We start from the raw sequence: 144,179 nt of genomic DNA on the forward strand, positions 1-144,179 counted from the left end.
TCTGTACGATGTGTGTGCCGGCTGTTCTCTTCTGTACGGTGTGTTCCGGCTGTTCTCTTCTGTACGATGTGTGTGCCGGCTGTTCTCTTCTGTACGATGCGTGTTCCGGCTGTTCTCTTCTGTACGATGCGTGTGCCGGCTGTTCTCTTCTGTACGATGCGTGTGCCGGCTGTTCTCTTCTGTACGATGCGTGTTCCGGCTGTTCTCTTCTGTACGATGCGTGTTCCGGCTGTTCTCTTCTGTACGGTGTGTGTGCCGGCTGTTCTATTTTGTACGGTGTGTGTGCCGGCTGTTCTCTTCTGTACGATGCGTGTTCCGGCTGTTCTCTTCTGTACGATGCGTGTTCCGGCTGTTCTCTTCTGTACGGTGTGTGTTCCGGCTGTTCTCTTCTGTACGATGCGTGTTCCGGCTGTTCTCTTCTGTACGATGCGTGTTCCGGCTGTTCTCTTCTGTACGGTGTGTGTTCCGGCTGTTCTCTTCTGTACGATGCGTGTTCCGGCTGTTCTCTTCTGTACGATGCGTGTTCCGGCTGTTCTCTTCTGTACGATGCGTGTTCCGGCTGTTCTATTCTGTACGATGCGTGTTCCGGCTGTTCTATTCTGTACGATGCGTGTTCCGGCTGTTCTCTTCTGTACGATGCGTGTTCCGGCTGTTCTCTTCTGTACGATGCGTGTTCCGGCTGTTCTCTTCTGTACGATGCGTGTTCCGGCTGTTCTCTTCTGTACGATGCGTGTTCCGGCTGTTCTATTCTGTACGATGCGTGTTCCGGCTGTTCTCTTCTGTACGATGCGTGTTCCGGCTGTTCTCTTCTGTACGATGCGTGTTCCGGCTGTTCTCTTCTGTACGATGTGTGTTCCGGCTGTTCTATTCTGTACGGTGTGTGTTCCGGCTGTTCTCTTCTGTACGGTGTGTGCCGGCTGTTCTCTTCTGTACGATGCGTGTTCCGGCTGTTCTCTTCTGTACGATGCGTGTTCCGGCTGTTCTCTTCTGTACGATGCGTGTTCCGGCTGTTCTCTTCTGTACGATGTGTGTTCCGGCTGTTCTCTTCTGTACGGTGTGTTCCGGCTGTTCTCTTCTGTACGGTGTGTGTGCAGGCTGTTCAAGGGCAGAGTAACTACAGGCACCAAATGGGTACAATGGGGGAGGGGTGACAGGATTTCACACCCTAAGGGCTCGCACTTGTTTCTATACAGTCACCGGCCACTTTATTAGGTACACCTCTCCAATTGCTCAGTAACACAAATTGCTAATCAGCCAATCACATGGCTGCAACTCCATGCATTCAGGCATCTAGATGTGGTGAAGACGACTTGCTGATGTTCAAACCGAGCCTCAGAATGGGGAAGAAAGGGGATTGAAGTGAACGTGGCATGGCTGTTGGTGGCAGACGGCCGGTCTGAGTATTTCTGGAATCTCTCAGGATTACAGAGAATGGTGGGAAAAAGAGAAAATATCCAGTGAGCGGCAGTTGTGTGGAGGAAAATGCCTTGTTGAGGTCAGAGGAGAATGGGCAGACTGGTTCCAGATGATAGAAAGGCAACAGTAACTCAAATAACCACTTGTTACACCCAAGGTATGCAGAATACATCTCTGTGCACACAAAACATCCAACCTTGAAGCAGATGGGCTACAGCAGCAGAAGACCACACCGGGGGCATCTCCTGTCAGCTAAGAACAGAAAACTGAGACTACAATTGGCACAGATCACCAACATTGGAGAATAGAAGATTGGAAAAACGTTACCTGGTCTGATGAGTCTTGATTGCAGCTCCGACATTCAGATGGGGGAGGGGTCAGAATTTGGTGCATGGATCCATCCTGCCTTCTATCACCGGTTCAGGCCAATGGTGGTGTAATGGTGTGGGGAAGGAGGTGGGGGGGTAATGGTTCAGGCTGGTGGTGGTGGTGAAATGGTGTGGGGGAGGAGGGGGGGTGGTTCAGGCTAGTGGTGGTGGTGTCATGGTGTGGGGGAGGAGGGGGGGGGTGAAATGGTGTGGGGGAGGAGGGGGGTGGTGTAATGGGGGGGGGGGATGGTTCAGGCTGGTGGTGGTGTCATGGTGTGGGGGAGGAGGGGGGTAATGGTTCAGGCAGGTGGTGGTGGTGTCATGGTAGGGGGTGGTGTAATGGGGGGGGGGATGGTTCAGGCTGGTGGTGGTGGTGAAATGGTGTGGGGGAGGAGGGGGGGTGGTGTTATGGGGGGGGATGGTTCAGGCTGGTGGTGGTGTCATGGTGTAGGGGAGGAGGGGGGGGGGGGGTAATGGTTCAGGCAGGTAGTGGTGGTGTCATGGTAGGGGGTGTGATGTAATGGGGGGGATGGTGTGGGGGAGGAGGGGGGGGGGGGGTAATGGTTCAGGCAGGTGGTGGTGGTGTTGTAATGGTTCAGGCTGGTGGTGGGGGTGTAATGGTGTGGGGGAGGGGGGGTAATCGTGTGGGGGACGAGGGGGGGGGGTAATGATTCAGGCCAGGTGGTGGTGTAATGGTGTGGGGAGGGGGGGGGTAATGGTTCAGGCTGGTGGTGGGGGTGTAATGGTGTGGGGGAGGGGGGGGGGGTAATGGTTCAGGCTGGTGCTGTAATGGTGTGGGGGAGGAGGGGGGTGCTGTAATGGTGTGGGGGAGGAGAGGGGTGGTGTTGTAATGGTGTGGTGGGGGGGATAATGGTTCAGGCTGGTGGTGGGGGTGTAATGGTGTGGGGGAGGGGGGTCTTGGCACACTTTTGGCCCCTTTATTGGTATAAACCCCACCCCCTGAGGATTGTTGCTGACCATGTCCACCCCTTTATGACTACAGTGTCCCCATCTTGATGGCTCCTCCCAGCAGGATAATGCACCATGTCACAAAGCTCCAATCTTCTTCACCATGACAATGAGGTCACCGTCCTCCAATGGCCTCCACACTCACCACATCTGATCCAGTAGAGCACCTTTGGGATGTGGTGGAACAGGAGATTGGCATCATGGATGTGCAGCTCACAAATCTGCAGCAACTGCGTGATGCTATGATGTCAGTATGGAGGAAAATCGCCGAGGAAAGTTTCCCGAACCTTGTTGTATCTATGTCACCAGGATTGAAGGCAAAAGGGGGTCCAACCCGATACTAGAAAGGTGAATGTATGTGGCATCGGACTTCCTCTTTATAAGCACTCAATGCCAATCACAGCTCCCGTCACAAAATAAAATGGTCATCTTACAGTCCTGGTCACACATTGTGTTTGTTTTACCTTAAAAAAAAAAAAAAATACTCCCCCCCTCCCCCATGCCATTTTCTTGATGCTTCAAAGCATCTCCACAGCCTCCATAGAAGTCTATAACAACGCTCACTAATGACGACGCCCACTAATGACAACACCCACTAATGACAACACCCACTAATGACGAAGCTCACTAATGACGACGCTCACTAATGACGACGCTCACTAATGACGACGCCCACTAACTGCACCTGAAGTCTTTGAGAGGCTTTTTATTCAGTTAGCCTCGCTTTGTTTTGGAGGGATTGCAGGTATGAGATATCCCAGGATGCACTGGGAAACCAACAAGTGAACTGGAGAGACGTCATCAGCAGTGACTTCCGGGTTCATGTGTATGTTCTGGGAGTGTCTGGTGCAGACGTCACATCTGGTGTGGAGGAGCGGGATCCAGACAGCAGCCATGAGAACATTATAGTGGAAGGTGAGCGGGGACCAGAGAGAGAGAGGACTGAGCGGCAGAGGATTCAGCAGAGGCCCAGAGAAGGATAAATTAGCAGACAGCACACATAGTGTACAACATGGGAACACTCTACTAGAAGATGAGTTGGGGACCAGAGTAGGAGCAACTAGCAGATGGCACACATAGTGAGCAGCATGGGAACGTTATAGCAGAAGGTGAGCAGGGACCAGAGAGAGAGAAGACTGAGCAGTGGAGGATCAGCAGAACTAGAAGTTGCTACCGAGTCATAGAATCAACAGAGCTGGAGGTTGCTACTGAGCAGGGGAATCAGCAGAGCTGGAGGTTGCTACTGAGCGGGGGAATCTAGCCAGTGTCCTACTGGGCCCCTTTACAAACAGAAAAAAACACACAGGGCATTTGCCAAGCTTCAATAAAGGATGCAGATAGGCACTTTAATGTGTTTGTTAAAGTCAAATCTGGGAATTGCTTCTGAGCCGGGGATCAGCAGTGCTGGAGGTTGCTACTGAGCCAGGGATCAGCAGAGCTGGAGGTTCATACTGAACAGGGGAATCAGCTGAGCTGGAGGTTGCTGCTACTGAGTGGAGGAATCAGCAGGGCTGGAGGTTGCTGCTACTGAGTGGAGGAATAAGCAGAGCTGGGGGTAGCCAACGAGCGGGGGAATCAGCAGAGCTGGAGGTTGCTAACGAGTGGGGGAATCAGCAGAGCTGGAGGTTGCCAACAAGCGGGGGAATCAGCAGAGCTGGAGGTTGCTGCCGAGCCAGGGAATCAGCAGGGCTAGAGGTTGCTGCCGAGCTGCGGAATCAGCAGAGCTGGAGGTTACTACCGAGCCAGGGAATCGGCAGAGCTGGAGGTTGCCAACGAGCGGGGGAATCAGCAGAGCTGGAGGTTGCTACCGAGCCAGGGAATCGGCAGAGCTGGAGGTGGCCAACGAGCGGGGGAATCAGCAGAGCTGGAGGTTGCCAACGAGCGGGGGAATCAGCAGAGCTGGAGGTTGCTGCAGAGCCAGGGAATCAGCAGAGCTGTAGATTGCTACCAAGCCGGGGAATCAGCAGAGCTGGGGGGTTGCTGTATTCTGTACAGCTGTAATAAAAATGACCTTCAGAGGAAAGTGTAGGGCGGGGCAGATCATCTTTGTAATAATCGCACATCCGACCAATCGGCGTGGAATGCGGAGATATTCGGGATGTTGGTTTTTCTACCTGGAAATTCCCCTTTATGATGTATTTATTTGAACCCTCCCACAGCGATCTCCATCCACACCGCATGGAGGAGAATCCGATCTTCTCTGCAGGGTGAATGTTGTACATTGGGGAAAAAAGGGTGAATGGTGAAATACCACAACAAGGCCACTAGATGGCGCCCAATACCAGGCGATGGAGGAATCACAATGAAACTTGCTATAAAGCCTGAATTAAAGGCGAACTCCACCAATGTTACATCGGTATTCAGGTATAATATGGGGCTATGGGACCCCCCCCAACCCACCCACCCCCTTCCTGTGACAGCCTGTGGTGGTTCTTGTCTCGCAGAAGCTGTGCAGGGATCCGCCTCCACATCATTCATCTGCAGAGACATTGGTGTACACAGGACATTGTATTGGGGTGCGCACCCCAAAGCTCAGACACGTGTGTGTGTATATGTGTGTGTGTGTGTGTGTGTGTGTATGTATATATGTATATGTATATATATATATATATATATATATATATATATATAGCAGTCGGGTAATGGACGGTGGCAGTAGAGCAGAGATTGGTGGTAGCAGGGGCGGACTGACCATTCTGGGATTAGGGCACTGCCCGAGGGCCCAGGGTCAGTAGGGGGCCCCATGAGAGGCTACACACTACAGAAAGAAGCCAGGAACTTCCATGCAGGCTATGCTGTGGTAGATATTTAAATGCCCACTCTGTGGCTGAGCTGCAATTTGTAGGTGGGGCTTTGTGTGGCTTGAGTGTGAACACAGGGGGCCCCATGATCTCTGATTGCCCGGGGGCCCCATGAGTTGTCAGTCCACCCCTGGGTGGTAGTAGTTTATTTTTATTACTTTTATTTTTACTATTTAAATTTTTGCAATAATTTTTTTTTTTTTTTACAATTTTTTAGACAGACTCATTGGGGGGCTTTGGTGAAATATCAGGGGTCTATCAGACCCCTGATGTGTCACTTTTGAGACAGAGAAAGGGACTGAGGACAGAGATTCTCTTTCTCTGCAGGCAAGCAGCAGGGGAAATCTGCACAGCACAGAGTGATAAGGAAGTGCCCAGGCACACCTGGCACACCCTGTGAGCACACCTATGTGCAAAGATTTATGAATGGATAAACTCCATGTTACTACCATGGAAAACCATCTTGTAGTTCTCAGTGGAGTGATCCATTGACCCTTCCTCCAGATCTTCAGCTGAAAGCCCCATACCTCAGTACAGACAAGAGCTGGAGGGATAGTCTGCGGGAGCCGTCAAATGTTCAATGTTGCAATACTGTGCAGGCTAGGAGGGATAGTCTGCCGGAGCCATGCACTGATCATGGGTGCAATGCTGTGCAGGCTAGGAGGGGTAGTGTGCAGGAGCCATGCACTGATCACGGGTGCAATGCTGTGCAGGCTGGGGGGGGGGGGGGGATAGTCTGCGTGACCCATGCACCGATCACGGGTACAATACTGTGCAGGCTGCTCCTCCCTCTCTGTGACCTCAGAAATAGGAAACGCCTCTTTGGTCTGATTGGATGCTTTCCAAGCCGCTAACACCCTGGTAAACAATCTGTGGCTGCATGGGGGGGGGCCATAGGAGAGATTTGGGGTCTAATAGACCCCAGATCTCTCCTCAAAGAGGACCTGTCACAACCAGAGATGTATAGTAACGAAGTAGAACTACTTAAGTACTGTACTTAAGTACCGAAATGCGGTATCTGTACTTTCCTAGAGTAGAATTTTTTTCTCCTACTTCTACTTCACTACATTTTTTCGATGATTTCGATACTTCTACTCAAGTATTTTTCTTTTGTGCTGCATAGTTACTCGTTACTTTTAAAAAAATTACCACTGCCAGAACAGTAGATGGCAGGTTACATAAAGCTCAAAAAAATGTGTATAATGTCATTTGTAAATCAGCGCATACGAAAATAAAGGCTGTGTATAATAAAAGCTGCTATACCAAATCTTTCCAATAAAAAGAAAATATGAAACAAACAAATAAATGGTGCTACAGCGCTTAAAGTGCATCAAGAAACTACTAACAAACACAGGTTAATCATTTGAATAAATCATTTGAAATAATAAAAACAATATGATGTTCATACTTTTGACTTCTTTCTTTAATAACTACATAACACAGTACTTGTACTTTTACTTTCAGTACTTGAGTAGAAATTTTTTTTCAAAACTACTGGTACTTTTTACTTTTAGTACTTAAGTAGCAAATTTTTTGAAAAAACGACTTGCAATACTTAAGTAAAAAAAATGTTGAATACTTTAGTACTTCTACTTAAGTAACTTTTTCTGCGAGCACTTCCACTTCTACTCAAGTCACTTTTTGATCGAGCACTTGTACTTTTACTCAAGTAGAAATTTCGAGTACTTTATACAAGTCTGGTCACAACCCATGCAATGTTCATCCCTTGTGATAGCAATAAAGTTAATCAAAAAAAAAGTGTAAAAAAAAAAAGTTTTGAATAAAATTACTATTTATTTTATGCAATTTTTTTTTTTTTTAACCTCCTGCACATAGAATCCTCCTGAACCCTGAATCTGCACCCCACCAGCATGCAGGGCCACTGGTAACCAGTACACAGAGGACATAAATCCAGCAATACAACTACCATGCAAGAAAAAAAAAAAAAAATCTAAAAAGCAATAAGAGAATCTTGTTGGCCGATTCTCTCATCCAACGCCAATCAATAAAAAGCAAAAAAAAAAAAATGCAGCGCTGCCGACACTTCATCTATAATATTCTACAAATGGACTTCCAAGTGCGATGGTGACACCGATAACATGAATATCCAGTGCAAATCCAGCAATATACTGCAATATAGCAGTGATAGTGTCACCCCCCCCCCCCCCCCTGCAAAAATATTATGAGAAATTGCAGAGCTTCAATGTGCAAATAATGGGGAGACCCCCCATCCAACCCCACCCCCCCACATATAATCATAATACAATGTACAAATGATGTGCATATTTTACATTTTATTATTATTCTATATATGGGGGGGGGGGGGGGGGGGTTTCACCACTATTTGCACATTGCAGCTCTGCCGTATTTCTTACCTTTTTGTAGAGAGGGTGACACCGTCACTCCTGCCCGGGTTGGATTTGAATTTTGCAGCCCCCCCCCCATTCCTCCCTCCAAGTTTCTCTTCTATCTTATCTTCTTAGCCTTATCCCAAAATAATCTAAAAAAGTATCTTTTTTTTATCTCATGGAGGAAAGGTGAGAAATGACGTGTATACAGTATCTGACAAAAGTAAGTACACCCCTCACATTTCTGTAAATATTTTATTCTATCTTTTCATGTGACAACACTGAAGAAATGAGACTTTGTTGCAAACTGCAAGTTATTTATTATGTTGCAGTGATTATCGTTTATAAGGACTCCGATGACATTGTAGCAATTTCCCGATAATTTCCCTATCACAGTTTCTCTGCACAATAATAGTTTATCGAGTCCAATGTTTTGAAAAGATACAGAGGGCCCTATAAACTATCAGTGGTGGACAATTATACAGTATCTGACAAAAGTAAGTACACCCCTCACATTTTTGTAAATATTTTATTCTATCTTTTCATGTGACAACACTGAAGAAATGAGACTTTGCTACAATGTAAAGTAGTGAGTGTACAGCTTGTATAACCGTGTAAATTTACTGTCCCCTTATAATCACTGACATTTGGAGAATTGGGGTGGGGTTTGAACTGTGTGGCCCCCTAATATGGGAATCACAAACTTCCCATAAATTAATTCCATCTCCATTATCCACACCCTTGACCTTTGCTCCCGGTCGGGCAGGGCGGAGTGTGGTGGGCGGGTCAGACTGACTATAGAACACATCACAATGGTGGGTCAGTAGCATGTTTTGGCTCTGAGGAAGAGGGTCCTCCCTCGAAACGCGTCAGCCAGCTATATGGGGATACAATCACCTCATCCAGCACCATAGGAACATCCGGGCTGTTTTGGAGGCGGTTGGGTCCGATATCTTTACATCTGTGCAAGTAGCCTATGTTTGTCAGTACAATGTATGTTGCTTTTTCGGATTTGATACATTTTTTTAGTGGTAATGCACAAAGTCAGTGCGCCCTTCTCTTGTTGTTGTTTTTCACCAATAAAAACCTGACAGGGGGTGTAACGCCTCTCCGCTCCATCCAACACTAAAAAATACAAAAGTTTTGCCTTCAGTTATTAATGTAAAGTGGAAGTATTGTTTTTTTATGTTATTGGCTGACAGGCGGAGTATTTATGATAGAAGAGATCCTATTGGTCCTTCTGCCGGTCAGCTGTCATGTTCACTGAGCCGCGCATGTGCAGCTCAGCGAACATTTATGCCCCCCAACCTGTGCCACGGTGATGCGACTCCCATGCACACGTGGGGGAGTGGCCTCATCACGGCCTGACCTATCAAGTGGCCCAAAGGCACAGGACCCCAGAAAGGAAGACTGGGTGAAGATGGAAGCACCAGGGGCTGCTGGATAAGTCTGGGGGGGGGGGGGGACACCATATGACAGGTGACAAGTCTGCTATAATGTGCTAATATTCTGTGCATACGAACACATTATGGTATAACCCACCTGGGGGGCCTTGAAAAGAAGAATAAAAACACATCGGACTTTACTTTCACTTTAAGGCTGAAATGTGTCTGGAGGCGTCAGGGTGACCTCATGGGGTCTCCTCACCATCCTCAGCGTTGGACCTTCTAATGAGGCAACAGCCTTGGAGCTGAACCAGATCCCCACCCATCATACAGTCATCTCTGGTTTACCCCCTTCAGGGAGAGCGCCCCCCTCATCTTCCCTCTTCAGGGAGAGCGCCCCCCTCACCTTCCCTCTTCAGGGAGAGCGCCCCCCTCACCTTCCCTCTTCAGGGAGAGCGCCCCCCTCACCTTCCCTCTTCAGGGAGAGCGCCCCCCTCATCTTCCCTCTTCAGGGAGAGCGCCCCCCTCACCTTCCTCCTTCAGGGAGAGCGCCCCCCTCACCTTCCCTCTTCAGGGAGAGCGCCCCCCTCACCTTCCCTCTTCAGGGAGAGCGCCCCCCTCACCTTCCTCCTTCAGGGAGAGCGCCCCCCTCACCTTCCCTCTTCAGGGAGAGCGCCCCCCTCACCTTCCCTCTTCAGGGAGAGCGCCCCCCTCACCTTCCCTCTTCAGGGAGAGCGCCCCCCTCACCTTCCTCCTTCAGGGAGAGCGCCCCCCTCACCTTCCCTCTTCAGGGAGAGCGCCCCCCTCATCTTCCCTCTTCAGGGAGAGCGCCCCCCTCACCTTCCCTCTTCAGGGAGAGCGCCCCCCTCACCTTCCCTCTTCAGGGAGAGCGCCCCCCTCATCTTCCCTCTTCAGGGAGAGCGCCCCCCTCACCTTCCCTCTTCAGGGAGAGCGCCCCCCTCACCTTCCCTCTTCAGGGAGAGCGCCCCCCTCACCTTCCCTCTTCAGGGAGAGCGCCCCCCTCATCTTCCCTCTTCAGGGAGAGCGCCCCCCTCACCTTCCCTCTTCAGGGAGAGCGCCCCCCTCACCTTCCCTCTTCAGGGAGAGCGCCCCCCTCACCTTCCCTCTTCAGGGAGAGCGCCCCCCTCATCTTCCCTCTTCAGGGAGAGCGCCCCCCTCACCTTCCCCCTTCAGGGAGAGCGCCCCCCTCACCTTCCTCCTTCAGGGAGAGCGCCCCCCTCACCTTCCTCCTTCAGGGAGAGCGCCCCCCTCACCTTCCCTCTTCAGGGAGAGCGCCCCCCTCACCTTCCCTCTTCAGGGAGAGCGCCCCCCTCACCTTCCCTCTTCAGGGAGAGCGCCCCCCTCACCTTCCTCCTTCAGGGAGAGCGCCCCCCTCACCTTCCCTCTTCAGGGAGAGCGCCCCCCTCATCTTCCCTCTTCAGGGAGAGCGCCCCCCTCACCTTCCCTCTTCAGGGAGAGCGCCCCCCTCACCTTCCCTCTTCAGGGAGAGCGCCCCCCTCATCTTCCCTCTTCAGGGAGAGCGCCCCCCTCACCTTCCCTCTTCAGGGAGAGCGCCCCCCTCACCTTCCCTCTTCAGGGAGAGCGCCCCCCTCACCTTCCCTCTTCAGGGAGAGCGCCCCCCTCATCTTCCCTCTTCAGGGAGAGCGCCCCCCTCACCTTCCCTCTTCAGGGAGAGCGCCCCCCTCACCTTCCCTCTTCAGGGAGAGCGCCCCCCTCACCTTCCCTCTTCAGGGAGAGCGCCCCCCTCACCTTCCCCCTTCAGGGAGAGCGCCCCCCTCACCTTCCTCCTTCAGGGAGAGCGCCCCCCTCACCTTCCTCCTTCAGGGAGAGCGCCCCCCTCACCTTCCCTCTTCAGGGAGAGCGCCCCCTACCTTCCCCCTTCAGGGAGAGCGCCCCCTATCTTCAACACCCACCGGAACCAATCCTTGTTCCCCTATTGGCCCAGCTCTATCACCTCTCTACAGTTTAATAAAGAGGGAGCAAAGTGAAGACTTCTCCATGATGAAAGGTCCCAGCTTCCTTGTGCTGACAACGCTCGGCGGACCATCCTCTGGCATGATTAGTGTGGTCAGCCCAGCACCAGAAATACACAGCAAGATGGCAGATCACCGGGCTTTTCCATTATAATCACTGAGCCAAGATCACGACATGTATGTGAATGGGAGTGTCGGGTGAAGATCAGTGTTCATGTTTGCCCCAGAGTGACCCTTTAATGAAAGCAGAGCGGACACATCGGATCAATGAAAATCATTTTATTATCGGAATATCGGATGATTTATTGAAGCGTTCTGTAAATAAATAAATGGATTCCTGGAATGAGCGGAGGAGGAAGGCGACGATCTGACGTTATGGGCGGAGCTCTGTACTCCAAATATTTATATATAATACAATTTACATCAGAAAATAAATATAGCCACGCCCCCTCGGGGTTTTCGGCAATACATCTTCAGCTCTGTAATTACAAATATACATATTTACATCAGGGGGGAGGGGAGGGGGAGGAGTCTATTCAACGTTCCAGACGGTGGTCAGGAGGCCGGGTGTCCATTGGCTGTCAGCTCAAACCTGCAAAGAAAAATTGGTCAGTGATGGGCGACCTATCACAAGGAGGTTCAATTCCTCAGCATCTGATTGGAGGACTTCTCTGCTCATGGCAGCCAATGAGATTCTTCCTACCACTGATTGCAGCCTTACCAGGCCACTGATACAGCCAAACTCTCCTAGCTCCTGATAGGACAACGGCTTTCACAGTAGCAGCCAATAAGATTCTCCCTACCACAATACAATCATAATTGGTGCAGGCAACAGACATTGGGAGGAGAAGAGAGAGGGACCCGAGGAGTCACCGAGACTCCGTAAAGGGACAGCAATCTATTTATTAAAGTCACACCGTATTTCACCCGTAGTCCCGGGAAATGTCCTCCTATATAGAGAGAGCTCCGCCTCCTATATAGAGAGCTGCTTCTTCCCTTATTTAGAGCTCCTCCTATATGGAGCTTCTTCTCCTACATAGAGCTCCGCCTCCTACATAGTGAACTCCGCAGCCTCCTCCTCTAAAGAGCTGCTTCTATATAGAACTCCTCCTCCTATATAGAACTTCTTCTCCTATATAGAGCTCCTCCTACATAGAGCTCCGCCTCCTCCTATATAGCGCTTATTCTCCTACATATAGCTCCTCCTATATAGAGCGGCTTCTCCTCCTCCTATATAACGCTGCTCCTTCTCATGGAGCGCCTCCTCCTCCAATAAAGAGCGGCACCTCCTCCAATATAGAGCTACTTCTCCTATATATATATTGCCCCTCCTCTATAGAGCTCTTCCTCTTCCTATATAGAACTACGACTTCCCCTATATAGAGTTCCTCCTCCTACATAAAGCTTCTCCTCCTATATAAAGCTGCTCCTTCTCATGGGGCGCCTCTTCCTATAAAGAGCTCCTCCTCCAATATAAAGCAGATTCTTTTCCTCCTACATAAAGCTACTTCTCCTATATAGAGCCCCTCCTCCTCTATAGAGCTCCTCCTCTATAGAGCTGCTTCCCCTCCTATATAAAGCTGCTCCTTCTCATGGAGCGCCTCTTCCTATAAAGAGCTCCTCCTCCTATAAAGGGCTCCTCCTCCTATAAAGAGCTCCTCCTCCTATAAAGAGCTCCTCCTCCTATAAAGAGCTCCTCCTCCTATAAAGAGCTCCTCCTCAAATATAAAGCGGATTCTTTTCCTCCTATATAGAGCTACTTCTCATATATGGAGCCCCTCCTATATAGAGCTACGACTTCCCCTATATAGAGTTCCTCCTCCTACATAAAGCTACTTCTCCTATACAGAGCGGCTCCTCCTCCAATAAAGAGCGGATTCTTTTCCTCCTATATAGAGCCCCTCCTCCTATATAGAGCCCCTCCTCCTATATAGAGCTCCTCCTCCTATATAGAGCTCCTCTTCCCCCTCCTATGTGAAGCCCGTCTGGGCAATTTTTGGTCTCATTTTCATCATCTAACCACAAAGGTGAAAGAAGTCTTTAAAAATGGGGTCACCAGTTTATAGAGATCAGCCACAGCAGATGATTTACCCCACCCTAAAGTCGTGTAAAAATGAATGATTTCATAGTCTGCTCCCCATCAGATGCTGAATGTGTACAAGAATACAACTTACCAGTCGGTGATTCCCTGATCCACATCCACCTGGGAGAGATCCACCAATACCTGCAAGAGAAGAGTGGAAACGTGGTCACAGCAAGGGGTCCAATCTCTGTACACCCACCTGATCCGAGCCCGGCTGTCCAACCTGCGGCCCCTCCCCCCTACTTATTTTGTAGCCCTTGGGCCCCAGCCGTCAGTGGAGGAAGCATTGATTTGCAAAAAAAGTTGCATCGGCAGTGATCTCAGTATCATTACATGGCCTCAGTCTGACGGTCTCCTATTACACCTGTAGAATGAGTGCGGTCTCCGAGTCTATAGTATTACATATAATGAATATTACACGCGCCCCATTGGTGAGGTCAGGGCCTGCAGCCGAGACTCCCAATATCTAATAAGTGGACTACAAATGGTCTAAAGACTTGGCAGAAATTCCAAAAAAGGGACACGATGTCCATAAGCCAGCTGTAGCTCCGCCCAGAGTTGGTATTTATAGGTTTGGTGGATGCTGGAGAGTCAAGCACCCCTAATGAACTATTCTAGTTTTTGGGCACTCCTTGCTGTTCTACTATACGGGACTAAAGTCTCCCGACACCGGACCCTCAAACATATGAGCTTCTTAGACATTCCACTCCAAAACCACGGGAGTTGCCTCTCCGCCCATTTCCTATAATATGGAGTTGCCTTCTGTCCCCATGGCCATTAAGAAGGTACTTCCCTCCCCCACATTTTCCATTATGAGATCCTCGTGTCCATTTGTGGGGTCAGGGACAGATGTTGAATGATAAGACCTGGCTCACCATCACTATTCCAATTCATGCCAATGGTGATCAGTAGGGTTGAGTGGCCGGTCACACCGTGTCTTAATGGAGATGGCTATGTACACAGGGGGGCACAGTCATGGTGGAACAGAAAAGGATCCTACTCATGGCCATTATTATGGAGTTTCCATCCTCCACTCTTCTAGAAAGGCATTTGTGAGGTCAAGTACTGATGTTGGATGGGAAGTTCAGGATCACCATTGGTGTTCCAATTCATCCCAGAGGAGTGTTTAGTAGGGATGAGGTCAGGGCTCTGCAGGACACCCAAGTTCCTTCACAACAAGCTAGTCAAACCATGTCTTTATGGAGATGTTGGTTGAGAAGACTTGACTCATTCCAATTCATCCCAAAGGCATTCAGTAGGGTTGAGTTCAGGGCTCGGTAAAGGACACTATAGTTCCTCCACGCCAAACTGGTCACACCATGTCTTTATGGAACTGGCACATAGTGGGGGCACAGTCATGGTGGAACAGAAAATTGTCTTCACCAAAGTGTTATCACAAGGGTGGAAGAGCGAGAGAGAGAGCGAGAGAGAGAGCGAGAGAGCGAGCGAGCGAGCGAGAGAGAGAGACGGCTCTAGCAACCAGTGGCCAATAGAGTCTCAGGTGGAGGGGGCTGGCTTTTTTGCTGCCCCCCTGCAATCTGCCTCCCTAGGCCAAACTACAGCACTGGATCTACATACGTTTGGCCATATAATGTAGATCCCTCTGCAACCCATTATAGGATACCTTGTTTTAGCTATAGGATACAAGGAAGCCTTTGTGTAGCCGGTAATGTGGAGTGATGTGTTCTCATCTGTCCTGTTCACCAAGTCATGTGACCCCCACCAGTCACATGATTACACCCCAAAATGCACTCCCCTTGCAATGACACCCTGACCCTTCCCATCAGATCTGACTCTTACCTTTCCCATCTCTTTCCTCTCGTGTGACCCGAACTGCCTGTTGTTCTTCACAGCGATGTCCAGCATCCGCTTCTTTGCATCTTCCAGAGAAACCAAAAACTCAAACCTGCCAGACATAAGAGGATGGAGTGAGACTTTAACCTCTACACTCCCAGGCTTGGTGTGAGCATCTCGTCCTCCATGTTTTCTCCTAATAAAGGGCACCAAGCCTGGAAAGTCACCATGCAGAATTATCTATAGAGACGAAGATGGAGCCTTGACTGGTCGGCTTCTCCTCAGCTTCTCTCTCCTCCCGCTGAACAAACCCCAGATATGAGAAATTGTTTGCATCAGGAGATCGGAATGGCGGTTTGCGGGGATTTTAGCGCTCATGTGCAAAGATGGTTCATCAAAGTTTGAATAGCTACCAAACCAAACCAAAACCCAAACCGCAGTGCATTTGGGAGCAATAATAGTGAAAAAAGTGCCCCATCCTTCTCAAGATCATCAAAGTATCACAAACCGATTCCTCAGACAGAAGCCGGTAGAGGATACAGAATGCATTCACATTTTGTGGTTCTAGAAACCACCGATTACCTGGAGAAGACTGATTATTGGGGTGTGTACTGAATTGGTACCCCAAAAACTGTCTGGCATTGGAAGAGATACCCAGGAGAGGACTGGGAGGATCTGGAATCTGTAGGATGCTACATCCATAGTAGAGGTTTCTCAACTCCAACCGGACTTCTTCTGTGATGTTGAAGAGATTTCATAGGTTAAACATCGATAACCAGGAGATGTCAGAGTCTGAAGAGGAGAAACCTCGGCTAGTGATGAGGCATAGCTATGGGTTCCAAGCAGGCTTCATCTGGAATGCTGAAGACCTTCTACAGCTTCTCCAAGCCACGTCTTCAGTTCTGAGTATTAGGAAGATTTAGGACCATAGACACCTTCATCCCATCACCATGTGTCAGGCAGATATCAAAGAACAGGATGGAGGGATGAAAGCTGTATAACCCAGCACCCCCCCCCCCCCCCTCCATTTCTTCATCAACTCATCCTTGGTGTCCAGAAGATACCTCAGCATTAACACCAGGGCTTTTTTTCAGCAGGAACGCGGGGGAACGCAGTCCCGGCACCTCCAGTCTGAATGTATGCAAATGGGTGCTGGGGTCAGTGGGGTGAGCTGAATGGCCTGTTGATGCTGGCTGCTGGGGGATCTATTGTTGCTGGGAATAATCTCTTGTTGCTGGAGGGCATTTTGTTGTGGGGGGGGGGGGGGGGCTATTGTTGCAGTGGAGGATTTATTGTTGTTTGGGGGAATTATTGTTGCTGGGGGGCTATTTTTGTTGGGGGGGGGTCTAATGTTGCAGGGGAGTATTTATTGAGGGGGGGGGCAATTGTTGCAGGGTAGGATTTATTGTTGCTGGGGGGCTATTGTTTGGCGTCTGTTGTTGCTGATTGCGGGGGATCTACTGTTCTATTGTTGCAGGGGAAGATTTATTGTTGCTGGGGGGATCTATTGCTGGGGGGGGGGTCTATTGTTGCTGATTCCAGGGGTTCTATTTTACTGCTTTTCTAGTTATTAAAAAACTGTATAAAATTTACCTAGAACCGCAACATGATACTTGGTTCTGCATTCTCTAAAAAAGGGGGGGGGGGTACTGGGAGATGGGTAGAGGGTGGAACCAAAGGACAGCGCTCAGAGGTGGGTAGGGGGTGGAGACAAGGGGTGACTCAGAAGAAGGGAGTACCTGTACCTATTCTCTGAGAAAAAAAGCCCTGATTAACACTATAAGTCACCTTCATCCAATCACTATGGAATGCAGGGGTGCAATTGCCCCCTGGGCTGCTCTGATGCCCCATAAAAAGACCGCACAGTTTCAGCTGCAGACATTCCTAAAGGCTTCCTGGTGAAGAGGAGTAAAAAGTCCCCACCAGTGTCCTACCGAGTGCTGGATGAAGACGAGGACAGCGCACAGTTACAACCCCCCCAGCATGGATGGTGTACGCCGTGTCCAAGCAAAGTCTGGCTCCGTGCCCCACCAGAGGCTCTCCTTCCCCAGCCAGCCCCAACCGAGCCACCCCGGCTCCGCCCTGCAGTCCCCAGCTTCCCCTGCCAGTCAGTTTGGGAACCTGAAATCGGTGCAGCACACGGTGTCCAGCCCAAGAGTACCTGGAGCAGAATACTTGGAGGGGGGGGGGGGGGGGGTAGAGGGGTTCTGCAATTTTCAAAACCCCCCCATTCTCTTCTTGGATAGTCAACATCTGCACATTTTATGGTGATTGGATGAAGGTGTCTGTACTCCCTGTATGGATAGAAATGTTGAGGTATCTTCCCGACACTCAACAGAACTAAAGAAGTGATTTGGAGACGTCTTCAACAGTAGAGAACAAATTCAATTGGATGTGACCCTGACATGGATACTGAAGAACCTTCACAAGGATGGGTTACATTCAATCCCAGTACCAAGGGGTGGGGGGGGGGGGTGATTTGTTATCCCTCTCTGCAGATGCTCAATGACTGATGTGACCAGAGCAATATAACATGGGGCTGCCCAAGGAAAAGCTCTGAGCCATCAATGACCCCCCTGGAGTGAGAGGTCACCTTCATCCCGATGGGACATTTCTACACAACTGGATGGATTGTCTATGCAACTCCTCTCTCCGCTCGCTGATTTCTCCTTTTATGGACAATGTATACATTTCAGATCTATAGTTTGTATAGAAATGTTTTAGAGAAGATGAAGAGGTGACGATGAAGAAGAGATGGCGATGGAGAAGAGGAATATTATTATTATACAGGATTTATATAGCGCCAACAGTTTACGTACCGCTTTACAATATACCAAGGAGGAAGAGAAGAGGAGAGGGCAAAAGAAACGAGCAAGAGGAGAGGACGAAAGAGAGACGAGGAGAGGACGAAAGAGAGACGAGGAGAGGACGAAAGAGAGACGAGGAGAGGACGAAAGAGAGACGAGGAGAGGACGAAAGAGAGACGAGGAGAGGACGAAAGAGAGACGAGGAGAGGACGAAAAAGAGACGAGGAGAGGAATAAAGAGAGACGAGGAGAGGACGAAAGAGAGACGAGGAGAGGGCGAAAGAGACGAACAGAGGGCGAAAGAGACGAACAGAGGGCGAACGAGACGAGGAGAGGGCGAACGAGACGAGAGGGCGAACGAGACGAGGAGAGGGCGAACGAGACGAGGAGAGGGCGAACGAGACGAGGAGAGGGCGAAAGAGACGAGGAGAGGGCGAAAGAGACGAGGAGAGGGCGAAAGAGACGAGGAGAGGGCGAAAGAGACGAGGAGAGGGCGAAAGAGACGAGGAGAGGGCGAAAGAGACGAGGAGAGGGCGAAAGAGACGAGGCGAGGGCGAAAGAGACGAGGCGAGGGCGAAAGAGACGAGGAGAGGACGGAGAGACGAGGAGAGGACGTAGAGACGAGGAGAGGACGTAGAGACGAGGAGAGGACGTAGAGCTAAAGGAATTCTTTATATAAAACCATGAAAATTTATTGAACAAGAATTGGGACCCTCCACATGGGGAAGGGGGGGGGAGGGTTGCAGAGATAGCAACACAATGAACCCTGCTATTAAATGTTTATTGATGGAGTGACGGTAATTTGCCCCTTTTCCTGTATTTTAGACCACAGAAGCCTTTTGTTCCCGGTATAAGGCTGCAGAGTAGGACCCTGGCTCTCTGTGTGGAAGCAGTGGTCTCTCTGCAGTGGCCTGACATTCCCGCATACCAAGTCTTAGGTAGAGCTCTCCAATCAGCATACCTTACACTCCCTGCAGATTGAATAGAGGGCACAACCGACATCTGCAGAGAGACCACTGCTTCCACACATACAACAAAGGTCCTTATTCCAGGGGAAGCGTTTGTACTCGCTGTGGGGATCACAGGTGAAATGTGAATGATTTTAGCGGATTTATTGAGATCTCCTATTGGTCAGTAACCGGTTACCTCTCGTTGTAGATGGGATGGAGGGTCTTCTTCTTTATGGAGGTCTTTTTGCGGTTGGCCCACCTCCGGTCTGGCAGCAGATAAATTCGGACGTAGGGATCAGCGCCATGATTGGAGCACTGGATCAGGTTCCTTGGTGAGAATAAAATCAAAATGCATCAATCATCGGATTGTCCCCAATGGACTTCACAATGTAGGATGTTGTAGATGATATTAATATGGCCCTGTCATCAGATATATATATGCATGCTTGGTAATATGTCAGTGCACCCCTTCCAGGTACTTATTACTTCTAACAGAGATCACAGGAATCCCCCTGAAAATGCCTTCATTGGCTTTCAATCCAGAAGGACAGCACCATCTTTGTTCAGCCATCATCCATGGTCACTAGCCACTTCCTAGACTGAGATATAGGGTCAGATGACAGTTATGTAAATCTCAATGCCTGGGCAATTCTTGGGTGTGTTCCCAAATATCTGACACAGATTCAGCGCTGCCTTAATGCATGGGCACCCCTAGGCATTGCCCGGGGACACCCAGGTGCATGGGGGCCCTGTGATAATGCAAGAGCATTACATCATACTTTCCAACTGTCCCTGATTTTCTGGGATAGTCACGCTTTTTCCTAAGTTGTCCAGGGATGGCTGTGTCCTGTACTGTGCCCTCCTGACCCTCCCCCATATACTGTGCCCTCCCAACCCCCCCCCCCTGTACCGTGCCCTGTCGACCCCTCCTCTGTACCATGCCCTGCCAACCCCCCCCCTTCTGTACTGGGCCCTGCCGACTCCCCCCCTCTGTACCGGGCCCTGCCAACCCCCCCCCCTCTCTGTACTGGGCCCTGCCGACCCCCCCCCCTCTGTACCGTGCCCTGTCGACCCCCCCTCTGTATTGTGCCCTGCCAACCCCCCCCCCTCTGTACCGTGCCCTGCTGACCCCCCCCCCCCCGTACCGTGCCCTGCCGACCCCCCCCCCCCGTACCATGCCCTGTCGACCCCCTCTGTATTGTGCCCTGCCGACCCCCCCCCTCTGTACTGTGCCCTGCTGACCCCCCCCCTCTGTACTGTGCCCTGCTGACCCCCCTGTACTGGGCCCTGCCGACCCCCCCCTCTGTACTGTGCCCTCCTGACCCCCCCCCCCCCCCCAGTAAATCAGGGCAAGCTGATAGTCACCCCTGTGCCTTACTTTGCCCAGGGGCCCATAATGCTATTCAGACAGTCCTGCACAGATCAGCCCCCTGCTGCAGCCTCTCACCTTGTGACTTGCTACAAAGTTACACTGTATAGTCTGATCACTGGGGGAGAGGAGACTGAGGAAATGCCTCCTCCTCCTTCTACAAAGTTACAATCTACAGACTGATCACTGGGGGAGAGGAGACTGAGGAAATGTCTACTCCTGCCTGCAGCAGACTGGTGACATCTCAGCCTAGGCAATGTCAATGAGTGAAGCTGAAGGGTGACTTTTTAATGATTAAAGATGGAGTTTTTCGGATCTCTGACCCGGTTGTGTATAGTGCGGAGTTCTGCAGGTTGTACAGTAATGACCGATCCACTGGAAGCTGAAGGAAGACTCGGGCTGTGCCATGACCTACCTGCAGCCATTGACAGACACGAGGAGGCAGCGCCGTAATGACGCGTATCGGATGGAGATGTTGATCTCACCAAGCAGCAAGCCGGTACTGCTGAAACACAAGAGAGACAATGGGGGTGTCAGTGTACATCATGGGGGGCCCCGGGGGTCCCCATCTCTCCACTGACTTATCAGGAAAGGTTTCTGCTCAGATTACACACCTGAAGTCCTCATTCAGGTCAAAGACGGAGGAGGCCAAAGAGTTGAGTGACATGAGGCTGGGCGCGATCCTCTGCAGGTGTCTCAGTTTCGGGGTTTGGGGGGCAGAGGGGACCGTACTGTTTCCAGCGCTCTGATTGGCTCGCTGGTTCTGTTCGGGGGCGGTCTGATATATTCGCTGGGTACTGCTGAGGCTACTGTCCCTCCTGGCCACCTTGTTCTGGGGGATCACCTTGTGCTGAGGGACTGCTTTGTTCTGTGGGGTCACCTTGTTCTGTGGGGTCACCTTGTTCTGCTGGATGGAGTGGACCTGATTCTGGGGGGCATCGGACGTGCTCTGGGGTTTCCTTTGGGGTTTGTCTTGATTCGCTCGTTTGATGGAGACCGGGCCGTGCTTCAGGGAGTTGATCCCCGCGTAGACGCTGTCGGGGTCGGGGTCCTCTACATTCAGAACCTGAAAACAGAGTAAATAATTCGACAAAATCCTCCAAGAATGTTCTTCATCCTCCGCCACCTTTTATTGGCTCGCCCTGCCCAACCATATGAGATCCCCATATCTGCTATAACATTTATTGTATTTCCTATGATCATCAGCTCCATCTAGTGGCCACAATGTGCTATTCTCCTGATTGAGCCATTTCAGTAAAATACCACATTATGGCCACTAGATGGAGCCGATTCTGCTCCTGTGGCCCCTCAGGAAAATGGGGGCCCCTCAGACAATGAACAGAGAACCCCCCCCCCCTCCCCCGACGTCACAGACTCACCCTCAGCACAATCTTCATCTTAATGAAACTGTTGGGGCCGGAATTGGTGAGCGGAAACCTCTGATCTACCGTGAGACCGTCCATGGCGAGGACACGATGGAGAGGAAAGTCCAACATCCCCAGCGAACACTGCCGGGTATTGTCCTTCACCTGAGACAGAGACAGCGCAATCAGCACCCCGTCTGCATTCCCCCCACCCCCAGACTGGATAATACCCATAGTAACTGACTGTAAGCTCCTCTGGTACAGAGACTGATGTGACTGTGGGGGAGGGGATATTAGAGTGTAAGCTCCTCTGGTACAGAGACTGATGTGACTGTGGGGGAGGGGACATTAGAGTGTAAGCTCCTCTGGTACAGAGACTGATGTTACTGTGGGGGGGGGGGGGTGGGGGGACATTAGAGTGTAAGCTCCTGTGATACAGAGACTGATGTAACTGTGGGGGAGGGGACAGAGTGTAAGCTCCTCTGGTACAGAGACTGATGTTACTGTGGGGGGAGGGGACATTAGAGTGTAAGCTCCTCTGGTACAGAGACTGATGTGACTGTGGGGGAGGGAGGGGTGGGGGGACATTAGAGTGTAAGCTCCTGTGATACAGAGACTGATGTAACTGTGGGGGAGGGGACAGAGTGTAAGCTCCTCTTGTACAGAGACTGATGTGACTGTGGGGGAGGGAACATTAGAGTGTAAGCTCCTCTTGTACAGAGACTGATGTGACTGTGGGGGAGGGGACATTAGAGTGTAAGCTCCTCTGGTACAGAGACTGATGTGACTGTGGGAGGAGGGGACATTAGAGTGTAAGCTCCTCTGGTACAGAGACTGATGTGACTGTGGGGGAGGGAACATTAGAGTGTAAGCTCCTCTTGTACAGAGACTGATGTGACTGTGGGAGGAGGGGACATTAGAGTGTAAGCTCCTCTGGTACAGAGACTGATGTGACTGTGGGGGAGGGGACATTAGAGTGTAAGCTCTTCTGGTACAGAGACTAATGTGACTGTGGGGGGAGGGGACATTAGAGTGTAAGCTCCTGTGTCTCAGTGATCTCTGTACAGCACTGCGGTATATGTCAGAGCTATATAAATGTATAATAATAATAATATTGTATGATTGTGGGGGAGGGGACATTAGAGTGTAAGCTCCTCTGGTACAGAGACTGATGTGACTGTGGGGGAGGGGACATTAGAGTGTAAGCTCTTATGGTACAGAGACTGATGTGACTGTGGGGGAGGGGACATTAGAGTGTAAGCTCCTCTTGTACAGAGACTGATGTGACTGTGGGGGGTTACCTCCAGGTGAAGGTGCTGCATGTGGACATCTTGGATGAAGAAGGAGAAGGCTTGCTCCCACACCGGGTCCTTAGTGGTGGAACACGTCTGCAGAAAGATGCAAATGGTTGCATTACACATAAAAGTCACATGACCGCCATCGGAGGAAGAGGGAAAAGTCCAACAAATATTTACTTTGTTAAAAATGAAAAAAAAATAAAAAAAACACATCCATAAATGTAGCCAAATTGATTTGGGGGGCTCAAGTGTGCCTTCATCATCTGAATGAAACACCTCAATCCCTTATGAAGGGAACGCCCTTGAGCCCCCGAAATGTGTTGGGTGCACTTATGAAATTTTATTGGATTCTTTTAATGGAATAAATATTTGTGGGACTTAAACTTTTATTTATAGTTCTCTTATTTCTCTTCCCCCATCCTGCGCTCAGACAGGTCAGACCCATAGACTTCCATCAGAGGAATAAAACACCGAGACTGCAACGAAGGAGGAAGCCGGAGCCGAGTACATAACGAGGAATACCGAGTCCTGGATACACGGATAATTATCTCTCCATCACATTCCTCTGATAATCGCAGGGTGAGGCTTACAGCCATCATACAACGGGGAAAACTGATACTATTGTGGTAAATGTGGGCAATGGAAACTATTGGTGAGGAACCGGACAACACCGGAAACCACACTACAAGGGGGCAACACCGGAAACCACACTACAAGGAGACAACACCGGAAACCCCACTACAAGGAGACAACACCGGAAACCACACTACAAGGGGACAACACCGGAAACCACACTACAAGGAGACAACACCGGAAACCACACTACAAGGAGACAACACCGGAAACCACACTACAAGGAGACAACACTGGAAACCCCACTACAAGGGGACAACACCGGAAACCCCACTACAAGGAGACAACACCAGAAACCACACTACAAGGAGACAACACCAGAAACCACACTACAAGGAGACAACACTGGAAACCACACTACAAGGAGACAACACTGGAAACCACACTACAAGGAGACAACACTGGAAACCAACCTACAAGGGGGCAACACCGGAAACCACACTACAAGGGGACAACACTGGAAACCAACCTACAAGGAGACAACACCGGAAACCACACAAGGGGACAACACCGGAAACCACACTACAAGGAGACAACACCGGAAACCACACAAGGGGACAACACCGGAAACCCCACTACAAGGGGGCAACACCGGAAACCCCACTACAAGGGGGCAACACCGGAAACCCCACTACAAGGAGACAACACCGGAAACCCCACTACAAGGAGACAACACCGGAAACCCCACTACAAGGAGACAACACCGGAAACCCCACTACAAGGAGACAACACCGGAAACCACACTACAAGGGGACAACACCGGAAACCACACTACAAGGGGACAACACTGGAAACCACACTACAAGGAGACAACACCGGAAACCCCACTACAAGGAGACAACACCGGAAACCACACTACAAGGGGACAACACCGGAAACCACACTACAAGGAGACAACACCGGAAACCCCACTACAAGGAGACAACACCAGAAACCACACTACAAGGAGACAACACTGGAAACCCCACTACAAGGAGACAACACCGGAAACCACACTACAAGGGGACAACACTGGAAAGGACACTACAAGGAGACAACACTGGAAACCACACTACAAGGAGACAACACTGGAAACCACACTACAAGGGGACAACACCGGAAACCACACTACAAGGAGACAACACTGGAAACCACACTACAAGGAGACAACACTGGAAACCCCACTACAAGGAGACCACAATACTGCATCAACTAATCTTGTTAAAATAATACTTTCTAAGATTAGTTTTGAGCTTTCCTTCTGCTAGTTTGAAGTTCGGCACGCAGCGTTTTAGTTTAGTAAAGGCAGATGAATGAAGGACTCGTCAGTTTTTTTGGCTTCACTGTAAGAATTAAACAATTGGGATTTTCAGTGATTTCTAATAGAAAATAAACCATCCTCCCTCACCTTACTCTTCACAGTCTTCTTCCCAATGGTCATGGTGACATACGATGTCGGCTCCTTTTCATACTGCAGAGAACAGAACAGTCATCGATCAATTGGGGGGGGGGGGGGGGGTGTTATAGATTACAACAATTTATTTTCAATAAAAATTAAATATAAATAAAATTAAAGAATTGTTACAGAAGAAGAAACACAAATCATGGAGACTGCAGTGTTCTTTTACAGTGGGGATCAGGGGAAAGGTGTCCTCTTACATTGAGGATCCAGGGATAGATTTCATCTTACACTGAGCATCAATGCATAGGTGCCTTCTTACATTGGGCTTTATTGGATAGGCACCCTCTTACATTGGGCTTTATTGGATAGGCACCCTCTTACATTGGGGACCAGTGGATAGGCACCCTCTTACATTGGGGACCAGTGGATAGGCACCCTCTTACATTGGGGACCAGTGGATAGGCACCCTCTTACATTGGGGACCAGTGGATAGGCACCCTCTTACATTGGGGACCAGTGGATAGGCACCCTCTTACATTGGGGACCAGTGGATAGGCACCCTCTTACATTGGGGACCAGTGGATAGGCACCCTCTTACATTGGGGACCAGTGGATAGGCACCCTCTTACATTGGGGACCAGTGGATAGGCACCCTCTTACATTGGGGACCAGTGGATAGGCACCCTCTTACATTGGGGACCAGTGGATAGGCACCCTCTTACATTGGGGACCAGTGGATAGGCACCCTCTTACATTGGGGACCAGTGGATAGGCACCCTCTTACATTGGGGACCAGTGGATAGGCACCCTCTTACATTGGGAACCAGTGGATAGGCACCCTCTTACATTGGGAACCAGTGGATAGGCACCCTCTTACATTGGGGACCAGTGGATAGGCACCCTCTTACATTGGGGACCAGTGGATAGGCACCCTCTTACATTGGGGACCAGTGGATAGGCACCCTCTTACATTGGGGACCAGTGGATAGGCACCCTCTTACATTGGAGATCAGTGGATAGGCACCCTCTTACATTGGAGATCAGTGGATAGGCACCCTCTTACATTGGAGATCAGTGGATAGGCACCCTCTTACATTGGAGATCAGTGGATAGGCACCCTCTTACATTGGAGATCAGTGGATAGGTGTCTTATTACATTAGGGACCAGTGGATAGGCACCCTCTTACATTGGGGACCAGTGGATAGGCACCCTCTTACATTGGGAACCAGTGGATAGGCACCCTCTTACATTGGGAACCAGTGGATAGGCACCCTCTTACATTGGGGACCAGTGGATAGGCACCCTCTTACATTGGGGACCAGTGGATAGGCACCCTCTTACATTGGGGACCAGTGGATAGGCACCCTCTTACATTGGGGACCAGTGGATAGGCACCCTCTTACATTGGAGATCAGTGGATAGGCACCCTCTTACATTGGAGATCAGTGGATAGGCACCCTCTTACATTGGAGATCAGTGGATAGGCACCCTCTTACATTGGGGACCAGTGGATAGGTGTCTTATTACATTAGGGACCAGTGGATAGGCACCCTCTTACATTGGAGACCAGTGGATAGGCACCCTCTTACATTGGGGACCAGTGGATAGGCACCCTCTTACATTGGGGACCAGTGGATAGGCACCCTCTTACATTGGGGACCAGTGGATAGGCACCCTCTTACATTGGGGACCAGTGGATAGGCACCCTCTTACATTGGGGACCAGTGGATAGGCACCCTCTTACATTGGGGACCAGTGGATAGGCACCCTCTTACATTGGGGACCAGTGGATAGGCACCCTCTTACATTGGGGACCAGTGGATAGGCACCCTCTTACATTGGAGATCAGTGGATAGGCACCCTCTTACATTGGGGACCAGTGGGTAGGTACCCTCTTACATTGGGGACCAGTGGGTAGGTACCCTCTTACATTGGGGACCAGTGGGTAGGTACCCTCTTACATTGGGGACCAGTGGGTAGGTACCCTCTTACATTGGGGACCAGTGGATAGGTGTCTTATTACACTGAGGGTTAGTGAAGATAGATAATATATTCAACACTGCTTGTGGAACCCCTATGATCTTAGAGGAACCTCTGTTCCTGGGAACCCTGGTTGAGAAAGTTTGCTGTACTGAACCTTGTCCTTGGGGATGTCCAGCCAACCTTCCGTGTGTCGGGAGATCATATATATGATACATACCACGGAGTATGCCATGTACCGGGAGATCTCATATTTATGGTACATACCATGGAGTACGTCATCTACCAGGAGATCATATATGTAGTGTATACAATGGAGTATTCTGTGTACTGGGAGATCATAAATACAGTTCATACCATGGAATACACCATGTACTGGGAGATCATATGTTCGGCACATACCATGGAGTATGCCATGTTTCGGGATATCATATATGCAGTTCATACCATGGAGTACGCCATGTTTCGGGAGATCATATATATGGTACATACCATGGAGTACGCCATGTTTCGGGAGATCATATATATATGGTACATACCATGGAGTACGCCATGTTTCGGGAGATCATATATATATGGTACATACAATGGAGTACGCCATGTTTCAGGAGATCATATATAGGGTACATACCATGGAGTACGCCATGTACCAGGAGATCTCATATATACAGTACATACCGTGGGAGTATGCCATGTTTCGGGAGATCATATATGCAGTGCATACAATGGAGTACGCCATGTTTCAGGAGATCATATATGCAGTGCATACAATGGAGTACGCCATGTTTCAGGAGATCATATATGCAGTGCATACCATGGAGTACGCCATGTACCAGGAGATCTCATATATACAGTACATACCATGGAGTACGCCATGTTTCAGGAGATCATATATATGGTACATACAATGGAGTACGCCATGTTTCAGGAGATCATATATAGGGTACATACCATGGAGTACGCCATGTACCAGGAGATCTCATATATACAGTACATACCATGGGAGTATGCCATGTTTCGGGAGATCATATATGCAGTGCATACCATAGAATACACCATGTACCAGGAGATCTCATATATATGGTACATACCATGGAGTACGCCATGTTTTGGGAGATCATATATATGGTACATACCATGGAGTACGCCATGTTTCGGGAGATCATATATGCAGTACACACAATGGAGTATGAAGTGTACCGGGAGATTATATATATATAGGGCGCATACCATGGAATACACCATGTACCAGGAGATCTCATATATAGGGTACATACCATGGGAGTATGGCATGTTTCAAGATATCATATATGCAGTACATACAATGGAGTATGCCGTATACCAGGAGATTATATATAGGGTACATACCGTGGCGTACGCCGTGTATCTCTGTGCTATGCCGCTGTATTCATTGTTTGAATATTCAAAATGATTTTTCTATAAGATAAAAAAAAAATTCTGTTTTAAGAAGATGTTTTATGATGAAATGGAGGGACTGCGATGTACAAAGCGGGTCATGCAAACGGAAAACATGCAGAACAGACGATTTCCAGGAGGATTCTGGGAGGAACGTTCTGATGACGGAGGAGGGTGAAGGGATCTGACGATACACAGAGGTGCCAATATCATTATCAGGACAATCAATACGGAGACATAAAACACGGCTATTATAGGGACCATCAGGACAATCATCCATGTTGTAGAATTAACGAGACATAAAACAGGACTCCATTGTGGATTGTAAGCTCTACGGGTGACAGACATGGACAGGGGTAGGATGACGACACAACACGGACAGGCGTGGGGACGGTAGAGACGGGTGGAGAGAATTACCAGGAGAATAATTGGGAAGAGATTTCTACGGAAGAACGTTCGGATCTCTCCACTGGATCCAAACTGACACAAACTGCCGTTTCTCATTTACCGTGTGTCGGGACTTTCCCCGAAGAACTTCAGAGAAAGGAGACTTCCGGGCTTTAACTATCACCTGTTCAGTGGCAGTAAATACATGAAGTGACAATCTGCACCGTCTGCTCAACATCTTCAAAGTTTTCTTTTTCTAGTCAAAAGCATGACCCAAATGGGAGGCGCCAATGAAAGGACCGCCTCCGCTGGTCCCACCATAGAGGAAGCACTGTACCAAAATCACTGCAGCAATTAGATGGAGTGCAGGAAATCCCGCAGGTTACCATCGGCTCATGTACAGCGCTACCCTCTATGGTGGCACTTCACAAATAAAGATAATAATTTATATACTTACAGGCAGACCGCTGGCGCTGTCCAGATACACAATCACCATTGCGGTGGTCATACCATTCCCAGCCTAAACCAGGACAAGACACAGGTCATATATAGAAGCATACAGGAGGAGGGGGGGGGGGGAGAGAGAGAGATGGTGGAGAAGGTCAGAGGTCATATATAGCAGCATACAGGACTGACAGACATGTAGTGCAGGAGAGAGAGATCAGAGGTCATATATGGCAGCATACAGGAGTGCAGGAGAGAGATGGGGGAGGGAGGTCAGAGGTCATATATGGCGGGACAGAGGAATGCCATATATAGAGTGCAGGGGGAGAGATGGGAGAGGTTAGAGTTCATATATGGCAGCATAAACAGAGTGCAGGAGGGAGAAATGGGGAAGGTCAAAGGTCATATATGGAACACAATGGAGTGTCATACAGAAGTACAGGGGGATTGGTCAGAGGTCATATATGGCAGCATACAGGAGTATCATACACAGAGCACAGGAGGGAGACACAGAAAAGGTTATATATGGCAAAACAATGGACTGTCATACACCGAGTGCAGAAGGCGAGGACACCACATATTGCATTTTCTAACACTGAATATCCCACAATTCCATGATTCCCTGTCAGGCCACGTCTGTTTACTGAGTTTTAGTGTGATCTATGACTCACTCACCCGACCACAGAGCTGTAGAGTGACCTATGATCCCGCTCACCCAACCACAGAGCTGTAGAGTGACCTATGACCCCGCTCACCCAACTACAGAGCTTGTAAAATCAATAAAGAGCTGTAGAGTGACCTTTGACCCGCTCACCCGATTACAGAGCTGTAGAGTGACCTATGACCCCGCTCACCCAACCACGGAGCTGTAGAGTGACCTATGACCCCGCTCACCCAACCACGGAGCTGTAGAGTGACCTATGACCCCGCTCACCCAACCACAGAGCTGTAGAGTGACCTATGACCCCGCTCACCCAACCACGGAGCTGTAGAGTGACCTATGACCCCGCTCACCCAACCACCGAGCTGTAGAGTGACCTATGACCCCGCTCACCCAACCACCGAGCTGTAGAGTGACCTATGACCCCGCTCACCCAACCACGGAGCTGTAGAGTGACCTATGACCCCGCTCACCAGACCAAGGAGCTGTAGAGTGACCTATGACCCGCTCACCAGACCATGGAGCTGTACAGTGACCTATGACCCCGCTCACCCAACCAGGCAGCTGTAAGTGTGACCAATGACCCGCTCACCCAACCACGAAACTGAACTATAAAACTCCAGATTACAGTCCCACCAGCATGACCTGAACTCCAGACGGACAGATGGACAGACTGAGCCAGTCACTTACCTCACACAACTTTTCTGGGTTGGCCAGCAGTGAATGCCACTCCAGTTTGAGGTGAACGGATCCGCTGACCACATCGCAGAGTGGAAACCACTGGAAAATATAAAGGAGCCACTGGTTACAGAGAGAACAGAGTGATGGCCCCGGGTCCCTCCTCTGGTGATTGAATGGACTGTACATGTGGATGTCCTACAATGGAGAACACCATCTGTGCAGCTTTGGATTTAGGGGCCCAAGTATATAAAACCGGGCAGAGGGGACCTCCTTCACTTCCTCTCTGATTGGCCCCAAAAATCACAGAATGGAGGGAATATTCGCTGTCTGCTCCCAGCTGTATACTACCAGCCATCATAGAGGTGAAGGTATCACAAAGACTTCTCTTCACCAGCATCCACTCCATCTATATACAGGGCGAGGCGTTTGTTCTCAGGCAGATCATTGAATGGGAACCCCAAAACTGTGCTTGAAAAGAGGCCTTTCCTGAATGATGCAGATATTGCATGCCGAGCAGCGCACTGCCCGCAGCATAAATGACGGCACACTGCCGGAATCGTAACGCAGCCTAAATAGCAGCACACTGCCGGCAACAGACACAGTATAAATGACAGCGCACTGCCAGCAGCATAAATGACAGCACTATGCCGGAATCACACACAGCATAAACGATGGCACACTGCCGGCACTGTACAAGCCTAACTGATGGCACACTGCCGGCACTGTACAAGCCTAAATGATGGCACACTGCCGGCACTGTACACAGCCTAAATGACGGCACACAGCCTAAATGATGGCACACTGCAGGCACCATACACAGCCTAAATGATGGCATACTATTGGCACTGTACACAGCATAAATAACAGCACAGTCAAAGAAACAATTACCTCGTCTACAACCCGATCTTTCATCACTCCTTCCAGACCAATCACCAGGCTGTGGACAGAATATAGGACAATAATCACTTTAAGGGGTTAATGCACACACCGCACAAACACTCTGATCCCTCCTGTAAAGGGGATCCCTACTAAGTAATCTGTACATAAAAATGATTAATACACAGGCTGAGCAATGGCTGCCTTCGCTCTCTCCGATTCTCCTGCATAGTGGTGGGCAGGCAGCTGGAGCTTTAAAGAGCGAAAGGAAATGTTTTTGCTCTGTGATCCCAGTCAGTGCTGGGATGGGATTCACTTTAAATCTCCTTGTAGTCAAACAAAGCGGAGATCTCTCACTACATCTCTAATGGCCTAAAGTTTAGACATTTGGAACCGGATGTGTGATAAGTTTTTAGAAATGTTACAAACATTGAATACAGGGTGAAATGTAGCACTGAATTATGGGATTTCTACACAGGACACAGCAGAAGAGGTTTTCCTTTAGACTGTCTGACAAATTCCACAAAGCCCATCTGAACACAGCAGGCAGGGAAGGGGGAGGTGTCACTATGCAGGGGGAGGAGCTACTGATCAGACTAACTTGCATCAGTAAAAGTCAGCTTTAACTATTGAGCTCTGTTATACAACCACCTTTTTCTGTAGCAAGGCGAATAAAGGCCTAAAGCTCCCCCTATTAGCTACATAGGCAAATATGACATTCATTTTCAAACTTGTATATTTACCTGACCTGTACAATGGGGAAAACATTTTAAAAAATGGTGTTCTCAAAATTCTCAATGCATAAATAAAGAATGAACGTAAAAACAAAAATACGGATTCCCACCCCCCAGTGTTGCGCTGCTCATAGCAGTCACTTTTTGCACACGAACTGCACAGAGGTGCAGGGTCTGCACCCCACGTGACTGGCCACCATTTTACCTGCCGAGGAAGTCATCCTTATCAGGGTCTTCATCAAAAACATCCATCTCCAGGTCCTGCCCGGGGACTTCATGTACCACAAACTACAACAAAGACAGAGAAGAGTCCAGTCAGCAAATATAGAGAGACATTGGGTACAGCAATGGGTGCCAAACATCACCCCACCAACTGAAGACAATCAGTTTGCAGCAATAGAAGATCTCAATTTCCTGTCTATGTATAGAATGATCGTTTTATCTTTATTTTATCTCTTTTAATGACAAGGATGACACTGGGCTCCTAAAATCACACATTCCCCTTTTGCCCCTACAGTCCTTTCTTTCCCCCTCTCTTTCTTTCTCCCCATTCTTCCAGTCTTATCCCCTCTCATGTCCCTCCAGCCCCTTGTCTCACCTCTCAAGTCTCTCTTCCTGTCCCCTCTCTCATGTCCCTCTTCCTGCCACTCCAGTCCCTTGTCCCCCCTCTCATGTCCCTCTTCCTGCCGCTCCAGTCCCATGTCTTACCTCTCAAGTCCCTCTTCCTGTCTCTTGTCCTCTCTCTCATGTCCCTCTTCCTGCCACTCCAGATCCTTGTCCTCATTCTCATGTCCCTCTTTCTGCCCCTTTCAGTCCCTCGTCCCCACTAATTAACTCTTCCTGCCCCTCCAGTCCCTTGTCCCCCTTATGTCCCTGTTTCTGCCCCACCAGTCCCCTTTTCCCCCTTCTCATGTCCCTCCTTCTGCCCCTCCAGCCCCTTGTCCACACTCATGTCCCTCCAGCCTGTGACAGTTCCAACCAAGACAAGGGCTTTTGGAGAGGACTAGGGGCAAGCCTCCTACCCACTGATTATGGCCCATGGAGAGAGCAGATCATTCTCTGACGGACAACAATTTGATGAACAAAGAGCGAGGCTTGGATTACTTTTATAAGGACAATAAAGCTTCCCTTCTGGAGTGGATGGAAAGGTGTAATATTAATCCTGTACAGGTTAATGGTCAGAGGGAATATATTGGCCCTCCTGTAGACTGGGGTGGGAGAGAATCCTTCACTTGGGACAGAAATATTTACCAACAATATCCCTCAAGAGATCTATAAATATAAATTAATTGCACTGTATCAGATTGCTGGCACATGGTTTGAATTTGTCTCAGACTGTTGTAGGCTGTTGCTGGTCAGTCTGAATTGGGGTGGGATCACCGTCTATGTTACATGCGTCTCTCCCATTGTGTGCCTCCTAGGTGTGCATTCCCATTGTTAATTGAGTCACCTATTGTTTGTTTGTTGGCTAATTTGTTCTTACGATGGGATTAGCCATGTGTCAGCTGTACCTCGTTATCTAACCATTGTGTGAGGTTTTGGGTAATATTTGGTTTTATTGTTCATGTGGTGACTGACCTACTTTTGAAGTGTATAAAAACCTGTATTTCTGTTCAATAAACAGTCATTCCTTTGGTTTTAACTCAACACCTTGTCTGTGTACGATGGTTGGGGGGGTAACAGAGCTGGTATTAGCTTTCAGTCTTGGAGAGGAGGGTTTGGAGAGCAGGAGGCACTGTTTGGCTGAAGCACCCAAGGTTCCTGGGCCAAACGATGCCAGTGGAGGGACAATCTATATGTCACCAGAGTGATCACCTAATCGTCTTCACAGTGAATTGACCTCAGAGGGAATAATCCTTCATCTTACCTCATACATCTCATTCCAGAGAGGATTCAGGTTCTCTCGTATCGTTTTGCTTTTGTACATCTGATTTCCCACCCGAAGGACGGCGTATGGGTCAGACTTCCCCTTTATGAGGCCCTTCAGGTAATTGTCCTTGGGGATCAAGTTCTCGGCTTCATAGAGATAAGCTCTCAGTACGCCCTGAAGAGGGAATACATTCTTTATCACACAGAGGACACTATATTCTATATACCACAATGGACAAATATCTGGTCTGCCCCCTCCATATATCACCCCTGGATACAGATATATACAAATCAGCTCTGTACCCCCTAAGTATCACCCCCGGAAACAGAGATATAGTCACCTTTGTCCCCACCTATATATCCCCCCCAGATACAGATTTATACAGTCACTTCTGTACCCCTATGTATCACCCCTGGATACAGATATATACATACAGTCACCTCTGCCCCCATATATCATCCCTGGATGCAGAGATAGATAGATAGATAGATAGATAGATAGATAGATAGATAGATAGATAGATAGATAGATAGATAGATAGATAGATAGATAGATAGATAGTCACCTCCAACCCTATATATATCACCCCCAGGTACAGAGCTATACAGTCACCTCCGCCCCCCCTATATATCACCCCCAGGTACAGAGCTATACAGTCACCTCCGCCCCCCCTATATATCACCCCCAGGTACAGAGCTATACAGTCACCTCCGCCCCCCCCTATATATCACCCCCAGGTACAGAGCTATACAGTCACCTCCGCCCCCCCCTATATATCACCCCCAGGTACAGAGCTATACAGTCACCTCCGCCCCCCCCTATATATCACCCCCAGGTACAGAGCTATACAGTCACCTCTGCCCCCCCCTATATATTACCCAACTGATACAGATATATACTGTCACCTTCCCCCCACCCACATACATTACCCCTGGATACAGACCTCTATAATTTCAGCATTTTATAAAGGATCCCCCCCCCCCCCCCCATATGAAGACTCACCTGTGGCACTGGGAATCTCAGTTCGGCAGCATTCACCTTACTGCACAGAGGAAACGTGAATCGGTTGGGCAGCACCAAGTAGGAGGCAATAAGATCCACTATCATCCCGTCTGACATGTCACTGCAACAGACAAAAAAAAAAAAAAAGATTCACTTTTATTCATTTCAACGTCATTGGGGTCCAGGGGCGCAATAACCCCCCCAACACTGGTGTCAGTGGACGCAATAACCCCCAGCATTGGTGTCAGTGGACGCAATAACAACCCCCAGCATTGGTGTCAGTGGACGCAATAATAACCCCCAGCATTGGTGTCAGTGGATACAATAACCCCCAGCATTGGTGTCAGTGGATACAATAACCCCCAGCATTGGTGTCAGTGGATACAATAACCCCCAGCATTGGTGTCAGTGGATGCAATTAAAACCCCCAGCATTGGTGTCAGTGAACGCAATAATAACCCCCAGCATTGGTGTCAGTGGATACAATAACCCCCAGCATTGGTGTCAGTGGATGCAATTAAAACCCCCAGCATTGGGGTCAGTGGACACAATTAAAACCCCCAGCATTGGTGTCAGTGGACGCAATTAAAACCCCCAGCATTGGTGTCAGTGGACGCAATAACAACCCCCAGCATTGTTGTCAGTGGACGCAATAACAACCCCCAGCATTGGTGTCAGTGGACGCAATAATAACCCCCAGCATTGGTGTCAGTGGATACAATAACCCCCAGCATTGGTGACAGTGGATGCAATTAAAACCCCCAGCATTGGTGTCAGTGGACGCAATAATAACCCCCAGCATTGGGGTCAGTGGACACAATTAAAACCCCCAGCATTGGTGTCAGTGGACGCAATTAAAACCCCCAGCATTGGTGTCAGTGGACGCAATTAAAACCCCCAGCATTGGTGTCAGTGGACGCAATTAAAACCCCCAGCATTGGTGTCAGTGGACGCAATTAAAACCCCCAGCATTGGTGTCAGTGGACGCAATAATAACCCCCATTGCATCCACTGACACCAGTGCTGGGAGTTTATTATTGTGTCCACTGACACCAATGCTGGGGGTTATTATTGCGTCCATTGACACCAATTCTGGGGGTTATTATTGCATCTACTGACACCTATACTGGGGGTTATTGCGTCTGCTGGCACCAATGCTGGGGGTTATTATTGCGCCCACTGACACCAGTGCTGGGGGTTATTGCGTCCATTGACACCAGTGCTGGGGGTTATTATTTGGTCCACTGACACCAGTGCTGGGGGTTATTGCGTCCACTGACACCAGTGCTGGGGTTTATTATTGCTTCCACTAATAACCCCCAGAATTGGTGCCAGTAGATAAAATATTAACCCCAGCATTGGTATCAGTGGACGCAATAATAACCCCCAACATTGGTGTCAGAGGACGCAATAATAACCCCCAGCATTGGTGTCAGTGGACCAAATAATAACCCCCAGCACTGGTGTCAGTGGACGCAATAATAACCCCCAGCACTGGTGTCAGTGGACGCAATAATAACCCCCAGCACTGGTGTCAGTGGACGCAATAATAACCCCCAGCATTGGAGTCAATGTACGCAATAACAACCCCCAGAATTGGTGTCAATGGATGCAGTAGTAACCCCCAGCATTATGAGTCAAGGGACCCAATAATAACCCCAACATTGGTGTCAACGAACACAATAACCACCTCCAACACATTGGTGCCAGTGACTGAAATAAATCCCCCAGCATTGGTTTCAGTGTCTGCAATAAAAACACCAGCATGGGTTGCAATGAATGCCAAAATAACCCCCAGCATTGGTGCAAGTGACCAGAATAAAAGCCCCAGAATTGGTGTCAGTGATTGCAGTAATAGCCCCACCTTTGGTGGTCATGGTGGCAATGCTGTTCACCCCCCTATGATCCCCTGCATCGGTGGCGAGTTGCAGGATTATTTATTCCTGCACAGTGCTTACACCGGCTGGAACTATATGGGCAGAGATCACTCCCCTGGACAGCAGATGGGGCTTCATTATAGTGCTGGGTGCAGAGAGCGTCCCAGCACCCGGCATGCCACTGCCACCCTGCACTGGTGCCCAGAAAGTGACAGACCGGCCCAGGTGCAGCAGGCACACAGAGATCTGGCTGGCCAGATGTTGGGCACCAGGGATCCAGAGGGTTCATAGTGATCTGCAGACCTCAGAACTTTTCACACCTCCATTGTCTGCCTTATAGAGGACTACAGAGCACCTCCTCCTCCCCTCCATTACACAGGGGAGGGGGGGTACTTAACAGAAGGCAGCTGGGAAAGCTGCAGTGCACAGGAAACATTCAGTTCAGGGACAAGAACACAGCATTTCTGTCAGGATCAACAAAGTGTATTCTGTCCTTACAATGTTAATACCTTGAAAAAGAAAAACGAATGTAGACACCAGGGCCGGGACAAGGGGTGGGCAGGAGGGTCGGATGCTCTGGGCACTGTGGTATCATGTGAGGTTTGGGGGAAGCCACAAGGAGATTAAAGGGTATGAGATTTGTGTTAGAAGGGGAAATTTGGGGGTGGCAAGGGTGTAAGTATTGTTCTAGGAGGGGGAATTTGAGGGGGGGCAAGGGAGTAAATATTGTTCTAGGAGGGAGAATTTGAGGGGGGGGGCAAGGGAGTAAGTATTGTTCTAGGAGGGGGAATTTGGGGGGGGGGGGCAAGGGAGTAAGTATTGTTCTAGGAGGGGGAATTTGGGGGTGGCAAAGTGTTGATTTAGGTGGGGGGGGATTTGTGATCGGAGGAGGGATGTGGGGGAAGAAGAATTGTGCTTGGGGGGGGGGGGGATTGGAGTGGAAGGGAGAAGATGTATACTCGGAGGGGAAACATTAGGGGTAGAGGATTTGCGCTAGAAGGGGTGATTTTTTTTGGGGGGGGGGGGGGCATTTGTGCTGGAGGTATGTAAGTTTGGGGGGGGGGGGCCACAAGCAGATTAAAGGGTATGTGACTTGTGTTAGAAAGGAGAATTTGGGGGGTTGCAAGGAATTATTGTTCTAGGAGGGAATTTTTTTTTGGGGGGGGAAGCTAAAAGTAGTGATTTAGGGGGATTTGTGATCGGAGGAGGGACGTGGGGAAGAAGATTTATGCTTGGAGGGGGGGATTTGAGTGGAATGGAGAAGATGTATACTCAGAGGGGAAATGTTAGGTGTAGAGGATTTGCGCTAGAAGGGGTGATTTTTTTTTTGGGGGGGGGGGGGGGGGGGCATTTGTGCCAAGAGTGATGATTACAGCAGGGAAGTGGATTTGTACTGGGAGAAGGGGGAATTTATGTTTAGGTGGTAAATATGCAGACTAGCGCTCAGTCTCTTTGGGGGGGGGGGGATTTTTGCTGACACGACGCTTGTATATCTTTTCTTTTTTTGGGGGGGGGGGCAGTTTTATATTGTCGCCCTGGGCTCTGGATAACCTTGTACCGGCACTGGCAGACACCACACATCGGAGGAGAGGCGATCTGCAATGTAGGACCTTCTTCTTATTGGGTTGGATTCATAAGGATAAGGATCTTTATTTTCGGTCATGTGACCAACTTCCCCAATCTCATTGGACTTGCTGTGTGAATTGAGGCTGAGTTCTGTAGAATGTTCCGGGATGAGGAAAGTTTCAGCATTTCAGCCTCGGGGAGACTTTAGGTTTGGCGTTATGCGGAATACAGAGACTCGCCCATCCCAGCCGCCGTTTTATGGGCTTTCCGTCTGTTTGTCGGGTTGTAAATGCTGCAATTAACCCTTTACACCCCATCAATGTGAAATCCGGAGAATATGCCCGGCGGTGTCACTGGGGCTGTTCTGGGATTATTGAGGGGTGTTTTATCACAATTGGTAGATAAAGCAAGGAATGCGTCCGGCCCTTAGACTCCGGTCAGGTTTCCATGGCAGCCAATGGTATATCAGGGCGCGGACGTTGGCACGCTCTGCCAGTTTCCCACAGGGCGGGTGCCGGTCCTCCTCTGGAACTGGTCTGTCGGGTTTCACTGAAGTCTCGATCTCTCACCCAGATATACAATCTGACGGCTTTGTACATCCAGACAGACAAAACTTTAATATACAACAGAGTGGAATGGGGAGGTCAGATTTGTGTCCCCGCTGGAGAGATTTCTCTTAATTTCCTGTCTTGGTGACACCCTCTGAACCTACAGTTGTCAATTTACAAGGTACTGTGGTCCCTGAAAGCAGCAGAGGGCCACACGTAATTGCCCTACTCCTGTAGGGGGCAGTATAAACCAATGGTTAATAAGATCAGAAGCTGTGTCCGTCAATGAATGAAAGAGAAATTGACATTTAAATTGATTTTCTCTGCAAACTTTCTTTATTCAGTAAATAACAATTTGGGGAGCCAGTCTGTAGGAGGAGGCCACAATGTGGTGCTCTGGGACCAAGATTAGAGATTTTTTGTATAAATTCTGGTGTCTCTTCTGCAGACTTTGGATGGAAAACAGTTTTGCAAAAAAGCAAAGCCAAATTATAGTACAATCAGGTCAAGAATAATGATTTTTTTTTTTTTTAAGATAAATTCTGGTGTCTCTTTTGCAGACTTTGGATAGAAGCAACAGGTGCAGAAAAATTGGTCTCTGGGTATCGGAGGTGCCTTCACACTGTAACCCTATAGAGCAGGGGTCTTCAAACTATGGCCCACCAGTTGTTCAGGAACTCCAATTCCCATCATGCCTAGTCATGTCTGTGAATGTCAGAGCTTTCCAATGTCTCATGGGATGTGTAGTTCTGCAACAGCTGGAGGGCCGTAGTTCGAGGATCCCTGCTATAGAGGTACTCCTGATGAAATCAAGAATTGGCCTTGCTGTAAAAAACTGCAGCTAGGGAAACAAGACTGCCAATTTGTGTAGCAGTGTTCTCCCCGCTCTGTAGGTTCATGTTCCTCCCTTTATCTATTTTTGGAACCAATATCTGAATCAAGTAATGCCTGTGCATAGTCAAGGAGCAAGTGGCTGACGCTGTGCTCAAATAATTCAGCTGACTCCTCCATGCCTGATGCTGGGGCTATGGCCGGAGTAGCTGTGGACAAGGAGGCAGATTTAGCCACTCTGGCAGCTGCAATGGACTGCACACTAGTCTCTGCTTGGGTGACGGAGGATGATGAGGTCGATGAGGATGGTTTAGTAAGCCAGTCCACCCCCCTCCTCTGTATGCTGTGGCTGGATAGCACAGGCAACATCACTAAACAGAGGAAATGATGTCCTGCCTGAAGACCAACCGCGTCCATCTTTGCCTGTGGACACAGACGCTGCTGGCCCCCTCACAGTGCCATGGGAACGTCTGATTCTCCTTGTTGGCCTTCCAGACACGGGGGAGGGGCTTATTGCCCAAATTTAATAGAAACTGGGAAATGTGTGATTGGATGCACTGAAAATGTTTGGTGCACTTTAAATTGAGGACGAACGCTGACAGAAATGTAAAAACTATAAAAAATAATACAATAATACAAAAAAAAGGGGGAACACCAGCGTAGCAGTCAGAAAAACAACGGCTGACAATTATAAAAAAAAAAGGGTATATAGCACTGTATACAGCACTACATGTTATGTAATGCAGTGTTAAACACTGCACTACACTCACACACTACACTATCCCGACACTACAGTACAGTGACACACTACACTATACTGACACTACACTCACACTATACTGACACTACACTCACACTATACTGACACTACACTAACACTATACTGACACTACACTAACACTATACTGACACTACACTAACACTATACTGACACTACACTCACACTATACTGACACTACACTAACACTATACTGACACTACACTAACACTACACTCACACTATACTGACACTACACTACACTCACACTATACTGACACTACACTACACTCACACTATACTGACACTACACTAACACTATACTGACACTACACTACACTCACACTATACTGACACTACACTAACACTATACTGACACTACACTAACACTACACTCACACTATACTGACACTACACTACACTCACACTATACTGACACTACACTACACTCACACTATACTGACACTACACTCACACTATACTGACACTACACTACACTCACACTATACTGACACTACACTAACACTATACTGACACTACACTACACTCACACTATACTGACACTACACTAACACTATACTGACACTACACTACACTCACACTATACTGACACTACACTAACACTATACTGACACTACACTAACACTATACTGACACTACACTACACTCACACTATACTGACACTACACTCACACTATACTGACACTACACTGACACTACACTACACTCACACTATACTGACACTACACTAACACTATACTGACACTACACTAACACTATACTGACACTACACTACACTCACACTATACTGACACTACACTCACACTATACTGACACTACACTAACACTATACTGTCACTACACTACACTCACACTATACTGACACTACACTAACACTATACTGACACTACACTAACACTATACTGACACTACACTACACTCACACTATACTGACACTACACTCACACTATACTGACACTACACTGACACTACACTGACACTACACTACACTAACACTACACTAACACTACACTCACACTATACTGACACTACACTGACACTATACTGACACTACACTACACTAACACTATACTGACACTACACTAACACTATACTGACACTACACTACACTCACACTATACTGACACTACACTAACACTATACTGACACTACACTAACACTATACTGACACTACACTGACACTACACTGACACTACACTACACTCACACTATACTGACACTACACTAACACTATACTGACACTACACTAACACTATACTGACACTACACTACACTCACACTATACTGACACTACACTCACACTATACTGACACTACACTAACACTATACTGACACTACACTACACTCACACTATACTGACACTACACTAACACTATACTGACACTACACTACACTCACACTATACTGACACTACACTCACACTATACTGACACTACACTGACACTACACTACACTCACACTATACTGACACTACACTCACACTATACTGACACTACACTAACACTATACTGACACTACACTAACACTATACTGACACTACACTACACTCACACTATACTGACACTACACTCACACTATACTGACACTACACTAACACTATACTGACACTACACTACACTCACACTATACTGACACTACACTAACACTATACTGTCACTACACTACACTCACACTATACTGACACTACACTAACACTATACTGACACTACACTAACACTATACTGACACTACACTACACTCACACTATACTGACACTACACTCACACTATACTGACACTACACTGACACTACACTGACACTACACTACACTAACACTACACTAACACTACACTCACACTATACTGACACTACACTGACACTATACTGACACTATACTGACACTACACTACACTAACACTATACTGACACTACACTAACACTATACTGACACTACACTAACACTATACTGACACTACACTACACTCACACTATACTGACACTACACTAACACTATACTGACACTACACTAACACTATACTGACACTACACTGACACTACACTGACACTACACTACACTCACACTATACTGACACTACACTAACACTATACTGACACTACACTAACACTATACTGACACTACACTACACTCACACTATACTGACACTACACTAACACTATACTGACACTACACTAACACTATACTGACACTACACTACACTCACACTATACTGACACTACACTCACACTACACTGACACTACACTACACTAACACTACACTCACACTATACTGACACTACACTGACACTATACTGACACTACACTACACTAACACTATACTGACACTACACTAACACTATACTGACACTACACTAACACTATACTGACACTACACTAACACTATACTGACACTACACTGCACTACAGTGACACACTACACTAGACTACACTCACACTATACTGATACTATGCTACACTATACTGACACACTACACTCACACTATACTGACACTATGCTACACTACACTAACACACTACACTCAGTCACAATAAATGAACATACTAACTCACTAGTAGTAAACTGAGCCCTGCTCCATCTATCCCCACTCCAACTCTGCAAACACTTCCGATGGGAAGGAACATTTTATAATGTGGGGTGGGACTATGAGCATTGAGCCCTGATTGGAGAAAGTCATTGTCACTTTGTTCAGTCCGGGCTCTGACAGAGTCTGTGCCGTAATTGGCAAAGCATTGCACCCGAGCAGTGGTCAGGTGCAAGGCTTCATCCAATTAGGGTCCTAGAATGCACTGTGCAGTACATTGTGGGGGTGCTCGGTGGGATGTTCGCTCGCTGAACGCCCCACAATCCACTGCGCACTGCACATGAGACAAATACAAAAACATCCCGCAAATTTGGTTGTTCACTAAACGGGCGAACAGGCGGTGTTAAGGCCAAACTTTTGCTCGGCTCTAACTGTTCGCCGAGCTCTAGTTCTGTACAAAGAATTACAAAACATGGAACTTTCCTGGCATTGACGACATAAATTATATTTTTATATATCAAGCAGGAATTTTATTGTAAACAAATCAGTTAAAATAAAATCTAAACCATCATGGCTCATACATGGTTACATCTGATCACCCATCCTCTATTCTCCAGGTTCCCACATCTCAAAGAAAAGAAAGTCTACGTTCACATACAATAAGATTTCTGTGGGAACATTCCAACGTGTTTCAAAGGAGATCTTCTGGAGATGAACTCTATCAGCCAAGAAATAAGGATTATAAAGTGATTCCAGTTGGAGAGTCCACATGACTGCCCGAGCCGGGACCACACAGGAAAGCGGATGCCTTGCAAGAACCCCAGAAGTGAACACAACGGGGCAAATCGTTTGTTCCAGGGAGTTCTGTTATAACCGCCTCAGTCAGGTGTAACCGCCCCACAATCCAGGGGAACCTGATATGGGTGCCACTTGGGCAGTTGTGTGGACTCTCCAGCTGTAATTATGTTCTTGCCAGAATTAATCTCCAGCCCCTTAGGAAAAACTTTTCAAAAGCCTTGGACTGTTCCCACAGAAATCTAATTTTATGGAAATGTGGACATTGTGGTCTTTTTTTTTTTTTTTTTTTTTTTTTAAGATGTGGAAACCTGGAGAATAGATGATGGGTGATCAGATGTAACAATATAGACGATGGGTGATCAGATGTAACAATATAGACGATGGGTGATCAGATGTGACAATATAGACGATGGGTGATCAGATGTAACAATATAGATGATGGGTGATCAGATGTAACAATATAGATGATGGGTGATCAGATGTAACAATGTAGATGATGGGTGATCAGATGTAACAATATAGATGATGGGTGATCAGATGTAACAATGTAGATGAGGGGTGATCAGATGTAACAATATAGATGATGGGTGATCAGATGTAACAATATAGATGAGGGGTGATCAGATGTAACAATGTAGATGAGGGGTGATCAGATGTAACAATGTAGATGATGGGTGATCAGATGTAACAATATAGATGAGGGGTGATCAGATGTAACAATGTAGATGAGGGGTGATCAGATGTAACAATATAGACGATGGGTGATCAGATGTAACAATATAGATGAGGGGTGATCAGATGGAACAATATAGACGATGGGTGATCAGATGTAACAATATAGATGATGGGTGATCAGATGTAACAATATAGATGATGGGTGATCAGATGTAACAATATAGACGATGGGTGATCAGATGTAACAATATAGATGAGGGGTGATCAGATGGAACAATATAGACGATGGGTGATCAGATGTGACAATATAGACGATGGGTGATCAGATGTAACAATATAGACGATGGGTGATCAGATGTAACAATGTAGATGAGGGGTGATCAGATGGAACAATATAGACGATGGGTGATCAGATGTGACAATATAGATGATGGGTGATCAGATGTAACAATATAGATGATGGGTGATCAGATGTAACAATATAGACGATGGGTGATCAGATGTGACAATATAGATGATGGGTGATCAGATGTAACAATATAGATGATGGGTGATCAGATGTAACAATATAGACGATGGGTGATCAGATGTAACAATATAGATGAGGGGTGATCAGATGGAACAATATAGACGATGGGTGATCAGATGTAACAATATAGATGATGGATGATCAGATGTAACAATGTAGACGATGGGTGATCAGATGTAACAATGTAGATGAGGGGTGATCAGATGTAACAATATAGACGATGGGTGATCAGATGTAACAATATAGATGATGGGTGATCAGATGTAACAATATAGATGATGGGTGATCAGATGTAACAATATAGATGATGGGTGATCAGATGTAACAATATAGATGATGGGTGATCAGATGTAACAATATAGATGAGGGGTGATCAGATGGAACAATATGTCAGCCAGGAGGTTTTATTTTAACGGATATATTTACAAAACAATTATTACTTGTTTTATAAAAATATCATGTGTGTCAAAATACTGGAAAAGTCCCATGATTAATTCTTTGCAATGTATCTGTTCTGAGGGATGTCGGCATTATATATTATACACCAACCAATATATACCAATCATATACACCAACCAATATATACCAATCATATACACCAACCAATATATACCAATCATATACACCAACCAATATATACCAATCATATACACCAACCAATATATACCAATCATATACACCAACCACTTGGTATATAACGGAGGATCTAACAAGGTTCCGTGTCAGTGGTGATCCCTCCAGTCACGGGTTCCAATTCCCATTCTCTGTGGTTCAGTAATAGAACGCTGTGTACACGGATATGTAGTAACAATGTAGCAATGTTCGGTGTCAGTGGTGATCCCTCCAGTCGGGGGTGTGATTTATGTCCTTTATGGGTCAGTAATATAACACTGTATATACGGATACGTTGTGTCTTCTCGTGCAGTAACAATGTATCAGATTATAGAACTTGGGAACACCCCCCCCCCCCCCCCCAGGATTTCTCCAAAGTATTGTAACAAAGTGTAACTGAATGCCCAGCAAACTGGATATTCAGGTTTTGTGGTTTATGGCGTCTGTCCATCTCCATTCAGGAGCTCCTCTCATTCTCCTTCCCCGAAAACCACACATCCCCCTCCCCCAACAATGCACAACATCATAAAACCAAATGATGGACATTTTATACAAAATTATCAGAAAGATCATTACTTGACTCCGGGGATCTCCAGCAAATTCGTCAATCCCGTCCAATTAATATCCAGAAACTGAAAAGATACAAATGATATCTTCATCAGAGGAAACAGCAAACAGATCATCAATATTATTATTATTATTTTTTAGGATTTACAGATTATATGGAAGGAATTTTGTATCTCGGTCCTCTCAATTCTTTCTGATATTCAGAGGTGGGGGACTCGAGTCACGATTTTCAGGCCTTGCGACTTGCTTGATTAAAGTATGAATAGGACTTGACTTTGACTTGAGCACAAGTTGCTTGAGACTTGACGCAGAAGACTCGACGATGACTTGACAGTCAACGAGTCATTGAGTCAATATCATAAATATCATAATTAATCCCCGTCGCCCCGGCTCCCGACACTGCCTCCCTGTCGGCGATGATACTACTACGCTGCTCTGCATAGCAGACTTGTGGCGCGGTGTGCCGAGGCTGCACGCTCCTCCCCTACACTTGTCAGAAGTGTTGGGCGGAGCTTAATTTCCCGGGCACAACCTCATCTAGAGGCCGGCCCGAGCGTTGGGAGAGTGGCGCGCGGCCGCATCATGAGTATTAGGTGGACGGCTGTGGAAGAAAGAAGCAAGCACTGACAGACTCTGTCATGTCATCTGTACTCTAATACTAATTTCAAGGTAAGCTAGTATGTGAACGGGCTAATCTGAATTTCTGATCATTTATAACTGGTCTCGGGAGGGCTGTGATGGGTGATTGTGGCCTAGTAGGAGGGGGGTTACATAGTTACATAGTTACATAGTAGGTGAGGTTGAATAAAGACAATAGTCCATCCAGTTCCCCCTGTGTAGGTGTGTGTGGGCGGAGTTCCCCCTGTGTAGGTGTGTGTGGGCGGAGTTCCCCCTGTGTAGGTGTGTGTGGCCGTAATCATCTCTCATACCCCTGAATGTTCTGATCCTTGAGATGTAAGTCTAAGAGTCTTTTGAAAGCCCCCATACTTCCCGCAGAAACCACTTCTTGTGGTAGAGAATTCCACAATCTTGTAGCCCTAACAGTAAAGAACCCCCCGCGTTGCCTGAGGTTAAAACGCTTCTCCTCTAATCGCATTGTATGCCCTCGAGTCCTCATGCAATGCTTTCGACTGAATAGCTTTCTTTCTAAGCGGAGATCACCATTAAGATATTTATAAATTGCTATCATGTCCCCCCTCAGACGTCTCTTCTCCAGGGAGAATAAATCAAGCGATTGCAGACGCTCCTCATAATTAAGGTCCTCCAACCCCCTAATCAGTTTAGTTGCCCTTCTCTGGACTCTCTCCAGCTCCAACACATCCCTCCTGAGGACTGGTGACCAGAACTGGACAGAATACTCCAGATGTGGTCGGACCAGAGTTTTATAAAGTGGAAGGATTATAGTCTTATCTCTGGAATACATCCCTTTCTTTATGCATGCTAATATTCTGTTGGCTTTGGCAGCTGCCACTTGACATTGCATGCTGTTGCCTAATCTATCATCAACCAAGACTCCCAGATCTTTCTCCATTTTTGATTCCCCCAAGGGTTCCCCTCCTAACGTGTATTGTGCTTTTATGTTTTTAGTCCCCAAGTGCAAAACCTTACACTTCTCCACATTAAACCTCATTTGCCATGTCGTTGCCCACTCTGTTATTTTGTCCAGGTCATTCTGTAGGATATCTGCTTCATGCTGTGCAGTTATTGCCCTGCCCAATTTTGTGTCATCTGCAAAAACTGATAACGAACTACTGATCCCGTCCTCAATGCTGTTTATGAATAAATTGAACAAGGTTGGTCCTAGGACTGAGCCCTGGGGCACCCCGCTTACTACCTCAGACCAGTCTGAGTATGCGCTGTTTATTACCACCCTTTGGACACGCCCTTTTAGCCAATTCCGTATCCAAGAGCAAACCCTGCTGTCGATACCTGTAGACCTTATTTTATAAATTAAGCGCTTGTGGGGAACTGTATCAAACGCCTTAGCGAAATCCAGGTACCCCACATCCACTGGTCTGCCCCTATCTAGCTCACAGCTCACCTCCTCGTAGAATGTTAGGAGATTGGTTTGACAAGAACGCCCATTTGTAAACCCTGGTGGTCTAATGGGTAGGGGGGTGGTCTAGTGGTAAGGCCTACCCATCAGTGCAGCTAATCAGTGCCACCTAGCAGTGCCCACCATTGCAGCTCATCAGTGCCCCCTCATCAGTGCTGCCTATCAGTACAGCTCACCAGTGCCTCCTATCAGTGCCCATCAGAGCAGCAAATCATTGCCACCTATCAGTGCCCATCGGTGAAGCGCATCAGTGCCACCTATCAGTACAGCTCATAAGTGCAACCCATTAGTACCCATCTGATGGGGGAGACCTACCCATCAGTGCAGCTAATCTGTGCCACCTGCTAAGTTAGGCGGTGGAATGCACACAGGAATCGGGACTCATGCTTGCCTGGGGCTGGGTCGCTAGGCAGGTGGGGCCCCGGCAACTGCCCAGTGTGCCCATTCGGTAAGACAGCCCTGAAGGTGTCACTCATCTTACCGGCTTCTGGATGAAGAAGAAAGTTACGGCTCCGATAAACGGCACATCGGACATCAGAGGGGCCAAAATCACCCGCAGCGTCCCGTGTATCTGCAGAGACAACAAGAACTTTATTATCACACCCCAGACAGAGGGGGGAGACACCACCCTTCTTCATTACCCCCCCCCCTCTGCCATTCCCATCATTACCCCCCTTCTCCATTCCCCCCTCCCTACCCTTCTTCTGCACCCCCCCTTCCATTCCCATCATTACCCCCCTTCGCCATTCCCCCCCCTCTCTACCTCTCTTCAATATCCCCACCTTCTCCATTCTTATTATTACCCCCCCTTCTCCAATCCCCCCTCCCTACCCTTCTCCTGGAGCCTCCCTTCTCCATTCTCATCATTACCCCCCTTCTCCATTCCCCCCTCCCTACCCTTCTTCTGTACCCCTTCTCCAATTCCATCATTACCCCTCCTCCCCACTATTACACCCCCCAGAATCTCCATTCTCACCATCCACTCCCTCTCTATTCTCATTGTCCTCACCCTTCTTCATTCCCACCGCTCCCTCCCTTCCACTTCTCTATTCCCATCATTACCCCCCTCTTCCCTCCGCTTCTCTATTACCACCATAACTCCCCAACCCCCCCCCCTCCCCCACCACCACTGCCTCCTCTCTATTACTACCATTACCCCCCCTCCTCCTCCTCTCTATTACCCCCATTACTTCCCCCCTCCTCCTCATCTCTATTACCACCATTCCCCCCCCCCATCCTCTTCTCTGTCCCCACCATTCCCCCCCCCCATCCTCTTCTCTATCCCCACCATTCCCCCCCCCATCCTCTTCTCTATCCCCACCATCCCCCCCCCCTCTTCTCTATCCCCACCATTCCCCCCCCCCTCTTCTCTATCCCCACCATCCCCCCCCCCTTCTCTATCCGCACTATTACCCCCCCCCCCCATTACCCCCCCCTTCTCTATCCCCACCATTAACCCCCCCCTCCTTCTCTATCCCCACCATTAACCCCCCCCTTCTTCTCTATCCCCACCATTAACCCCCCCCCCTCTTCTCTATCCCCACCATTAACCCCCCCCTCTTCTCTATCCCCACCATTAACCCCCCCCCTCTTCTCTATCCCCACCATTAACCCCCCCCCCCTCTTCTCTATCCCCACCATTAACCCCCCCCCTCTTCTCTATCCCCACCATTAACCCCCCCCCCTCTTCTCTATCCCCACCATTAACCCCCCCCCCCTCTTCTCTATCCCCACCATTAACCCCCCCCCCCCCTCTTCTCTATCCCCACCATTAACCCCCCCCCCTCTCTTCTCTATCCCCACCATTAACCCCCCCCCTCTTCTCTATCCCCACCATTAACCCCCCCCCCTCTTCTCTATCCCCACCATTAACCCCCCCCCCCTCTTCTCTATCCCCACCATTAACCCCCCCCCCTCTTTTCTATCCCCACTATTACCCCCTCCCCCTCTTCTCTATCCCCATTATCCCCCCCTCTGCTTCTCTATAACCACCATAACTCTCCCCCCCCCCCAACTGCCTGCCCTCTATTACTACCATTACCCCCCCCCCTCCTCCTCTCTATTACCACCATTACCCCCCCTCTCTATTACCACCATTACCCCCTCCCCCTCCTCTCTATTGCCACCATTACCCCCCCCTCCTCTCTATTTCCACCATTACCCCCCACCCATTCTCCCTTTAAAAGACTCACCTGGAGGCCCTTCACTCCGGCTTTACACAACTTCTTCACCTCCACATTGATCTCACAATCTCCATCATAGCTGCAGAGAGGACAGAGGAGAGGATTACCCAAATATTCCCAGAATCCCCGGCGTGTGTCCATACACAGCGCACATAGAACACTATGAATGGCGGTCACTGCGCTGAGCTGTGATTGGACGATAAGTGACCACAGCCCTGGCCTGCTTTAATCTCACCTTTACTGCCTAAAACCGGGGTCTCCAAACCTTCTAAACAAAGGGCCAGTTTACTGCAGACATTGGGGGGGCCGGACTGTGGAAGTATAAAGAGGTCCCAACATGAGGGGGTAAAAAATAATGCCCTATAGTTTGTTTTACTGGGAGGAATGGTGACCCATCTATGGTGTCACTGGGAGTAATTGTGTCCCACCACTGGTGTCACTGGGAGTAATTGCGTCCCACCACTGGTGTCACTGGGAGTAATTGTGTCCCGTCACTGGTGTCACTGGGAGTAATTGTGTCCCGTCACTGGTGTCACTGGGAGTAATTGTGACCCACCACTGGTGTCACTGGGAGTAATTGTGTCCCACCACTGGTGTCACTGGGAGTAATTGTATCCCACCACTGGTGTCACTGGGAGTAATTGTGTCCCGTCACTGGTGTCACTGGGAGTAATTGTGTCCCGCCACTGGTGTCACTGGGAGTAATTGTGACCCACCACTGGTGTCACTGGGAGTAATTGTGACCCACCACTGGTGTCACTGGGAGTAATTGTGTCCCGTCACTGTTGTCACTGGGAGTAATTGTATCCCACCACTGGTGTCACTGGGAGTAATTGTATCCCACCACTGGTGTCACTGGGAGTAATTGTGTCCCGTCACTGGTGTCACTGGGAGTAATTGTGTCCCACCACTGGTGTCACTGGGAGTAATTGTATCCCACCACTGGGGTCACTGGGAGTAATTGTGTCCCGTCACTGGTGTCACTGGGAGTAATTGTGTCCCACCACTGGTGTCACTGGGAGTAATTGTGACCCACCACTGGTGTCACTGTGAGTAATAGCGTCCCACCACTGGTGTCACTGGGAGTAATAGTGACCCACCACTGGTGTCAGTGGATGAAATAGTTCCCCAAGGGCCGGATAAAAGCAAGCAAAGTGCTGCATCTGGCCCCCGGGCCGCATTTTGGAGATCACTGGCCGAAGTTACAGGCGCTTATTGCAGAACAACAGAATATGGGAAGAGTTCTTTACTGTAAGAGCTGGGAAAAAAAATACAGATTGTCCTCCATGGGCCCTATAGGAGAATCATGAGACCTGAACACAAAACAGATTCTTATTTGCATGCATTTTAATACAAATTGAGGTGCGAGGTACGAGGTGTTTGTTCTCGAGGATTAGCTGAGGAGCTCCTCCCCCCCTTTTTTTTTTCCTAAATGAACTTGGTGGATAAATCGCTCTTTCTCTGTAAGGTCACAATCATGCGCACAGTGTTATGGTGAGAGGAATTCTGTCTGCTCTTTGTTCACCATAATGTCTCATGAATTATTTTGTGTCAATAGAATAAATTATTACCCCCCCCTCCCCTCCCCCACCCCTGGGGGAACCATCTGTCAGAGAGAACATCAATTATGGCAAGAAGTCACGATATGACCGAGAATATGGAGAGATCTTCATACGTGTATCAGGCATGTCACATAGATCATCATATATACATACAGAATCTGACAAAAGTAAGTACACCCCTCCCATGTGACAACACTGAAGAAATGAGACTTTGCTACAATGTAAAGTAGTGAGTGTACAGCTTGTATAACAGTGTAAATTTACTGTCCCCTCAAAATAACTCAACACACAGCCATTAATGTCTAAACCGCTGGCAACAAAAGTCAGTACACCCCTAAGTGACAATCTCCAAATTGGGCCCAAAGTGTCAATATTTTGTGTGGCCGCCATTATTTTCCAGCACTGCCTTAACCCTCTTGGGTATGGAGTTGACCAGAGCTTCACAGGTTGTCACTGGAGTCCTCTTCCCCTCCTCCATGATGACATCACAGAGCTGGTGGATGTTGGAGACCTTCCCCTCCTCCACCTTCTGTTTGAGGATCCCCCACAGATGCTCTATAGGGTTTAGGTCTGGAGACGCTTGGCCAGTCCATCACCTTTACCCTCAGCTTCTTTAGCAAGTCAGTGGTCATCTTGGAGGTGTTTGGGGTCGTTATGTTGGAATATTGCCCTGCCCCCCAGTCTCTGAAGGGAGGGGATCATGCTCTGCTTCAGTATGTCACAGTACATGTTGGCATTCATGGTTCCCTCAATGATCTGTAGCTCCCCAGTGCCGGCAGCACTCATGCAGCCCCAGACCATGACACTCCCACCACCATGCTTGACTGTAGGAAGACACACTTGTCTTTGTACTCCTCACCTGGTTGCCCCCACACACGCTTGACACCATCTGACACCAAATAAGTTTATCTTGGTCTCATCAGAGCACAGGAGATGGTTCCAGTAATCCATGTCCTTAGTCTGCTTGTCTTCAGCAAACTGTTTGCAGGCTTTCTTGTCCATCATCTTTAGAAGAGGCTTCCTTCTGGGATGACAGCCATGCAGACCAATTTGATGCAGTGTGTGGCGTATGGTCTGAGCACTGACAGGCTGACCCCTCCCCCACCCCTTCAACCTCTGCAGCAATGCTGGCAGCACTCATACGTCTATTTCCCAAAGACAACCTCTGGATACGACACTGAACACGGCACTCAACTTCTTTGGTGGACCATGGTGAGGCCTGTTCTGAGTGGAACCTGTCCTGTTATACCGCTGTATGGTCTTGGCCACCGTGCTGCAGCTCAGTTTCAGGGTCTTGGCAATCTTCTTATAGCCAAGGTCATCTTTATGTAGAGCAACAATTCTTTTTGTCAGATCCTCAGAGAGTTTGTTTGCAATGAGGTGCCATGTTGATATTCCAGTGACCAGTATGAGAGAGTGAGAGCGATAACACCAAATATAACACACCTCCCCCATTCACACCTGAGACCTTGTAACACTAACGAGTCACATGACACCAGGGAGGGAAAATGGATTTTGCCAGCAGTTTAGACATTAATGGCTGTGTGTTGAGTTATTTTGAGGGGACAGTAAATTTACACTGTTATACAAGCTGTACACTCACTACTTTACATTGTAGCAAAGTCTCATTTCTTCAGTGTTGTCACATGGGAGGGGTGTACTTACTTTTGTGAGATACTGTGTATATATTTTAAATACACACACGCGGCTCGCTCATCATACGTGTGTCACAGAGGAGGATACCGGACGGATTGTCGGCCCTCAGAGATCTGACTTGTTAGGAGCTCATCTCCTCCCAGCTGGGATTCTGAGGGGCCCCCGGGGGCCCCGGGTTCATCACAAACAACAGTATCTGTTCATTAACTCCTGCACAGCCAAAGCCCTCCTAAGACTCCAAACATGTAATAATAATAATAATAAGGAATGAGATTTAGTTTTTCAGAGCACAGAACTAGAATGGGGTGCCGCCACCCCCCAGAAAAGTTTATTCTGTCCATTTCCCTTCCCTGCTCCCCTCCCCCCTCATCCACATGGTAATGAAACGATTAGATAAAACTTTTCTATTCTCATTACATACATTATTGTATACCTGGTGAGGTCATCACCAGGTCTCTGTGCTTCTCTATGCAATGCGGGCAGATCGTGGCTGGTGGGAGGAGCCTCGGTACCCCTCCCCAGAGCCCTCAGTCCCAATGTAAGCAGGTGGGTGCAGTCTGGAGGAGTGGTGTTTCCTAGGCAGACTGTATTTGCATAGGTAACACTCACATGTGATTCGGGGTGCCTATGATTGAAATAAATGAAAGGCGCAGAGCAAAGGACAATCAGGCTGGAGAGGAAAGGGCTGCTGGGTGTCTTCCAGCCAGGAAATAAGGTGGTCTGACTTGGTGTAGCTTCTGATGCACATTGTGAGAAGCTCACAGTGTGCAGTGACATCAGAGGAAGTCATTTCAGTCCAGGAGAGGAGCCGCTACACCTGTGCCAGACTGAAGGGGAGGAGCAGCCGCTACACCTGTGCCAGACTGAAGGGGAGGAGCAGCCGCTACACCTGTGCCAGACTGAAGGGGAGGAGCAGCCGCTACACCTGTGCCAGACTGAAGGGGAGGAGCAGCCGCTACACCTGTGCCAGACTGAAGGGGAGGAGCAGCCGCTACACCTGTGCCAGACTGAAGGGGAGGAGCAGCCGCTACACCTGTGCCAGACTGAAGGGGAGGAGCAGCCGCTACACCTGTGCCAGACTGAAGGGGAGGAGCAGCCGCTACACCTGTGCCAGACTGAAGGGGAGGAGCAGCCGCTACACCTGTGCCAGACTGAAGGGGGGGGGGGAGCCGCTACACCTGTGCCAGACCAAAGGGGGGGGAGGAGCCGCTACACCTGTGCCAGACCAAAGGGGGGGGAGGAGCCGCTACACCTGTGCCAGACCGAAGGGGAGGAGCCGCTACACCTGTGCCAGACTGAAGGGGAGGAGCCGCTACACCTGTGCCAGACTGAAGGGGAGGAGCCGCTACACCTGTGCCAGACTGAAGGGGAGGAGCCGCTACACCTGTGCCAGACTGAAGGGGAGGAGCCGCTACACCTGTGCCAGACTGAAGGGGAGGAGCCGCTACACCTGTGCCAGACTGAAGGGGAGGAGCCGCTACACCTGTGCCAGACTGAAGGGGAGGAGCCGCTACACCTGTGCCAGACTGAAGGGGAGGAGCCCCTACACCTGTGCCAGACTGAAGGGGAGGAGCCGCTACACCTGTGCCAGACTGAAGGGGAGGAGCCGCTACACCTGTGCCAGACTGAAGGGGAGGAGCCGCTACACCTGTGCCAGACTGAAGGGGAGGAGCCGCTACACCCGTGCCAGACTGAAAGGGAGGAGCCGCTACACCTGTGCCAGACTGAAGGGGAGGAGCCGCTACACCCGTGCCAGACTGAAGGGGAGGAGCCGCTACACCCGTGCCAGACTGAAGGGGAGGAGCCGCTACACCCGTGCCAGACTGAAGGGGAGGAGCCGCTACACCCGTGCCAGACTGAAGGGGAGGAGCCGCTACACCCGTGCCAGACTGAAGGGGAGGAGCCGCTACACCCGTGCCAGACTGAAGGGGGGAGGAGCCAGAGGGGGGATTTGGTGATGATGTATAGAAATATGCGATTCGCTTCCTTCCAAATTAAAAATTCTAAAGGAATTTTTTCTTATTCAGAGATTTGGATGTAACCGAATTTCTGAATGACAATAGAAAAGAATCCGAAATAATGAGATTTAATTAGGCTAAAATTCGAATCTAATTTGAAAACAAGAATGCAATAAAATAGAATAGAAAATAAAAGGAATAGAAAAGAACAGAAAAAAAACTGAATAAAAAAAAAAAAAAAAGAAGAATAGAAAAAGGAATAGATTTAAAATAGAATTTAACATTCTTCTGAAATTCTAAGTATAAAATAAATTCAAATAGAATAGATAAAAATTAACGAATACAAAAGAATAGAAAATAAAAGGAATAGAAGTAAAAAAAAATAAATAGAATAGACTAAAATAGAAAGAATAGAACAGCCTTGCAAAATTTAAATTTCAATCAGAATGAATTTGAATAGATAATAAAAAGAATAGAAAGAATATAAAACCATCTTCTGAAACTTGAATTGCAATAGAATAAATTTGAATATAATAGAATAGCATATAAAATAGATTTGAATAGAATAAAATAAAACTAGAAAGAATATAACAGTCTTCTGAAATTCGAATAGAATAAATTTGAATGCCAATTCAAAATTTTCTGACTTTGGTTGAATTGAATTCAAATTTGAATGAATTCGTAAAATTTGGACCCAATTAAATTTAACTAAAACAAAATTATTTAAAATAAATCAAAACTAAAAACAAATATTTTTGTTGTGTGTCTAATAATGGAACTCCCTGCCATCCGATTTCCAGTTTTCTGCGTCCATGACCCCCAAGAAGCCGGAAAGTGGAGATTTATCTCCCTGACGCAGGAAATGACGCGTTCGGTGACGGTGGAGGAGCGGGAGGGACAGTGCGGGAAATTCTTATTTAAGCTGCGCCCTTTATGGACTCTGCTGATCCCTCCAATCCGGAGAGAACCTCCCACCACAATGTATCTTCTGATGTTTACAAACAGGAAATAACAAACACAATGTATCCACATACAGGAAGTGTGATATATCCAATTGCTGACCACATTATATACACATTGTGGTTTGCAAGTGGTTTCCCGGGATTATAGATGAGGATAATCGGCCATAACCCCGATAACCCCGCCTTTTTTTTTTTGTCAGCGGCTCACTCTCTCATGAAAGTGGCTCATTAGCCGATGGATCACTTTCAGAAGCCGACCGGATCGTCTCTGATCGCCACTATGGACCGGAGCGAAATCACAGTCCAGGGCAGATCTAAACCTTTTTTTTTTTTTTTTTTTTTTTTTTTTAGCTTTTGCTTTAAAAAAAAAAGGTAAAGAGATTTTGGGGTCTTTTTGACCCCAGTTCTCTTCATAAAGAGGACCGGTCATCCCTATTTCTATTACAAGGGATGTTTACATTTCCTGTAATAGGAATAAAAGTAATCAAAAAATAAATAAAGAAAAAAAAAGGGACAATGTAATAATAAAATAAAGAATAAAAATTCTAAGCACCCCCATCCCTCCATGCTCACACGCAGAAGTTGCACACACATATGTAAATGGTGTTTGCACCACATGTGAGGTATCGCCGCGATCGTTAGCGAGAGAGCAATAATTCTATCCCTAGACCTCCTCTGTAACTCTAAACTGGGGACCTAAAATTTTTTAAAAGAGTCGCCTATGGAGATTTTTAAGTATCGTAGTTTGTCCCAATTCCATGAAAGTGAGACATGTTGGATATCCATTTACTCGCTGTAACATCATCTTTGACAATATACAAAAAAAAAAATTGAGGTATATTGTATTTTGTTTTTTCTTATTCATTAAAGTATATTTTTTGCAAATAAAATTGTGTTTGAAAAACTGCTGCGCAAATACTGTGTGACAAAGAAATTGCAACGATCGTCATTTTATTCCCTAGGGTCTCTGCTAAAAAACAAATTAATAACGCTTGAAGGTTTTACATCATTTTCTAGCAAAAAATACGGATTTAAACTTGGAAACAAAAAGTTCCAGAAAAGGTCTGGCATCAGGAAAGACAAAATATACCCAAGTGCATAGTTATACGCAGATGGAGAATTCCTATTTGCCAAATCTCATGTCAGCAAAGAACCAATGTGCATAGGCGCATTAATATGTGCGAATGGCAAATTCCTATAAGCCAAAACCACACTCATTTAGGTAGGCATGCGCTCATTGGCGCAAGCATGCCTGTGCCCATTGGTGCGCCAGGGGGGCTATTTAAACAACTCTGCTGCACTAAGACCTCGCCTTATGGTCTACAACATTCTGCTACCCATTACCTGTGCTTGATCTCCTGCTGCCGTTCTGCCACTTCCTCTGACCACGCTTGAACTCTGCCTGAACTGACCCCTGGCTTGTCCTTTGACTACGTCCCTGCCTGATGCTTCTGCTTACCGTTACCAACTCCAGCCTGAACCCGACTATTCTTCCGCCTGCTGCTCTGTACCTTACGTGCCGGCTAGTTACTGACCCAACTTGCCTGACTCTGCTCTGTGTGCGGCCTGTGGAGGCCATCCGTGCAGCCCGCCAAGTGCTTGCCACCTGCCAAGTGCCTGCCGCCCGCTTGTGGCCTGCCCCCCCCCCCCCCAAGTGCCTGCCGCCCGCCTGTGGCCTGCCACCTGCCCAGGGGAGGACTGGACCAGGGGGGCAATTGCCCCCTGGGCCGCTCTAATGCCCCATAACAAGGCTGCACCACTTCTGCCACAGAAATGCCTAAAGGATTCCTGGTGAAGGGAAGTAAAAAGTCCCCACCGCTGACCTACTGAGTGCGGGATAAAGACAAGGACAGAGCGCTGCCCTCCCCCAAAGCATGGATGGTGTAAACTGTATCTGAGCAGAGGCCGTTTTAATGCCCCACTGGAGACTCTCCTCCCCCGACCAGCTCCAACCAAGCTGTCCCAGCTCCCCCAACTGCCCCCTGCTGGCCAGGTTGGGAACCCGGATTCAGCCGGTGAGTAGAGAGTACCTGGAGCAGAGCTTCAGCCTGTAATGGGGGTCAGGAGGAGGCCAGGAAGAGGGAGAAGGGGAGCGGGGCAGAGTCATTGCACCATGGGCCTCTGGTTTGTACTTGCCCCTTGGGCTGCAAGTTACCAGTCAGCCCCTGGGCCTGCCCGCCCGCCTGTGGCCTGCCGCCCGCCAAGTGCCTGCTGACTGTCTTCCAGCCTATTGCACCTGCTGCCCTGCGTCACATCCCAGCCTGCATCCCAGTGCAAACAGACCTCTCATCTGTAACTACCTTCACCAGAACTGCCTGTTATTCACTGCAGAGCATTCCACCTCCTCCAACCCCCGCAGAGCATTCCCACCTCCTCCAACCCCCGCAGAGCATTCCACCTTCTCCAATCACCGCAGAGCATTCCATCTCCTCCAACCCCCGCAGAGCATTCCACCTCCTCCAACCCCCGCAGAGCATTCCCACCTCCTCCAACCCCCGCAGAGCATTCCCACCTCCTCCAACCCCCGCAGAGCATTCCACCTCCTCCAATCACCGCAGAGCATTCCACCTCCTCCAACCACCATATAGCACAGTTGTACCGCCTCCTCTCCCGGACTAAAACGGTTTCCTCTGATGTCGCTGCACACTGAGCTTCTCGCAATGTGCATTAGAAGCTGCAGCAAATCAGATAGAGCCCCGCCTCCTTTCCTGGCTGGGGGACGTCCTGCATTATCTAGCCCTTTCCTTGCCAGCCTGACTGTCCCTGGCCCCACCCTTTTCAATCACTGGATTTCAGTCCCCCCCCCCCCCCACAGAAAAAAAAACAAAAAAAAAAATGAGCACTAATCTGCAAAATTTTCCCCTCCTCACAGTACAAATCCCCCCCCCCCCCTCCACTGCCAGAACAAATCTTTGCCCCATCACCCAATTCCCCCCAGCACAAATGCCCCGCCACCATAAAAGAAAAATCCTCCTTCCTAGAACAAATCCTCTTCCCCCATCCCAACACAGATCCACCTAAATCACCACTCCTAGCACCCTCCCCCCAAATTTCCCTTTCTAGAACATTTCTTACCCCCTGCTGCCCTCCAAATTCCCCCTTTCAACACAATTCCCCTCCCCCCCAATCTCCTTATGGTGCCCTCCTACCTCACATGATACCACAGTGCCCAGGGCAGCCACCCCTCCTGCCCACCCCTTGTCCTGGCCCTGCTGACATCCACCCATTAAGAAACTTGGATATTCGCAGAACTCCTCCCAGGAGCCTGCCTACTGCCTGCATCAGAATGAGAGGAGTACGGGGGCGGGGTGCTGGAATGCATATGTACAGCCCCTCTGCTGGCCCCTCCCACCAGCCATGAACTATGCAAAGAGAAGCACAGAGACCCAGTGATGACATCACCGGAGCTAAAACAAGATATGCAATGACAATGTATCCAGATTTATTTAAAATTATCATGTAGATGAGGGGGAGGGGGAGGGGAAATCAACAAAGGTAAAATAGGAGCATAAAAAACTTCAGCTGTAAATTTCCCAATGATTCATACAATAAATAGCGGCTCAATCAGCCAGAAACCTTGTGAGTGTATAACATCCCGTGCTGTACCCCAACAGTTACATTGTTCCCAGCTAATTTTCAAAGACTACAGAACCCCCCCCCCCTCTGTTATAGAGATGAACAGCAGGGGAGGTGTTCTGTAGTCCTAGGGTGACAATGCTGCCTAGGATAGGAAGTATGGTACTGGATGCATCACTGGGTGAAAATAAAGAAAAAAAAAAAAAGAAAAGGAATGCAGGCGCCACCACTTAGGACCGATCAGCTGCAATATATGAGATTCATGTTCCTGGGTTTGGATACATTTCATCTGATCAGACCAGGTTGGAAGGTCGGTGGCGGTACATAAGACACTCTCTGACACGGTATGGAGAAGACTTCTCATACTGACCAGAGCTGCAGGTCCAGGATCACCTCCCGCTTGTCCACCTTCTTGGTGTAAACTTTCACTCCATTTATTCTGGGAGACTGAGGAGGAAACAGAGAGATCAGAAACCATTGTACTCCATCCATCTACATCACCCCAACCCCCAAAATATTCATGTAGGGTGGAGAGTGGTGGATCACCTGTGGGGAGGGATGTAAGGTGGAGAGTGGTGGATCACCTGTGGGGGGGGATGTAGGGTGGAGAGTTGTGGATCACCTGTGGGTAGGGATGTAGGGTGGAGAGTGGTGGATCACCTGTGGGGGGGATGTAGGGTGGAGAGTGGTGGATCACCTGTGGGGGGGGGATGTAGGGTGGAGAGTTGTGGATCACCTGTGGGGAGGGATGTAGGGTGGAGAGTGGTGGATCACCTGTGGGGAGGGATGTAGGGTGGAGAGTGGTGGATCACCTGTGGGGGGGGATGTAGGGTGGAGAGTGGTGGATCACCTGTGGGGGGGGATGTAGGGTGGAGAGTTGTGGATCACCTGTGGGGAGGGATGTAGGGTGGAGAGTGGTGGATCACCTGTGGGGAGGGATGTAGGGTGGAGAGTGGTGGATCACCTGTGGGGGGGATGTAGGGTGGAGAGTGGTGGATCACCTGTGGGGGGGGATGTAGGGTGGAGAGTTGTGGATCACCTGTGGGGAGGGATGTAGGGTGGAGAGTGGTGGATCACCTGCCACCTGTGGGGGGGGGGATGTAGGGTGGAGAGTTGTGGATCACCTGTGGGTAGGGATGTAGGGTGGAGAGTTGTGGATCACCTGTGGGTAGGGATGTAGGGTGGAGAGTGGTGGATCACCTGTGGGGGGGATGTAGGGTGGAGAGTGGTGGATCACCTGTGGGGGGGGATGTAGGGTGGAGAGTTGTGGATCACCTGTGGGGAGGGATGTAGGGTGGAGAGTGGTGGATCACCTGTGGGGAGGGATGTAGGGTGGAGAGTGGTGGATCACCTGTGGGGGGGGGGGGATGTAGGGTGGAGAGTGGTGGATCACCTGCCACCTGTGGGGGGGGGATGTAGGGTGGAGAGTTGTGGATCACCTGTGGGGAGGGATGTAGGGTGGAGCGTTGTGGATCACCTGTGGGGAGGGATGTAGGGTGGAGAGTGGTGGATCACCTGCCACCTGTGGGGGGGGGGATGTAGGGTGGAGAGTTGTGGATCACCTGTGGGGAGGGATGTAGGGTGGAGCGTTGTGGATCACCTGTGGGGAGGGATGTAGGGTGGAGAGTTGTGGATCACCTGTGGGTAGGGATGTAGGGTGGAGAGTTGTGGATCACCAGTGGGTAGGGATGTAGGGTGGAGAGTGGCGGCTCACCTGAGTGAGGGATATAGGGTGGAGAGTTGTGGAACCCCTGTGGGGAGGGATGTAGGGTGGAGAGTGGTGGATCACCTGTGGGGAGGGATGTAGGGTGGAGAGTGGTGGATCACCCGTGGGGAGGGATGTTTGGTGGAGAGTGGTGGATCACCTGTGGGGAGGGATGAAAGGTGGAGATTAGTGGATCACCTGTGGGGAGGGATGATGGGTGAAGACTGGTGGATCAACTGTGGGAGTGGATGTAGGGTGGTGGATCACCAGTAGGAAAGGATGTAGGGTTGTGGATCACCTGTGGGGAAGAATGTAGGGTGGAGAGTGGTGGATCACCTGTGGGGAGGAATGTAGGGTGGAGAGTGGTGGATCACCTGTGGGGAGGGATGTATGGTGGAGAGTGGTGGATCACCTGTAGGAAAGGATGTAGGGTTGTGGATCACCTGTGGGGAGGGATGTAGGGTGGAGAGTGGTGGATCACCTGTGGGGAGGGATGTAAGGTGGAGAGTGGTGGATCACCTGTGGGGAGGAATGTAGGGTGGAGAGTGGTGGATCACCTGTGGGGAGGGATGTAAGGTGGAGAGTGGTGGATCACCTGTGGGGAAGAATGTAGGGTGGAGAGTGGTGGATCACCTATTGGGAACAGATCTCACCTTCTCTCCGAAGTGAACCTTGGTGAAGGTAAAGGCTTTCATGTGATCATTGGATGCTCTGACCAGAGCCTCGATCTTCTCCTGGAAGAGCTTCTCCATGTACATCCCGAAATATGGCCACATCTGCTTCACAATCTGAACCAGAGAGAGAACAGATCACCACTGATCATACAGACAGATCCCAGAGAGAGAGAGAACAGATCACCACTGATCATAGAGGGGGGGGGAGAGAACGAGAGAGAACAGATCACCAATGATCATACAGACCGATCCCAGAGAAGGGACAGAACAGATCACCATTAATCATACAGACCGATCCCAGAGAGAGAGAGAGAGAACAGATCACCAATGATCATACAGACCGATCCCAGAGAAGGGAGAGAGCAGATCACCATTAATCATACAGACCGATCCCAGAGAGAGAGAACAGATCACCATTAATCATACAGACTGATCCCAGAGAGAGAGAGAGAGAGAGAGAGAGAGAGAGAGAGAGAGAAAACAGATCACCACTGATCATACAGACCAATCCCAGAGAGAGAGAAAACAGATCAATACTGATTATACAGACAGATCCCAGAGAGAGAGAAAACAGATCACCACTGATCATACAGACTGATCCCAGAGAGAGAGAGAACAGATCACCACTAATCATACAGACTGATCCCAGAGAGAGAGAGAGAGAGAGAGAGAGAGAGAGAGAGAGAGAGAACAGATCCCCACTGATCATACAAACTGATCCCAGAGAGAGAGAACAGATCACCACTGATCATACAGACCAACCCCAGAGAGAGAGAAAACAGAACAACACTGATTATACAGACAGATCCCAGAGAGAGAGAGAGAGAGAGAGAGAAAACAGATCACCACTGATCATACAGACCAATCCCAGAGAGAGAGAGAACAGATCACCACTGATCATACAGACTGATCCCAGAGAGAGAGAGAGAGAGAACAGATCACCACTAATCATACAGACCGATCCCAGAGAGAGAGAGAGAACAGATCACCACTGATCATACAGACCGATCCCAGAGAGAGAGAGAAAACAGATCACCACTGATCATACAGACCGATCCCAGAGAGAGAGAACAGATCACCACTAATCATACAGACCGATCCCAGAGAGAGAGAGAAAACAGATCACCACTGATCATACAGACCAACCCCAGAGAGAGAGAGAACAGATCACCACTGATCATACAGACTGATCCCAGAGAGAGAGAGAAAACAGATCACCACTGATCATACAGACCGATCCCAGAGAGAGAGAACAGATCACCACTAATCATACAGACCGATCCCAGAGAGAGAGAACAGATCACCACTGATCATACAGACCAACCCCAGAGAGAGAGAACAGATCACCACTGATCATACAGACCGATCCTAGAGCGAGAGAACAGATCACTGCAGTGGCAGGGGGTTACCTTGTTGATCCATTCCACCCGATCCACATCCGGGAAGTTCACCTGTGAAGACAATTGGACAAAACTCATTCCGGGTCTCTATCACACATCCCAGATCCATATGTCTCCAAGATTTTTTTTTGGGGGGGGGGGGGGATGTCTGTCAAGATATTATTGAAGGTCGGTGTCCCCCTCACTTCCTGTGGTGTCACCAGGACAGGAAGTAACCCCAAAATGGGGGCACAGCAATAAATTCCCAGCAGAGGATCTAACCTACTCACTCCATAAAAAAATAAAATAAAATATTTTTCAGTCATTTCCTTTAACCCCTTTTCCACCGGAGCCGTTTTTTCATTTTTTGCACATGTGTTGGAAGTGTCAATTTTTGGCCTGAAGATTAGTTAAACCCCCTCATAAATGATATATTTTCTGAAAGCAGAGACCCTGGAGAATAAAATGGAGGTATTTCTATTTTGTATGGCACATGCTTATCAAGCCCACATTTTCAGTAAAGAATACAGAGTTCTAATACCCAATTTTGGATAAATAAGACGAGATTGCATCGAGTAAATAGATACTCGATGTGTCAAGCATGAAAATCGCCCCTGTGAAACGGCACCAAACTTTTCTAACCATAAATTGTCCATTGGTGACGCTTTACAATCTTCCCAGGTGATGAGTTTATAATTCACAGTAAATGAGGGCCCGGGAATTTCTCCTATGCCAACATTCATGGTGATAACAAATATATATGTGTGTGTGGTGCAATCGTTTTCATATGTAGATGCACCGACGTATACATAAGTATGTATTTTTTTTTTGGGGGGGGGGGGGATGGTGGCTTTAGAATTAGTTTGGTGTATTTTTTTTGCTGCCTTCGTTTTTTTTTTTTTTTACGTAACTTTATTGATATTACATAGGGGGCCAACTGCCCCCAAATTGTAGCAGGATGCATATGAGAGGTCCTCTTTCAGGACTCATCCGAGGTCTCATCAGATCCCTAATGTCACCTATCAACCCCAATGAAGCGCTTCCTCCGCTCTACACAATACTACAAACCATGCCCTCCCCTGGCTGCAGGTGGGACAGCAGGGACACAGGGTACATGGGGGGGGGGGGAGGTGAAAACTCACATCCTCCGTGAAGCCGACAAGTGGCTTCGACGAAAATGTAGAGTGCCGGCTGCTATAAGAGACAAGAGTTTAACACCCCCCCCCCCCCATGGTACAGTGAGGGGAAAAAGTATGTGACCCCCTGCTGATTTTGTAGGTTTTCCCACTGACAGAGAAATGATCAGTCTATAATTTTATTGGTCGGTTTATTTTACCAGTGAGAGACGGAATAACAACAAAAATATCCAGAAAAAAAAAAAAAAAGTTATAAACGGATTCTCATTTTTTTGAGTGAAATAAGTATTTGATCCCCGACCAATCAGCAGATTTCTGGCTCCCAGGTGTCTTCTATGCAGGTAAGGAGCTGAGATTAGGAGGATTCTGTTAAGGCCCCTTTCACACACGCTGTCCGTTTGTCCGTTTTTCATCCATCCGTTGACGGATGAAAAACGGACATCAATGTATCTCTATGTAAAAACCAATGACAACGGATGATCATCAGTTAACATCCGTTTTCATCCGCTTCCGTCAATGTCCGTTTTTTTGAATGGATGAATGCCCTATTTTTCATCCGTCAGAAAAACGGATGGAAAACGGACGGAAAACTGACACATTTTGACGTGACTGAACTGATGAACTGAACGGACCGTATGTGTGAAAGGGGCCAAAGGGAGTGCTCCTAATCTCAGCTTTGTTACCTGTATAGAAGACACCTGTCCACAGAATCCACCAATCAGATTCCAATCTCTCCACCATGGCCAAGACCAAAGAGCTGTCCAAGGAGGTCAGGGAGAAGATTGTAGACCTACACAAGGTTGGAATGGCTACAAGACCATCGCCAAGCAGCTTGGTGAGAGGTGACAACAGTTGGTTGGAAGAAACAGAAAATAACTGTCAGTCTCCCTCAGTCTGGGGCTCCATGGAAGATCTCACCTCGTGGAGGTTCAATGATGATGGAGAACGGTGAGGAATCAGCCCAGAACTACACAGGAGAATCTTCTCAATGATCTCAGCTGGGACCATCGTCACCAAGAAAACAATTGAAGGACTGAAATCCTGCAGCACCCGCAAGGTCCCCCTGCTCAGGAAATCACATGGTACAGCCCGTCTGATGACTGCTAATGAACATCTGAATGATTCAGAGGAGAACTGGGGGAAAGCGTTTTGGTCAGAGGAGACCAAAATCGAGATCTTTGGCATCAACTCAACTCTCCGTGTTTGGAGGAGGAGGAATGCTGCCTATGACCCCAAGAACACCATCCCCCACCGTCACACATGGAGATGTAAATATTGTGCTTTGGGGGTGTTTTCCTGCTAAGGGGGCAACTTCACCGCATCAAAGGAATGATGGACGGGGCCATGTACCATCAAATCTTGGGTGAGAACCTCCTTCCCTCAGCCAAGGCATTAAAAATGGGTCATGGATGGGTCTTCCAGCATGACAATGACCCAAAACACACGGCAAAGGCAACAAAGGAGTGGCTCAAGAAGAAGCACATTAAAGGTCCTCAAGTGGCCCAGTCAGTCTCCAGACCTTCATCCCATAGAAAATATGTGGAGGGAGCTGAAGGTTGGAGTTACCAAACGTCAGCCTGGAAACCTTAAATGACTTGGAGAGGAGTGGGACAAAATCCCTCCTGAGATGTGTGCAAACCTGGGGGCCAACTACAAGAAACGTCTGACCTCTGTGACCCCCAACTACAAGAAACGTCTGACCTCTGTGACCCCCAACTACAAGAAACGTCTGACCTCTGATTGCCAACAAGGGTTTCTCCACCAACTACTAAGGGGTCCAATACTTATTTTACTCATTAAAATGCAAATTAATTTATAACTTTTTTGAAATGAATTTTTCTGGATATTTTTGTTGTTATTCCGTCTCTCACTGGTAAAATAAACCGACCAATAAAATTATAGACTGATCATTGGTCAGTGGGAAAACCTACAAAATCAGCAGGGGGGGTCACATACTTTTTCCCCTCACTGTATAATCTACCAGCCAAGGTTTATGAAAAGCGCTGGCAGACAATCGGTTAAAGAGTATTCCATAGAATATTAGAATGTGATCTCCTCTGCCTGGGATGACATTGCTGCAGCGTGCCGTGTGTCCCCGGGCCGTATTGTGGAGGACGAGGTGCAGGGTGTCAGCAGCTGCGTCCCCGGAAGTGACTTCTGTATGTAGATAACGATCGGTTTCTGCCTCCAGCTACAATCGTACACAAGATACGGCTCGTCTATATACACCACCTCTACAATATACAGACAGTATACGGCTCATCTATATACACCACCTCTACATTATACAGACAGTATACGGCTCATCTATATACACCACCTCTACAATATACAGACAGTATACGGCTCATCTATATACACCACCTCTACAATATACAGACAGTATACGGCTCATCTATATACACCACCTCTACAATATACAGACAGTATACGGCTCATCTATATACACCACCTCTACAATATACAGACAGTATACGGCTCATCTATATACAGACAGTATACGGCTCATCTATATACATCACCTCTACAATATACAGACAGTATACGGCTCATCTATATACACCACCTCTACAATATACAGACAGTATACGGCTCATCTATATACAGACAGTATACGGCTCATCTATATACATCACCTCTACAATATACAGACAGTATACGGCTCATCTATATACACCACCTCTACAATATACAGACCGTATATGGCCCATCTGAGGAAGAGGCTAAGCCTCGAAACGCGTAAGCCTTTACAGCTTCAGGGGACGGTACACCCTTAGATCTCGATGCTGAAGATTGTGTACCATGTTTGATATGCTTTTATCAAGAACTCGTTTGTGAGTATTTTTACACATTTTATTTAAAAATCTTTTGAAGGATAATGCATAGGCCGATGCGCCCCCTTGTGTTTTATTGGTCATTTCCCATAGAAGCTGAGCAGCTATGGCGGTTATGTCTTTGGAAGAATGACCCAATCACCATTTAGTGTCATTATTATCACCTTCACAGGCATTTTGGCCCCGGGGATCTCATACTCCTCACTTCTCCTCCCTGATGGACTTCAGAGAGACATTTCTCAAAATTCCAGATCTAAAAGCTCCCCCCCCCCATAGAGGCCTGGGGGGACCTGAAAACTCCAACATATTACATAGTTACATAGTAGTTGAGGTTGAATAAAGACAACAGTCCATCCAGTTCCCCCTGTGTAGGTGTATGTGTGGCTGTAATCATCTCTCATACCCCTGAATGTTCTGATCCTTGAGATGTAAGTCTAAGAGTCTTTTGAAAGCCACCATACTACCCGCAGAAACCACCTCTTGTGGTAGAGAATTCCACAATCTTGTAGCCCTAACAGTAAAGAACCCCCCACGTTGCCTGAGGTTAAAACGCTTCTCCTCTAATTGCATTGTATGTCCTCGAGTCCTCATGCATTCCCTTCGACTGAATAGCTTTTTTTCTAATCTTAGATCCCCATTGAGATATTTATAAATTGCTATCATGTCCCCCCTCAGGCGTCTCTTCTCCAGGGAGAATAAATCAAGCGATTGCAGACGCTCTTCATAATTTAGGTCCTCCAATCCCCTAATCAGTTTAGTTGCCCTTCTCTGGACCCTCTCCAGCTCCAACACATCCCTCCTGAGGACTGGTGACCAGATATTCTCATCTCATAGATTTTTTTTTTCTCTGCTTCACTAATTTGTAACATTGTTGCAGGTTTAGTATTGCTGATCAGACAAACATTCCGTAAGATGGAATTGCTCCTTTGCTATCATTAATATCACGCATTGCGTCTCGCCAGCCCTTCAAATTCTTTTATAAAGCAGGTCCAAAAACACTTGTTGATCCCAGTGGCGTAGCGTGGGTTGTCAGCACCCGGGGCAAGACAAGTAATTTGCGCCCCCTAACCCGCGGGATTTTAGCACTCGAGTCTCTTCCACTAGATTAGTTAAAGAAACCCTTACCCCCTAAGCACATGTATTGTTTGTTATGAAAATATTGATGTAATTACTAATTCAAGTAAAATGCATCTAAAATACAAGTTTGAATGACCAGCATGCCCCCTTTCAATGCAGAGAGACCAGCGTGCCCCCTTTCAATGCAGAATGACCAGCGTGCCTCCTTTCAATGCAGAGAGACCAGCGTGCCCCCATTCAATGCAGAATGACCAGCGTGCCCCCTTTCAATGCAGAATGACCAGCGTGCCCCCTTTCAATGCAGAATGACCAGCGTGCCCCCTTTCAATGCAGAATGACCAGCGTGCCCCCTTTCATTGCAGAGAGACCAGCGTGCCCTCTTCAATGCAGAGAGACTTAACTGCAGCTTCTCCTCAGTTCCCCGCGGCTCCTCGAGTCCTCCCGCCTCCTCTTCGGCCAATGGCATGCATTGGCCTTTCGGACAATCAGGAAGCGGGTCTGGGACCCGCTTCCTGATTGGCCAGGAGGATCCGTGTGACAATAGCAAATTTTCATTCGCTATCGTAACACAATGGGTGGGCTCAGGGCGCACTGCTCTGTGCCCCGGGTCCACCCTTTTTTGAAGCCTGTTAGAGCCTCTGGCTCTAATCAGGTGATTAGAAAAAAAAAAAACCTATTATGTAACAGCGCCAGGCTGCTGACTTACTCGCAGCAAAATTGACCGAGCAGTGAGGAGAGGCAGCATAGGCGGGGCTTGGCTTGCAATGCCACCCCACCCTACACCAATGGACAGGTGAGGCACAGTCCAACCCCGCCCCGACGTGCCATTTTCAGCCATAGGGCGGCCGCGCTGGACAACTCCCAGCCTAAAGATGGAGGCAGCCGCAGACAGTGTGTGAACTGTGTATGTCAGAGTCAGACAGACAGAGTGACACTGCGGATGTGCCCCTCCAGATGTTGCGCCCGGTGCGGCTGCCCCCCCCGGCACCCCCCACGCTACGCCACTGGTTGATCCTGCCAGAATGTCAGCGCCCCTGTCCCTTCCTGTACACTGAACTCAGATCTCAATGTCATCAGCTTTTCCAGTTATCGGCTGTGAACTACAGAACACCTACTCCCATATTATGAAGTAGGGGAGAGAGGGAGGGGATTGTAATCAGCAAAGCGGCCTAGGGTGACAACACTGCTCCTCCATAGATACAGTAGAGTGAGTGAGCGTTGTCACCTTCTTATCTGGCTGCAAGTAGCCAGACGAGTTCCTTTAAATGCCCCGGAAAGCTCACAGGTGGAGTTCTGTAGTCTGGGGAGCCGGCGGGTTGGGTCTGCTGGAGTCGAGGTTTGGGAATATTGGAGATCTGAATTCCTGTGGCTGATCAGCAATCAGTTTGTTCTCTCAGCTAATCCAGGCGTTTTATGTGAAATCCGAGCTGGGATCGGATTATATTTATTCATATCAATGTGCGGCCTTTGTAAATATTTGTAAATAGAATCAACAAAACACACCAATGTTTACACTGAGCCGCTGATCCCCATGGCAAAAAAAAAAAAAAAAGAAGAAGGACTGCTCCCACCACCAGCACCTGTTACCTATGTCCAAGGAGCCCAGCACCGGCTGCCCGTTCCCTACCCCAGGGAGCCCAGCACCGGCTGCCCATTCCCTACCCCAGGGAGCCCAGCACCGGCTTCCCATTCCCTACCCCAGGGAGCCCAGCACCGGCTCCCCGTTCCCTACCCCAGGGAGCCCAGCACCGGCTCCCCGTTCCCTACCCCAGGGAGCCCAGCACCGGCTTCCCGTTCCCTACCCCAGGGAGCCCAGCACCGGCTTCCCGTTCCCTACCCCAGGGAGCCCAGCACCGGCTTCCCGTTCCCTACCCCAGGGAGCCCAGCACCGGCTTCCCGTTCCCTACCCCAGGGAGCCCAGCACCGGCTTCCCGTTCCCTACCCCAGGGAGCCCAGCACCGGCTTCCCGTTCCCTACCCCAGGGAGCCCAGCACCGGCTTCCCGTTCCCTACCCCAGGGAGCCCAGCACCGGCTTCCCGTTCCCTACCCAACAAGCCCAGCACCGGCTGCCCATTCCCTACCCCAGGGAGCCCACCACCGACTGCCCATTCCCTACCCCAGGGAGCCCACCACCGGCTGCCCGTTCCCTACCCAAGGAGCCCACCACCGACTGCCCATTCCCTACAACAAGGAGCACACCACCGACTGCCCATTCCCTACAACAAGGAGCACACCACCGGCTGCCCATTCCCTACCCCAATGAGCCCACCACCGGCTGCCCATTCCCTACCCCAATGAGCCCACCACCAGCTGCCCATTCCCTACCCCAAAGGAGCCAACCACCGCCAGCCCATTCCCTACCCCTAGGAGCCAACCACCGGCAGCCCATTCCCTTCCATTCCCGGCTGCCCATTTCATATATCACAGGGAGCTTACCACCAGCTGCCTATAACCTACCCCAGGGAGCCCACCACTGGCTACCTATCCCCTATCCCAGGGAGCTTATTAATGTCTACTTATTCCTTACTCCAGGGAGCCCATCACCCGCTGCCCATTCCTTAGCCCCAGGGAGTCCATCAGCTGCCCATTCTCTACCCCAGGGAGCCCATCACCAGCTGCCCATTCCCTATTGCAGGGAGTCCATCAGCCACTGCCTATTCTCTACCACCAGGGAGCCCAGCACCCACTGCCCATTCCTCAACCCAGGAAGCCCAAAACTTGTTACCCTTTCCATGCAGAAGGGAAGCCAGCACCTGCTATCCATTCCATACACCAGAGGGGTCATAGGGGAGAGAGGGAAAGGACTGGGCTTAGAAAGATGGTGGACTGAACTACCCACAGGCTGCCCCTGCCAGCCCCCCATAGCCTCATTGGGCTCTGACAGCAACTAACACCTTAAAATGGAATTGAATGACCTGCATCCACTAAGATGGAATCAATCTGCTTTGCAGCACCGAGGTCCCCGGGGGGGTGAATCCCAGCAAGGATGCTTCTTGCATGTTCTCCCTATGCCTGCGTGGGTTTCCTCCGGGTACCCCGGTTTCCTCCCACACTCCAAAGACATGCTAGTAAGATAATTGGCTCCTGTTTAAGTTGGCCCTATATGTTTATGTACAGTAAGTAAAGCTCTATGTAAATTGTCAGTGATAAAAACCAAAACATTCCAGAGAAGATAATCAGAGAGATGAGATGAAGGATTGGAATGTACTAAAGTAAGAAAAGTTAAAGATCCATTCTGTGCCGTCCCTCCAATCAATTTATTCTAGAGGAAATCTTCCCCCATTGGAGGGTTCTGCTTCTCATCTGCTACACATTTCCAGATGTTCCCAATAATTCATTTTTCAAAACTATCAGAAGTGCAAATTTAGGCCGTTTTTCAGCTCATAAAACTTTAATCTCTGAAGGTCTCAAAACGCCCAACAAGCAAAATCTCATTAATTTCAATGACCCCTGTTCACACATGAGGGTTTTGTCGCCTGAAGCTCAAAAAAGTACATGAGCTTCTTTAGCAGATTACAGGTGTTTTTATATATCAATGGCTGCCTCCAAACCAGAGGCGTAACTAGAATCTTCAGGGCCCGGTGCAAGAAACCATGAAGGACCCCCCGGACCCCTAGCCGGGGCTCTTCCCACTCATCCTGAGGCCCTTTACTCTCATGGGGGGGCCCCTTTATTACAGTCCCGCAGAGGGACCCTTTTACAAGTTCTGCAGTGGGCCCCTTTCCTGCCATCTTGGGGCCTCCATGGAATGCCAGGTCCCGGTTGCAAGTGTGACCTTTGCAATCCTGGAAGTTCACCCACTGGTGTCAGTAGTTTTTATTTTTTGGTATTTTAATTGTATGTTTTTTTTATAATTTTATTTTATTTTTTTTACAATGTCACTGACTATGACTCTGTCCATTCAGAAAAGGGAGGAGCTGGTAAATTACATATTTACCGACCCCTTCCTGGTTCTCTATTGTCACACATCCCCTGCAGCAGCCGGCAGGAGAGGCAAGGGAGCACGGGGGGGACCAGGGGAGCGCACAGGGGCCCAGAGACAGCAGAACACAAGTGAACTGGATAGGAGGAGTGGCGGGGGCGGCATACAGAGGAACCAATCTCCTCCATTTTCCCCCTGCAGCTACAGGAGGAAAAAGGGGGACAGTGATTTCTGCCCACCTCCTATCCAGGTGTACAGGGGAGCCGCACAGGCCCCCTGGAGCATGGGGCCCGGTTGCAATTGCGACCCCTGCAACCCCTGTAGTTACGCCCCTGTTCCAAACACCTGCAAAAAACGCCTGAAAAAAATGATACGCTCAGGTGTGACTGGAGCCTTAGTGACAGTTGGGACCAATCCATCTTCATTACAAAGGAAGAAGGAGAGGAGAAGAGGAAACCCATCCATGGAAGACACGCCAGTAATAAAAAACCTGAACAGAATCCCAGCTGACAATCAGCTTTGTTGTACAGACAGAAGAACATGGAGGCAATCTATCAGCTAAAAGAATTGTTAGCTCTGTGGGTGAGGTTTGTGACACATTTAATCCAGAAGATTTACTCCAAGTTGGAATGACAGTTTAGTCCGGCGAGTCACATGATGGGATCCTATTTTTGGCTCATTTGAACAATGAAATAATGGCGGAGTCACGTGGAGGGAGATATAAAGTTTCTCCCGATGAAGCAGCTCAGCGGTGAGTAACCCGGCCGTCATATCTGGAATCCATTATCACCCAATTATCTGAATAACTCGGCTGTGATCCGAGCCAATGATTATAATGGGCAGATTCCACCCCAGGGAGATTAATCTGATGACAGCTCTAATAACGTGTGTCAGTGTCCCTTCGGAGATCACCGCCATGACATTCCCAGCGCTGGAAGGAGGCCTGCGTCCCATGTAATAAAGGCCGAATAATAATAATAATAATAATAATAATAATAATAATGCCCAAATTTTTTGTTACAGTTTCACTTAAACTCTGCAGAACATTCCATCGCAGACTCAATTAAAGTGACACTAAACAATCTCCTAATTGTCCAATAATAATCCTTACACATCTGTGGACGGGAATCACTTTAGTTGGGGGGCTCGTGAACCCAGATTACCTTAGAGAGGTCAGGAAACTCCATGTCCAGCTCCCTAGGCCCCTCTTATGTGTAAGTCTATTAGGGGAAACCCCAGTTGGGTCTGCACTAATCGGACTCACTGTACAACCACACCGGACTCAGCATTTCTTGTTGCCCCGGTTATCCTGGGTTATATATGTGTGGTTTGTGTTGAAATAATGAAGGGGGCTCTTTCACTTAGGACAGTAATATTTATGAACAAGATCACTCAAGAAATATATTATGACACATTGTTTCAACCTTTTCAGGCTGTTTGTAGAAGTTTATCTCATAGACCATTGCTAGATAGTTTGAGGTGGGGGTGGGGTTTGTGATTGTTAAGTGCCTGTATCCCATTGTTTTATTGTTTGTCTGCCTTGGGATCAACCTATTATGGGATGTATATGTGGATTAGCTGCTAAAGGGGAGGGAGGGGGGATTGTCCCAGAGTGTATATCTCTTTGTGCCTGTGTTTGAATAAACAGTTCTTATGCTTCTTACCACCCTACACTGATGCTTCTTACCACCCTACACTGATGTCTCCACAAGTGACTTGATGGGCTAAGGGATCTTGGATTGTGCTGGTACCAGGCAAGGGGGAGGCTTATACGGCGGACATACTCTTCTTGAGTATCCATAACCTAAAGTGGAAGTACTTTGCATCTAAACACCACAAACCAAAAATGCTATTTAATTAATTCTTAATATTCAAGGCAAACTCATCCATGAATCCAGGTTTTAATCTATCCATGTCTCAAAGCTTTATTTTGCTGTGAAATAACTTTGAAAAACATCCCCATAGCATTTCCGGCTGTGGCCATCTTGAGTAAGGGCAGATGAATTGTGTAGCATTTACTTCCTGGAATCCATCTGCCCTTAGCTAACGCATGCAGGCAGGAGGGTGTGCTTAGCTGAGAATACCCCTCCCACCTTCCTCCCCTCCTGAAAACTCCTGGGATGTATGACATCATTTGCTTAGGCCTGAAAACCAGGAACTAACTCAAGAAATTATATATATATTATATATTCTGCACTTTAGGCCTATCTGGACCTCCATGAGCCAGATCCATCTCTTTTTTTCTTTATCCCCCCCATCTGCTGTCCTTCAATTTTTACCTAATACCCAACAGGTCAGGCTCTACCAACAAACCAAGTGGCTGGCACAACCCGAGACATGGCGGGCACACGCAGAGTATTGGGGGGCCCCAAGGGCCACATATTGGCAATCAGGGTAATATATTCAACTCTCATATTGGTTGTTGATGCATATTTGTTGTAAAAGTAAAAACTCGGATGACTTTATGTTTTATGACAATTCCATTCCAGGAACACGAGGGATTTTATTTCATGGAATGACTTTATATTTTTATAACATGTAATGAATTTATGTTTTATAATGTAACAAATTATAAAATCATTCCCTGAAATAAAAACGTAACAAATTCTCTGATATGTTTATTTCAGGGAATGATTTTATAATGTAACAAATTCTCTGAAATGTTTCCTTTGTAGTCAAAACAAAAAAATAAAGAGAGAAATCATTTCATTCTGTGTGGAATCTTCTGGTTTTCATTGTAACAAGTTATCGTCAGATTGTTACTTTGTATCTGCAGAAGCGCCAGAACTGGAGGTATGAAATATAAATCAGAGCATTCCCAAGGGAAAGGACTTCATTGTGTGTCATGGCTTGTTTTTGTGTCCTCAGTGTATTGTAGCTGTTCAGTGTCAAAAGGAAGGATTTTTATTCTCCCATAGGCCAAAAACATATCTTTAGTGCCCAGCGCAAACCCCACCAATCACACAGAAGATGTGTCTGAGATCATACATTTCCATACATTATACAATTCTCCTTTAGATTTACCAAAACCATATAACATGAGATCAAACCTAAACACCTCAATTTGTATGCAATCAGGCCAGTCCTTGCACTACATATTTGAAGGTAAATCTAAAGGAAGTTGAACAATAAATCTGTATAATGTATGGCCAGCGTCCTCTGCGCCTCCTCACATGCCGGAGAATCAGATTAACACACAGAAGACAAATATCAAACATGTAGTAAATTGTATATTCAGTGCAGACGCCGGGAACCTCCCAAGACATTTATTTGATCTCGATATCAGACGAAGTCAGAAATATCCAGATCCGCCCAGATATTCCAGTATGGAGGCTCCACCTTCCTCCCTGACAAGCAGACATTTTCCAGGCTTCGCACACAGCGAAGGTGGTGCAGTACAAGACTGTACACAGAAATTCTCAATGCACAGACCAATGGCTCCCAGGTATCGCACACAGTGAGGGTGGCGCAGTACAAGACTGTACACAGAAATTCTCAATGTACAAACAGAGGGCTCCCAGGTATCGCACACAGCGAGGGTGGCGCAGTACAAGACTGTACACAGAAATTCTCAATGTACAGAGGGCTCCCAGGTATCACACACAGCGAGGGTGGCGCAGTACAAGACTGTACATAGACAGAAATTCTCAATGTACAAACAGAGGGCTCCCAGGTATCGCACACAGCGAGGGTGGCGCAGTACAAGACAGTACACAGAAATTCTGAATGCACAAACCGATGGCTCCCAGGTATCGCACACAGTGAGGGTGGTGCAGTACAAGACTGTACACAGAAATTCTCAATGTACAAACAGAGGGCTCCCAGGTATCGCACACAGCGAGGGTGGTGCAGTACAAGACTGTACACAGAAATTCTCAATGTACAGACCGATGGCTCCCAGGTATCGCACACAGTGAGGGTGGCGCAGTACAAGACTGTACACAGAAATTCCCAATGTACAGAGGGCTCCCAGGTATCGCACACAGTGAGGGTGGCGCAGTACAAGACTGTACACAGAAATTCTCAATGTACAAACAGAGGGCTCCCAGGTATCGCACACAGCGAGGGTGGCGCAGTACAAGACAGTACACAGAAATTCTCAATGTACAAACAGACACGTAATCCATCAAAGTCACCAGATAATTCCTCCACTTGTCACTGACATTTATCATCTTTGTACTGCATCTATGAAGAAGCAGTGTTGTCACCCAAGTACAGGTGGTGTTAGGTCTACAGAAAACCTCCTCTACATTGGGGGGGGGGGGGGGGCGGGGGGTGTAGTCAACATAAATATACTGGGAACAATGTATCCGATAACATTGGAGCGCAGGCAGAGGGCACAATCTGTGACCCCACTGGACAGATCTTTTCCTCACTTCCTGTCCCCATGACAGGGAATAGGGAGGGGGGGGGTAGGAAGGCGCAGACAGAGGTTATAAAATTGTCAGAAGTTTTAGCCCTTCTTCACTCCAATAATTATCTGTTTGTGTTCCCATCAAGGAGCTCCCCCATAATTTCCCAAGGCAGGGAGATTCCGCTTTTAGTAACAAGGGGACATGCCCTTCAAAATTATCAGGTCACATTACGACTTCGAAAAACAATTCTAGATCATGGGAATCTGTGGGGACCCCCACACTGTTATTTACACAGGAAGAGTGTCCCAATCAAGGTGGCAGCGATTGCCTGCGATCAGCAGGAATTCTGAAGTCAGATCTTCTTGATTGGGAAGGTCATGGGCGGGGGTCGTTGGGTACAGGGTCATGCTCTCCCTAAAGACCCGGGCCCCGTAGAAGCTGCATGGACTGCTATGGCTGAGTACATGTACATTAATGGAACACATGAGAATGGGAACCACAAGTTAGTCAGATTGCCACAAAGTTTCTGCCCAGATTCTGCCCGCGGCGACTTTTGGGGGCATCAAGACCTTTCTGAGGGGGATCACCACCACAACCACCCAGAGTAATGAATCCGCTGCATGCCTGATGTTTATTGCAACTTGTATGGTCACCACAGAGATGCAGGAGATTCAGCCAATGATAGAATCTCACAGATCACATGACCATCTTCCCCCATTCTCTCCCCGGTCACTGTGACTGGTGAACTCCAATGGGAACATTTCTAAATACAAAGTAACAATGATCTGACTCTTCTTTCATAAATTCTCTGAACATTCCCCGATAACAGTGAGGCTGGTTCCGACCAGAAGAGCGATGTGACAATGACTGATGGTGGCCGGGCCTATTATAGGTGGAGTCACCCAATCCCAGGGGTATAACTATGACAATGATTGATGGTGGCCGGGTCTATTATGGGTGGAGACCCCAATCCCAGGGGTATAACTATGACAATGATTGATGGCGGCCGGGCCTATTATGGGTGGAGACCCCAATCCCAGGGGTATAACTATGACAATGATTGATGGCGGCCGGGTCTATTATGGGTGGAGACCCCAATCCCAGGGGTATAACTAGGACAATGATTGATGGCGGCCGGGTCTATTATGGGTGGAGACCCCAATCCCAGGGGTATAACTAGGACAATGATTGATGGTGGCTGGGTCTATTATGGGTGGAGGCCCCCCCCCCCCCAATCCCAGGGGTAGAACTAGGACAATGATTGATAGCGGCCAGGTCTATTATGGGTGGAGCCCCTAGTTCCAGAGGTGAACTCTGATCAGGGAAATTGCAGGGAATGCCTCGCCATAAAGAGCCGTATACTGTTTTTATATAATTGGAGTAATGTCATAAATCAACATTCCAGATATATGAGGCCATAACGCAGAACAGTCATACAGGAAACCATCTACTGCACGTGTTCTGTGCCTGGTCACATGACTGCGCCATGGCAGAAACCATTTAAATAAACATGCTCTGTAGTTGGTCACCCGACCATGCCATGGTGGAATCCATTTATTGCATGTACTCTGTGATTGGTAATATGACCGTGCCATAGCGGAAACCATTTATTACATGTACTCTGTGGCTGGTCATGTGACCATGCCTCGGCAGAAATCATACACAGGCTCTTTGGCTGGTCACATGACAGGTCATGTGATCAATTACAGAGCACATGAAATAAATTATTTCTGCTCTAAGCCGTTGTTCCGTGAAAATTACCTACCCGTGAGAAAAACCTACCCCCGTCACTTCCGGTGCACCCTCAGTGTGTATAACGCGGCCGTTACATTACAACAGCTGCCCTACAATATGAATCATCTCCGCTCCTTCCCCTGACACTTCACTGATGTCGGCTAGTAAATATAAAAGCGGCGGCGGGTGTATGAGAAGATACATAACGGAGCCGCCAGCCGCTTTTATATTTACTAGCCGACATCAGTGAAGTGTCAGGGGAAGGAGCGGAGATGATTCATATTGTAGGGCAGCTGTTGTAATGTCACCGCCGCGTGGGTAGGTTTTTTTCACGGACACCCTAATACTTTCATACTACTGCGCATGCCCTGTAGTCAGCTCCTTATCTTTTTCATTAGGTCTCCGGGGCTCTGAGCATGCGCACTGCTGCGCTGCTCAGCTGTTCATGCCCGGAAGTGACGAGGGTAGGTTTTTCTCACGGGGTAGGTAATTCTCACGTTACACCGTCCCTCGGGGGAAGCCAATCCCTCCATTCTGAATGTTGCTCAGTATTCATCCTCTGGGGAGTCCTTATAGGGGTTATGGTCTTCCACTCATCACTATATATGAGTGGAATATCTGGTGTGATGGGGGTCCTTATGGGGGAAGGGGGGGGGTCATTGTCCTCTTTCCATCACACTGGATATTCAACCTAGTGATGAAAGGAGGACAATGACCCCTATCACACCAAATATTGCATTTAGAGATCAATGGAGGACAATGAGCCCTATAGGGACGTCCATCGTATAGTGATGGAGGTCCCCATGGAGGAGATCATTGTCCTCCTATTACTACGAGAGGAACATCCACTGTGATGGAGGTCCTTATAGGGCAGTGATGGGGAACCTTGGCACCCCAGATGTTTTGGAACTACATTTACATTTTACAGTAAGGTCAATAAGATTGTGGAACTCTCTACCACAAATGGTGGTAACTGCGGGGAGTATGGGTACTTTTAAAAGATTCTTGGACATACATCTCTAAAATCAGAACATTCAGGGGTATGAGAGATGATTACGGCCACACACACCTACACAGGGGAACTGGATGGACTATTGTCTTTATTCAACCTCAACTACTATGTAACTATGTTGTTTCAAAACATCTGGGATGACAAGGTTTGCCATCACTGCTATAGGGGGTCATTGTCCTCCATTGATCTATAAATGACTGGAATATCAGGTGTGATGTGGGTCCCTATAGGGGGGGTCACCGTCTTTCTGCCATCACTATAGGAGTGGAATATCTGGTGTGATGGGGGTCCCTATAGGGGGGGGGGGGGTCACCGTCTTTCTCCCATCACTATAGGAGTGGAATATCTGGTGTGATGGGGGTCCCTATAGGGGGGTCACCATCTTTCTGCCATCACTATAGGAGTGGAATATCTGGTGTGATGGGGGTCCCTATAGGGGGGTCACCGTCTTTCTGCCATCACTATAGGAGTGGAATATCTGGTGTGATGGGGGTCCCTATAGGGGGGTCACCGTCTTTCTGCCATCACTATAGGAGTGGAATATCTGGTGTGATGGGGGTCCCTATAGGGGGGTCACCATCTTTCTGCCATCACTATAGGAGTGGAATATCTGGTGTGATGGGGGTCCCTATAGGGGGGTCACCATCTTTCTGCCATCACTATAGGAGTGGAATATCTGGTGCGATGGGGGTCCTTATAGGCGGTTATTATCCTTCCATCACACTGGATTTTCCACTCATATGGTGATGGAAGGAGGACAATGACCCCCTCTACAGGGTCCTCATCAAACTAAATATTTCACTTGTATAAAGATGAATGGCGGACAATGACCCCCTATAAGAACCTCCATCACACTGGATATTCTACTCATACAGTATAGTGATGGAAGGAGTACAATGACCCTCCATAAGGACCTCCATCACACTGGATATTAAACTCACATTGAGATAGAAGGTTAATGATCCCCTATAGGGCCCCCAACACATTGGATATTCCACTTATCTAGTGATGAATGGAGGACAATGACCCCTATATGGACCCTTATCAAAAACCGGATATTCCACTCCTATGGATGGAAGGAGGACAATGACTCCCTATAGGGACCCTCATCATACCAGATATTCGATCCATACACTACAGTGATAGAAGGAGGACAATGTCGCCCTATATGGGGTCACTGTCCACTTTCAATCATTATATGAGTGGAATATTGGGTGTGATGGGGGTCCGCAAAGGGGCCCATTGTCCACCATTCATCACTATACGAGTTGAATATCTAGTGTGATGCGGGCCCTTATAGGGGGTCATTGTCCTCTTTCCATCACACTGGATATTTCACACATACAGCATAGTGGTGGAAGGAGGACACTGACACCCTATAAAAAGGACCTCCATCACACTCAATATCAAACTCACATTGAGACGGAAGGAGGGTGACGATCCCCTACAGGGCTCCCATCACACCGGATATTCCACTCATAGTGATGAATGGAAGACAATGGCCTCTATATGGACCCTCATCACACCAGATATTCCACTCATATAGAGATGGAAGGAGGACAATGACCCCCCTATAGGGACCTTCATCATACTAGATATAAGATCCTTACAGTACAGTGATAGAAGAAGGACAATGTTACCCTATAGGGGGTCATTGTCCACTTTCAATCACTAAATGAGTGGAATATCTGGTATGACGGAGGTCCACATAGGGGGTCATTTTCCACCATTCATCACTAGATGAGTGGACTATCCAGTGTGATATGGCCCCTTATAGGGGGTCATTGTCCTCTTTCCATCATACTGGATATTTCACACATACAGTATAGTGGTGGAAGGAGGACAATGACCCCCAATAAAGGACCTCCATCACACTGAACATCAAACTCACATTGAGGTAAAAGGAGGGGGATGACCCCCTATAGGGCCCCCATCACACCGGATATTCCACTCATAGTGATGAATGGAGGACAATGGCCCTCCTCATACTCCTCACACAGGAAAAGCAGGACGGTAATGACAGGGTGAGGCACGAGGCACGATTCTTCACATTCCTTCCTAAATTCCTGATTTACACACCTCACCCGATTACTCTTCACTAATAGCATGAGATATGCGACATGCTGGCTGTAAAGAGAACCGGTCATTCCTTCGCCACCAGAAGGTGCGTCATACGACGCACACCCCGCCAGGTGCCAGCGATCACCAACAGTCTACGTCATATGTGCCATTCTGGAAGAGATTTCCCGCCAACTTACTATTCTATTTACATTGTATCCTTATCCTTTCAAGTGCCAAAACCCCGACCACAAATCCTCACCACTCACCAAATAAGCAACAAAGCGTCAATGGCGGGTTCAAATAACGATTTACCCTTTAAGGTTAAAGACCAGTAAGGCTCGGGGGAGGGGGGCGGTAGTGAGCGCTCTTTATTACAGAAGTCTCACACTGGGAGAAATACACAAAGCTCGCCAAGGTTCAAGAAAAATGCACATGACCGATGGATTTATTATACCGGAGTTCAGCTTTAAGGGTCAGGTGGAAGGTAAAACGTTATTAGAGGGCAGAGTGCAATGGTCAGGTTGGGGCAGTGGGGGTCGCTATGGGGGTGCGGACCACACCCGGGTAACACCCCCCCACAGGGTGGTGACACCAAGTAAGAAGTGATATCCAACCGCGATGGCGTTACCCTCATTTGTGACAGGGAGTGCTGGAAGAGAGAAAGAAGTCTCCCCTCCCCCCATCCCAGTTCCCACTTGAAAACTTGTCGGTCCCTGCACTCAGCTCCAGCCAGGTTCAGCAGCCACAGTGGCGGGAGATGAAGTCACCTGTCGGTGGCCCTGGTCGGCTCTTTAAATCAGAGCAGCACCGGGCCGGCTTCTGCTGGTCAGGAAGGGTTGGGGGGAGGGGAGCAGCTCCTCATGTCCATTCGCCACTTTTTCTCCAATACCTGCAGCATGGCAGACTATCTGATCAGCCGCGGGATCAACTACATCCCAGATGATGGGTTCAGTGCACAGCAACTGTTCAGTGCCAGAGATGGACTGACCTACAAGTGACTCTGTCCTGGCCCAAAACCCCACAGTCCCTGGAGACCCTCATAGACCTAGGTGACCATGTAATCCCCAGAGACTCTATAGTTTCTTGAGATCCCACAGTTCCAGGTGGTTCTATAGTCCCTGCTGATCCCACAGTCCCAAACAAACCCCATAGATCCAGGAGATCCCGCAATTTCAGATGATGCCATCATCTCAAGTAATCCAATGTTCTAGGAGGCCACAAAGCCCAAGATGGCCCCACAGTTTCAGGAGACTCCATAGATCCAGGTGATCCCAAAGTTCCTTGTGGCTCTTTAGTCTGAGGTGATCTTGAAGTTTCAGATGATCGGATGCAGGGGTCCGATGTGATCCACAGTTACAGGTGGGCCCAAAGCCCCAGATGGCTCCTCGGTCTCAGGAGATCTTTCAGTTTGCAGGCAGCCCTTTAGTCCCATGTGATCCCACAATTTCAGATGATCCAGGCGATCCACTGTTCCAGGGTGCCCCTTAATCTCCCCCTCATCTCCCCTTCTCAAGTCATTTTCATGGAATTCTTTAGGGATCGTTGATATGAAATATTAGCACAAATAAAATACACTTTACATCAGTGGTCCTCAACTGCAGTCCTCGGGGCCCACTAACAGGCCAAATTTTAAGTATTACCTTGGGGAGATGCAGACTAGAATACTGCAATCACTGAGCAGCAAATGAGATCACCTGGGATGTAATTTAGTTATCTTGCAAACCTGGCCTGTTAGTGGGCCCTGAGGACCAGAGTTGAGGACCACTGCTCTACATGACACAATACTCAATTCATAAAGTATCTTTATTGTAGCCGGACTGGCAGCCTGGGATCTCGGTGAGATCAGCGAGTCCTGATAAAGGGGGGGGGGGGGGGAGATCAGTGAGCCCTGATAAGGGGGGGGGGTTGGGGAGTAAACCCAGATAAGGGGGGGGGGGGAGAGATCAGTAAACCCTGATAAGGGGGGTAGAGATCAGTAAACCCTGATAAGGGGGGGGGGGGTGGTAGAGATCAGTAAACCCTGATAAGGGGGGGGAGAGATCAGTGAGCCCTGATAAGGAGCGGAGAGATCAGTGAGCCCTGATAAGGGGCAGGGAGAGATCAGTGAGCCCTGATAAGGGGGGGGGGGGGGTTGGGGAGTAAACCCAGATAAGGGGGGGTAGAGATCAGTAAACCCTGATAAGGGGGGGGGGAGAGATCAGTAAACCCTGATAAGGGGGGGGGGAGAGATCAGTAAACCCTGATAAGGGGCGGAGAGATCAGTGAGCCCTGATAAGGGGTGGAGAGATCAGTGAGCCCTGATAAGGGGCGGAGAGATCAGTGAGCCCTGATAAGGGGCGGAGAGATCAGTGAGCCCTGATAAAGGGGGGGGGGAGAGATCAGTGAGCCCTGATAAAGGGGGGGGGAGAGATCAGTGAGCCCTGATAAAGGGGGGGGGAGAGATCAGCGAGCCCTGATAAAGGGGGGGGGGGAGAGATCAGTGAGCCCTGATAAAGGGGGGGGGGGGGGGAGAGATCAGTGAGCCCTGATTAAAGGGGGGAGGAGAGATCAGTGAGCCCTGATTAAAGGGGGGAGGAGAGATCAGTGAGCCCTGATTAAAGGGGGGGGGGATCAGTGAGCCCTGATTAAAGGGGGGGGGGGGATCAGTGAGCCCTGATAAAGGGGGGGGGGGAATCAGTGAGCCCTGATAAAGGGGGGGGGGGAATCAGTGAGCCCTGATAAAGGGGGGGGGGAATCAGTGAGCCCTGATAAAGGGGGGGGGGAATCAGTGAGCCCTGATAAGGGGGGGGGGAATCAGTGAGCCCTGATAAGGGGGGGGGGATCAGTGAGCCCTGATAAAGGGGGGGGGCAGCGAGCCCTGATAAAGGGGGGGAGCAGCGAGCCCTGATAAAGGGGGGGAGCAGCGAGCCCTGATAAAGGGGGGGAGCAGCGAGCCCTGATGAATGGGGATTAATGAGCCATAAAACGCGTTGGTTAAATCCTCAAACTTGCTGTCAAAATAAATAAACTTTTTCTGGACTTAATACAATTCTTTTCATCCTTTTTTATATTGCAGCAATCTAACTTCTTTTAAAATCTCATTGAACGCTCAATGGATCTCTGAAAATAACTGTCACTTTGTGTAAAATAAGGCTCCTCATCCACGCCTGTTAGCTTTGTGCATGGAACCTATGATGCATGCAGTGAATCTCCACACTGGCCACTCTGTGCACAGAAGCTGGCAATCTACACAGATAGGCAGTGCTGATAAGGGAGGCCTCCGCTCAGGTACTGACATTCGTCCCTCGTGGTCAGTGATTAGGGGACATTCCTCAATTCGTTATTGGAACGGATGAGATCAGGGCTGGTGACACCAAGGCACACACATCCTGGGAATGGAAATTGGGGGAAGAGAACCGGTCGCTGATCTGAAAGCAGCCTCATTGTTTATAGAAGATTCAAATATGTTGGTGACTTAACAAGAGCAGAGAGGACTGCGCCCAAACAATCACATGGAGAGCTGTACATTGATAATTATAATAGACAGAGTGGTTCCACCCTCAGTCCCTACGATCCCATACATACAGTACAGACCGAAAGTTTGGACACACATTCTCATTCAAAGAGTTTTCTTTATTTCCATGACTATGAAAATTGTAGAGTCACTTCAAGAGGAGTCACCTGAAATGGTTTTCACTTCACAGGTGTGCCCTGTCAGGTGTAATAAGTGTGATTTCTTGCCTTATAAATGGGGGGTTGGGACCATCAGAAGTCAGGTGGATACACAGCTGATCGTCCTACTGAATAGACTGTTAGAATTTGTATTATGGCAAGAAGTACAGGAAAACGAGTGGCCATCATTACTTTAAGAAATGAAGGTCAGTCAGTCCAAAAAATTGGGAAAACTTTGAAAGTGTCCCCAAGTGCAGTCACAAAAACCATCAAGCGCTACAAAGAAAGTGGCTGACATGCGGAGCGCCCCAGGAAAGGAAGACCAAGAGTCACCTCTGCTGCGGAGGAGAAGTTCATCAGAGTCTCCAGCCTCAGAAATCGCTGAGATTAGAGACCAGGTCAATGGCACACGGAGTTCTAGCAGCAGACACATCTCTAGGACAACTGTTAGAGGAGAATGTGTGAATCCGGCCTTCATGGTAGAATATCTGCTAGGAAACCACTGCTAAAGAAAGGCAACAAGCAGAAGAGACCACAAGGAATGGACATTAGACCGGTGGAAATCTGTGCTTTGGTCTGAGGAGTCCAAATTTGAGATCTTTGGTTCCAACCACCGTGTCTTTGTGCGACGCAGAAAAGGTGAACGGATGGACTCTACATGCCTGGTTCCCACTGTGAAGCATGGAGGAGGAGGTGTGATGGTGTGGGGGAGGAGGAGGTGTGATGGTGTGGGGGTGCTTTGCTGGTGACACTGTTGGGGATTTATTCAAAATTGAAGGCATACTGAACCAGCATGGCTACCACAGCATCTTGCAGCGGCATGCGATTCCATCCGGTTTGCGTTTAGTTGGACCATCATTTATTTTTCAACAGGACAATGACCCCAAACACACCTCCAGGCTGTGTAAGAGCTATTATACCAAGAAGGAGAGTGATGGGGTGCTGCGCCATGTGACCTGGCCTCCTCTGTCACCGGACCTCAACCAATCCAGATGGTTTGTGGTGAGCTGGACTGCAGAGTGAAGGCAAAAGGGCCAACAAGTGCTGAGCATCTCTGGGAACTCCTTCAAGACTGTTGGAAGACCATTTCAGATGACTCCTCTAGAAGTGACTCTACAATTATCATAGTCATGAAAATAAAGAAAACTCTTTGAATGAGAAGGTGTGTCCAAACTTTTGGTCTGTACTGTATATAATAGAGTGTGACCGCCCTCAGTCCCTACGATCCCATACATATATAATAGAGTGTGACCGCCCTCAGTCCCTACGATCCCATACATATATAATAGAGTGTGACCGCCCTCAGTCCCTACGATCCCATACATATATAATAGAGTGTGACCGCCCTCAGTCCCTACGATTCCATACATATATAATAGAGTGTGACCGGCCTCAGTCCCTACGATTCCATACATATATAATAGAGTGTGACCGGCCTCAGTCCCTACGATCCCATACATATATAATAGAGTGTGACCGCCCTCAGTCCCTACGATCCCATACATATATAATAGAGTGTGACCGCCCTCAGTCCCTACGATTCCATACATATATAATAGAGTGTGACCGGCCTCAGTCCCTACGATTCCATACATATATAATAGAGTGTGACCGGCCTCAGTCCCTACGATCCCATACATATATAATAGAATGTGACCGCCCTCAGTCCCTACGATCCCATACATATATAATAGAGTGTGACCGCCCTCAGTCCCTACGATCCCATACATATATAATAGAGTGTGACCGCCCTCAGTCCCTACGATCCCATACATATATAATAGAGTGTGACCGCCCTCAGTCCCTACGATTCCATACATATATAATAGAGTGTGACCGCCGGCACACCTGCCGGCTCTGACCCTTCGCTGCCTCTGCTTTGTTTTTATGGTTGGAAACCATCAACTCATCCGACACGAGAGAGTAATAAAGATATATAGTCTACTGTAAATAGCTAACATATAGCTCTGAGATGTGTGGGATGACACCACTGGGCCACAGGATGGGGTATAGGGATACACAGATATCTGGGGGTGACACTGCCAGGCCACAGGATTCGGTATTGGGGTACACAGATATTTGGGGTGACACTGCCAGGCCACAGTATTAGGTATAGGGGTACACAGATATCTGGGGTGACACCACAGGGACAGGATGGGGTAGAGGAGTAGACAGATGTTTGAAGTGACACCACCAGGACAGGATGGGGTACAAAGAGGTTTGGGGTAATAGCAGTGGGACAGGATGGGGTATAGGGGTACACAGTGACACCACAGGGAGAGGATGGGGTATATGGGTACAGAGATGTCTGGGGTGACACCACAGGGAGAGGATGAGTTATAGGGGTACACAGTTATCTGGGGTGACACCATGAATTATATTAGGGCTTATTTTTGGCAGCGAACCGGGAATGGATTTGGCCAAAAGTCCACAAACCAGACACTCCCCTGGAGAATCAATAGAAACCAATGGCGGTGGCAAACCCAAACCTCATCCCTATTTTTGGATGTTATATCTACAAACGAGGATCTTATAGAGACTGCATTGTATCCTGAGGATAAACAGCCATTATCATGAGGTCCAAAGGCCATCCTACCTCCCTGCATTACTGCTGACCTCCCTCTGAAGATCCACCCATTGCTGTTCTTCCACCCCTATGGACCCTCCCCATTCCCGCTGGCCTGCCTCCCAGGACCCTCCCCATTCCCGCTGGCCTGCCTCCCAGGACCCTCCCCATTCCCGCTGGCCTGCCTCCCAGGACCCTCCCAATTCCCGCTGGCCTGCCTCCCAGGACCCTCCCAATTCCCGCTGGCCTGCCTCCCAGGACCCTCCCAATTCCCGCTGGCCTGCCTCCCAGGACCCTCCCCATTCCCGCTGGCCTGCCTCCCAGGACCCTCCCCATTCCCGCTGGCCTGCCTCCCAGGACCCTCCCAATTCCCGCTGGCCTGCCTCCCAGGACCCTCCCCATTCCCGCTGGCCTGCCTCCCAGGACCCTCCCAATTCCCGCTGGCCTGCCTCCCAGGACCCTCCCCATTCTTGTTGACCTGCCTCCCAGGACCCTCCCCATTCTTGTTGACCTGCCTCCCAGGACCCTCCGCATTCTTGTTGACCTGCCTCTCAGGACCCTCCCCATTCTTGTTGACCTGCCTCCCAGGACCCTCCCCATTCTTGTTGACCTGCCTCCCAGGACCCTCCCCATTCTTGTTGACCTGCCTCTCAGGACCCTCCGCATTCTTGTTGACCTGCCTCCCATTACCCTCCCCATTCCCGCTGGCCTGCCTCCCAGGACCCTCCCCATTCCCGCTGGCCTGCCTCCCAGGACCCTCCCCATTCCCGCTGGCCTGCCTCCCAGGACCCTCCCCATTCCCGCTGGCCTACCTCCCAGGATCCTCCCCATTCTTGTTGACCTGCCTCCCAGGACCCTCCCCATTCTTGTTGACCTGCCTCCCAGGACCCTCCGCATTCTTGTTGACCTGCCTCTCAGGACCCTCCCCATTCTTGTTGACCTGCCTCCCAGGACCCTCCCCATTCTTGTTGACCTGCCTCCCAGGACCCTCCGCATTCTTGTTGACCTGCCTCTCAGGACCCTCCGCATTCTTGTTGACCTGCCTCCCATTACCCTCCCCATTCTTGTTGACCTGCCTTCCAGGTCCCTTCTTATTCTCGTTGGCCTGCCTCCCAGGACCCTCCCCATTCCCACTGGCCTCCCTCCCAGGACCCTCCCCATTCCAGTTGACCTGCCTCCCAGGACCCTCTCCATTCTTGTTGACCTGTCTCCCAGGACCCTCCCCATTCTTGTTGACCTGCCTCCCAGGACCCTCTCCATTCTTGTTGACCTGTCTCCCAGGACCCTCCCCATTCTTGTTGACCTGCCTTCCAGGTCCCTTCTTATTCTTGTTGACCCCCCTCCCAGGACTCTCCCATTCTTGGTGACCTGCCTCCCAGGACCCTCTCCATTCTTGTTGACCTGTCTCCCAGGACCCTCCCCATTCTTGTTGACCTGCCTCCCAGGACCCTCTCCATTCTTGTTGACCTGTCTCCCAGGACCCTCCCCATTCTTGTTGACCTGCCTTCCAGGTCCCTTCTTATTCTTGTTGACCCCCCTCCCAGGACTCTCCCATTCTTGGTGACCTGCCTCCCAGGACCCTCCCCATTCTTGTTGACCTGCCTTCCAGGACCCTTCTTATTCTCATTGACCCGCCTCCCAGGACTCTCCCATTCTTGGTGACCCACCTCCAAGGATCCAGACATTTCTAAGGAATTGCTCACTGCCTGGTAAATGGCCTCCTCTGTTATTGAAATAAAAAAGGAATCTGGATATCACAGACAGTTTTTCTTTCCAACACATTGATAAAAATGATGTCACCTTTATACATTTCTTTCCAATATGCTTTAAGCCGTTTCTATAGTGATCAGCATAAAGGGCCCCGGGGGGACACACAGAAAGGATCCTGGGTAAAATGCAGGAAATGTGAAAGAGAACCGTTTCCAGGAATGTGAGAAAGCCGGTACCGGCCTGAAAATAAGTGACACCCGCTGACAATGCCAAGAATGTCAGCCGCCCAGGAGGCAAGAAAGTGACAAGTGAAGTCAGCTGTGCAAAAGAACACTGGACGCACCCGGAGACTACAATGTAACCACAAATTCCATCCCGCCATTGTGTCATCCTATCAGTGTCAGATTGGGCAATATCTGCGATGTGGATGGGAAACAGCTGACAGTTCCAACCATCAGATTGTTGTGGGAGGAGCCTATTGATTAGGGTGGAGCTTCAGCCAGCATATTGTGGTTTGATGCAGGATAGGAGTGAGGCCAGGTGTGTGCAGACCTTATGACAGATGTGAGTGGGTGTGTCAGTGGGCGTGTCAGTCTGTGAATAGTACTGAATATCTGATCTAGAATTCCCAATGAGGGATCAATTATTGGATCCATGCCAAAGGATGAAGGTCCCGCACATACGAGATAAGAGGTCCTGTCTGCTATACGAGGGCCCTGCCATGCTGGATGGCTGAGGGGCCCAAGGCGGTGGGCTGAGCCACAGTTGGTCATTCCATGTATCTTGGGGGGTGTGGGGGTGTTCTACATGTCAGGGTCACAAAGGACAATAAATGACTATGACTAAAGTCTGATAAGTCAGAAGTAACAGTGTCTGCAGCACTGCCCCCCCCCCCCCCCCCATCTCCCTCCATAGGCTGAACATTATTCACATGCTGGAACAACCAATCACAGTTAGGGAGCTGGCAGGGATGCTCACACGTCCAATCCCCATCTCATGTCTATGGCACACTTGAACGATCATCTACAGCAGTGGTCCCCAACTCCGGTCCTCGGGGCACACTAACAGGCCAGATTTTAAGTATTACCTTGGGGAGATACAGACTAGAGTACTGCAATCACTGAGCAGCAAATGAGATCACCTGTGATGTAATTTAGTTATCTTGCAAACCTGGCCTGTTAGTTGCCCCCGAGGACCGGAGTTGGGGACCACTGATCTACAGTACCGGCCGCTTACAGATATCTGCGGCGGTTTTATGTGAATTATTGAGAACCACAAAAATTGTACAAAATAGACAAAACGATTGGAAGATATTTGCCGCCATCATTCCCTCACCTACAATCCATCACAGAGAATTTTCAGAACAAATGTACTGCAGACTGTCTTATTAAAAGGGTGCCCAGGTCGGGGGAATGAGGGGGGGGGGGGCACGGTGCCCAGGTTGGCGGGAATGAGGGGGGGGGGGCACAGTGCCCAGGTTGGCGGGAATGAGTAGAGAGCCGGGGGGGGGGGGTTGCTAGGTCACGGGTATGGGGGGATAGAATAGGATCTCCAGGTCAGGGGTATGGAAGGATGGAATGGTGTCTCCAGGTCAGGGATATGGGGGGGGGGGGTGGTTGCAAGGTCACAGGTATGGGGGAATGGGCTTTGCCAAGTCAGGGGGTGGATTGGGGTACCTAAGTAAGGGGTATGGGGGGGGGGGAATGGGGTCTCCAGGTTAGGGGTATGTGGGGGGCCTGAAATGGGGTCTCCAGGGTAGGGGTATGGCGTCTCCAGGTTAGGGGTATGTGGGGGAGAATGGGGTCTCTGAGTTAGGGGTATATGGGGGAGGGGGGGAATGGGTATGGGGGGGGATGGGGTGCCTAGGTTAGAAGGATGGAGCCTCCAGGTTAGGGGTATGTGGGGGGGGGGGGATGGGGTCGCCAGGTCATGGGTATGAGGGTGGAATGGTATGCCTAGGTCAGGGTTATGGGGCCTCCGGGCTAGAGGTATGTGGGGGGGGGGTCTCCAGGTCAGGGGTATGGAGGGGAAATGGGGGTCGCCAGCTCACGGTTATGAGGGGGGGGGGGCGATGGGGTGCCTAGGTTAGGGGTATGGGTCTCTGGGTTAGGTGTATATGGGGGAGGGGGGGAATGGGGTCTCTGAGTAAGGTGTATGGAGGGGGGATGGAAGTCTCCGGGTTAGTGGTATGGAGGAGGGAAATGGGGGTCGCCAGGCCTTGGGTATGGGGGGGTGTGGGGTGCCTAGGTTAGGGGTATGGAGGAGGGATGGGGTCGCCAAGTCATGGGTATGGGGGGGGGGGGGGGGTGCCTAGGTTAGGGGTATGGGTCTCCAGGTTAGGTGTATGCGGGGGGAGGAATGGGGTCTCTAAGTTAGGTATATGAAGGGGGGATGGAATCTCCAGGTTAGGGGTATGTGGGGGGAGGTCTCTGTTTTAGGTGTATGTGGGGGGGGGGGGTAATTGGGTCGCCAGGTCATGGGTATGGGGGGGGGGTCTCTGAGTTAGGTGTATGGGAGGGGGGAAATGGAGTCTCCGAGTTCGGTGTATGGAAGGGGGAAATGGGGTCACCAAGTCACGGTTATGGGGGTGTTGGGGTGCCTAGGTCAGGAATTAGTCATAGGGGACAAAGAAAGCGGGTGACCCCGAGGATGGGGGTGACCCCTCAAACTCACCCAGGCCGGCAGTTGCTGTCCGTTCAGCCCGCGGGTCACCTGGAGGCACTCGTTGTCCAGCAGCTCCCATGCCGCCCGCAGTCGGGCCATTTTACTTTTTTTGTTCCGGTTCCAGAAGGTCCAAAGGAAGAGTCCGAGTAACAGCCAGGTGACGCTCAGCCCGAGCCGCCCGACCACATAGACCGGTACCAGGAACAACAACACCCGGGACACCGTCCGGACCACCGCCAGCACAGGGTCACCCAGCGCCCGGATCTGTGGGTCTCCGAAACCTGGAAATTTGGGGGTACCCGACACTCCCTTCTTCGGGTCACTCTCTGCCCGGCTTTGTTGTGGGTCACCGGACACTCGGTTCTGTGGGTCACCTGACACTTGGTTCTGTGGGTCACTCTCTGTGTTGCTCTTTTGCGGGTCACCCGACACCCGGTTCTGCTGAGGGTTGTCCATCACTCGGGTGTGTTGGGGGTCACTCATTCCTCGTTTTTGGGGGTCACGTATCTCCCGGGTGTGCTGCGGGTCACCCGACACCCGACTCTGCTGTCCCGGGACGCTCATCGCTGCTCCTCCGCCGACATTCTGCGCCCGACTGCCAGGTGACAGCGATCCGCCCCCGACACACCTGAGCCGGGTGACACCCACAGGGAGGACCGAGACCCCGCCCCCCTCCGGTGAGAGGAAGAGAACCGGTCTATCCGCCACTGGAATCCGAATGTCCGACAACGTGAGATAACTCCACACATCGTCACCGATCACCGGAATCCTGATAATCACCCAGCGGGGTCACCTGACACCGACAATCAGATATTTATAAACAAATGTAACAATCCGGAAATCTATAAATAGAAGGAAAATACCTCCAACCCCCACCACGTGCGAGATATATATAATAACATATATTATTATAAGACCCCCCCCCCACTATGATATTAAAAATAAGACCCCTCCCAGTATATAAGACCCCCTCCCAATATAATATATAAATATAAGACCCCCTCCCAATATGATTTATAAATATAAGACCCCTCCCAGTATAATATATAAATAAAAGACCCCCCTCCCAGTATAATATATAAATATAAGACCCCCTTCCAGTATAAAATATAAATATAAGACCCCCCCCCCACTATGATATATAAATATAAGACCTCCTCCCAATATAATATAATATATATAAATATAAGACCCCCCCCCCCACTATGATATATAAATATAAGACCTCCTCCCAATATAATATATATAAATATAAGACCCCCCCCCCCCACTATGATATATAAATATAAGACCTCCTCCCAATATAATATATACAAATATAAGACCCCCCCCCCCACTATGATATATAAATATAAGATCCCCCTCCCAATATTATAGATAAATATAAGATCCCCTCCCAGTATATAAGACCCCCTCCCAATATAATATATAAATATAAGACATCTCCCAGTATAATATATAAATATAAGACCCCCTCCCAATATGATTTATAAATATAAGACCCCTCCCAGTATAATATATAAATATAAGACCCCCTTCCAGTATAAAATATAAATATAAGACTCCCTCCCACTATGATATATATATATATATATATATATATATATATATATATAAGACCCCTCCCAGACAGTATGATATATAAATATAAGACCCCCACCCTGTATAAAATATTAATATAATGACATTCTCTGATCCATGTCCAGGACTCGGAGGAAGTGTTGGCTGCATGCCCAGGTTTGATTGGCCGAGCGTCCAGCCAATCCGTTTTTTGAAATTTGGCGAACCTGAATTTAAAGTGGTTGTAAAGGCAGAAGGTGCATTAAGATAAAAAACCTTCTGTGTGCCCCTCCCCCCTCGGCCCCCCTAATTACATAGTTACATAGTTAGTGAGGTTGAAAAAAGACTTCAGTCCATCCAGTTCAACCTATGATGTGTGTGCGTGTTTGCTGTTAACCGTACATTGTATACCCCTGTATGTTGTACATTGTATACCCCTGTATGTTGTACATTGTATACCCCTGTATGTTGTACATTGTATACCCCCTGTATGTTGTACATTGTATACCCCCTGTATGTTGTACATTGTATACCCCTGTATGTTGTACATTGTATACCCCTGTATGTTGTACATTGTATACCCCTGTATGTTGTACATTGTATACCCCTGTATGTTATACATTGTATACCTCTGTATGTTGTACATTGTATACCTCTGTATGTTGTGGTCTTTAAGGTGCCCATCTAATAGTTTTTTGAAACTATCGATGCTCCCTGCTGACACCACTGCTTGTGGAAGAGAATTCCACATCCTTACTGCTCTTACAGTGAAGAACCCCTTACGTATTTTAAGGTTAAACCGCCTTTCCTCTAGTTTTAGTGAGTGGCCACGTGTCTTATTGTATTTCCTCTCTCTGAATAGTTTGTTCCTTATGCTAGGGTCGCCAGTACAGTATTTGTACATTGATATCATATCCCCCCTCAATCTTCTCTTCTCCAGAGAGAATAAGTTTAGTGCTTGTATTCTTTCCTCATAGCTGATGTCCTCCATTCCCCTAATTATTTTTGTTTCCCTTCTCTGGACTCTATCCAGGGACTGAGCCCCTTCTCGATCCAGCGATGTCCACGACTGTCTCAGCCATCCAGGACTTCCTTCCTCATTGACTAAGACAAAGAAGCAGTGCTATTGGCTCCTGCTGCTGTCAATCAAAGTCTGTTAGCCAATAAGGAGAGAGAGGGGGGTGGGGCAGAACCACAGCTCCGTGTCTGAATGAATACATGGAGCTGTGACCCGGCTCGGGTGCCCCCATATCAAGCTGCTTACTTTGGGGGCACTCAAAGGGGGCAAGGAGTACAGAAGAGGGACCCGAGAAGAGGAGGATCCGGGCTGCTCTGTGGAAATCAACTGCACAGAGGAGGAACTATAATATGATCCTTATTATTATTGGAAAAAAAAAAAAATAATAATCACTTTATCCCCCCCTCTTCCCGGGCCAATTCTGACACTTCACTCCTTCATGTAAAAATCAACTTTTTTTGTGCTAGAAAATTACTTACAACCCCCAAAAATCGTATTTTTTTTTATTTTCAGCAGAGACCTTATAGAATAAAATGGCGGGTGTTGCGATTTTTTATGTCACACGGTATTTGCGCAGCTCTTTTTCAAATGCAATTTTTTTGGGAAAACAAACACTTTCATGAACTAAAAGAAAAAAACGGAACAGTAAAGTTAGCCCAATTCTTTTGTAAAATGTGAAAGATGATGTTACGCCGAGTACATAGATACCCAACATGTCACGCTTTAAAATTGCGTCTGCCCATGGAATGGCGGCAAACTACGGTGCTTAAAATTCTCCATAGGTGACGCTTTAATTGTCTTTACAGGTTATCAGTTTAGAGTTACACAGGAGGTCTGGCACTAAAATTATTGCTCTCACTCTGACGTTCCTGACAATACCTCATATGTGGTGCGATCACCATTTACATACACGTGTGGGAATAACGTATGTGTTCGCATTTGCATGTACTAACTTTATTGCTATATTACAAGGGATGAACAACATCCTTTGTGACAGCATGGGCCGTGACCGGTCCTCTTTATGGAGAGATTTGGAGTCAAATCTCAAATCTGGCCCCCCATGCAGCCAGTCAGACACAGATCGGTCCGATCTGCTGCTTCCCTGGCCGCTGGTGGCCAGGTAAAAAAAGGGGCGGAACCCGAAGTGACAAACTACTTGTCGCTCCAGATTTTTTTAGGGTTACAGAGAGAGGGGAACGAGGTCAGTTCCTCTCCATCTCTGTACAGGGCAGCCATTGCTGCCGGCCGCATCGCTCCTGGACACCGCGATCGTACGGTCGAGCCCGGGAAAGGCGGCGGCAGGTGGGGGGTGGGACCCCCTTCTGCCACCTGCAAAAGTGATTGAGTGTCTAATTACCCACTTGGATCACTTCTGCATGAAAGAGAATTGCAGGCTGAAAAGAATGATACCGGGGTGATGCCATCCGGTATAACCACTGACACCCGAGGACATACAGGTACGTCCATATTCCATATCCATATCCGGGGGGATGTGGGGTTGGGCATTTCATACAGCTTCAAGGACCACATTAACAATACACAAACCCTTTAAGTCCCTTTTCTCAGACAGTTTCAGCTGCAGCGACTGTAAAATTTGCCAGTATCCAAGCAATGAGCAAGATTAGGCACAAATGTACTAGAGACAAAGAATTGGAGGAATTGGGTTACTGCAGAGGATACAACAGTGTAAAACTGACCAGCAGTGGGATAACAGGCCTAAACAGTGTGTGCCTAACTTTTATTTGATCGGGGGGCAGTGAATGAGTGGCATTGGCTCTTCTAGGCATGCTGCTCAATGATCATGCATTATAATATAAAAGAATCTCCTGGGTGAATTTTGAACCCACAGGATTCACCTTGAATGGGTAGTGGTGAACCTGAACCTCACTCCAATGGCTATGATAAGGGCGTATTGCCGAAACGCGTACATTCCACTCGATGTAATAAAATGACTTTTTTGGAGGGACTTTTTTGGAGGGATGTTCCCAGCTCTTCACCTTATACCACCACAAACCTCCCTCCTATACCTGAGAACCTACAATGATCTCCCTACAACGATCTCCCTGCCTCATCCATTTTGAGGATCTATGCTTCCTCCGCCCCTATCATCATACCTCCCAACTTTCAACAGTTTATTCAGAGATAATAGTCCTAACCGGCATATGCCTAAATTTTATTTTATCTATGGGGGTGGGGTGTGCAGTGAATGTGAGGTGGTTTAGGTGCACACTGTTCTTCCACTTGCAGAGCCCTGCGAACAAAAGGCAGCTCTAGCACAGATGGTCAGTAGCAAGTGAATGCTGCGCTTCAAGCACCCCACAGGTAAAAAAGACCATATCAACATGCAATAAAATAAAAAAAAAAAACTCAAAAGAAATGAAAACTTTGTAAAAACAAAAGCAACCCCCACCCCCTTTTTTTAAGGAAAGCCTTCTAGCAAAAATATAAATTAATACATGAAAAAAGTAATTTACCTTAAAAATGGTCCAATCGCTATATAATAAAAATCCAATATAACACCAAAATGCCTCCCCAACAAAAAAGTATGTGATGAACAGAAGAGCAAATCACAGCTGGCCACAAAAAATAAAAATAAAATAAAGACAAAAAAGACCAAATAATGATAATACCATCAAAAAGACAGCAACGGGGTAAATCACCCAAAGAGCTAGCAATCACAATTAAAGTGCAGAGTCCTAATCTCTCCCTTTGTAGTTTGTCATCTATCCTTAGCTTATCATTACAAACATTTCCAAATCACCGACACTACGGTTGCCCTCCCCTTTTTATAGTGAGAGGGCTGATTTATTCAAAAAGCCCCCTTATCAGCTCTTCTAATCCTGCTGGTCATAGATCAAAGGTCATCCATTTCATTCTTTCAGGTGAATCTTTAAATAAATTCACTGGGAATGCAAATCTCAAATCCTCAGGATTCACCTTGAACCCATGATAGCGGTAAACCCAAACCTCATTCCTATTCAGAGCCCCCAGTCATTGGATGTGGAGGTCCCCTAAGTCAGTAGATGTGGAGCCCCAGTCAGTAGATGAGGAGCCCCTATAAGTCATTAGATGTGGGGTCCCCAAGTAAGTAGATGAGAAGCCCCTGGTCAGTAGATGTTGAGCCCCCAGTGAGAAGATGAGGAGCCCCCAGTCAGTAGATGCGGAGCCCCCAGTCAGTAGATGCGGAGCCCCTAGTGAGTAAATGTGGAGCCTCCAGTCAGTAGATAAGGAGCCCCTAGTCCAGAGATGTGGCGCCTCCAGTCAGATGTGGAGCCCCTATAAGTCAGTAGATGTGGGGTCCCCAAGTCAGTAGATGTGGAGCCCCTAGTGAGTAGATGTAGAGCCCCCAGTCAGTAGATGTGAATTCCCCAGTGAGTAGATGAGGAGCCCCCAGTCCAGAGATGTGGAGCCTCCAGTCAGAAGATGTGAAGCCCCCAGTAAGGACACGTGGAGCCCCCAGTCAGTAGATGAGGAGCTCCCAGTCAGGAGATGTGGAGCCCCCAGTCGAGAGATGAGGAGCCCCCAGTCAGTAGATGAGGAGCCCCCAGTCAGTAGATGAGGAGCCCCCAGTCAGTAGATGAGGAGCCCCCAGTCTGTAGATGAGGAGCTCCCAGTCAGGAGATGAGGAGCCCCCAGTCAGTAGATGAGGAGCCCCCAGTCTGTAGATGAGGAGCCCCCAGTCAGTAGATGAGGAGCCCCTAGTCCAGAGATGTGGCGCCTCCAGTCAGATGTGGAGCCCCTATACGTCAGTAGATGTGGGGTCCCCAAGTCAGTAGATGTGGAGCCCCTAGTGAGTAGATGTGGAGCCCCCAGTCAGTAGATGTGAATTCCCCAGTGAGTAGATGAGGAGCCCCCAGTCCAGAGATGTGGAGCCTCCAGTCAGAAGATGTGAAGCCCCCAGTAAGGACACGTGGAGCCCCCAGTCAGTAGATGAGGAGCTCCCAGTCAGGAGATGTGGAGCCCCCAGTCGGGAGATGAGGAGCCCCCAGTCAGTAGATGAGGAGCCCCCAGTCAGTAGATGAGGAGCCCCCAGTCTGTAGATGAGGAGTCCCCAGTCAGTAGATGAGGAGCCCCCAGTCAGTAGATGAGGAGCCCCAGGTCAGTAGATGAGGAGCTCCCAGTCAGTAGATGCACTTGCAGAGCCCCCCAGTCAGGAGGTGAGCAGCCCCCAGTGAGTAGATGAGGAGCCCCCAGTCAGTAGATGAGGGGCCCCCTGGTCAGTAGATGAGGAGCCCCAGGTCAGTAGATGAGGAGCTCCCAGTCAGTAGATGGGGAGCTCCCAGTCAGTAGATGAGGAGCCCCAGGTCAGTAGATGAGGAGCTCCCAGTCAGTAGATGAGGAGCCCCCAGTCAGTAGATGCACTTGCAGAGCCCCCCAGTCAGGAGGTGAACAGCGCCCAGTGAGTAGATGAGGAGCCCCCCAGTCAGGAGTTGAGCAGCCCCCAGTCAGTAGATGAGGAGCCTCCGGTCAGTAGATGAGGAGCCCCCAGTCAGTAGATGAGGAGCCCCCAGTCAGTAGATGAGGAGCCCCCAGTGAGTAGATGAGGAGCCCCCAGTCAGTAGATGAGGAGCTCCCAGTCAGTAGATGAGGAGCCCCCAGTGAGTAGATGAGGAGCCCCCAGTCAGTAGATGAGGAGCCCCCAGTCAGTAGATGAGGAGCCCCCAGTGAGTAGATGAAGAGCCCCCAGTCAGTAGATGAGGAGCCCCCAGTCAGTAGATGAGGAGCCCCCAGTGAGTAGATGAGGAGCCCCCAGTCAGTAGATGAGGAGCCCCCAGTCAGTAGATGAGGAGCCCCCAGTCATTAGCTGTGGACACATCTCTGGGAATTATGCGGCACCATCATGTCCTGACTTGTAGACTCACCAAACCTGCCGGTCCGGTCCTCAGATACTAGGACAGCATCACCACACCACACGCTTCCCCAATAAACACAACCATGGAGACCGCAGGGAGGTCACATGACACAGCTCACCCACAATGGAGCAGAATTCTTACAATGTTTCCAGAAATGGATACGAATCTATTCTTCAGTAGTGGCTCTGATTGGCTGCAGGTCTGTTGTAAAGAGAAGAGAACCTGTCACAGCTAGGCTTTTGCAGTAATCTGAATTACTCTGTGCCATAGAATTGGTGTACTTCCCTGTGCCCATTCTTTGCCCATAGCTCTGGCTGCTCATGGTTGGCATGGAGGGTGCACCACACATGCCTGACCAATTGCATACTTTATGGTGGCCTGCCAATGGAGTGTGAATACATATAGTGAGGGGGATGCCCCCCTGCTCCACTGCTGCGCCTGGGGTGGCTGTTCCTCCTGCCCACCCCTTGTCCCAGCCCTGTCTGCAGTGCTGGGACAAGGTCATCTAGAGCCCAGGGCAAATTGAAATCCCCTCTACCAGCAGAGATATTTGCCCCCCCCATCCCACCAGCTCAAATCCACTCATTCTCCATATGCTCACAGTGCAATATCCCCCCCCCCCAGATTAAAATTCCCACTTCCTAGCAAAAATCCTCTACTCGGATTCCCCCCCCCCCTGAGTACAAATTCTAACAAACCCCCCCCCCCTCCCTGCCATGCTGTCTCTGGGCCCCTGTGTGCTCCCCTGGTCCCCCCCCCCCACTGTGCTCCCTCCCCTCTCCTGCCGGCTGCTGCAGGGGATGGGTCACAATAGAGAACCAGGAAGGGGTCGGTAAATATGTAATTTACCAGCTCCTTCCTTTTCTGAATGGACAGAGTCATAGTCAGTCACATTGTAAAAAAATAAAATAAAATGATAAAAAATAATACAATTAAAATACCAAAAATAAAAACTACTGACAGCAGTGGGTGAACTACCAGGATGGCAAAGGTCACACTTGGGACCGGGCCCTGGCATTCCACCACCGTGGGGGGGGCCCAAGATGGCAGGAAGGAGGCCCACTGCAGAACTTGTGAAAGGGTCCCGCTGCGGGACCGTAATAAAGGGCTCCGCAATGAGAGTAAAGGGCCCCAGGATCAGTGGGAAGAGCCCCAGGCTTGAAGGGAAGGGCCCTGACCAGGGGTCCTGGGGGCCCTTCATGGTTCCTTGCACCGGGGCCCTGAAGGTTCTAGTTACACCTCTGCTGCACACAGAGCTTTGGACTGACCCCACACTGGCTGAATCCTGAGCCGATCACTGAATGAGCAATTACATGTGAGTGGCTGTGATTAGCTGCGGGGGGGGGGGGGGGGGGCGACATCCTCCCCTTGCTTTCAGTGAGGCTGCCTCCTGCAGCTAATCATTCGAAACCGCCGCTGGGGTTATTGCATCCAATCATAGTGCAGGTGAGTTTACAGGTAAGAAAGCACCCTTAGGCCCCTTTCACTTTTTTTTGTCATCATTTTTCATCTGTTGTCATGCGTTTTTTGTCCAATCTGTTTTTTTTTAATGGATGAAAAATAGGGCTTTCATCCGGATGTTGACGGAAGTGGATGAAAACGAATGTAAATGAATGATCATCTTTTACATCCGTATTTCCATAGGAATGCATTGATGTCTATTTTCCATCCGTCAACGGGTGGATGGAAAACGAACGAACAGTCCGTATGTGTGAAAAGGGTCTAAGTATAACCTATTAACAATTTTTATTTCTGGCTGTCTGCAGTTTCAGTTTTCTCTGACATTGACAAGATCGGGGGAGTGAGGTCCTGATCAGCATGCTTGTTTCCGGACCAGTAAAGTGAAGCCAATGGATCAGCATGGCAGCCAAGCTACTAGAATTTTCAGAATGGCATCCTCCATATGTACTCAGTACAGGTATCTGGAGATCAGTGGGAGGTGCTGTATCTGTGCTCCGCCCCCTTAATACACGACTGTCCTGAATTCGGCATTAGGCATTGCAGGCTTGTGCCTATGGGCAGGGGACAGGAAGAGGCGACTTTTCCTCATTGGACACCTTATGTCCCTATTAGTAGATCAGCTGACATACATCTATAGTCACAATACAGTGACCAGGGTCAGGACTAAGAAATGGTCAATTCGTAATAGAGGTGACTTCAGTAGAGAGGCCCCTGCAGCGCTGGAACTCCGGACTGTGCCAAGAAATAATATTATTTATAAAATGATCATTTAGATAATAATATTTATAATATGAATAATTTAGTATCAGGTGACGTTCGCAGTGTGACGCGTGGTCGGTGAATTGTGGCGTATTTTGGGTCACGCTGCACTGCCTGTGAGCTCACGTTTGTATGAGTCAGTCTCTGCTCAGTGACAGCAGGACAGGTATATCAGGATTGTTGACTCCAGCAGATTCCATAGCTGCCTGAGATAAATAAGAGAACCTATCTGAGTGTCAGGAAGGTGGAGTCACCTGAGGAAAGGTGGGCGGGGTCATCAGTCAGAGGAGGGTGACCACACGGATCATGAATTGGGAATTAGCAGGGATGTTATCAGAGGGGTCAGACATGGCAGCAGATTGTTCGAGATGTGAATGGAGATAAATGAGCAAAAAAGTGTTAGCAATATGTCTACACCTACTGACTGGGGGCTCCACACCTACTGACTGGGGGCTCCTCATCTACTGACTGGGGGCTTCGCATCTTCTGACTGGGGGCTTCTCATCTACTGACTGGGGGCTCCTCATCTACTGACCGGGTGTCATGGTCTTACCTTCTTGCTGTTCTCCTTCGTTTGACATGTGCTGGCGGCCATCTTGGTTTCTGGGTTTCTTGTAGCCTCCCACTCTGCGGCTCCTCCTTCCCACTGGGAGGAGCTGGATGCCTAGCTCATATATATAGGAGGTCTGTGGCTTCAGTTCCTTGCTTGGTCCTCCTGTGTTCACATGCTTCTGAGACTGCTGCTGCTTCTGGTTCCTGATTCTGGCTTCGTCTGACTACCCTGCTGGTTCCTGATCCGGGCTTCGTCTGTCTACCCTGCTGGTTCCTGATCCCGGCTTCGTCTGACTACCCTCCTGGTTCCTGACCTCTGGCTTCGCAAGGACTCTGCCTCGGTTTCGCCATCCGTTTGGACTTTTGCTTTACAGCTTGATTTTCAATAAAGCCTTCTTATTTTCACTTATCTGTTGTTGTACGTCTGGTTCATGGTTCCGTGACATTAGGACCAAGCCATGAATTCTGACGGTACAGGGCCATCCTCGCTACCCACGCTGGTTGCCAGACTTGATCAGCAGGATCACCTGTTGGGTCGGTTCGCCGTGGCGTTGCAAACCCTGCTTGAACGCACGGCTCATTTCGCTCCCATTGCCGATGGGTCGGTTGTCGCTCCTGGGCCCGCTCCTACTGCCGCTCCGGTTGTTGCGCCAGAGTCTACCCTGACACCTGTTGTTGCGCCTGCGGTGTTTCGGGGTATGACCGGTTCTGCCCCCCTTCCACAGCGCTTTGGGGGAGAGCCAACTCAGTGCCGAGGTTTCCTTAACCAGGTGGGCATTTATTTCGAGTTGCTGCCACATGCCTTTCCTACTGAGAGATCAAAGGTGGGCTTCTTAACTTCGCTGCTCTCGGACAAGGCCTTGGCCTGGGCCAGTCCTTTATGGGAGAACAACAATCCGGAGTTTTCCGGTTTTGTTGCTTCTCTTCGGAGGGTATTCGATGTGCCGGCTCGTGCTGCCTCTGCTGCAAAGCTCCTTATGTCCATCAGACAGGGTTCACGATCCGTAGCTGAATACGACATTGAGTTTCGTACCCTGGCAGCAGAGGTGGGCTGGAATAATGAGGCTCTGGTCGCTGCTTTCTCTCATGGTCTCTCGGATGCCTTGAAGGATGAGGTTGCAGCTAAGGACCTACCAGTGGAGCTCGAGTCTCTTATTTCTTTCCTGATTTTGATTGACACCAGACTCAGGGAGAGACCTTCCTTTAAGGAGAGTCTGCGGAGGCCTCCTAACAGATTGGCGCCTACCTTTGCTGTCCCACCCGTGCCTCCCTCTCCTCCCACGCCTCCTGGGGATGACTTGGCTGGGGATGAACCCATGCAGCTGGGCTTTGCTCGCCTGTCCGAGGGGGAGAGGGTACTCCGGAGACGCGAGGGCCGATGCATGTACTGTGGTCTCGGTGGGCATTTTCGGTTGGCATGTCCGAACCGTCCGGGAAACGCTCGCACCTGAGATCCTGTCGGGGGCAGATCTTGGGTGGAGTCTCCTCGTCCCCGGTTTCCCGTGTTGACAAACCACTGATCACTGTTGTCCTCTCCTGGGTCGGGGGCTCGGTGACGACCCAGGTGTTGGTGGACTCTGGTGCTGGTGGTTTGTTCATTGATAGTGTGTTCGCTGCCGCCAATTCCATTCCTCTGCAGGCCCGAGGTTCTCCACTGGCTCTTGAGGCGATAGACGGCAGACCCCTTCTGCCGCCACACGTGACTCATGAGACCCTTCCAGTGGGGATAGCCATTGGTGCCGTTCACAGAGAGTCGGTCTGCTTCCAGGTTATTTCGTCTCCACACTACTCGGTGGTCTTGGGGTACCCCTGGCTCCAGAAGCATAATCCGACTTTCGATTGGAGATCGGCCGAGATCCTCTCGTGGTCACCACAGTGTGGGGCTAGTTGCATCCATGGGCCTGTCAAGTTGCTGTGTACTTCCTCGGACTCTCTGTTGCCTCCTGAATACGAGGAGTACCAGGATGTATTCGATAAGGTGCGCGCGGTTGCCCTACCTCCGCACCGCCCATACGATTGTGCCATCGAGTTACAACCTGGTGCCGTTCCTCCTCGTGGCAAGGTCTATCCACTGTCGGTAGCGGAGAATGAGGCCATGGAGGAGTACGTGAAGGAGGCGCTTTCACGCGGACACATTCGCAAATCCTCGTCCCCGGCAGGGGCTGGATTTTTCTTTGTGAAAAAGAAGGGCGGTGAGTTGAGGCCTTGCATCGATTACAGGGGTCTCAATCGCATCACGATCAAGAACGCTTACCCGATACCCTTGATTTCCGAGCTGTTCGATCGCCTTAAAGGGGCCACGGTCTTTACCAAACTCGACCTGAGGGCGGCATATAACCTCGTAAGGATCAAGGCGGGCGATGAGTGGAAGACCGCGTTTAACACCAGGACCGGTCATTATGAATCCTTGGCTATGCCCTTTGGGTTGTGCAATGCGCCCGCAGTCTTTCAGGAATTCATCAACGATGTTTTCCGTGACCTGTTGCAGCAGTGTGTGGTGGTCTATTTGGATGACATCTTGGTATATTCTGAATCCATGGAGACCCACATTCTGGATGTCAGACGAGTGTTGCAACGGTTACGAGAGAACAAGCTGTTCGGTAAGCTTGAGAAATGCGAATTTCACCGATCCCAGGTAACCTTCTTAGGTTACATCATTTCCGCTGAGGGGTTCTCCATGGATCCTGAGAAGGTTTCGGCTGTCTTACAGTGGCCCCAGCCCAGTGGTCTTCGCTCCCTGCAGCTCTTTTTGGGCTTCGCCAATTATTATCGGAAGTTCATCAGGGACTTTTACATGCTAGCCAAGCCTCTCACGGATCTCACCAGGAAGGGCAGTAATTCCCAGGTCTGGCCGCTCGAGGCCATCCGAGCTTTTGAGGCTCTAAAGTCCGCCTTTGTGTCGGCTCCGATTCTGTCGCATCCCAACCCTGGGTTGCCCTTTGTCCTCCTGGTGGACGCGTCTGAGACGGGAGTAGGCGCCCTTCTGTCTCAGCGTAGAACACCAGAGGGTCCTCTGCTTCCTTGTGGGTTTTACTCCCGGAAACTGTCTTCCGCAGAGTGCAACTACCAGATTGGTGACAGGGAGTTATTGGCCATCGTGCAGGCTCTTAAAGAATGGAGGCACTTGCTCGAGGGTTCGGTGGTTCCGGTCCTCATCCTGACGGACCACAAGAATCTGACCTACCTTTCTGAGGCCAAGAGATTGACACCACGTCAGGCCAGATGGGCTCTGTTCTTGTCACGTTTTAATTACGTGGTCTCCTACCTACCCGGTTCCAAGAACATCAGGGCGGATGCCTTATCACGGCAGTACTCCGACCTGTCCAGGGAGGAGTCGATTCCGACTTCGGTCATACCTCCGAATCAGATCCTGGCCGTCATTCGCACCAGCCTGACCTCTCCCCTGGGTGAGCAGATTTTGGCGGCTCAATCTGGTGCTCCCTCTGGGAGACCCAACGGCAGATGTTTTGTGCCTGAGGAGTTGCGCACTCGGTTGTTGCGAACCTACCATAACTCCAAGACCGCGGGGCATCCTGGAAAGAATCAGCTGTCCTGGGCTGTTTCTCGTCTGTTCTGGTGGCCTTCCCTACGTTCCGACATCGCCGCATATGTAGCGGCATGCTCCGTTTGTGCCCAGAGTAAGTCCCCTCGGCACCTTCCGTTGGGCCTTCTGCAACCCATAGCCACCGGGGAGCGCCCATGGTCACACCTGGGGATGGATTTCATTGTGGACCTCCCTGCATCCCGAGGCCATACGGTCATTCTCATGATTGTGGATCGGTTTTCCAAAATGTGCCACTGTGTTCCTCTCAAGAAGTTACCCTCTGCACAGGAGTTGGCCACGATTTTTGCCAGGGAGGTCTTCCGGTTGCACGGTTTGCCCAAGGAGATTGTGTCGGATCGGGGGAGTCAGTTTGTGTCCAGGTTCTGGCGCGCCTTTTGCTCCCAGTTGGGGATTCATCTCTCCTTCTCCTCGGCCTACCACCCTCAGTCCAATGGGGCCGCAGAACGATCCAATCAGGCCTTGGAGCAATTCCTTCGTTGCTATGTCTCCGATCACCAAGACAATTGGGTTGACCTCCTGCCTTGGGCTGAGTTTGCCAGGAACACGGCGGTGAACTCTTCCTCTGGGACGTCTCCCTTCATGGCCAATTATGGGTTCCAACCTGCCGTGTTACCGGAGGTATTCTCTCCCCAGGATATTCCGGCTGTGGAGGATCACCTTTCAGTCCTACGTGCTTCTTGGGTACAGATCCAGAAGTCCCTTGAGGTCTCTGTGCAGCGCCAGAGACTCCAGGCTGATCGCAGACGAGCGCCTGCTCCTTCCTACCAGGCCGGAGACCGTGTATGGTTGTCCACCCGCAACCTCAACCTTCGAGTGCCCACTCCCAAGCTGGCGCCTCGCTTTGTTGGTCCCTTCCGAGTGCTTCGCAGGGTAAACCCGGTAGCCTATGCCCTTGCGCTTCCTCCTGGCATGCGGATCTCCAACGTGTTTCATGTCTCCCTGTTGAAGCCTCTGGTGTGTAATCGTTTCACCTCCTCGGTTCCTCGGCCTCGTCCGGTCCAAGTGGGCAATCGTGAGGAGTATGAGGTGAGCAATATCCTGGACTCACGCCTGGTCCGCGGTCGGGTGCAGTTTTTGGTTCATTGGCGTGGTTATGGTCCAGAGGAGCGTTCCTGGGTTCCCTCCGCAGATGTCCATGCTCCTGCCTTGCTCCGTGCCTTCCACGCACGCTTCCCTCAGAAACCGTTCTTTACTCCGCGGAGGAGGGGCCCTTGAGGGGGAGGTACTGTCATGGTCTTACCTTCTTGCTGTTCTCCTTCGTTTGACATGTGCTGGTGGCCATCTTGGTTTCTGGGTTTCTTGTAGCCTCCCACTCTGCGGCTCCTCCTTCCCACTGGGAGGAGCTGGATGCCTAGCTCATATATATAGGAGGTCTGTGGCTTCAGTTCCTTGCTTGGTCCTCCTGTGTTCACATGCTTCTGAGACTGCTGCTGCTTCTGGTTCCTGATTCTGGCTTCGTCTGTCTAACCTGCTGGTTCCTGATCCCGGCTTCGTCTGACTACCCTCCTGGTTCCTGACCTCTGGCTTTGCAAGGACTCTGCCTCGGTTTCGCCATCCGTTTGGACTTTTGCTTTACAGCTTGATTTTCAATAAAGCCTTCTTATTTTCACTTATCTGTTGTTGTACGTTTGGTTCATGGTTCCGTGACACCGGGGGCTCCTCATCTACTGACTGGGGGCTCCACACCTACTGACTGGGGGCTCCTCATCTACTGACCGGGGGCTCCTCATCTACTGACCGGGGGCTCCACACCTACTGACAGGGGGCTCCTCATCTACTGATGGGGGCTCCTCATCTACTGACCGGGGGCTTCACACCTACTGACAGGGGGCTCCTCATCTACTGACTGGGGGCTCCTCATCTACTGACTGGGGGCTCCGCATCTACTGACTGGGGGCTCCTCATCTACTGACTGGGGGCTCCTCATCTACTGACCGGGGGCTTCTCATCTACTGACTGGGGGCTCCGCATCTACTGACTGGGGGCTTCGCATCTTCTGACTGGGGGCTCCTCATCTACTGACTGGGGGCTCCTCATCTACTGACTGGGGGCTCCTCATCTACTGACTGGGGGCTCCTCATCTTCTGACTGGGGGCTCCTCATCTTCTGACTGGGGGCTCCTCATCTACTGACTGGGGGCTCCGCATCTACTGACTAGGGGCTCCACACCTACTGACTGGGGGCTCCGCATCTACTGACTGGGGGCTCCGCATCTACTGACCGGGGGCTCCTTATCTACTGACTGGGGGATCCACACCTACTCACTGGGGGCTCCTCATCTACTGACCGGAGGCTTCTCATCTACTGACTGGGGGCTCCGCATCTACTGACTGGGGGCTCCACATCTACTGACTGGGGGCTCCGCATCTACTGACTGGGGGCTCCTCATCTACTGACTGGGGGCTCCTCATCTACTGACCGGGGGCTCCTCATCTACTGACCGGAGGCTTCTCATCTACTGACTGGGGGCTCCTCATCTACTGACTTGGGGCTCCTCATCTACTGGCTGGGGGCTCCACACCTACTGACCGGGGGCTCCTCATCTACTGACTGGGGGCTCCTCATCTACTGACTGGGGGCTCCACACCTACTGACTGGGGGCTCCTCATCCACTGACTGGGGGCTCCTCATCTACTGACTGGGGGCTCCACACCTACTGACCGGGGGCTCCTCATCTACTGACTGGGGGCTCCTCATCTACTGACTGGGGGCTCCACACCTACTGACTGGGGGCTCCACACCTACTGACCGGGGGCTCCTCATCTACTGACTGGGGGCTCCTCATCTACTGACTGGGGGCTCCTCATCTATTGTCTGGGGGCTCCTCATCTACTAACTGGGGGCTCCTCATCTACTGACTGGGGGGCTTCTCATCTACTGACTGCGGGCTTCTCATCTATTGACTGGGGGCTCCTCATCTACTGACTGGGGGCCTCTCATGAACTGATTGGGGGCTCCTCATCTACTGACTCAGGGCTTCTCATCTACTGACCGGGGGCTCCTCATCTACTGACTGGGGGCTCCTCATCTACCGACTGGGGGCTTCTCATCTACTGACTGGGAGCTCCTCATCTACTGACTGGGGGCTCCTCATCTACCGACTGGGGGCTTCTCATCTACTGACCGGGGGCTCCTCATCTACTGACTGGGGGCTCCTCATCTACTGACTGGGGGCTCATCATCTACTGACTGGGGCCCTACATCTTCTGACTGGGGGCTCATCATCTACTAAATGGGGGCTTCTCATCTACTGATTGGGGGCTTCTCATCTTCTGACTGGGGGCTCCTCATCTTCTGACTGGGGGCTCCTCATCTACTGACTGGGGGCTTCTCATCTACTGACTGGGGGCTCCTCATCTACTGACGGGGTGCTCCTCATCTTCTGACTGGGAGCTCCTCATCTATTGTCTGGGGGCTGCTCATCTACTGACTGGGGGCTCCTCATTTACTGACTGGGGGCTCCTCATTTACTGACTGGGGGCTCTCCCGTGTTCCCATTCTCTGTGTATAATATCATTGTTATCAGCCCTGTATGCCCTCTTCTTGTGCAGAGCTACAGAAGGTTTTGGCACTATATATCTTTTTATGGTGTGTGAGGACTCACTGGGCTCTGCGGACACGTTTGTGACACATGGTTACTGAATGTTGTCACTGGCGATAGGTCGGTGTCAGTGTGGGTGGAGATCGCAGAATCTACGTCCAGCATTGCGATAATCAAGTTGGTTTAGGGCGGGGAATGGTCAGTATTTATCACAGTGCAGTGACATAGAGGAGAAAAGGGATTCTGATAGAGTGTAAGCTCTTGTGGCCAGGACCCTCCCATGTTTGCCTCCATTGGCTGCCTCCTCATGTCTATTTAGGCTCAGTTCACATCTATGGGTGTCAGGGATGCGTGCAAATTCGTGTATTCGCTTCTCACCCACAGAAATGCGCAGACTTTTACCAGATGTCACCCCCATGATCTGCAAATGTTTTTGCACACGACAAACTGCATGGCCTCGCAGCATGGTGCCATAGAATGGTCCCACAGCATGGTGCCATAGAATGGTCCTGCAACATGGTGTCGTATCTTGGTGCCGCAGCATGGTGCCATAGAATGGTCCTGCAACATGGTGCCATAGAATGGTCCCACAGCATGGTGCCATAGAATGGTCCCGCAGCATGGTGCCATAGATTGGTCCCGCAGCATTGTGCCGTAGCATGGTGCCATAGAATGGTCCCGCAAAATGGTGCCACAGCATGGTGCCACAGCATGGTGCCACAGCATGGTGCCATAGAATGATCCCGCAGCATGGTGCCATAGAATGGTCCCGCAGCATGGTGCCATAGAATGGTCCCACAGCATGGTGCCATAGAATGGTCCAGTAGCATGGTGCCATAGAATGGTCCCGCAGCATGGTGCCATAGAATGGTCCCACAGCATGGTGCCATAGAATGGTCCCACAGCATGGTGCCATAGAATGGTCCCGCAGCATGGTGCCATAGATTGGTCCCGCAGCATTGTGCCGTAGCATGGTGCCATAGAATGGTCCCGCAAAATGGTGCCACAGCATGGTGCCATAGAATGGTTCCACAGCATGGTGCCATAGAATGGTCCCACAGCATGGTGCCATAGAATGGTCCCACAGCATGGTGCCATAGAATGGTCCCGCAGCATGGTGCCATAGAATGGTCCCGCAGCATGGTGCCATAGAATGGTCCCGCAGCATGGTGCCATAGATTGGTCCCACAGCATTGTGCCGTAGCATGGTGCCATAGAATGGTCCCGCAAAATGGTGCCACAGCATGGTGCCATAGAATGGTCCCACAGCATGGTGCCACAGCATGGTGCCATTGAATGGTCACGCAGCATGGTGCCGCAGCATGGTGCCATAGAATGGACCCACAGCATGGTGCCATAGAATGGTCCCGCAGCATGGTGCCACAGCATGGTGCCATAGATTGGTCCCGCAGCATTGTGCCGTAGCATGGTGCCATAGAATGGTCCTGCAGCATGGTGCCATAGAATGGTCCCACAGCATGGTGCTGTAGCATGGTGCCATTGAATGGTCACGCAGCATGGTGCAGTAGCATGGTGACATAGAATGGTCCTGCAGCATAGTGCCGCAGCATGATGCCATAGAATGGTCCCGCAGCATGGTGATGTAGAATGGTCCCGCAGCATGGTGCCGTAGCATGGTGCCATAGAATGGTCCCGTAGCATGGTGCCGTAGCATGGTACCGCAGAATGGTGTCGTAGAATGGTCTGCAGCATGGTGCCGTAGCTTGGTGGCGCAGTGCGGTGCATTTTGGGAAAAGAATCAGAGACTTCTATTTTGCATTGAAATGAATGGGCTGCCCTACACGCAATGCACAGGAATGCATGAAAACCAGAGACGGCGGCTGCGCAGGTTTTGTGCCGCCATCACAGAGAGTGGCGCTTCCATGGCGATCCTCAGTGCTCAGTCAGATCTGCAATGTGATTGGCTGCTGAGCGCGGTGTGGTCTGATTGAGAACTCTTTGATAAATGAGGTTGTTTGTGTTTTGAATGACAAAGTGAAAGTTGCGGACGGAGCGGGCGGAGGAGGGCGACGCTTTTCTCTGCTCCATTTGTTAACCAAAGAGCCGGTGAGGGGTGGGGGAGGGGGGACTCTGGATTTACAGGCGGTTTATACTGGAGTCACCGTATGGGAGAGGCCACACTCCGTCCTTTCATCTGATGATCCCTCCGTATAATATTCCCAGAATAAACTCACTGGTTGGTACTGGTGTCCCCTCTGGGGAGATTTGTCCTGGTGTCACTGAGACAGAAAGTAATTGGAAACCCAAAATGTTAGAGTTGTCAGCAGAACAGGGATGGAGGGGAAATCATCCAATGAATGGGGACATCTGTTCCAAGTAATAATTGTCTAAGAAGAGATTTCCTCTTATTCTGGAGAGATTTCCTCTCACTTCCTGTTGTGTCTCCAGGACAGGAAGTGAAGGGAAATCTCCACAATGGGACACACACAGATAAATAAACCTGACAGGGGTTCTAACCCTTCTCTACTCCGTCCAACGCTTTAAAAAAAAAAAGGATTTGGCTTCAAATCATCAGAGAGTTTCTTCTTCCTTTCCAGGACTCTGTACAGGGGGAGCTGGAAGACACAAAGGTGGGAAGGAAGGAAGGAAGAACAGCTGGAAGACCACAGAGGACCCCAGAGAAGTCACCAGAATCCACCCATCCATGGAATATCAGTGCTGGGTGGAGAACCTGAGACCTCCATGGGCAGGAGAACCCTCACCTCTGACCTTGTCCAAGTTTGGGTATTTATGTCCCTTCATATTCGGTGTTCCTGGGACGGTAGAAGGTTCGGTTCCGGTGACCCCGGGGGAAATATCTCTGTTACAAGACTGGACATTTTTGGTCTTTTTTTTTAAGACCCCCCCCACCCCCCCACCATGTACTACAGTGTGGAGGAGGGGGAGGAGGTGAGTGTAATATTAATGACCCCAGAAATAAGAAATAAAACTTTCTGTGGGCTGTGTGGAAGGAAATCACCCAACTTCATTGACACAATGTAATGAAGGGCCAGAGCGCCCTCTAGGGGAGAGAATGAAAGAAGGCATATCTACAACTGAAATCCATTCATAGAGATTAGGGATGGATGGATGGATGGATGGATAGATAGATGGATGCAGGGCTTTTTTTTCTCAGAGAATAGGTGCAGGAACTCCCCCTTTCTGAGTCACTCCTTGTCTCCGCCCCCCTACCCACCTCCGAGCCCCAATCCTTGGTTCCACCCCCTACCCACCTCCCAGTACTGCCCCTTTTAGAGAATACAGAACCAACTATCATTTTGTGGTGAGTAATTTGTATGGAATTTGTTAATAACAAGAAAAGCAGTAAAATAGATCTCCCGCAGCCAGCAACAATAGATCCCCCTCAGCAACAATAGATCCCTCCCCAGCAACAATAGAGCCCGGCAACAAAAACAGATTTCCCAGCAGCCAGCCCAGCATCAATAGACTTTCCAGCAGCCAGCAACAATTTACCCCCCCCCCCCTTTCCACCAGCAACATAAGCCCAAACAACAATAGATTCCTCACCAGCAACAATAGACTGTTGCACAAAAATAGATGCACTCCAGCAACAATAGACCCCTCCTCAACAGTAGATCTCTTCCAGCAACAATTGACCCCCAAGCAACATAAGCCCTCTCCCCCCAGAAATAATAGCTCCCCCACCAGCAACAATAATTGACCTGCCCAGCAATAATAGACCACCGTGCAAAAATAGATCTTCTTCAGGAACAATAGTTTCCCCAGCCGTCAGCATCAATGGCCCTTCAGCACCCCTTTGCCATTACATACATTCAGTGTTGGAGGTGCCGGAACTGCGTTCCCCTGCGTTCCCGCTGAAAAAAAGCCCTGGATAGATGGATGGTTAAATGGATGGATGGATAGATAGATGGATGGATGGACAGACGAATGGATGGATAAATGTGTTCATGAATAGATGGATGGAGGGAACAAGAAATGATGGATGGAGGGATGGATGGATGGATACATTTTGGAATGGATGGAGGGAGAAAGGGAAGGATTGATGTGTAGAGGGGGGCTTTATCACCTTGCTGCCTTTTGTGGGGCGACCGCCTGGCTATTCTCTTACCCGGAGGCCATGCTGAGTGTGCCCCACTGCCCACACCCTCTGGCTCTCCCTGCAGCTATTGGGCAGCACACATGGCGTTGGGGATACCTCGTGTGGACGATTTGGGGGCCTCGATGGGAGAGAAGGACTTTATTTTCCTTTGCACCCCATCTTTAGTATTCCACACCTTATTGTCACAGTAAGTTTGCTCACTCCTAGACTTTTCCACGATTTTTAATGTTTTTTTTTTTTTTTTTTTCTGGGGGGGGGGGGGGACCCTGTCAGATATGCAAGAAACGTTGGGGGGACCCTGGTAGATATGTAAGAAGCTTTGGGGGGACCCTGGTAGATATGTAAGAAACTCTGGGGGGTGGAGACCCTGTCAGATACATAAGAAACTTTAGGGGGGCTCTGTCAGATATGTAAGAACTTTGGGGGGCCCCTGTCATATATATAAGAAACTTTGGGGGGGGGCCTGTCAGATAGGTAAGAAATTTTGGGGGCCCTATCAGCTATGTAAGAAACTTTAGGGGGGCCCTGTCGAATATGTAAGAAACTTTTGGGGGGGGGCCTGTCAGAGATGTAAGAAACTCTGGGGGGGTCTGTCAGATATGTAGGAAACATTGGGGGGCCCTTGTCAGATATGTAAGAAACTTTGGGGGGACCCTGTCAGCTATGTAAGAAACGTTAGGGGGACCCTGTTAGATACAGTGGGTACGGAAAGTATTCAGACCCCCTTAAATTTTTCACTCTTTGTTATATTGCAGCCATTTGCTAAAATCATTTAAGTTCATTCTTCTTCCTCATGAATGTACACATAGCACCCCATACTGACAGAAAAACACAGAATTGTTGACATTGTTGCAGATTTATTAAAAAAGAAAAACTGAAATATCACATGGTCCTAAGTATTCAGACCCTTTGCTCAGTATTTAGTAGAAGCCCCCTTTTGATCTAATACAGCCAGGAGTCTTTTTGGGAAAGATGCAACAAGTCTTTCACACCTGGATTTGGGGATCCTCTGCCATTCCTCCTTGCAGATCCTCTCCAGTTCTGTCAGGTTGGATGGTAAACGTTGGTGGACAGCCATTTTTAGGTCTCTCCAGAGATGCTCAATTGGGTTTAAGTCAGGGCTCTGGCTGGGCCATTCAAGAACAGTCACAGAATTGTTGTGAAGCCACTCCTTCGTTATTTTAGCTGTGTGCTTAGGGTCATTGTCTTGTTGGAAGGAAAACCTTCGGCCCAGTCTGAGGTCCAGAGCACTCTGGAGAAGGTTTTTGTCCAGGATATCCCTGTACTTGGCCGCATTCATCTTTCCCTCGATTGCAACCAGTCGTCCTGTCCCTGCAGCTGAAAAACACCCCACACAGCATGATGCTGCCACCACCATGCTTCACTGTTGGGACTGTATTGGAGAGGTGATGAGCAGTGCCTGGTTTTCTCCACACATACCGCTTAGAATTAAGGCCAAAAAGTTCTATTTTGGTCTCATCAGACCAGAGAATCTTATTTCTCACCATCTTGGAGTCCTTCGGGTATTTTTTTAGCAAACTCCATGCGGGCTTTCATGTGTCTTACACTGAGGAGAGGCTTCCGTCGGGCCACTCTGCCATAAAGTCCCGACTGGTGGAGGGCTGCAGTGATGGTTGACTTTCTACATCTTTCTCCCATCTCCTGACTGCATCTCTGGAGCTCAGCCACAGTGATCTTTGGGTTCTTCTTTACCTCTCTCACCAAGGCTCTTCTCCCCCGATAGCTCAGTTTGGCCGGACGGCCAGCTCTAGGAAGGGTTCTGGTCGTCCCAAACGTCTTCCATTTGAGGATTATGGAGGCCACTGTGCTCTTAGGAACCTTAAGTGCAGCAGAAATCTTTTTGTAACCTTGGCCAGATCTGTGCCTTGCCACAATTCTGTCTCTGAGCTCTTCAGGCAGTTCCTTTGACTTCATGATTCTCATTTGCTCTGACATGCATTGTGATCTGGAAGGTCTTATATAGACAGGTGTGTGGCTTTCCTAATCAAGTCCAATCAGTATAATCAAACACAGCTGGACTCAAATGAAGGTGTAGAACCATCTCAAGGATGATCAGAAGAAATGGAAAGCACCTGAGTTAAATATATGAGTGTCACAGCAAAGGGTCTGAATACTTAGGACCATGTGATATTTCAGTTTTTCTTTTTTAATAAATCTGCAACAATGTCAACAATTCTGTGTTTTTCTGTCAGTATGGGGTGCTATGTGTACATTCATGAGGAAGAAGAATGAACTTAAATGATTTTAGCAAATGGCTGCAATATAACAAAGAGTGAAAAAATTAAGGGGGTCTGAATACTTTCCGTACCCACTGTATATAAGAAGCTTTGGGGGGACCCTGGTAGATATGTAAGAAATTCTGGGGGGGGGGGGGGGGTGAGACCCTGTCAGATATGTAAGAAACTTTGGGGGGCTCTGTCATATATGCAAGAAACATTGGGGGGACCCCGGTAGATATGTAAGAAGCTTTGGGAGGACCCTGTCAGATATGTAAGAACTTTGGGGGGCCCCTGTCAGATATGTAAGAAACTTTGGGGGGGCCTGTCAGATATGTAAGACATTTTGGGGGGCCCTGTCAGCTATGTAAGAAACCTAGGGGGGGGGGGGGTGTCAGATATGTGAGAAAGTTTGGTGGCCCCTGTCAGCTATGTAAGAAACTTTGGGGGGGGGGGGGGCTGTCAAATATATAAGAAACTTTGTGGGGCCCTGTCAGATATGTAAGAAACTTTGGGGGGACCCTGACAGCTGTGTAAGAATCTTTGGGGGGGGGGGTCCTGTCAGATATGTAAGAAATTTTGGGGGGGGGGGGCTGTCAGATATGTAAGAAACTTTGGGGGGCCCTGTCATATGTAAGAAACTTTGGGGGGGACCCTGTCCGCTATGTAAGAAACCTTTGGGGGGGGGGGGGCTGTCAGATATGTAAGAAACTTTGGGGGGCCCTGTCAGATATGTAAGAAACTTTGGGGGGGGGCTGTCAGATATGTAAGAAAGTTGGGGGGGCTGTCAGGTATGTAAGAAACTTTGGTGGTCCCTGTCAGATATGTAAGAAACTTTGGGGGCCCCTGTCAGATAGGTAAGAAAATTTGGGGGCCCCTGTCAGATATGTAAGGGAAATTGGGGGCCCCTGTCAGATAGGTAAGGGAATTTGGGGGGCCCTGTTAGATATGTAAGGGAATTTTGGGGCCCTGTCAGATATATAAGGGAATTTGGGAGTCCCTGTCAGATATTTTAAGAATTTGTGGGCCCCTGTCAGATAGGTAAGGGAATTTGGGGGTCCCTGTCAGATATGTAAGGGAATTTGGGGGTCCCTGTTGTCAGATATGTAAGGGGATTTGGGGGCTCCCTGTCAGATATGTAAGGGAATTTGGGGGCCCCTTTCATGTGTCCCCCATTTCCCAAGCATGTGTATGGGAGGAGAACCCCAATGATCTCAGGGTGCAGATAGGGGAATGTTATGTTCCTGCTCAGGTTGCAGCTGCTGCATTCTCCCAATCAGCCAGCAGGTGTCACCATGAGACTCCAATATGAACTAAGTGTAGAACATTTACTGTGTGTGGATGAGAAACTTTCCTACAGCTCTTGTGTAACTACAAATCCCAGCATGCCCCTCTGCCATAGGCATTCAACATAAAGTCTAACTGTAAAGTCTGTGAGATCATTATTCTATGCAGGAGACAGGAGCAGAGCGTTGTCACCCTATCACAGGAAGTGCCTGAACAAGGACCTCCATGGCGGGATCGACGGGGGGATTACAATGAAAGTTCCAGATTTAAATACAAAGTCACCTTTATAATGTAAGTAACATGGTGAAGGTGTGATTTTGGGTTATATGCATAATGAATGGACTGTGTGTTAGATTGTAAGCTCTTCAGGGAATGCAGATCTTCTGGGACAGAAAGCGATATGAAACCCAAAACAGGACAGGTGGCTCCGGTACGGGAAGAGGGGAGATCTTCCAATGGGGACACCTGTTCAGGTGATCATTTATTTTTGGGAGATTCTCTTTCTTGTTGTGTCTTGAAGTGAAATCCCCTAAAGAGACCCAGAAATGAATAAATCTGACACCCCCACACCCCCCACTCCCCCCAAATCCTGAACAATGATATGATTTGTACTCTCTGATCATTGGACGGTAGAAGTGGAGCCGAAACACAAAGGTGAAGAAATGGCTGCAGGTGAAATCAGGTGTTGGAAATGAGTTAGCCGCCAATAATGGGCAATGGGGGGGGGGGGGTCGCATGCTTGGCGGGTATTCTGTTTCAAATACCACTTTGTGCATTGACATGCCTCCTTGAATCCAGTCTGACTGGATGGTACGGTCACCTGCTGACTTCACGCCATCCACAGGCAGCTTCACTCTTCAATAAGACGCATACGTTGAATTCAACGCAATTTTACTTCCGATAATTTCCGTACAGAGAATGTTTTCCAGTCTTTTCAAGATGATAAAGACTTTCTCAAGCCCCGCCCCTATGAATGACTGACAGTGACTGAGGAAACAGGGAAGAAGCGGGGAGGTTCTAGCTAAGACTGAACTAACTAGCACTAAACAGAAGGGGGTGGAAGATGAAGATACTGAAATCCCTTAGTAAAACAAACTGTAGAGGCCCCAAACCACCACTAGATGTCAGCATACTACAAAACAATAATAACTTCGTGCAATTCAATGCAATGCAGAAAATGACAGCAATAATCTGACCAATATCTGAGCGTTCAGGGCTGGTAGGGGGCGGGGAATGCACAGGAGTGGCTGTGTAACTCCGCCCACCTGGAGTGCTGGAAGATTGGATTCTCACATTTCTGTTTTCATGCGTTTAGTTCAGCACCAAAATGTCTGACATGCAACTTTAATGCGTTTTCATGCATCATGTGCTCTTCATATTGGCCAATGAGGAACCGCTTGTTACAGGAGGAGGGGGAGGGGCTGAAAACGCACAGAAAACTCATTCATTCATGTTTGTTTTACCATGTTCTGTGCAGACTGATACTGAATGGGAGGAGTCTGATTCCTGAATGGGAGGGGTCCAATTCCTGAATGGGGAGGTCTGAGGTTTCTGAATGAGAGTAACCCCATTTTTCTTGAGAAGACCCCTCCCCCTCTGGTCTCTGTACTGTGCAGCGATTTGTAGCAGATTCCTGCTTTTTGTTGCTCTGAAGAAATATCTGCATCCCTCTAGGGCACGGGTGTCAAACACAAGGCCCGCTGATTGAATGCAGCCCTGCAGGCCATTTCATGTGGCCCTCACACCTCTCCTGCAGCTGCTGCACCCCCCTCTGTCTCTGCCCCCACATTGTCTCAGGAGTTAGCAGCAGAGAGGACAGAACTCCTTTGCCAGATCCTGCAGTTCTCTGTGCAGCTGCAGAAAGGCTCCTCTTTGCCCCCCCCTTCTCAGCAGTCCACAGCTGAGAGGAGGGCAGAACTCCTCCTACAGATCCTGCACCTCCCTTTGCAGCCGCAACACCACCTTGTCTCTGCCTCTCCTGGTCTCAGCATTCAGCAGAGTCTGGAAGCTGACTCCAGGGGGTGAGGGGGTGCATTGTGATGTAAGGAAGGGTGGGTGACTCTTGACTTCTGATGGTGGGGGGGGGGGGCTCTTGACATCTCATGTAAGGGTGTAAGGGGGGGGGGGGTGCTCGGGACATCTAATCTTGCAGATATAACCGGCCCTTTGAGGGCGACCCTAATGCTGATGCGGCCTGTGATGAAATTGAGTTTGACCGCCCTGATCTAGAAGTATTTAACCCTCGCAGAGTATCTCACCAAAACTGAAATTCCTCTAGCAGAAGATGCCTAAAATCTGACTTGTATCTTAGTGCAGACTTCTGGAAAAACCAGTGAGCCAATCACACAAGCAGGAAATGACATTTCTGGGGGTGTTCAGTATACCAACCATCTACAGAGCGCCCCCAGGTGGCCATATTGCATTTCACACAAAATTAAAGTGGCTGCAGATTGGAAAGGAAACGTTCAGTCACAGGGTGGGTTGTGTAGAATTTTATGTTATATTATTTTTAGTATTTGCAGTATTTTTTTTTTTCATGAGAGTGGAGTTACCCTTTAAGAGGTACCAGGAATTACCTAAAGGGGGCGCCCTCCTCCTGCCCTCCACAGTGTGGCCCTATCGCTCCTCCTCAAAGGGGGCGCCCTCCTCCTGCCCTCCACAGTGTGGCGCTATCGCTCCTCCTCAAAGGGGGCGCCCTCCTCCTGCCCTCCACAGTGTGGCGCAATCGCTCCTCCTCAAAGGGGTCGCCCTCCTCCTGCCCTCCACAGTGGGGCGCTATCGCTCCTCCTCAAAGGGGGCGCCCTCCTCCTACCCTCCACAGTGTGGCGCTATCGCTCCTCCTCAAAGGGGGTGCCCTCCTCCTGCCCTCCACAGTGTGGCGCTATCGCTCCTCCTCAAAGGGGGTGCCCTCCTCCTGCCCTCCACAGTGGGGCGCTATCGCTCCTCCTCAAAGGGTTCGCCCTCCTCCTGCCCTCCACAGTGGGGCGCTATCGCTCCTCCTCAATGGGGCGCCCTCCTCCTGCCCTCCACAGTGTGGCGCTATCGCTCCTCCTCAATGGGGCGCCCTCCTCCTGCCCTCCAAAGTGTGGCGCTATCGCTCCTCCTCAAAGGGGGCGCCCTCCTCCTGCCCTTCACAGTGTGGCGCTATCGCTCCTCCTCAATGGGGCGCCCTCCTCCTGCCCTCCACAGTGTGGCGCTATCGCTTGTCCTCAAAGGGGGCGCCCTCCTCCTGCCCTCCACAGTGTGGCACTATCGCTCCTCCTCAAAGGGGGCGCCTTCCTCCTGCCCTCCACTGTGTGGCGCTATCGCTCCTCCTCAAAGGGGGCGCCCTCCTCCTGCCCTCCACAGTGTGGCGCAATCGCTCCTCCTCAATGGGGCGCCCTCCTCCTGCCCTCCACAGTGTGGCGCTATCGCTCCTCCTCAAAGGGGGCGCCCTCCTCCTGCCCTCCACAGTGTGGCGCTATCGCTCCTCCTCAATGGGGCGCCCTCCTCCTGCCCTCCACAGTGTGGCGCTATCGCTCCTCCTCAAAGGGGGCACCCTCCTCCTGCCCTCCACAGTGTGGCGCTATCGCTGCTCCTCAAAGGGGGCGCCTTCTTCCTGCCCTCCACTGTGTGGCGCTACCGCTCCTCCTCCAAGGGGGCGCCCTCCTCCTGCCCTCCACAGTGTGGCGCTATCGCTCCTCCTCAATGGGACGCCCTCCCCCTGCCCTCCACAGTGTGGCGCTATCGCTCCTCCTCAAAGGGGGCGCCCTCCTCCTGCCCTCCACAGTGTGGCGCTATCGCTCCTCCTCAAAGGGGGTGCCCTCCTCCTGCCCTCCACAGTGTGGCGCTATCGCTCCTCCTCAAAGGGGGCGCCCTCCTCCTGCCCTCCACAGTGTGGCGCTATCGCTGCTCCTCAAAGGGGGCGCCTTCTTCCTGCCCTCCACTGTGTGGCGCTACCGCTCCTCCTCCAAGGGGGCGCCCTCCTCCTGCCCTCCACAGTGTGGCGCTATCGCTCCTCCTCAATGGGGCGCCCTCCCCCTGCCCTCCACAGTGTGGCGCTATCGCTCCTCCTCAAAGGGGGCGCCCTCCTCCTGCCCTCCACAGTGTGGCGCTATCGCTCCTCCTCAAAGGGGGTGCCCTCCTCCTGCCCTCCACAGTGTGGCGCTATCGCTTATCCTCAATGGGGCGCCCTCCTCCTGCCCTCCACAGTGTGGCGCTATTGCTCCTCCTCAATGGGGCGCCCTCCTCCTGCCCTCCACAGTGTGGCGCTATCGCTCCTCCTCAATGGGGCGCCCTCCTCCTCCCCTCCACAGTGTGGCGCTATCGCTCCTCCTCAAAGGGGGCGCCCTCCTTCTGCCCTCCACAGTGGGGCGCTATTGCTCCTCCTCAAAGGGGGCGCCCTCCTTCTGCCCTCCATAGTTTGGAGCTATCGCTCCTCCTCAAAGGGGGGCGCCCTCCTCTTGCCCTCCACAGTGGGGCGCTATCGCTCCTCCTTAAAGGGGGCACCCTCCTCCTGCCCTCCACAGTGGGGCGCTATCGCTCCTCCTCAAAGGGGGCGCCCTCCTCCTGCCCTCCACAGTGTGGCGCTATCCCTCCTCCTCAAAGGGGGCGCCCTCCTCCTCCCCTCCACAGTGGGGCGCTATCGCTCCTCCTCAATCCGCTCAGCAGAAATCTCCTGTGAAGATCTAAGAATTCCAGAGAGAAGAAAATGAGGAAAACAGAACTGGAATCTCTGCGTCTTTATTTCAGGCCGCGCGTCACCTGCAGACATATTTCTGGGATAAAGTGTGTGATGGATGGATGGGGGATGGGGTGGGGGAAGGTGGGGGTGGGGGGGGTCATACAATACGCTGACATTGTGCAATGTTCATCCTGTGAAAGGTCCTCCATGTCCCCCTCCATCAATGTTCTCACGGTGAAATGTGTGAAGGAATTATCCGCGTCTCCGGAGGGCCTGGGATCCGACAATTATTAATCTCTTCTGGAATAAACCTTCTGCTGTCCGACATCACAGAAAAAGTGACAAATCGCACGCTGGGAGCTGCTGAGGTCATGTGACCGACGCACATTTGGCAATCGGCGTCATCCAGCGAGCGCAGAGAGGGGTCACAAGTCCAGCAAATCTCAGAGAATGTTCCAGTAAAAGACTAAAATCCGATTAGTCAGAGCGATCGTATGCCGGGGTGACGAAGGAGAAAATATCATCCGATTCACAGAAAAATACATTTAGGATGAATGGATCGGCCTCATTCATAACGCACAGCTACTGTACCCCTCACTGACCAATCAGACAATCGTTTAGGTCTATGTATTATTCGGTGTATGATTGGGTGTAATATTGGGTGAATCATTGGCTGTAATATTGGGTGCTATATTGGGTGTATCACTGGATGTATTATTGGGTGTAATATTGGGTGTATTATTGGGTGTAATATTGGGTGTATTATTGGGTGTATTATTGGGTGTATGATTGGGTGTATTATTGGGTGTATGATTGGGTGTAATATTGGGTGTATCACTGTGGGTATTATTGGGTGTATTACTGGGTGTATATTTGGGTGTATTATTGGGTGTATCTCTGGATGTATTATTGGGTGTAATATTGGGTGTATCACTGAGCGTATTATTGGGTGTAATATTGGGCATATCACTGGGCAAATCATTGGGTGTATCAATGGGTGTATTATTGGGTTTATCATTGGGTGAAATATTGGGTGATTGATTTGGTGTATTATTGGGTATATCATTGGGTATATCTCTGGGTGTATTATTGGGTGTAATATTGGGTATATCATTGGGTGTATCTCTGGGTGTATTATTGGGTGTATGATTGGGTGTAGTATTGGGTGTATTGTTGGGTGTATCACTGGGTGTATTATTGGGTGTATCATTGGGTGTATTATTGGGTGTATCAGTGGGACGTAGAGTTGAGAAGATAAGGTTAGGGGTTGAGATGAGGTACAGGGCTGGTTGATAATTAGTGATTGGCTGAGAGGTTAGGTATGGGGGAAGGGTTGAGAAGATAGGGGTAAATTGAGAATTTGAGTTGCGGAAAATATAAGGAATTAGCTGAGACAATGAGGTTTGGTTGAGGATTAGGCTGGGCTGAGAGTTTATGGTAGGGACTGGTTTGAGAGATTAGGGTTGACCTCAGGATCGGGATTAGGTGTTGGGTACAGTTCTTAACAGCAGGGGGCTTCACTTGAATCCACTTAACTGTGATTGTTTTCCTTGCCATGAACAGCGTTTCTCTAAGCATTATCTTGTGATTTCTAGACCATGTTATTTCATCTAATATACCCAGCAGACAGATTTCTGGGGTCAAAGGTACAGGCATATTCAGGACAGAGGATAATATTTGAATTATTTCCTGCCAGAATCTGGATATCACTGGACAAAACCACATAATATGTATAAAGTCTACTTGGAGAGAGATATGATTGATGTAGCATATATAATTGTATTAACCTATTGTTTACAATTCTAAACCCTTCTTAGACACCAACAGAAAGGTTTTCACACATAAATACCAGTGTGGCCCCAGAGTAAGCTGACATCAGTGTGGCCAACAGGGTTAGATGGACTCAGTGTCGCCCCCCCCTGGAGGTTGGAGTTGGACCCAGGTTTGAATCCTCAGGAAAACGTCTTTTATTCAGATATTTCCTCAGCAAATTCCAATAAGATAAGAATAAGCGGTGAGTGTGGCCTGACCAGTGCTGGTTCCATGCCTCCTCCGGGGACACACGGAACATACAAGGCCACCAGCCAAACCATACAATTCCATCAGGAGATAAATGAGCCAATTAATCAGCATGCTGCTAGGAGACACTGCCTGGTCCAAATATGCTGAATTCCAGAGATGCCGGACACAAAGGGACGTGAGCCACCTCCACCTTCCCAGTACATAGAACAATCTGCGGCCCCCACCTGACTGGAAATACTCGTCCCGGCCCTGCCCTCGCCTGCATTCTCTATGGACATTGTGAGAGCCGCGGGTCCTGAGTTCTGGACTTTTATTGCTGCCTCATTCATGGTGGACTCATCCCGTAATAACTTCTCCATTGTCCCCAGAACAATATACTATGGGTCACACACAGTCCAATCCTGGCCCCATCCCACCACTGATCCCTATCCTGGACTACGGGTCACACACAGTCCAATCCTGGCCCCATCCCACCACTGATCCCTATCCTGGACTACGGGTCACACACAGTCCAATCCCAGCCCCATCCCACCACTGATCCCTATCCTGGACTACAGGTCACACACAGTCCAATCCTGGCCCCATCCCACCACTGATCCCTATCCTGGACTACAGGTCATACACAGTCCAATCCTGGCCCCATCACACCATTGATCCCCATCCTGGACTACAGGTCACACACAGTCCAATCCTGGCCCCATCCCACCACTGATCCCTATCCTGGACTACAGGTCACACACTATCCAATCCCAGCCCCATCCCCCCACTAAACCCTATCAAGGACTATGGGTCACACACGGTCCAATCCCAGCCCCATCCCACCACTGATCCCTATCCTGGACTACAGGTCATACACAGTCCAATCCTGGCCCCATCCCACCATTGATCCCTATCCTGGACTACAGGTCACACACAGTCCAATCCTGGCCCCATCCCACCACTGATCCCTATCCTGGACTACAGGTCATACACAGTCCAAACCTGGCCCCATCACACCATTGATCCCTATCCTGGACTACAGGTCATACACAGTCCAATTCTGGCCCCATCACACCATTGATCCCTATCCTGGACTACGGGTCACACACAGTCCAATCCTGGCCCCATCACACCATTGATCCCTATCCTGGACTACAGGTCATACACAGTCCAATTCTGGCCCCATCACACCATTGATCCCTATCCTGGACTACGGGTCACACACAGTCCAATCCTGGCCCCATCCCACCACTGATCCCTATCCTGGACTACACGTCACACACTGTCCAATCCCAGCCGCATCCCCCCACTGATCCCTATCAAGGACTATGGGTCACACACAGTCCAATCCCAGCCCCATCCCACCACTGATCCCTATCCTAGACTACGGGTCACACACAGTCCAATCCCAGCCTCATCCCACCACTGATCCCTATCCTGGACTACGGGTCACACACAGTCCAATCCCAGCCCCATCCCACCACTGATCCCTATCCTAGACTACGGGTCACACACAGTCCAATCCCAGCCACATCCCACCACTGATCCCTATCCTAGACTACGGGTCACACACAGTCCAATCCCAGCCACATCCCACCACTGATCCCTATCCTAGACTACGGGTCACACACAGTCCAATCCCAGCCCCATCCCACCACTGATCCCTATCCTGGACTACGGGTCACACACAGTCCAATCCCAGCCCCATCCCACCACTGATCCCTATCCTAGACTACGGGTCACACACAGTCCAATCCCAGCCCCATCCCACCACTGATCCCTATCCTGGACTACGGGTCACACACAGTCCAATCCCAGCCCCATCCCACCACTGATCCCTATCCTGGACTACGGGTCACACACAGTCCAATCCCAGCCCCATCCCACCACTGATCCCTATCCTGGACTACGGGTCACACACAGTCCAATCCCAGCCCCATCCCACCACTGATCCCTATCCTGGACTACAGGTCACACACAGTCCAATCCCAGCCCCATCCCCCCACTGATCCCTATCCTGGACTACGGGTCACACACAGTCCAATCCTGGTCCCATCCCACCACTGATCCCTATCCTGGACTACGGGTCACACACAGTCCACTCCCAGCCCCATCCCACCACTGATCCCTATCCTGGACTACAGGTCACACACAGTCCAATCCTGGCCCCATCCCACCCACTTTATTCCTTTCTTTATCTATTTCTCCTCCCCTCCCTCCATCTATCAATCTTTCAATTTCCCTCTACCTCCATCAAATTCATTTATCTCTCCATCCCTTCTTTCATCTCTCCGCCCCTCATCCATCCATACATCTATCCATCCATCCATCCATCCATCCATCCATCCATGGAGATGTTTTGTAGATCCTCAGAGAAGGGGGAGGGGAGGATTTGGTATTCTTCTATCAGTGTGATACGGAGCAGGATGGATGGATGAGCACAGGCCGGTTATATAAACACATTTGATAGCGGAGAAGCGGCAAATCTTCTATAATGAGGTGAATGATGAGGAATGAAATCCGCGGGGTCAATACTTGGAGATAAAAGGAAAGAGATGAGGGGGAATTATTTGTGCAAATATATTTTTGTATTTTCTGGGGTGAAGAATTCTGCAATTCTTCTTCATTCATTCAATCTGAACCCGAATCCAATTCATGTCTATGGGGGTCCAATTTTGGTTGTTTAAAATCTTAATGTAAAAAAAAAAAGTCCTGGGTTGAAATGGACAGTCGGTCCTTTCCAATCCAACGGCCCCATAGAAGAGAGCGGGCGGTCCTTTCCAATCCAACCGCCCCATAGAAGAGAGCGGGCGGTCCTTTCCAATCCAACCGCCCTATAGAAGAGCGCGGGCGGTCCTTTCCAATCCAACCGCCCCATAGAAGAGCGCGGGCGGTCCTTTCCAATCCAACCGCCCCATAGAAGAGAGCGGGCGGTCCTTTCCAATCCAACCGCCCTATAGAAGAGCGCGGGCGGTCCTTTCCAATCCAACCGCCCCATAGAAGAGCGCGGGCGGTCCTTTCCAATCCAACCGCCCCATAGAAGAGAGCGGGCGGTCCTTTCCAATCCAACCGCCCCATAGAAGAGAGCGGGCGGTCCTTTCCAATCCAACCACCCCATAGAAGAGAGCGGGCGGTCCTTTCCAATCCAACCGCCCCATAGAAGAGAGCGGGCGGTCCTTTCCAATCCAACCACCCCATAGAAGAGAGCGGGCGGTCCTTTCCAATCCAACCGCCCCATAGAAGAGAGCGGGCGGTCCTTTCCAATCCAACCGCCCCATAGAAGAGAGCGGGCGGTCCGTGTCCAATCCAACCGCCCTATAGAAGAGCGCGGACGGTCCTTTCCAATCCAACCGCCCCATAGAAGAGAGCGGGCGGTCCGTGTCCAATCCAACGGCCCCATAGAGGAGAGTGGGCGGTCCTTTCCAATCCAGCCGCCCCATAGAAGAGAGCGGGCGGTCCTTTCCAATCCAACCGCCCCATAGAAGAGAGCGGGCGGTCCGTGTCCAATCCAACAGCCCCATAGAGGAGAGCGGGCGGTCCGTGTCCAATCCAACGGCCCCATAGAGGAGAGTGGGCGGTCCTTTCCAATCCAACCGCCCCATAGAAGAGAGCGGGCGGTCCTTTCCAATCCAACCGCCCCATAGAAGAGAGCGGGCGGTCCGTGTCCGCTCTGCATAGTGGGCAGATCCCCCGCTGAGCAGATGGATCCGCGTTACGGAGCCCGCCCACGTGAAACCGCTCTTATGTTTTTTATTTTCATTTTTTACAACTTTATTTATTTTTTTTGTACATACAGATACATAGAGATACATAGAGATATATAGAGATACATAGAGATATATAGAGATACATAGAGATACATAGAGATACATAGAGATACATAGAGATATATAGAGATACATAGAGATATATAGAGATACATAGAGATATATAGAGATACATACAGATATATAGAGATACATAGAGATACATAGAGATATATAGAGATACATACAGATACATAGAGATACATAGAGATACATAGAGATACATAGAGATACATAGAGATATATAGAGATACATAGAGATATATAGAGATACATAGAGATACATAGAGATATATAGAGATACATAGAGATATATAGAGATACATAGAGATACATAGAGATATATAGAGATACATAGAGATACATAGAGATACATAGAGATATATAGAGATACATAGAGATACATAGAGATATATAGAGATACATAGAGATACATAGAGATACATAGAGATACATAGAGATATATAGAGATACATAGAGATATATAGAGATACATAGAGATACATAGAGATATATAGAGATATATAGAGATACATAGAGATACATAGAGATACATAGAGATATATAGAGATACATAGAGATATATAGAGATATATAGAGATACATAGAGATACATAGAGATACATAGAGATATATAGAGATACATAGAGATACATAGAGATATATAGAGATACATAGAGATATATAGAGATACATAGAGATACATAGAGATACATAGAGATACATAGAGATACATAGAGATACATAGAGATATATAGAGATACATAGAGATATATAGAGATACATAGAGATACATAGAGATATATAGAGATATATAGAGATACATAGAGATACATAGAGATACATAGAGATATATAGAGATACATAGAGATACATAGAGATATATAGAGATATATAGAGATACATAGAGATACATAGAGATACATAGAGATATATAGAGATACATAGAGATACATAGAGATATATAGAGATACATAGAGATACATAGAGATATATAGAGATACATAGAGATACATAGAGATACATAGAGATACATAGAGATATATAGAGATACATAGAGATACATAGAGATATATAGAGATACATAGAGATACATAGAGATATATAGAGATACATAGAGATACATAGAGATATATAGAGATACATAGAGAAACATAGAGATACATAGAGATATATAGAGATATATAGAGATACATAGAGATACATATAGAGATACATAGAGATATATAGAGATACATAGAGATATATAGAGATACATAGAGATACATAGAGATATATAGAGATATATAGAGATATATAGAGATATATAGAGATACATAGAGATACATAGAGATATATAGAGATATATAGAGATATATAGAGATACATAGAGATACATAGAGATATATAGAGATACATAGAGATACATAGAGATATATAGAGATACATAGAGATACATACAGATATATAGAGATACATAGAGATATATAGAGATACATAGAGATATATAGAGATACATAGAGATATATAGAGATACATAGAGATATATAGAGATACATAGAGATACATAGAGATACATACAGATACATAGAGATACATAGAGATATATAGAGATACATAGAGATATATAGAGATACATAGAGATATATAGAGATACATAGAGATATATAGAGATACATAGAGATACATAGAGATACATAGAGATATATAGAGATACATAGAGATACATAGAGATATATAGAGATACATAGAGATACATAGAGATACATAGAGATATATAGAGATACATAGAGATACATAGAGATATATAGAGATATATAGAGATACATAGAGATACATAGAGATACATAGAGATATATAGAGATACATAGAGATACATAGAGATATATAGAGATACATAGAGATACATAGAGATATATAGAGATATATAGAGATACATAGAGATACATAGAGATATATAGAGATACATAGAGATATATAGAGATACATAGAGATATATAGAGATACATAGAGATATATAGAGATATATAGAGATACATAGAGATACATAGAGATATATAGAGATACATAGAGATACATAGAGATATATAGAGATACATAGAGATACATAGAGATATATAGAGATACATAGAGATATATAGAGATACATAGAGATATATAGAGATATATAGAGATATATAGAGATACATAGAGATACATAGAGATATATAGAGATACATAGAGATATATAGAGATACATAGAGATACATAGAGATATATAGAGATACATAGAGATATATAGAGATATATAGAGATACATAGAGATACATAGCGATACATAGAGATACATAGAGATACATAGAGATACATAGAGATATATAGAGATACATAGAGATACATAGAGATACATAGAGATACATAGAGATACATAGAGATACATAGAGATATATAGAGATACATAGAGATACATAGAGATATATAGAGATATATAGAGATACATAGAGATACATAGCGATACATAGAGATACATAGAGATACATAGAGATACATAGAGATATATAGAGATACATAGAGATACATAGAGATACATAGAGATACATAGAGATACATAGAGATATATAGAGATACATAGAGATACATAGCAAAATATGAGACTCAAATAAATGTGGCACCGCATTCCAATATGTAAATTAGTGGGACTTTATAGGTAGCCGCTGGTAATCCCATTAAAGAACTCAAGTGCTGAATTAGTAAAATATCCGTTTATTGTATCAATATTAAAAATGTATTTAAAACCAAATCATGAAAAAACATTTATGAAAGATACAAAACAAATCTCCCCAATCAGAGTACAAATACAACAGGGAGATCTGTGAAAATACCCGTTCTCTATATAATGGATGCAAATTTTGCTGTTGCCAAAGGATCGCTACGCGTTTCGCTTATAGCTTCGTCAGGGGATCCTGTTATTGTCTTCCGTAAATGGCCAACTTGGAGTGAACAGATTTCGATCCCACATATGGTGGGTGATGATATGGTTGTCCCTTCAAACAGCTTCTCTCTGTTGAAGTGTGCTGATCCCGTGCTGCATAATGCCCCTCTGCTAAGGGGATTCGGAATGCATCCAGATTCCCGGACCAAGCTATAAGTGAAACGCGTAGAGATCCTTTGGCAACAGCAACCTGAGATACCCGTGAGACCCGGATACCTTCTAAATAATCCCAAAATTTGCATCCATTATATAGAGAACGGGTATTTTCACAGATCTCCCTGTTGTATTTGTACTCTGATTGGGGAGATTTGTTTTGTATCTTTCATAAATGTTTTTTCATGATTTGGTTTTAAATAAATTTTTAATATTGAAACAATAAACGGATATTTTACTAATTCAGCACTTGAGTTCTTTAATGGGATTACCAGCGGCTACCTATAATGTCCCACTACTTCTCCTTTTTCTTCTTTGCTTTTTGTACAGGTACAATTACATTTTTTAAATTTGTATTTATTTAATATTATTTTTGGGGGGGGGAGGGGAATTGGAGAGAGATCACGGCTCTAAACAGACCTCTAATGCTTCTTTTTTGAGACAGAGAAAGGGACTGAAGACAGGCTGAGCTGCACTGTGAATGGATGAGATAATAAAATTATAGAAGCATATTAACATAAAATGAAGCATAGTAAACACAGTTTATTATGTGTCAGTGAATGATGAATACACAAGTGATCAGTTCTGTGATCGTTCAGGAAAGGGAGGGGGCTATTAAACACGTTTACCAGCCCTCTCCCCCTGCTCTCCATCCCCCTAGCAATCTCCTGCACTTGCAGCCGGCGGGAAGGGGGGGAGGGAGAGCCGTCCAGCAGCTGCATGGAGGGGGCGTCCAGCAATCAGGGAGGTGGGAGGCAATGAAGGGGGGCGGGGGGGCAGAGGAGCAGAGGGGGGATCTATTTGGCCAAAGTCGGCGGGAGGGCAGAGGAGGGAAGCCGACAGCTACAGAGCCTAGGGATTGCGAGGGGGGGGGGGGTATAAGTACAGCGGGGTGAAGTGGCAGGCAGAGGGAGCCTGGGGGCGGCACCACCCCCTGAAAATTGCCGTCCATGGCAAATGGCTTTTTTGCCTCTCAGTAGATTTGCCCCTGATGGGGAAGAGGGGGAGGGGGGTCATTTAATGCAGCTTTAACTGCTTAGCGACCCCCCCAAGTACACTTTCTGCAGCAGGGTGGCTTCTCTGTGCCAGATCACATACCTAGTACATGCTCTGACACTGCTGGGTCTGGGGCGCGCGCTGCCCCCGACCCACTCCCACACGCTAAGCAGGAACAAGGATCTTTTCATTCCTCCAGTCAAAGCACCTCCCCCACAGTTAGTAAGCACTCTCAGTGAACACATAACCCTTTGATTGCCCCCTGATGTTAACCCCTTCCCTGCCAGTGTCATTAGTACAGTGACGGTGTACGACCTCGCATTTATCAGTTAAATGGTCCTGATCATGAAGGGGGGGGGGTAAATCTTCCGGAGTTAAAGTGGTTAAGGAAAATATTGAAAATATACAAATCCTTTATATAACGTGATTGGGGGATGTCTTAAGGCCAGTGCTGGGATGGGCTAATCTAGAGCCCAGGGCGAACATGCCCCTCCCTTAAGATGTGTCAGCAAACCCCCCCCCCCCTCCCAAAAAAAACTGAGCACTAATCTGCATGCTTACCCCCTAAGTATAAATCCTCTGAGTACAAATCCACCCCCTGCTGAAATACCCCCTTCCAGCACAAATCTTTGCCCCCCCCCCATCTGTCAAATGCAAATGCACCTCTCCAAAAAAAGTCCCCCCTCCTAGCACAAATCCTCCACCCCCTTAAATTTCCCCTCCGAGTACACATCCTCCTCCCCCCACTCCAAATCCTCCTTTCTAGCACAAATCCCCCCCTAGCACAATTTTCCTCCCCCTTCCTCATATCACCTCTTCTAGCACAAACCCCCTCAATCTCCCCTCCTAGCACAAATCCTCATCCCCCCTCCCAACACAAATCCCCCCTAAATCAGCACTCCTAGCAATTCTTACCCAATTCTCCCAAATTACCGCCCTCCCAAATTACCTCTCCTAACACAAATCCCCTCCCCCTCGATCTTTTTGCAGCGCTCCCCCCCAACCTCACATGAAACCACAGTGCCCAGGGCAGCTGTTCCTCCTGCCCACCCCTTGTCCCGACCCTGCTTAAGGCAGCGTGGGGGGGATGGGGGGTTACAGGCAGAACGTCCTTTGTGGACAGGGACAGCATACGCTGGCAGCACATATTTGAAGTGGAATTGTTTTTTTCTTTTACAATTTGCTCGGCTCACATCCAGCATCACCTCAATCTCATTCATTTCAGCTTAGAAAAAAGTATTTTCAGGCCTTTCCGTGTCGTTTCATCACACAATAGTAATAATACGGATAGAAACCGGCCAGAAGTTCTCTGTGGTTGTCCCTTTTCATACTGAAGCTGCCCTTCTGCCGGCCAATTTCTCATTTAGAATGAAGAGAGTGCAGAGGATGCAGCAGAGTTATATTGGACAGAAGCAGCATTTTTTAGTAAGGAAGAATGTGCCAAAATGTTCTGGCGAAAAGAGCAGAGCCGAGAGTTTTACTGCAAGAATAAAGAGAGCGCAGAGGATACAGCAGTGTAAAACCGGGCAGACGCAGGGCAGGTCAGGGCAACACCACGCCTACATTTACTACAAGGAACAGAGGCTGGGGGATCGCTATGAGGATAATTATACTGCAGAGGATACAGCAATGTAATATTGCCCAGCAGCCCACTTTAAGACCGGAATGACCAGGCCCTATTTTTCCAATCAGCACTGCGTTACTTTAACTGACAATTGCGCGGTCGTGCGACGCTGTACCCACAAACAGAGCTTTCTTTTGGTGGTATTTGATCACCTGTGCGATTTTTATTTTTTGCGCTATTAACAAAAAAAGAGCGACAATTTAAAAAAAAAAAAAAATATTTCTCACATTCTGTTATATAAAATCCCCCCACCCCCCCCCCCCCCCAAATGTAAAAATCTAAATTTTTTTAACATTTTAGGCCAGTTTGTTTTCTGCTACATATTTTTGGTAAAAGAAAATTGCAATAAGCGTTATTTTGTTTGGTTTGCGCAAAAGTTATCACATCTACAAACTACGGGAAAGATTTCTGTCATTTTTATTGTTTTTTTTTTAACGAGTAATGGCGGTGATCTGCGATTCTTTGCGGGACTTGCGACATTGCGGCGGACAGATCGGACCCCTAACTGACATTTTTGACATTTTTGGAGGGACCAGTGACATTACTGCAGTAATCAGTGCTAACACATAGCTCCCAACTGTCCCGGATTTGGAGGGACTGTCCCTGATTTGGAGGAAAGTCCCTCTGTCCCTCTTTGCTCCTCATTTGTCCCTCATTTTGGTCTGATCTATAAAGTTGTATATAAAATGCACTATTTATCTTTCAAAAAGTGTTTCCCATTGCTAAACCGTTCATCCGATTTCGAAATTCTTGTATTTGTACATTTCAAAAACCAGTATAAAGAAATCGTAGTAGTTTAAAAAAATAAAAAAAAAAGCACTTGTGAGTTTAGCTAATCGTTTTTTGTATAATTCTTCTTTAAGGGGGCGTGGCAAGGGGTGTGGCCTATGCCTGCATACTTTTGCTAATAGGCATCCCTCGTTCCCATTTTAAAAAGATGGGAGGTATGCTAACAATATGCACTGTTTCTGTAATAATGCCATTGGCAGGGAAGGGGTTAACAGTATAGGTGATCAAGGGGTTAAATGTGAGCCTAGGGGAGTGATTCTAACTGTATGGGGGCGTGGCTTGTGAAATGACCATAGAGACCTGTGATCCTATATAGAAGGAGCTCTGTGATCATTCCAGGGAGAAGAACGGTCAGCTGTGTTTACAACATCCGACCGTCCTTCTCTCTCAGCGGGAAGCGATCGCGGGTGTCAGGAGGCAATCGGAGCCACATGACACTCACATCAGCTTCCCCGCTTACGAGTGGGGGCAGGAGCGTGCTTGCGGCAGCACGGCTCGTCCCCGAGCCTCCTGAAATAGTATACCTACATCACTTTGCCCAGGAGCGGCTGCCTGCCGCAGTAAATCTGCGGTACGTGGTCGGTAACTGGTTAATGAGCATAACAGGCCTAAACAGTGCGTGCCTAACTTTTATTTTATCTTTTAGTGAATGAGTGGCATTGGCTCTTCTAGGCCTGCTGCCCATAGCTCAAAGAGAAAAAAAAATCCCGTATAGACCACGGAAAAAAAAAATCTATGAAGTCAGCTATAAATAAGGCGGAGGGAATATATCTGTCAACAATAATAGAAAATAATCAATTTAATGGTGTGATAAAATAGTATGTCACATAATAGATTATTGTTGTCAGATATTTCCCCTCTGCCTTATTTATAGCTTCTTTTTTCCGTGGTCTATACCTACGGGATACTTTTTCCTCATATGTCAGGCTATGTCATCTTACACAGAATAGTGTTGGCATTGTAGAGTAATTAGCTTATCAGGTTATTCCCCTTCTTAGTATTCATTTTTATAACCATAGCTCAAAGACAATGCATCATGATCAAAAAAGAATCTCTTGGGTGACTCTTGAACCCACAGGATTTACATTGAATAGGCAGTGGTGAACCTGAACCTCACTCCAATGGCTTATTGCCGAAACGCGTAAGCCACTGTATGTTGTACACTCCACTCAATGGAATTATAACGGAACCGCGACAGCACACTGTGCTTGTGGGCTTCCATCAGAATACCGCTTCCTTCAGTTTGAACATAGATATAAGATGTTCTAGCCGCCCTACATACAAAACTAGCCGAGAATAGCTTGTATAGATCTGGAACCTTTATTGAACATATGAATATATACTAGGGATCGACCGATTATCGGCAACGCCGATATATCCTTGAGCCTGATATGCACTTTCCCCAATATATCGGAATCGGCCTTTGGATTTAGCGATATTGCCGATATTTAGGGAAAGTGCTGTACCGGAGTGATGCCTGCAGGTAGAGGCCTCACCCTGGTACCGGTGTCCATAGCCGACGGTCGGCTGACTTGTAATGACAACCGATGCTGCTGAGAAGCCCCTCAGCTGTCATTACAAGGAGCGGGAGGGAATGTTCCCCCCCCCTCCCGCCACCTTCCTTGGCTTGCCCGGGTCTCCCGTCCCACCGGGAGACCCGGGCATCCTACCTCCTGCCGAAAAGAAGACCCGGTGTACTGCGTCTCCATGTAAAAACCCATGTCATGACATCACTTCTGGGTACTCTGTGCCAAATTTGGCGTTTTGAATGCTTTTCGTGCCGAGGAGGGGTTTGGGGTCTTTTAGACCCCCAGATCCCTCCACAAAAGTACCTTTAGAAAAAAAAATGTAAAAAAAATGTTTTTTTACATGTCCGAAGTTATCGGCAGATATTGGCCGATACCGATACTCTCTTTTTTTTGTGTTTATGTTTACAGTGTGAAGTCGACCACCCCGGTCGTAGAGGGCAGCAAGGTCTAGCCATTTGGGGATGCCAAGTGAGAGTCCCGCGACAGAAGTTGTTTGAGAACCAGGTTCTGAGCGCAGGAGCAAGGTGCCAAGCACCACAATTTTCTTTTGGCCTGATTACATTATCCTATGCCGATGAAATTGTGTACAGAAATATAATTAACCTGAACTAATTATCTCGCCATCTGAACAGAAACAATAGGTAATTGGGAATCCACATCTAGACAATGTTATAATTAACATGGTAATTAACTCAGCACTGCAACAAGGCTAAAACAAAATACATTACACATTATCATCAGTATAAACACAGAACACGTTATTATACAGACAATAGCAGGAGACCTCAGTGACAGACTGTCCGTCTCTGACATTGAAGAACATGGAACAGAGGCCAATGTGATTAGCACTTTCAATGAACATGTTCAGAAGCAAACAGACCAGGAATGTCATCGTAGATTTCTTAAAACACATGGTTAATAAATATTACTGTCACATTTGAAGTAATCCAAACCATATTCTCAGCGTTCATTAAGTATCTGTCCATCATTTCCTTGGTCACCCTGTGCCCCTAATAGACACAGGGTGACTTACACATAAGAGGGGCCTAGGGAGCTGAGAGAGGGATTTCCCAACCTCTCTAAGGTAAGCTGGGTTCCACGGGCCCCCCAACCAAAGTGACTCCCGTCACAGTAATAAAGTGACTTTTTTGGAAGGACAAGTTGCTGCCTCTTCACCTTATACCGCCATGAACCTCCCTCCTATACCTGAGGACCTTCAATGATCTCCCTACAACGATCTCCCTGCCTCTATTCTGTGGATCAATGCTTCCTCCTCCCCTATCATCATACCTCCCAACTTTCAAACTTGAGAATAAAGGACCCTTGAGGGTGGTAGAAGGTAAGTTACTGTGACAGGCAGCCAATGGGGAGATCTCATCTGCAATACAGAGGCTAGAACGTAATGTGTGATACCCCATGCACCGCACACACACTGTGGGGCAGAAGCAACCAGTGCCCATCATGCTAGCCTGCCCGCTGGACAAGTCACTGGTACCGAGTGCCGGACCTTGTTTTCCAGCACTGGGCTCCACTCCAGAACTCAGCCTTGATTCGCCAGGACATACATTAATTCCTGGGATGGTCTCGGCTAATCCGGGACGGTTTGGAGGTATGCTATCATTACCATACCAGTCATCAGATCACCAGTCATTGGAGGGCAGCTCTGCCATGGGGAGGCAAAGCCCTGCTTTATCAAATATGGCCACCTCCACACAGAGACACGGTGCGGGACAAGGCCTGGGAAGTTCTCCTGGGGCGCAGCTTCCACCATACATGTTATTTCCCATAATAATCTGACATAAAACCGGTTGTGATTTACTGTCTGTCCTCATTAGGGAGACGCGGCAGAAAATAAAATCCATATTGTTTACGTGACAATATTCCCGTGTTCCAGATTTATAACACGTATTGATCCGAGCCGCGTATTCCCCACCTGGACTGCGCACATCGACTCGTCAGGTGACCCAACGTGTGCGGCTGTGGTCAGCCAACCGCAACTCTGATCTCATCACCAGACTGCAACCCCAGAGAAGAAAGGGGGGGACAGAGGAGGCAAGAGGGAGAGAGAGAGGGTGGGGGGAGAGAGGAGAGAAAGAGAGATGAGAGAGAGAGAGAGAGAGAGGAGAGAGAGAGGGGAGAGAGAGAGAGGAGAGGGAGAGAGAGAGAGGAGAGAGAGAGAGAGAGGAGAGGAGAGGAGAGGAGAGAGAGAGAGAGAGAGAGAGGAGAGAGAGAGAGAGGAGAGAGAGAAGAGAGAGGAGGGAGAGAGAGAGAGAGAGAGAGGAGAGAGAGAGAGGAGAGAGAGAGAGAGAGGAAGAGAGAGAGAGAGAGAGAGAGAGAGGAGAGAGAGAGGAGAGAGAGAGAGAGAGGAGAGAGAGAGAGGAGAGAGAGAGGAGAGAGAGAGAGAGAGAGAGAGAGAGAGAGAGGAGAGAGAGAGGAGAGAGAGAGAGAGATGAGAGAGAGAGAGAGGAGAGAGAGAGGAGAGAGAGAGGAGAGAGAGAGAGAGAGAGAGAGAGGAGAGAGAGAGGAGAGAGAGAGAGAGGAGAGGAAAGAGAGAGAGGGGGAGAGAGGAGAGGAAAGAGAGAGAGGGGGAGAGAGGAGAGGAAAGAGAGAGGGAGAGAGAGAGGAGAGAGAGAGAAGGGGGAGAGAGACAGGAGAGAGAGAGAGAGTGAGAGAGGAGAGAGAGAGAAGGGGAGAGAGAGAGAGTGAGAGGAGAGAGAGAGAAGGGGGAGAGAGAGAGTGAGAGGAGAGAGAGAGAAGGGGGAGAGAGATGAGAGAGGAGAAAGAGAGGAGAGAGAGAGAGAGGAGAGAGAGAGGAGAGAGAGAGGAGAGAGAGAGAGGAGAGAGAGAGAAGGGGGAGAGAGAGAGTGAGAGGAGAGAGAGAGAAGGGGGAGAGAGAGAGTGAGAGGAGAGAGAGAGAAGGGGGAGAGAGATGAGAGAGGAGAAAGAGAGGAGAGAGAGAGAGAGGAGAGAGAGAGGAGAGAGAGAGGAGAGAGAGAGAGAGGAGAGAGAGAGAGAAGAGAGGACTTCCAGAGACTCTCCGCTTTCACCCTGGACTTCAATTCTATAGAAGAGAAGAGGAAACTCCAAATCCTACTGGGAGAAGAGGAGCCAATGGTGAGAATAGCTGCACAATATGTGACAGCATGTCACAGACTGAGAGGGACATGAAAAACTGAGGACTTAAAAATCCTTTACATGGACTCACCCCCCATTCCCCTTTATATTACCCACCCCCCCCCCCCCCCCCAATCACAAACTCAACTGCTTTGGCAATGCTAAAAAATTTATTTGGTCATGCCAATAAAGCTTATTTGAATTGAACTGATAGGAGAGAGAGAGAGAGGAGAGAAGAGAGCTGGAGAGAGAGAGGAGAGAAGAGAGCTGGGGAGGGGGAGGAGAGAAGAGAGCTGGGGGGAGAAGAAAGCTGGGGAGGGGGAGGAGAGAAGAGAGCTGGGGAGAGAAGAAAGCTGGGGAGAGGGAGGAGAGAAGAGAGCTGGGGAGAGAGGAGAGCTGGGGAGAGGGAGGAGAGAAGAGAGCTGGGGAGAGAAGAGAGCTGGGGAGAGGGAGGAGAGAAGAGAGCTGGGGGGAGAAGAAAGCTGGGGGGAGAAGAAAGCTGGGGAGAGGGAGGAGAGAAGAGAGCTGGGGAGAGAGGAGAGCTGGGGAGAGGGAGGAGAGAAGAGAGCTGGGGAGAGAAGAGAGCTGGGGAGAGGGAGGAGAGAAGAGAGCTGGGGGGAGAAGAAAGCTGGGGGGAGAAGAAAGCTGGGGAGAGGGAGGAGAGAAGAGAGCTGGGGAGAGAGGAGAGCTGGGGAGAGGGAGGAGAGAAGAGAGCTGGGGAGAGAAGAGAGCTGGGGAGAGGGAGGAGAGAAGAGAGCTGGGGGGAGAAGAAAGCTGGGGAGGGGGAGGAGAGAAGAGAGCTGGGGGGAGAAGAGAGCGGGGTGAGAGTGAGTAAAGAGGAGAAGAGGCTCCGGGTTGCGGCTGCGGAGGAGCTTCTGCTGGAATTTTTCTCAGCCATGCTGTGACAGTAAAGATCTCCTCCCGTTCTGTAGTAGTAAAGCTCTGTGGATTGGGCGGTGGGCTCGGCTCCTGGATATGTCAGTGGTGATTGGTCAGGAATGGGATATTGGAGCCGCCATTGTCATCCTCATCCTTGCTACTTAGTCATGGAAGAAGCATGCAGCCAGTGAAGTTCTGGGATATTCTATATACAATGGTGCAGGAAACAGCGCACTCAGCAGCTCCTCCATAGAGGAAATGTCAGAACATCGCTGTGACCCCAATCTCCCTATAGAGTGGGCGGAGCTAACCTGCCTATTAGGGGCAGCATAATCACTGGAGAAGGAGGAGCCTAATGATCACCCTTCTATAACACCCCACAATGCCGCCTCCCTTCCCCCTCACATAGAATTGTTTTCTCCCAGAGTGGGAGTCGGAGTCGGTCCGCTTCCACCGGAGGCTTCTCACACAGGCGATGGCTTATAATATGGCGGATGTGGCGCAGCGCCCGGCCGCAGATCTTCCTCTATTCTGGCTGAATAAATCTCCCGGATTCGTCTCCCAGCAATGATTGGGATAATGAAGATTTATTCTCCAAATTCCCTCCAATTCAATCCATAATTTCCTACTTAACGTCCGCTGAGCGGAGGCGGCGACATTGCGTGCGATCCGAGCGCTTCATCACCGAGCGCTAATCACATCACAAGTGCTGCGCACACACCGCCATTGATTGCATTGTCAGCAGTGAAATATCACAGAAACACAACCATTAGAAAGAGGAACCGGACCGCAAATTTACCGCTCCCCACCCAGAACACGAGACGTTACATAACACACACAGGAACCCAACATCTATTCCTCAGCATGTCTCACTCTAAACCCCCCCCCCAACCCACCTCCACTCTATTACCCCACCCAACCCCCCCCCCCCCACTCTACAACTCCCACCCAACCCCCACTCTACAACTACACTCATCTTAATGTATAACCCCACCCATCCCCCCATGTATCACTGTATAACCCCGCCCAACCCCCCTTTCTTACTGTATAACCCCCCCCCCCCATCCCCCCGCTCTTATTGTATAACTCCACCATCAAATGGTAATTTTTTTTGCACACAGTCTACCCTAAAAAAAAGTGCAGGGCTCAGGAATTTGTGATGCACAGAGTGCAGGGGTCAGGAGTGTGTGACACACAGAGTCCAGGAGTCCAGGGGTCAGGAGTGTGTGACACACAGAGTGCAGGGGTCAGAACGGTGTAATGCACAGAGTGCAGGGCCCAGGAATGTGTAATGCAGAGAGTGCAGGGGTCAGGAATGTGTGATGCACAGAGTGCAGGGGCCATGAGTGTGTGATGCACAGAATGCAGGGGTCAAGAGTCTTTGACGCACAGAGTGCAGGGGACAGGAGTTTGTGATGCACAGAGTGCAGGGGTCGGGTGTGTGTGACACACAGAGTGCAGGGGTCATGGGTGTGTGACACACAGAGTGCAGGGGTCAGGAGTGTGTGACATACAGAGTGCAGGGAACAGGGGTGTGTGATGAACAGAGTGCAGGGGTCAGGAGTGTGTGACGCACAGAGTGCAGGGATCTGGAGTGTGTGACGTACAGAGTGCAGGGATCAGGAGTGTGTGACGTACAGAGTGCAGGGATCAGGGGTGTGTGACGTACAGAGTGCAGGGGTCAGCAGTGTGTGATGCACAGAATGCAGGGGTCAGGAGTGTGTGACGCACAGAGTGCAGGGATCAGGAGTGTGTGACACACAGAGTGCAGGGATCAGGGGTGTGTGACACACAGAGTGCAGGGATCAGGGGTGTGTGACGTACAGAGTGCAGGGGTCAGGAGTGTGTGACGCACAGAGTGCAGGGATCAGGGGTGTGTGACACACAGAGTGCAGGGATCAGGGGTGTGTGACACACAGAGTGCAGGGGTCAGGAGTGTGTGACACACAGAGTGCAGGGATCAGGGGTGTGTGACGTACAGAGTGCAGGGGTCAGGAGTGTGTGACACACAGAGTGCAGGGATCAGGGGTGTGTGACGTACAGAGTGCAGGGGTCAGGAGTGTGTGACGCACAGAGTGCAGGGGTCAGGAGTGTGTGACACACAGAGTGCAGGGATCAGGGGTGTGTGACACACAGAGTGCAGGGATCAGGGGTGTGTGACGTACAGATTGCAGGGGTCAGCAGTGTGTGATGCACAGAATGCAGGGGTCAGGAGTGTGTGACGCACAGAGTGCAGGGATCAGGAGTGTGTGATGCATAGAGCAGGAATGTGCAGTCAAGGAAGGCGGGGGGGCAGAACCTCACCTGTCATTAACATAAATAAAAAAAAAATAATAAATGACCGAGCTTCAAGGGTCATAGCTCGGCGACCTGGGGACACAGAGACTCTAAATTTGGGGCTCCTAGCACCTATGGCTCCGGAAATATGGGGCTCCTTGTGCAGGGGCCATGAGTGTGTGATGTACAGAGTGCAGAATTCAGGAATGTGTGATGCACAGAGTGCAGGGGCCATGAGTGTGTGATGTACAGAGTGCAGAATTCAGGAATGTGTGATGCACAGAATGCAGGGGTCAAGAGTCTTTGACGCACAGAGTGCAGGGGTTAGGAGTTTGTGATGCACAGAGTGCAGGGGTCGGGTGTGTGTGACACACAGAGTGCAGGGGTCATGGGTGTGTGACACACAGAGTGCAGGGGTCAGGAATGTGTGATGCACAGAGTGCAGGGGTCAGGAGTGTGTGACATACAGAGTGCAGGGAACAGGGGTGTGTGATGAACAGAGTGCAGGGGTCAGGAGTGTGTGACGCACAGAGTGCAGGGATCAGGAGTGTGTGACGTACAGAGTGCAGGGATCAGGAGTGTGTGACGTACAGAGTGCAGGGATCAGGGGTGTGTGACGTACAGAGTGCAGGGGTCAGCAGTGTGTGTGATGCACAGAATGCAGGGGTCAGGAGTGTGTGACGCACAGAGTGCAGGGATCAGGAGTGTGTGACACACAGAGTGCAGGGATCAGGGGTGTGTGACACACAGAGTGCAGGGATCAGGGGTGTGTGACGTACAGAGTGCAGGGGTCAGGAGTGTGTGACGCACAGAGTGCAGGGATCAGGGGTGTGTGACACACAGAGTGCAGGGATCAGGGGTGTGTGACACACAGAGTGCAGGGATCAGGGGTGTGTGACACACAGAGTGCAGGGATCAGGGGTGTGTGACGTACAGAGTGCAGGGGTCAGGAGTGTGTGACGCACAGAGTGCAGGGGTCAGGAGTGTGTGATGCACAGAATGCAGGGGTCAGGAGTGTGTGATGCATAGAGCAGGAATCTGCAGTCAAGGAAGGCGGGGGGGGGGGGGGGCAGAACCTCACCTGTCATTAACATAAATAAAAAAAAATAATAAATGACCGAGCTTCAAGGGTCATAGCTCGGCGACCTGGGGACACAGAGACTCTAAATTTGGGGCTCCTAGCACCTATGGCTCCGGAAATATGGGGCTCCTTGTGCAGCCTGTCAGAATCTGTTTGCAGCAGACTGAGAGGGTGAGCTCACAGTGCCTCACTGAGAGGCACTTAGCTTAATGGACAGCTTGGGTGGAGCTTTGAACCAATAGTAAAGCACCATTGGTCCAAGCTAACCAATAAAAATGTTGCAGTGGAGTCTGTCCTCTCACTGCAGTGTCATAGAAGGGGGCGTGTGTCTAACAGACAAATGCTCGCTTCCAGCCCCGCCCTCCTGACTACAAGGAATAAACATAGGTTATTGGGTATAAGGTTCACCCATAATCCATGTTTTTCTCACACAGTGAAGAGGGAGAATCTGCTGCTAGAAAGGTCTTATAACGGAACTGCGACCCACACTGTGTTTGTGGGCTTCCATCAGTATACGGCTTCCTCCAGTCTGAACACAGATATCAGATATTACAGCTGCCCCCATAAAAAGCTAGGCGGAACTTAGCTTGTTCTGGAACCTTCCCCTTTATTGAACAACTCACACCGAATATATACAGGATGGACATCCCCCTCCTGA

General features: G+C 49.1%; 1 protein-coding gene across 1 annotated transcript; it reads right to left on the bottom strand.

The window, feature by feature from the left end:
* Positions 1-11,555: 11,555 nt before the first annotated feature.
* Positions 11,556-93,363, bottom strand: ESYT3 (extended synaptotagmin 3). Its single transcript, XM_082261917.1, has 24 exons — positions 92,755-93,363; positions 64,054-64,095; positions 62,624-62,758; positions 60,636-60,712; positions 50,561-50,630; positions 48,850-48,939; positions 46,322-46,377; positions 35,012-35,132; positions 34,007-34,183; positions 32,345-32,427; positions 31,418-31,466; positions 30,539-30,628; positions 29,201-29,263; positions 28,865-28,927; positions 28,309-28,377; positions 24,966-25,028; positions 22,949-23,035; positions 21,663-21,812; positions 20,898-21,349; positions 20,699-20,788; positions 19,111-19,242; positions 15,165-15,270; positions 13,456-13,505; positions 11,556-11,873 (listed from the first exon to the last, which is right to left on the bottom strand). Exons 1-24 carry the CDS (start codon positions 93,307-93,309, stop codon positions 11,837-11,839), a joined length of 2,907 nt encoding a protein of 968 aa, XP_082118043.1. The 5' UTR covers positions 93,310-93,363; the 3' UTR covers positions 11,556-11,836.
* Positions 93,364-144,179: the final 50,816 nt, after the last annotated feature.

This window comes from Pelophylax lessonae (assembly GCF_965119305.1).
Source record: "Pelophylax lessonae genome assembly, chromosome: 6".
NCBI lineage: Eukaryota > Metazoa > Chordata > Amphibia > Anura > Ranidae > Pelophylax > Pelophylax lessonae.

Coding starts and splice junctions, on each gene's coding strand:
- ESYT3 (XM_082261917.1), bottom strand. CDS start 93,309: ATGAGCGTCCCGGGACAGCAGAGTCGGGTGTCGGGTGACCCGCAGCAC. Junction 50,631..60,635: donor ATCCTGGACCTGCAGCTCTG/GTCAGTATGAGA, acceptor TCCTCTCTGCAG/CTATGATGGAGATTGTGAGA. Junction 28,378..28,864: donor GGGGAAAGTCCCGACACACG/GTAAATGAGAAA, acceptor TTTATCTTATAG/AAAAATCATTTTGAATATTC.